The sequence below is a fragment of the Diuraphis noxia genome, unplaced genomic scaffold, assembly GCF_037042655.1.
Source record: "Diuraphis noxia isolate RWA-SAM2 unplaced genomic scaffold, SU_Dnox_SAM2 contig0002, whole genome shotgun sequence".
NCBI classification, from domain to species: Eukaryota; Metazoa; Arthropoda; class Insecta; order Hemiptera; family Aphididae; genus Diuraphis; species Diuraphis noxia.
Window position 1 is genome coordinate 8,233,188 of NW_028301712.1, and position 108,219 is coordinate 8,341,406.

Sequence of the window (108,219 nt, forward strand, 5' to 3'; positions counted from 1 at the left end):
AATTTTACATCAAGTGTTATTTGTTTTTATTTAGATTATAAGTCATTAGAGGAGAAGAATAACACAAACATAAAATACGTAGAACTTTTTAATAATGGGAATTTAAATATGGGTATATTGAAATTATTATTTTGATATGAAATGTTCATTATAATTATTGACAATGATAAAGTTGATCTGTATACATTTTATTTTTTACTAAGTAATCATAATTATTATTTCATTGTTCATATTTTGTTTAAAGTGTAAGTAATCAATATATTACTATGGATGATCATGATTGATGTATTGAAATATTATTTAAAACACTTAATGATAAGCTTCTCACATCCCAAACCTGTTATACAATTCATTGCATCTAAGTTTAAAAACATAACTTATAATTGCCTACTAAAAATCAGGTTGGCAAAAGACATATTTATGTGTAGATATTGTTACAAAATGAATATAATTTTTCCACTTTTCTAATTACATGATTTAAATCACTTTTTATTATAAAGCCTATATTATTAAATGGTTAATATAAAATACCGTTCGAGCAGTAACGATTCCTATATTGGCTAGAATTGGATGGAAGATAGAAGCGCAAAAACGAGATAATCAAAAAATAAATCGTATATATTACTAAAAGGTTAAAACCCTAGAGACACCTAGCAAATATATTATAATATAATTACTATAGAGCGTCGGAGTTTTTGTGTTATTATAACTCATAACATTACATTATTGATATGTACTTAGTACTCATTCATGTAAACTATATCAAAAAATAATTTTACAACTATGAATAAAGGCATTTTTTAATTTATACATTTTTAAGCGAACTGGTCAGTTGGCGCATACTTACATTTTAAAAATAATATAAGAACATTGATTCTGACACACATATAATCATAAATTTATACTGAAATTCCGGACAAAGGATATGATACGAACAAAAATTACATCTGAATAAAATTATTGGCATTTTAAAGACCAATTTTTAGTTGCTCATTACTCAGTTAATTTTATAGTAATAATTAATGTCTTACTAAAATCATAAAATGAAAAATTACTTATTTATGAATTCTCCTACTTCAAACTTGAAACTATATGTATTTTAACTATGCAGTTTCAATATTTTCACATTTTTGAATAACCATAAGATTTCCTTAATTTCCTATAGATGAAATTAAATTTGAACTATTCCATACACAATATAAATTTGGATGTATAGTTTCAGTTATTTTATATTTAACCATAATAAATAAATATAGGTCGATATATCTGGAGATGCTTACTTAAATGTATTAATTCATAATCAAATAATAATTTCTGAATAGACATACAAACTTTTAAATATTTAAATCTGTCTTATGGTATTCAAGTAAGTTACCCAAATGTTTGTATATAATATTATTCTTTATAATTTATAGTGCATTAGTGTATTACTTTACAAATAACGTCTAGCATATTATAATATTATTAGATTTAAATAAATAACCAACTATTCTCTCCAAGCACTAAGATTCAACACTGTTAATTTTTTTTGACATTTTATCATTTTTGAATATCTGTAACAAACAATAATTAACAATCGGTTTAATACATATAATAATAATATAAATATAAATAAATTACGTGTACTACGCACCATAGATGAAGTATTAGATAAAGAATTTTAAAATTAAAAATAAAAATTTTATAAAATGCTAAAAAGTTAATTAATGATAATCACGAATATAAATACACAGCTGATAATACAACGTTATAGTATAATGACCCGTAAGTGTCAAAGAGATTGAAACCCCATCGAATATTATTACAAATTTTAATTTTCACAGCAAACAAAATTGTAACAAAATGATTTATTACCATAAAAAGATTTATTTTGGATGGAAAAAATGAAAAAATTTGTTTATCCTCACCACATTCCCCAAATAAAAAAAAAATCCTAGTTACATTTTTCTTGGATGAATCACTGATATTTAAAATATAGTTTGTACACTAGTTATAACTTATAATATACTAATATAATTCATAAACAGTTGCGTGGTAAACATTTATAATTTACAAACCATCATGCACAGCATATATTTTAGTACCAATACATACAAGAATATAATAGAACATTTAAATACGAAAAATTAAAATATCTAACGGTGAAACATTAAATTAACGTGTTGTTTGTAAAGAGAAGGTGACACTCTTATACAGCCCGTAATCCAGCAAGAAAATTATACGCTCTATTGAAAAAATATAACTTAATTGTTATTTAAAAAAAGAGGACATAATTATCGAATAAAACACCTTCATGATCGTTTTTGTTGCGAGTACATTATGATACCTTGAAAATGAACCAAGGGTTAATATATTGTACGAGTTATTCAAAAAAAAAAAAGCGTCTTTAAAAGAAGAACAAATGGCCGTTGCAGGCTTGCAGCGTAGTCAAAAAATAAAAGCTCAATAAAAAAAAGGACCATGCCAGAATACATTTCTTTCTGTAGGTACCTAAATAGACATAGTATAGTAGTTACCTATACATAATACAACTAAAAATAAATATTTACTTTGAGGATTTGAAAATATTCATTGGTACTTCGTCCAATTCAGTCGTGGCACATAATACGTGGCCTAGGTCAATGTTTCTTAAAGTTCTCAATTGTGCTAACATAATAAAGAATTAATGTACAATTTATTATGTTTGATATTCATAAATATTAAACCATAGACATAAAAAAAAAATACCAACAACAATAAATCGTCTCTACACATACCTAGAGAATAGCTTCCCGGTTGACCCCTCACATCAAAGAAGAAACGATCACCGAATCGATTACGGTAAAATACATCAGCTAGTATACACTGTGCAGTTTGACCAACCGTTCCACCATCGACTGGTGGTTCGAGTAAAGCTCCCACGAGTAGATCAATGTCATAGACGGTAGCGTACTGTTCTTTCAGTGATTCGACGTCCTATGACCATGATAAATATAATTGATTACAAATCAATACAATTTTAGAGTTCAGTTAATATCAAGTAGGTATTCTATAACACATTGACGTACGATGTAAATCATCTGACACTACATTGATTAAAAATCATTTAAGTATGATGAAAAAAAGCTTTTGGTATTAAAATTCTGCATGGAGTTTTAACCTTCAGTTTTATGTGATTTAATAATGTTTTTTTTTAATATTCGTCTAATAACAGTATAGCTATTTGTTTAAAAAATTATAAGAGAACCAAATTTTTAATTTTCATGTATTCATACTTATTATTGATTGAGAGCAAAATAATTCATTTTTGACAGTAAAAATATCGACTCACGTATTTTGGTATGATATTTAATAAATCGTTAAATGAATTAACTTCTGGAAAACCACACAGTTTTCTTACAACAGTATAGGATGGTACGCCGACGTCGCGACCTCTTTGAATATCAACTGATAGCAAATCTTGGTTACCAGTGAGGTGTGTGTTGAACATTAAATTTGATATCTATAACATGTTTAAATCTTTATGATACAAATAAAAATGTTAATAAATAACTTAAATTTATGAAAAATGTAAATGTTTTTTTCTTATCTATTGAACTATTTAATAGCTGAATCATAGCTTATCCCGAACATTATAAACGTTAGATTTTTTTCGCATTGGTCATTGAAAAGATTTTATTAGTCTCTGTAAATGTATTTTCACTTGAAAGGGATAAAGTATGTCTCATATTTTGTCTCCAGTTAACTAAGAATTTTTCACGTGAGTAGATCGCGTGTTTTCGATCACTGATAGATATAAATTCATTAGTGTTAAATTTCAAACAGCAAAGTTTATTATAAATATGTTATATATATATATTATATATATATATCTTATATTAGGTATATTAATGGTTATTAAAATAACTTAAATTTATAAAGTTTCAATAATTCACAAATAAACAAATATTCGACCACATTATTGTAGCATTTTCAAATTGTTCGTGCCGAGGGTAGTTGTTAACATTGCCCCGCTCTCCTATTGATTTCAACCCTGATTATTGTATTTTTATATCGATTTATATTAGTTTATTTAATTTTGATATGATAAAACAGCTTGTACTAAATTTATATTTTTTTAATAAGTATGTGAAAGGAAAATATTCACAAATTGTACTCACAAAATAGTTATATGATGGTGTAAATAAACGGCCTGCTGATGTAGCCATGCCTCTAACTATTTGATCAAAGTTATCACCCCTAACTAAGGGGTCGGGTTTTGACATCCATTGGTGAAATTTAACTGAATCCACTACTTCATAATTTTTATTTATGTATCTGTTAATATAATGATTATAAATTATAATATACTTTCAACATAACTACATAACTAGGTAAGGCTTACTCGTATGTCGAAGGCAGCGTATTATGTGGCACTCGGAAAGCACCTCCTGCAAATTCTATGGTCAATTGTGGCATGATTGAAGGGTTGTATCGTGTTCTTCTTCTCCTACTAATATCTAAACCAACGCGTTTTGTGAATGATTTACCTGAGCATAGATTATAAAAAAAAAATTAATTTTCGTTTTATATTTTAAATAGCAATAGTTAAATTATACACAATATTCATTATACATAACAATATAATTGATTATTTGTATACAATGGTTATACTTATATTACACGGATCACTTTTAATTTGATTAATTAGATTTTTTTTTATTAAAGTATCATAGCTACATTGTTAAAGAAACCCTAAGAAACATATGATTATTATTATTAACGAATGAATAAAATCTCAAATTTAGCTTAAAACAAAATCGTTTTCTTGTGTCAATGATTTGTCTTTCTCTTAAATTTAGAATATTTCCAATAAAAAAAAGAAAATACCAAGTAGAATGGGCAGGTAATCCCGGTAAACAATTATCTGGTTTAGTGCGCCAACAAACTTTCTAGCTTCTTGATACAACATTTCATCAGACCATTGAGGATTTATTTCTCGTAACTTATCAGCCACAATATTATGAAACCGCGTAAACATTGTCGTATACGCTGTGAGCCCAAAATGTTGGTTTAATCTTGGATCTCCTACAAATAAATATGAGTAATTTATTTTAAACATGCACGATAGTATATAATATTTTAATTATTCTAATTAATATATTCAATTATAATCACATATAAAACTTCAAAAATTCTAATTAAACAACACTTTATTAAAAATAAGTATTCAAATTTAAAGATACCTTTTCAAAAATTAAAGTAATTAATAATAAAATACTGATTAAATCGATGTAAGTGAAACAAAATCAGAAGTCATCACTTATAGACTATAGATGTCTGACATCTGATCACCTACACAAAATTATATCGTAAGAGTATATTTTTGAAATATCATGAAATTTGAAGCAATAAATTAAATGCATACTTTAACTACGTCAAAAACGAATTCGATGAGATACATCATTATAAAGTTATAACAAAAATTTTACATCAAACTTATAATAATAATAATAATTATTAATTGGATTGATAATAAAATAGAAAATATAGTTATTGTAACGCAAATATATTACCAGCTTCAAAACAAACGCCCACGTTATCCCGATCATCACATAATAATGATCCATGTCTTTTTTTTTGAGGACAAAACTCGTGTCCATTTATGATATCTGTTTTCAATTTTCCTCCATCAAACAATCTAATTGATGCTGCCGTGTCTGGTTTGTGTCCGTACAATTGGGACGCGTCAAAGAATGAGGTCGCCTGATTCATCTGCAAAATAATATTATCAAATATAGGTACTTTTAATATTGTAGAAAATTGCCTTTTAGTAATAATTAGAAATTATTCTTACTATAAATTGTACTAATAAGATATATCAATCTTACTATTGTTATAAAATTACTGATAACAATTAAAACTCATTCTCTCTTTATGTTATGTGAAATAAAATATATAGTATGTTGTGCAGTGTCTAATTAAATTTATAAATCTCGTTGATTTATTATAGGATTTGTTGTAATCTGATTTAGTTTTCTTTAAACAGTATACGTGTCAATCAATTCTACGTCAATCATCTGATCTAAATATTGATTTTTCAGACATTTAGAAGAGCGAAAAAATCATATAAATTCACTGGTTTCTCTCAAAAGTCGGTACACACGTTTCAGCTAGTTTGGTTGCATTTCCTCCTATCAAGGAGTAATATTGCTTACATTTTCGTTTTTTCATTTAATATGGAACCTACAAACTCTTCTAAAACTACTCACTCTCAAATTGTTACCCACTCTATTTCTTTTATTTTCTACTTAGCTAACAAAAGTACCTATCTCTTATCACAATCCCAAATTGGCTGAGTTCAAAAAAGATATAAATCAGTTATCCTCCCAGATAATACATTTTAAAGTGAGAATGGTGTTCTCAGATATCATCACTGTCCTCAATAAGCGTTTCCAAACACTGGAATCCACAAGTAGTTCTCACCATACACCTACATCTAACATTGTTCCAACACTTATGCAATAAGATATATTATCAAAAATTAAAAGATTATCGCATAACATTATTCGTAGTGTTTCTGAATCATTTTTCGGTTATTTCAGTGGATAAAATGTCTATTGATAAGCTTAAAATATTATCTATAAAGCCATCCTCTTTTATTTTCCTGCTCTTCTCAACAGCCTAAAATCTATTAGGCTATGAAAGCCCAGTGAATTTGGAACTCAGCGTATTGTCATTTGCAAAGCACAATACTAGACATTTTACGTACAACATTGTCTTCGTTCCCTCCGGTGTTATTATAATTTTTAAAGACCTAGATATTCAGTAAGAACCAACAATCCAAAATTGTTTACATTTTAAGTTTTAAACGTATATGCTATGTATTTACGATGATATTGTAGTTAATCTTTGTCTTGAATTCATGCCCAAATGAATTTGGCTTCAATAAAATAAATTAAGTGTTAAAAATTAATACTCACTGGAGTTTGAGGAGTTATTAAACAGTTAAAATTATTAGCAGCAGTCATTGCACGTCTAAATTCCATGCATGTTTGTCCATAACGACTAAGAATATTGTCATTTGTAGGTATTTCAATAGCTAATTGACATTGGTATGGGCTATTACTGTTGATCTCATTAATCGGAACGGAACAACATCTCTCTGGCCCTATTCAAATTATCAACAACAAATTTATCGGTACCTAAATTATGTTTTATATGTTGACATATTGCGTAAGTAAACTAATCAAGCTAAATGGTAAAATATACGTTTTATTTTACACACGTCTCACCCCCCCCCCCCCACACACACACACAACAACACTATTCAAAATCATTTTTTTTTATTCAATTACTTAGCATTCATTTGCACGTATTTCAGGTATATTTTAAATACACATAATTTAAAATTTTATTGATGAAGTTGCTCTATATGTAAGTGTAATAAATTATCAATAATAATACTAACTGAAAGAAAATAGAAGGTTTCAGTACCCCCAGTTATTTCATTGAAATTATGTGCTTAAAACTCATGCTATTTTTACCAGATTCGTCAGGTGGCATAAGACTGATATCATGATTGGCCCATTGGCCAAATTGACTTAGATGATAGTTATTAGAGTCTGGGTAATCCAAGGATTTTGGTAAAAATAATTGTAACTGTAATTGACGAGGTCTGGGCAACTGAGAACCATCTACTTGTTTACGAACTTCATGATTACCTAAGGAGCATACATATTATTAGAATTTGTAAATTATATAAAACAAAGCTATATAATTTAACACAAAATATAAATCAACATATTAGCATTTTAACTTTCGAGGCGTGATGATTCTAACGTTGTTATGATTTTTTTTTCAAATGTTTGTCTTAGAGTGTTATACAAAAATGTAATAAAATAAAGTCGAAAAAACATCGTTTAGGAGTTATCACGGAAAAAACTTCAAAACTTTGGTTTATCAAAAATTCAAAAAAACTAAAAAGTACCAATAAAAGTTAATATCACTGGTTAAAAGAGAAGAATAAGTCCAAGTAATTATACTAAACATTTTAGTTTTTCTAAATTAATTTAACTATCATATGAAAACATTTTTATAACTAATGTAAAACCAATATTACATTCATCATTTACCTAAATATCAAATTCTAGTTCCAGTAATCCAGTATAGGTACTAGTATATATTTAATAAACTCATTTACACATCCACATACAAATAGTGGAAGCCATCTATACGTATGATATTAGTTTTGGATATTTCTCAATTACCATTGCAATGTTTTAGTATTTTGAAATGTCCACTGTCTAAACTCACCATCATTATACGCAGCTTCAGCAAGTCTGATGTATGGAGTTTCAGACGACCCCCATAACGGGTTCATTAAGTTATTACAAGTACCATCCGATGTCCTGTAAATAGCATTTTGGTTGCATGTCACTTTGGGAGCACACTCTTTGTAATATATGATGTTTGAATTAGGACCATTTCCATAAAAAATCATAGGGTCCTTATTTTTAATCTAAAGAGTTAATATGAAAAAGTTAAAACAGTCAAGTAGTTTTTCTGGTATCGGATAAAAAATATAATTTTATAATTATATATAGGTACGTTATTGTTATATTTATTAAAATCACAATACAATTCATTGATTTAAAGTCAAAACCCAGTTCAAAATAAACGATACATATAACGTAAAAGCATAAACCAAAATTATGAATTATATTTTTTTAAATGTAAGTAGGTAAAAATATAAGATGTTGTTTATACCTACACAATAAATACATAACTTAGCCCGAAAAAAATAGCTAGTATATATAAAATTCAATAATTGATATAATTCAATTTAAGCTTAATAATTGCATTAGAAATCTGTTAAAATTCTAATCTTAAGAATGATAAACGAAAAGAATTACATTTTTTAAAGGGGACTTTTCCGCCCGTGAAAATTAAATTAAGTAATAATAATAATACATTTTTTTTTTGTGTCATTTAACCAAAGACAAACTGAAAAAGCAACACATTTTTTTTTTCATTTCAAGGACAAAATTCATGTGTGAGCCACCCATAATGCGTTTTACATTTTTCACTTCCTTAGTTTCATAACAATTTCCGAAAAATTATTTTAGCACTAACTTTATAAAGTATAGATTTAGCTAAGCCATTTTTTTTTTTCAAATTGAATGTACATTTAAATCTATTTATTCATTATTAATTAATTATTACTTACTCGAATACTTGATGAAGTTCCCAACACTGTGACGATACATAACCATACAGACAAATATGACATCCTCGGATAGACGAATTTAAAACTTAGTAATAGAAAACATTTAGGTACTTATTAAACATTTTTTATAATACATTATGTTTGCGGGGTTCATATAGTAAGCATTATACTTATAGGTAAAATATCTAAACAAAATTTAGTTTATATCACCTTGTGATTTGAATATGATGTAATGATAAGTTAATTTCATTAATTTAGACTTTTTTAATAACTAAAGTACAAAATTAAGGAGTGAAAGAAATGGTTTATCTAGTTCCCTCCGTCCCATCACATACTATACACAAAATCCTTCAAAAGCATCTTTAAACGTTGTAGAACGTGAATAAATTTGGTATTCGTTTTTATTTAGTAATTATTAATTAATAAAAACTTAGGGGGTAGGAACAACCTCTAATGAAATATTTAACTTAACCCAAACATTATTAGTTCTCAAAGTTTTTTCAATCAAAATTCTTAAAACATTCGTTACGGCACTTTATATGTACAAATATAATATGGAGTTATATCAATACAATAATAATTTAATGATTTAAAAATGCATTATTTAAACACAGTCTATAGTAATGATTTATGTAATTTTAATAATGTTGTTATTGTCGATAATCGATAGCAATTGAATATTTTCTCTTGATAAAAAGTCTCTCTGGACATTTTTCCTATTTGTGCTAATATAATTAGTCATATTCCCCTGCAAAATGTTTAAATCACATTCTTGTTACAGACTTATATTATTAGGTTTGTAATTATATTATATTTTAATAATAGTTTAATATGTTACCAATAAACACTACGGCGTTATAGAATGACGACATTATTTTTATCTATTTTACAAAAGCTGATAATATTGATAATTCACTAAAATGTTAAATATTATATATCTTATGTTTTTAGAAAAATATCTATACTAAACAAACAGTTTTAACAAAATCTATAAATATTAAATTCTAAAATTAAAATTTCACTCAGAATTATTTTAAAACAGTTTTACAACATATTTTTTTAAAGAAAAAATTCATACTTACAAAAAACACACAGTTTTAAATATATAATAAATAATTCAGAAATTATATTATCTTGTCTAAATTCTAAAAATTATACTTTATTCATTGTAAAAATAATGAACTTTACTTCTACTTAGTTTAAATGTAGGTACTCTTAGAATAACATTAATCGCATAACTCGATGGTTAACAACAGTATAATTATAATTTATAATTATCGACAAACAATATCAACATATTACTATGCTTAAGCAAATAATTTTTCACATGTCAATCAGACGTGTATGTTATAAGCTTACATATTGCATATAATTACATTTGACAAGTGTTTTTGTTAATGTTAATTCTCTTGTAATTAATGATTACCAACGAGATAAATTCGTAGATAGTAACTGTTGTAAAATCAGGAGAAAATTAAATGAACTATTAAAATCCTTCATGAAATATTATATTAGGAGGATAGAAATATAATTTGCACCACCAATTCATCAAATTTTTCAATTTAAAATTTGAATTATCTAAAATAATCAGCGTTTTTGATAAAACTAAAAGTGTAAGGCAAGTAATTCACCGTAAATATATAAAATATAAACAGTGTTGGGGAGTATAACTTAATTTATACAGTATTCGGGACGCTGCTGGTTTTTTGTAACACACTAACGCTAAAACTACTTCCAGCTAAAAAGAAGCTCGCTACTTCTAACGCTATTGTCTAAATGTAGCACACTAATTTTTCACTACACTTTTTAAAAATGTTCTCATTAAAAACTAGTGATTGTAGTTTGTACTGCTTTAACATAATAATATAGTCACTGAATGTCTGGACGGGATTTAACTACGTGAGGCAGGCGTGGATCCATAGAACATACTCGTATTTACGGAGGACAGATTTCTTGGCTAAACTTGGAGCTTAAGCTTTTACTATTTTTTACATAAACATATTTTAAATTTTGTCATACATATCAATGGCCAATAACATCTGGAAGGATTTCAAGATATCACTTGACAAAGCTAGGTAAGTTAGTCACTTTTTTCAACTAGTTAAATTTAAGTTACTTTAATATACAAAGTAACTAACTTAAAATATAATTTTGTTAGAAGTTAGTTTGGTAAAAAGAGTAACTTAAGTTAGAGTATAAGTTAGGAGTTTGTTTTATTACTATAAAATATATTTAAAAAACGTGGATTAAACTGCTTTGGTTAAATCAAGTGTATAATATGGCATTTTATATAAAATATTAACTTTTTGGTGGATTTGAGACATGCAAATGATGTTAGTGGTTCACGAGTCGTAGACATCGGTGTTGATTTATCCGAATTTTACGCATCCGTTGAATGGGATATTTTAAAGATTCCAGCAATAAGGTAAGCCATTAGAATATTATATATTATTTTATATTCACATAATTAGCACCATCTTATCATATAGGTAGGTAACTGTTATGTTGTATTATTATACATTTGATTTGAATAGCATAAAGCGCCATAAACTGATACTCACTACATAGTAATAAATTTAATTATTGGTGTAATCGTGTAGATCGTATTTTTGTCCATGGTAAAAAGTTATACTGTTCTTATGCATTACATATTATTGTCTAAAAGTTAAATGTTTATAAATATGAAAAAAGCAACTAATATTAATAAAACACAGTAACAAGTACTGTTAAACATAATTAAATTTAACCATTCTTAAAATCCTTTCTTCTGCTATTATTGTGTTTAAAATAAATTTCTCAACAGGAAAAAAAGTCCTAACTACTCAATAGTCATACTATGTAGAGTTAGATCATGAAAATGAAATAAAAAATGGCGATTCAACACCAAATATGTAGAATTGTAGAACGTAAGAAATAATTTTCGTAAATAACTATATTAAAGAAATATCTCACCTGAATTAATGGAAATAAGCGATTTCTTCTAATGATAGGTAATTAATATCTTTCGATTTTTTTCTGTTTTTATAATAATAATAATATGTATTTGCATCATCAAATAATTTTTACAATAAATAATTGATAAATAATAATAATAGTAGTACTTGATAATCCTCCTATAAAGTATGGTCCGTCTTAACTTTTTAAGTTCGTCATTAAACAGTGTTTTTTATGTTATGATGCGTATCCCGTTTATTTCACTATTACCTACCTCACGCATATTATGTACCTAGATTGTACCATTATACATATGCATTAAGCTTAATGAATCTTTTGAAACCATCGCATAATTATTAATTTATTATTTACTTATTTACTTTACTCTCAACATAGATTCTATAAAATATAAAGTAATTGTAGGCTCAATGTAACGTTTTGATCGCAGAATTTATTTGTAAATTTTTACAAGAGAATGCTCTTTTTGTTTATTACAATCAGATTTATTATATATTTTCATATCACAGAAATGAGAAATATTATACTTGCTGCGAAGAACCATACTTAGACATTACATTCAATATTAAGATGTAGAGGAAAACGCTATTTTATACGGTGAATTTGATCATACTTTGTATGGGGATATCGTTTCTCACAACACTTGTGTTTTACCTACCATCAGATAGTAACGAAAAAGTAAGTGACTATTGAAAATATATAGGTATGTTATAAGTTATAATATGCACAACACACTTAATACATGTAAATAATAGTATAATGAAATAAATGTTAAGTTAGTTTAAGTATTTCAATTCTTCTATCGCTGACTGTGTTCTTTTTGCTGCTAGCCGAAATTATTCCACCTACGTCACTATTTGTGCCACTTTTGGGAATATTTGTGCTATTTACGATGATACTTGACACGCTAAGGTGAGTTTACTATCGATACTGAGTATTGTGTCACGTAAGCTGTGTAATATGTTTTCTGAAGGATTGTCATTGGTTTTTCGGTATATTATGTGTGACAGTCGTGGTGTTAAATATACATTTCCGATCTCCCACTATACACGTAATGTCACCTTTGGTCAGAAGAGTATTCATTCACATTCTACCGAGAATGTTAATCATGAGAAGACCTCACTACCAAATGGAAAGGAGAGGTAATCGTGTAATCATAATGTGTGCAATCATGGTTCCAATAATAATATTAATAATAATAATAATGATGTAATGATTTAGTCTGATGGGAACATGTCATCGTATTATGGTGAGGTCGTGCAATGGGCTTGAGCTTAGAGATCAAGATTCAGCAGATCAGTTATTGCACAGCAACGATGTATTTCCTGCCAGGTATAATTTAGTTCAAAGAATATCTCTATTCTAGTCACTATTTGTATTTGCTATATCAGCTGAACTTTATGTTTATATTCATAGGGATTTGGAATTGTAATTGTTGTATTTGGATGAATTGTAATTGGCTGTTGCGAAATACACGATCCGATAATAGCATTACCCAGCTCATCCAAAATAAACCAAAATGCCACAGTTCTTAAGGGTAGAAAACATTGGCACGATGGTCCAGAACTTCATAAGGCGGTCGAAGGCGCTGCGTACATAGCTGATTACATAAAAAAAGATGTTTGAATTATTATTGTTTGAATAACAGTCAATTCAGCTTCATTGTTTAAATTTGAATATTAAAATACAAATGTCTCAAATACATTATTTAATTTAGATTAAATAAGATTGGAAATATGTGGCGATGGTGCTGGATAGGTTGTTTTTTTGGATATTCACGCTGGCCGTGACCATGGGATCAGCAGGGATAATTCTACAGGCACCCACATTCTATGACAATGGGTTGCCAATAAATGTTCGATTGTCGGAAATACTTGCCCATACATCAAAAGTTAAACAGAATTATAATAACATTATGTAGATACGATATTTTCTCAATACGGTCAACATTGGACAAGCCAATGACACAACACTAGTTCGGAAGAGCGAACGATAGAGTTCTACTACCATCACAATAAGAACAAATGGACTATAACTTATGTATTTTATATTATATAAAGCATCATAGTTGATAAAATGCGGGATGAGGGACCATCAAATCGAGGACTGTTGGTCGTAATATGTACAATAGTGTCAATTCTGATATTAGATACTATTTTCATGTTCACGTAATTAGCGAAACAAATAGATAGATCTTTTTAGATAATTTGTTTATAAATCAAATATTTATGAACAGTATAATATATATATAATATATTTATTTTTAAAAAAAATAGATAAAATAGAACCTGAGTTTGTTGTAAGAGAAATATTAATTTTCTCACCTATTATTTTTCTTGTAAAAAGAAACATATAAATCATGTTATTATTTATTATACTCCAAAAAAAGATTTTAAAAAAAACAGTAATATGTACATACAATTATGTTACTTGTGAAAAAAAATAAATATATTTGATGATGTTTAAATATGATGAGTTTAGTTTACTTCAGATACCAATAAATTATTTTGATCAGAGACTTTCAGCTTGTGATACAACTCAGGAAAAAGTTAAAGGTAACTACGTCATATTATGAAGAAAAAAATATATACTTAGCTAAAAATGTTTAATATTTAAATATTTATTATTTCTATTAACCTCGTTTATGGATATTATATTGTGTAACAATTTTAATCGAAGAGTCTGTATTTAAGCCCGTTCGTAACATTGTTAATAATTATTGTACTATGTAATTTACAGTTTTATTATAAAACTTCGAAGTCCATTCGATGTTCCAATCAATAGTCTTCATTGTGTTATCGATAATCGAATCAGCTCTTTGTAAATAACCTGACGATTTACTAATAAATGATTGGATCTGTAACAAAAAAAACATATCAATGAAACTTAAAAAATAAAACTAGTAATTTTTATTACCTCATCTAATTCTTCTTTAGTTTTCATTTGCTTTCCTATAATTTGCACGTAAGTACCCACAGTAGCGCCTGAAAATTGGTGGCTAAAATTTTACAAATTAAAATGATTAATATAAACTTTCAACTTAATATTATTGTATTACTAAACTTTTAACGATAACTTACAAATCATATATATTTGAAATATTATGATACAAAAAGTCTTTTGCTATAGAAAATCCAACGTCATTGGTCGCTATGGCATTGAACACTGATGCAGAGTTTTTCTCGGAAATAATTGAATTATCAATTGACCAATTCAAATATCTAACACAAAAATAATATTTCACTGTGCTGTCTATATCACGCTAATATGATTTTAATACCTGTTTAGTAACCAAGTTTCTGAACTACATCCTAATGCTAAGAGTATATCATATTTTTGAAGCTCCAAATTGGAACGCTGATAACGTTCCCATAAAAAGTTCCATTCGTCTGCACCTCCGTATTTTATCGCTTGACAGTAAATAACTGGTCTCAGTTCTCTCGGCAATCTAATTGGGATTACAGTTTGTATTTAGTTCAATTAAACATTGATTTAACTCACATATTATCATTATCTGGATCCGTAATTTTCATCCATTTTCTAAACAAGACCAGAGATTGTTCGGTACAGTTCTTTATTTGGTAATAACAGGCATTCATAGTCAATAGCTTTTTAAAACTTATTTTTTCAAAACTGTTATCGTCATGTTCACCTGTCATGTCTAGGAATTTCCCGTACACAGGCGACAACAAACGTTGTGTATAGTTCTGAAACCACGTTAATTTAAATTACAATAATACAATAAGTAAATACAACAGATTCATGTTCAAAATATTATAATAAAAATTAATATGGAATTTGGGACTTAAAAAAATATTGATTAACTGTATTGCACGAGTACAGCAAATCGTTATTGGATTACTGTTAACCATATAAAAAATTCGTTATTAGTTATGTAGTGTACTAAATTAAGAAAATTAGTTTTGCATATTTTTGATTCTTCCATCTGAAAATTAATCTTCTTAATGTATAAATATACAACGTAAAAGTGGAGTTACAGAAAGAACTTGAGCACTGAAAAATGTACAAAGGTGGTGTGTCAATTCAAAACTCGTAGTAATGACTTCAATATTCAATTCATATCGATCTGAAAATTTTAATTAATACTAATTTTTAGGAGTTGACTAAACGCCTAAAAATGAGCTTACAATTGAAATCGTTATATCAATACTCATTTCCAGAAATTACCCAGATAATTAAATGATTCCGGATTGAGCAAAATAGCAGTATCTTGGTTTGCTCACGGTGACTTGTCAGGTCTAAGAAACCATATCTCTATTCTTACTCTAAACTGTGACACGGTACGCAGCGGCAGCCAGTACAAAGTACAGGCACCGTTGCGACCGGTCTACGACTTAATCAACCACCACCACGGGTGACAACGACGCGGCACCGTCAACTCTCCCTCCACGCCGCAAAGGCTAGGCGGGACGGGAAGACAAGTCGCGCCGGACGAGTACCGGCCGCCGCGGATCGTCAACTCGTTCACCGACCGTCGTACCGACAACCGAAACACGGACAAGAAAAACGAAACACCGACTCGTGTGCGCTTGACAACGACACTTAGTGTTATACCGTTTTCTTTTTGTTCATCCAAGTGATTATCGAATAAACGTGGCCTAGCCACATTTCACCGTACCGTTAGTGTTAAGTTCTTGGGTGTTCCCACACCACACCACTATTACCTTACCACACCTGACCGGCCGACGCTTCACCACCTCTCGCCAGCATCGCCGTGTCAACTGTATGTCATTAATGATTTTTAACTTATATTCAGTTGTGTTATTTATGGATATATTAATAGATTATTGATTAAATGCACAAACTTTTATAGTTAATAATGAAATAAAAATTGCCTTTAAACTTACTTGGAATATTTCTTGGTTTGGAGTCCTTTTCATAAATTCATTTATCTGATTCAAACCCTTAAATGCAGCAACCCACGGTACATATTCGATTTCATGTTTAAGATATTTCAAAAGTTGAAACGTGATTTCATAGTCAATATCACCAGATTGTGAAAAGCTAAATGAATCATCTATCAGCTGTACTCGGTTTAACTTGTGTATAGTTGTGTATTTTTTCGGATCGTTCAACGTAGAAATGATACCCATCCAGTTTCGTGTATCATATAAGACTCTGAATAAACCTAAAACAAAAAATATGAAAATTATAGATTTTAATTATTTGTCAAGAGTCTAAAACGATTTGATTCAATAAAAGTCCATAATATGAGACCTACCAGCCATCTGCATGTTATAAATGACCCACTCGATGTCTTTAGACAGTGATTTGGTGAGGTTGTTGTTTTCACAATTCAACCACGACTCAGCTTTTGTCTGGTTAAAATTAGCTTCCTTAGAAGTAGTCATAGTGATTGGTATCCACCAACATCTTTTATCTTCGGTATTCTTTGATTTGATCGTCAGAAACCGTTAATACGTGTATGATAAAATATTCAAATATCTTTTTATTAATAAACATATTATAATAAGAAAGCCAATTATTATTGTTCGTGAGTCTACCTGTGATAAAGTAACCGTATCTTTGGAATAATCCCGGACAACTTTCAATACGGGATAACCGGCTTGCAACGTCCATTTGTCCATTATTTGTTTCACGGAGAGATTTATGTCCAAAGTTCCTTGGCGTTGAGCTTCCTCTGTCAATGAACTCCATAGATCGTCATGATCGGCATTGGAAAACTTATATTTTTTTATGTAATTCCTAATACCTTGTTTGAACGTATTTTCACCAAGGAACATGTTTATCATGTGCAATAAAAATGAGACCTTATTGTACGATTGTATGTCCATAACCTGTGATATTTCATAGGGATATCCGACAATATCCACCAATAAGACGTTAGACGATTGAAGCGAATTCAAAAAGTTTTGAACGGTTTGGAATTGGAAATAATTCCATTCTGGGTACAACTATATAATATGAAATAATAATAGCATATTAATATGATCACGTTTTTGCAAAATAAATTAAAAATTAAACTATGTGACGGTAATTAAACTTACAAAGTCCACTCCAAATGCTGAAAAGTACATGGCAAATCCTTCATTCAACCAATAGTCAGTCCACCATTTCATGGTAACGAGATCACCGAGCCATTGGTGAGCAAGATTTTGAGTAATAATTTCGGCTACTCTAAGTACATCATAAATTGTAGCCACATTCAAATCAATTAACAGTACAGTCTCTCTAAATAAAGACAATTTTTTTTAGTTACAATAACAAAATAGATTTTTTCTCTTTTTATGATTGTGAGTATAATCAGTATTTTTTTTTGTTTACAGATTTTGCCAAAAAACTACTTTTGATAAATTTAAATCATGTAACGAGACAAAACGGAGTGCCTTATGTAAGTGGCGCACTCCCGTGTCTCGATACTGTACCAATATCAATATGCTACGACACCACCGCGCGCTCTCGTGCACATCACGTGGAATAAAACGGCCGTGAGCGTACGGTAGGTTTGTGAGGCGCAACATAGAGGGCGCAGCCAAGCAACTGGCTACAGAAAAGGCCGCGACCCGCCGGAAAACGCATTTCCCCAAGAAACCCGGACATCTGGCAACAAACGGTTTTCAGATTCGGCATCAGCGCCCTTCTATCTATCAGCTTGCAACTACCAAGTAGCCGAAAGTATCGCTGACTTGCCGAACACGCGGAAACCAAAACATCACTGCTGCAAACGGAATGAATACATACAACAGCATAAGTACAGGCCGTTGAGTGCGGTGAACTAATGAGCCGGACGGTATTCAACTCGTGATAGACACGGGAGTGCCACAGGCTAGTGTTCTCAACCACTAGTCTCGAACAAGAGATCATTGCCATCCATTCAGTGGACTTCCGGAGAGGAGTCACAACCACCACCGACACACCGAGGATCGGGACAGTGAGACTACCCACAAGGAACCACTACCAACACCGAGGATCAGGACAGTAAACTACCTGAGAGGAGTCACCACCGTCCAAAGGAGTGTAACCACTCTACACACGTCGACAGACGGGATTTATACGCCACCAAGTACCACGGCGCACACTTTGTTGCAACGTCGGGAACCGTTCAACCAAAACTACCGAAGACAACCGTGAGTTTTATGCAAATCCCGTATATCTAATTTCAATGTAAACTCTTTGAGTATAAATATATATATGTTCAACACATTGTAAACTAATAAATGTAATATTTGTACTTGAAAATAAAGTTAATGAATTGAATTGTACAACCCAACAATATTAAAATTCGTTACAATCACCAAAAGTTTTTACTGAATGTCTTATTATTTTTGTTTTATAAATTATTTTTTACCAATAAATTTATTCAAAATATGATTTTGTACAATTTATTTAAATTCACTGATAGTGAAAATATTATGTATGTGGCTTATTATAATATATTATATTGTACAATATATTATATTGTACAATATTTATAAAACATATTATCTTTATTAGTCTTCACAATAAAGTATTACTAAAATCTATAAATTAAATTATTTTGTGGCAGATTAATATGGGAACGTATTTTATAGTAGTTTTAAGCGGAAAGATCGATTTTGGAGGAAAAAACGATATCCCCGTCTTTAGGTAGGTAAACAAAAGTTTACACAATATCAGTAATAAATAATAATAACCAATTCTATGACATCTATACTTTCATTGTATTGAAGTTTAAACGGGAAATAAATAATTATTAATTAGTATCGACCTCAGCAATTATGTTTGATTGCGGTGTGGAGTCTCAGCAAATGTTATGGTTAATACGGAAACGAAGTTAAGGCATGACAGTACTGAATAATATTATATACTATGTATAAAATGTTACAGTTAAAACCCGAAATCTGTCGAACCTAATATTAGCTAGACAATACTAACTTTTCCAATTCAAACTAGAAAATATTATTAAACTCAAGTTTAAATTATTTTAATGAAAAAACTAGTTATAACATAAATGTAGGTGTTAAAAATAATAACATATGTAACTAAAGAAAGAATTCTATAAAAACTTTAATGCAGGTATTCATTATCATCTTATAATTTACCAAATAAAATAATAAATTATAATGCGACTACTATCAGTAAAAATTATTTCGATCTAAGTTTATTTATCGAACAACCAAAACCAGTTTTAGTGTTCCAGACAATAATATTTCCCTCCGCGACAGTAAAAACAACACGGAGTTAAAAGATGTATGACAGTTAGGACGATACGAATAGCACACACAAAAACGATCGGGTTGCCTAAAAGGACTGGCTTCATGGCTTCATCACTAGTTTGCAGCGATGTTGCATTATCAGCCACACGTAATGATATGGCAAAAGGGTAGAGGTGGTAGAAAATCCTAAAACTCTTGTCATCCTATGTGCTCTCAAATATCAATAAACAGAAAAAGGCTGCCAAAGGCGGTTTGAACAGTTCAATACGGTATATAATACCTATATATAAAAATATTATATAAAATAATTTGACACACTCGAAATTATGAAAAAAAGTAATTTTTGGTTACTTCACCTACATTTCACGACAAATATTTCTGCTCAAAACAATAGAATATCAAATATGATTATATTTCAATGATCAATATTGTTAGAATATATTTATTTAAATTATCTGCATGGTCGATTTTACCCAATACTCATTACATATTGATAAATTAATTATTTTTAAAGGTTATCTATATGAAAATACATCGTAGTTCAGATTTCCTGATTACGTAATAACCAAATGGCGACGATATTTATTAAAGAGTTGTTATTTTAGAATCCATCAGCCTACAGTCAGTTAGAAACGTGAAATAACGTCGTGAATATGAATCCTAAAATAGAACTAGAAATTCGATTCACTGCAAAAATACGTTTTACTATAATTATTGTATAATAAAATATCACATAATAAGCACTGCTAAAAATAAAAATGTTGACGTATTTCAATATTATATTATTATATACTTATAATTCAGCATTGATATTAATTTACAAATGTTAATTGTACATACCTATATGTAATGAGACCACAATTCTCCATAGAAAAGGCAAAAAAATCGGGTATGACCACCATGTCTTGTTTGGACAACGGAAATTTTTTGTTGAAATAGTCCTCATAGTATTTCAACACCTTTGGTCCCAAGTCGTTGGCAAGTCCTGTTTGATTGGCCGCATCTTTTCTAGCTATTACACGAAATTCCACTCCTTTGTCTTTACTATCGGCTTTAAAGTATGCGAAATCTGACACCATGTATGCTACTAAATAAGTAGACATCGGTACAGATTCATTGAATTCATCGAAAACATAATCTGGCTTCGAAGGTCTACAACATGAAATTACCACATTTATCAGAATGTTATTCAACAATATATTTTTTTACGATCAACAGTATTCTTTCAACTTTATAATCCTGTATCAATTAGACTTACAATGGCGTTTCGTTCATAAATTTCATATTACTAATCGAAGTCAATCCTTTTTTGTGACCCAATCTTATTTTGAAGGTTGCTTTAAGAGCAGGCTCGTCAAAACAGGGAAAAGCACTTCGTGCGTACATTGGTTTAAATTGTGTTACCGCTAGCCATCTGGGACATAATAATATATGTGGGTGGTGTGAACGGAAGAAAATCATAAAAAAAAAATGTTTATTCTATAATATGTTATGTGTGCTTTGCACTTCATCAATAAAATAATAATGTACCTTGTTTGATTGCTCTCCTTGTCCACATAACTACTCTTATAGTAACCTACTAAATTGTCGGTGATGTTTCCAGTAAATGGTATGGTCAGCACATATTTTTCACCCTGCTTAAATTGTACGGTTGACTTGACGAACATAAGACCATTCCCCTGATCAAATAAAACATTATCCACCGGGATGACATTTTTACCACCGTTGGAAACAACAACACTTTTGCTATTGATGTACAAACTGCTTGAATGCAGTATTATGGTGTCGGTAACTTCTATGCAACTCATCTAAATACATTAATAATTATAAGTGAAGTTAGAATAAATTATTGTTATTTTTGTAGTTTTAGTAAAATTAATGTAAGATGTTGTTGTTGGTGGCTGTAGTAAGAAAATTCAACTCTGAAATACCCGACAAAAAGTATAGTTTTTCTAAAATATTCAAATAAATTTCAAAGAATTTACAACATTTTAACCTGTATATGATATCTTATAAGATATTATTTAAAATTAGAAAAGTTTTCTACAAAAATGTGTATGTTTTGTTTTTATTTTAAAATGTCATATATTTCTAAACACTGCCTTTTCTGAAAATGTTGAATAATCATTTGTTAATGTGACTTGTATCACGGATTGTTACTCACGTAAATATCAACCGCTCCTTCAAACCAAAATATATCTTCCAAGTACGTGGTCACGTTCAGCTGATAGCTGGCGGGCTTAAAATTATTTGGCAATTTGTAGTCCAAACTTTCTTGTGAATTAACAACCGATCCCATGAGGGATAACGCGATGATAAATGTCATTTTAAAGCACATGAACTCCATTCTAAACAGATTTTAAACAAGCAAAATATAAATAGGTAATATAATTAGGGTTGGGGGTTGTCTGGCCGAAAATCTAGTGGCCGAAGGTTTTGTGATCGAAAAGTCATCTGGTCGAACACATTTTTTATCGAAAAATATAATATCGAAAACTCAAATGGTCGAAATGTTATATAATCGAAATATTTTATGGTCGAAAAATATATATTTTGAGTTAAATATTTAAAAAAAAAAACAAAAGTAAATAATTAAAAATGAACTAAAATAGGTTGTAAAGTCACAGAATTTTGAAACTTTTTATTAGAATATTACATAATATCATTATTATAATCTTATAATATGTCCAAGTCCTTTTATTACATAACTCATAGTATTTTCCATAATCTCTATTATTATGCATGCGCTCATTAAATATTATAATGAAAAAAGAACAACACTGTTATGTAATACTAGTCCCCTGACCTCCCCCACATGCAGTGTCCATCGCAACGACGTTGCTGTCGGGCGCTCCGCCGTTGCTGTCGGGCGTCCTGGTCACAGCTGCTGGCGCAGCTAACCTACGGACAGGGCAACCTGTTTGCCCCACTTTTTACATTATACGAAAGTTCGCGACGCGACGACACTGACCACCTTTCTACCCAAGAACATCAAGACGCCGGAACGGCCCACGACCAGCCACCGACGTCTACTGCGGCACTTGTTTTCTGTTCTTTCGCCAGCATCGATGACACGTCTTTTTATACTCGTTTTTTCTGCTCAACGTCTTTTGACTCTCGAAAAACGTCTCCCGGACTTGCAATTATTATTTTTTGTTTTCACCATCAACGGAATACCGCCATGAAGCGATGTCATAGGCCCGTGGCAGGCGAAGCCATCTCAAACATCATCGACTCAGTACAAACAGTCGTCATCAAGTATTATTTTTCCCCCAACATTCCCCTTTTTTCATTTTGATTATGTATCACCCTAGTTTCTTTTTTATATACTCAGATTTTCCTCAGAGGTGCCCCGGTAACCGACATGCGGAGCCGTGGGTCGTTTCCTTTATTACAAATAATATGTTATAGATATGTCATACTGACGTATTATAAATCTCACATATGTGTTCGGTAACCGTTCGTCGGAGCCGTAACGTTAATATTCATTTTTATTTCCTTCCTTATACACTTGCCATGTGCCGAAATATTATCCATTTTATATTTATCGTATTTCTTTGATTATATTTCTTATGCACTTGCCATGTGCCAAACTATATTAAATTGTTCCTGACATTGCCATACACCAACTTTATATTTTAAATAATTTATAAGGAAAACGACAGCGCCATTATTATTATTTATTTAATTTATTTTTTGAATATTGTATAAAAATACACTCGTATGATTACCCTAAACTTACTATACTCCGACACTCCGTACCAAATAAAAGTGCACCGGGCGGCCACAGGCAAAACCGGTTTTGTTACGTAAATTTGGTGCGCTCTTATTTGGTACAAGGTATAGTCTCATTATTTCTTTATTAAATTAACTTGTTTTCTTTCCCCACATAAATCATTTCATTGCTCCATGCGTGTATCAAAGCCTGTGAGTTCCACCGACTTGGCCCTCGGGTCTCACGCGGTGTGGCTCACAGGTCACGAGGAAAGTGTTCCCCTTTCCTCGTGGGTAGTTTTTGTGACATAAAAATCACAAACTCTCACAAGGTATTATATTATGTAAAAAAAAAAGTTGTAGTAAAATATTAAAATAATTTGTAGGTATATATACTAGTATTACTTATAAGTATTTGTATAAATGCATCTAAAATCAAATCAATTTTTTCGGATTTGGTCATCGCTTTGTTTGTTTCATTTATTAAGATATTTATGTTCATCCAAAACTCTCCTACAGATTCACTAGATTTTAATTTTCTGTTTTTTAATTTATATTTTAGAATTTTTGATCTTCCGTATGAGGCAAAGTTTTCCTTAAATTTAAGCATTATTTTTTCAAAAGATAATTTTGTTCCAGAATCCATAATTTTAAGTAGTTTATATGCCGATCCTTTTAAATATAGTGGTAAGTATATTAATTTAGTTTCTTCTTCCCATCTATTTGCATTTGCCATCAACTCAAAATTTTCAAAAAACTCCAGTACACATTCATCCTGTGTGCCGTTAAATATACCAGGAGAAAAATAATGATTGCCTGCCATATTATATTTATTATTGTTTTACTAATATTTAATTTCGGTAACCTAACTTCTTAACTCTAACTTTATTAATAGTTTAATGAATCGTTTTATGTAATAAGATGTTAATAAACGAAATATTTTTAATTTTTAATTTTTATATATAAGCAAATTATAAAAAAAGAAAATTTTTATTTTTTAAAATAAAATTCACGGCTTTCAATGGCCACAAACCCGTATTTTTCTTTTACATATAAAATGATTAATTTAATAACTACGTTAATAACACACTGATATATAAACCGGACCGAATCCAAGATTTTTGATAACTTATAAGTTGTGAAATTATAGTGTTTTTTAAGGCCCTATAAACCACCCACGATTCAAGGGGAGCACTTGAGAAGTGACCTGCGAGCTGCACCGCGTGTTGACCCGAAGGCCAAGTCGGTGGAACTTGCAGGTTTTAGCACACGCATCAACAAATTAATGCTGAAGATTTATATAAAAATAAAAGGGAAAATAATATTTTAAATAATAAGAGAGAGCGAGTTAGAGTAATCATTGGGTTTTATTTTACATGGGCACAAATGCAATAAATAATAATTTTTTTTAAATAATATGGTATGGCAATTTTATTACAAAATAAATATAATAAATGAATAATATTTGGCACATGGCAATTACAAGGAAACGAAATGGATAAAAATACGAATAACAATGCTACGGCTCCGACGAGCGGTTATCGAGCACATAATGATCGTCATACGTCGGTATAAAGGAAACGACCCACGGTTCCGCATGACGGTTACCGGGGCACCTCTTGGGAAAATCTGGAGTGTAAAAAAAAGAAACGATGGTGATACATAATCAAAATGAAAAAGGGGGAATGTTGGAGGGAAAATAACACTTGACGACGACTGTTTGTACTGAGCTGATGATGTTGGAAGTGGCTTCGCCCTCCACGGGCCTATGACGTCGCCTCAGACCATCATGGTGGTATTCCACCGATGGTGAGAACAAAAAGTAAAAATCGCAAGTCCGGGAGACATTTTGCGAGAGTCGATGGCGTTGAGAAGAAGAAGAACGAAAAAATAGATCTATCGTCGATAGTGGTGAAAAACAGAATGAAAAAATAGATCTGTCGTCGATGGTGGTGAAAAACATTTAATCATTTGTCATAATTATAGATAGAATAATAATTGAAAAATGTGAACTGTGAGTAGCAACGGGTTAATAACTAGTAATAGCAATAATATAATTCCTCATTATAAACATAATCGATGAGACATCCATAACGAAGTATGTCTTCAATCGACCATTGGAAAAACCACTTATATTAGCCAGAATATTTAATTCGTTGAACCCAGTTGCGTAGTTACGAGTGGGGGGGGGGGGGGGTTGTAAGGGGTTTCCACGTCAAAACAAAATGTTTTTTTTTATTGGTTATAATTTTAAATAATAGTTATACTAAATAATACTACTACTACTACTCATAAGCGCTACAGGCCACAATGACCCTTGGCTTTCAAAACCATTCGTCTCCACTCGTCTCGATCTTTAGCGATACTTTTCCAGTTCCGTATACCCATCTGCTGTAAGTCCTTCTTTACTTCGTCTATCCATCTATTCCTTGGTCGTCCTTGTCTTCTGGTTCCTTCCATTCTTGCCAACATTATGCGTTTTGGAATTCTTTCCTCGTCCATTCTTTCCACATGACCTAACCATCTTATCCTGCCTGATTATAAATTTTACTATATTTTCGTTTTCTAAAATTTGCTCTATTTCAATGTTATTCCGTATCCTCCATCTTCCCTCCTCATTCACTGCTCCTTGTATTTTTCTTATTATTTTCCTTTCAAATATCTTTAGCCTGTTGGAGTCTTCTTTTGACAATGTCCAAGTTTCAGCTCCATTACAGACTACAGGTCGGATAAGTGTTTTGTATAGCTTCATCTTAGTAGTTTTCGATTGCAGTTTTGATTATAGGAGTGTGATATTAGCAAAGTATGCACGATTGCCGGACATAATTCTTTTTTTTATCTCCTCTGACATATTATTCCTGTTATTAAGGGATGATCCAAGATACACAAAATCTTTTACGCCTTCAAAACTATATTGACCAATTGTAATGTTCTGCACTCTGTGGCGTGCCTCCACAGCTGATAATCTCATATACTTGGTCTTCTCTTCATTAATTTTTAAACCCTATATAAATAATACTAGTACAAATTAATATAACGTTCAGCACGCCGACGCCGGTCGATAATATATACGATATTAGTATATTACGATCTGTCGACCGACACAATATTTCATTTTTCCAAATCTGAAGGTGGAACAAATGGCCAGAAACTTGGTGCTTAGGTCGCTAGTCGCAACCATCGAGATAAAGAATAAATATTCTTCATGAATTTCTTTATTCTTTATCTCGATTCTCGATGGTCGCAACTCGCAATTGATATGACATGCCGATAAAGCGAGCGCGCTGCGTTCGCTCCCCTACCAGCACTAGAGCATCAGTCTAGCGTCAGTCTACGTCTGTACCACGATTTAAGATGGTACTATCTTAAATCGTGGTCTGTGCGTCGAAATGGTGAAAGCACGCGATCGACCATTAAGCCACTTTAAACAACAAAATAAATGATGTTGTGAAATAAAAGAAAAAACATATTCGTTAAATGTCAAATAAATGTTCGCTTTTTATACAGTCCTATTCGCTACAGTTATAAATAAATGTATTACCTAATTGAAAACACGCTATAGAAACATTTACTAAACACGATAAACTAAATTATCATGTTAAAAAGTGTAATAGATACCGATAATTTTTTAAAAACGAGAAATAATCCAAGCATATCTATTGAAAACTGACTAAATATTTTACCTATAATTGAAGTTGTTATTTTATGTGGTCGTCAAGAGCTTGCAATACGAAACAAAATAAAAATTACGTTTAGTTTAACTAATAACTTGTAAATTTAATCAAATATATTTTTGACCCCCCCCCCCCCTCTCCCCCAAGGAAAAAATCGTATGTACGCAGCTGGTTGAACCAGACGGATTTTTGTAAATGCAAATATTATTATTATTTATAACTATAGTCACTAGGTATGTGTAGTGTAAACATAGAACAACATAGAATTATAGAAGCGACAGTTGAGCAGCTGATTGTATGTTTATTATTATTTCTTTATTAGATAATTGTTATTTCGAGAGAATGGTATACGTAACAAATAACAGTAATTACTAATTATACGTATTGCAATAATCAATGCTGGGCAAGTTAATGATTTTTTTTAACTTAACTTAACTTCAATTGATAAGTTAAGTTAATAATGAAAAAAAAAATTGATTGACTGTATCCTTTTATAACTCTATTTAATATTTATATTTCACTCTAGAGTCTGGGTTAATTTATATTTTAGTTTAAATGTATGTACTTACTTTATTGTTTAACCTTAACAATTCAAAAATAAATAACTCAAACATTTAAAAATAAGGAATAAAAAACTAGTATTTTTCTGCTGGTTTATTCAAAGTATTTATTAAATTTCAATAATAGTCATTTCAAAATTTTATCTGCCATTGAACCCTTTTTTTTGTTGAGCAACTGTCCTCCAGTACTAAAGAGCCGCTCAACGTGTACAAATAAAGGGACGGCAGTATTGTATTTTATATAATGTACTAGATTTTATAAATAGATTTGGTAAATCTAAAGGAGATTTAATATTTTTATTAGTGTAGTAATATTATTATATTATTATTACTATAATTACTATTATCACTATTATTATCATTTCAATTATTATTATTTAGTAGTATAATAATTTGGTGACTGGAGGCGCCACAGTCGATTCACTTAATCGACTGAGCACGACACCAACTGACCAACCAATTATTAATATGTATTAACTATGCCTGTGATGTACAAGTGTACAACTGTTGTTCCTTTTTTAAAAATTAATAAACGTGTGTTAATAATGTGAGTGTAATCCTGTCAATGGTTAATTGACAATTGTTATTGTTTTATTGATCCTGACATATTGTACATGGTGGTCTGGAGAGACCTCACCACATTAGACAAATAATTGTCAACAAGAAGTTTTAGAAATTATTACTATATTATGAACTATGAATATACAATATTGTACAAATGTATATAATACACCACTGTTTATAGGTAGGTAGGTATTTTTGTAATAAAATTGTCACAATACATGATAATCGACAATCATAAAAATTACAAAATAATATATTAATAAATATTAAGTAATAATAATAATAATAATTAATGAGTACCTTTAGATTGATAAGCTGCGCCGCGCCAATTTTCCTTTGGCGCGTGACACAAAGACCGACAATTGTTGTCATAGGCGGCACTCGGTAGAAACTTATGTGGGTGCAAACGTTTATGGTAATAAACTAATAACATTCACAAATCCATAGGGAAGTTGCCCCCCAGTACCCCCTAATATATAACTATTGCTACAACAAATGTAGATAGAAAAAAATTTCTTTATTAATAACTATTAATTGGGTCTCTGTATTTCAAATATGTACATGAATATGTTAAAATATTATTAAAAAACAATTTTTTATTTTGACAAACAATATGATCTATTTTGAACCATATCGCTATTTAGTGACGAATTAGCTTCCTGCATTATTTAATTATTATTATTATTATTTTAACATTTAATCACGGACTTAGATTTGTTAATTATTAATTGAGTAATCAGATATAAAATAATGAAATGATCCATGGTTATTCTTTATTATCAAAATTACATTATATCAGTATAATTGTTAACAATAAAATAATTAAAATATTTTTTACTGTTGTGATTGTCTATGTGTAGGTGCAAAATGATACTTTTGCCCCCTCAGAAAAATTGTCGTGGGTGCAACTGCACACTCATGCCCCCCCCTAGATTCCGCCTATGATTGTTGTTGTGAAGCAACGCGTGGCGCAACACCGATCGAACGGCATGACAACTTACTGTACCATGCTATACCGCAATGACAATTAAAATCCGTTTATTCGATGAGCTTTAAAAATCGGGTCCATTTCTACGCTCCCCTCCCTCCCACTGATTCGGAATTTTGGAATTCTGTTTGCGCAGATCGTTTGTACACAAATGTGCATGATTTCAGGTCATTTTTGCATAACAAGTGTGTCAGAACTCAGAAAGGAAGTACAACTACAAGTGTTGGAAAAGATAACCTATATTTTTGTCTAGATTAAAGATAATCTTTCAGTTATCTAGATGAAATAAAACAATAAAAGATAATTCTTTAAAATAGTATATAAATATAACATAATATGGTTGAACTAGAATTTGTATTAGAAATGTTTTTAATGTAGTAATTTAAATTGTAAAATGCATATAAATGTACCTATATACAATTTCATTCTTAAAATATTGTCGTAAAGAACTATTTTACTTGATATTATAATATAATTTATAAGAGATTATAGCATATTTTATAGAGAGTACTGAGTAGGGACTGGTTATTGCCAAGGCTGGGCATTAACGATTAAATAAGTTAAAAGTTAGGTTAATTTTAACTTATTAACTTAGGTAACTTACTAGTTCGCTGTTTTAATTAACTTAACTTATTTTTATCTACTACGTTAACTTAAAATCAACTTTTTTAATATCACCAATTTAGTTAATTTTTAATTTTCGTTTTATCTAGAATATATTTTAGTCTATAATGGTTCGTCGATTTAAAATTCGTGGAATATTAGAAAATATTATTGGAAAAAAAAGAAGATATTTTCGTAATTAATTTTATAAATAACAAATAATATGTTATACTAATTAAGGATGTACTTATAAAATAATAAATAATAATTTATAATATAGAGATAACATTGAAACAATGTGATATTAAGTCGCCCGTATGATCGTATATTATTATATAAGATATATCAATAGCTACGAGCTCACAAAGTTACGTTAAATAATACCAGTTTAAATTACATTATGTATTACTCATTAAATTAAATTTATTACATTATAATATGTAATGTTAACACTAGGACCAAATGTTTATATGTGAATAACTATTAGGAAAATAGTTTTAAGCACAAGTGTTATTTCGTGATTTACTACCAAAATTTGTAATTTATTTGTAATTTTAACATTGTTATATTGAAACATTGTAACACTGTTGATTTATTTAATTCAATGCTATTAATTAAAACAATGTTTAATAATAATAATTAAATAAACAACACATTCAATATAAAAATGTACAATATATTATTATAGGTATATTTAACCAGGCTCTATTATTTGTATTGTTAGAAGTGAAATGAAAAAGCAATGTGTTACATATATGTATGTATAAATGTATAATAATATTTAACAATGCAATCAAATCAAACTACAAAAATCAGGAAATGCTCATATTTTCTAGTGGCTGGCATATTTTGTAATAATTTTTGTTATTAGCCCCCTCTTACTATATTACTTAGTAAGTAGGTATATTGTTAAAGAGTGTCATACAAAAATATATACACTAGTGTACACTTTGCATTTAATGATAGTGATATAGCCGATATTATTAACAATATTCACGATTTTCCCATTGACGAAAATTTAGTTGAACCGCGTATTCCATGGCAACGCCGTGAAATGTCAGCCTTTACTTATGATAAACAAATAGATTATAAAAATGATTCTCACGTTATCATAGGAAATATGAATTTAATATGTAATTATTGTCATGCATTAAAATGGTCCAAAGAGCCTACAGGTTTTTACTGTTCAGGAGAAAAAGTTGTTTTGGAAGATATTGCTGATCCACCTGAACGATTAAAAAGTCTCTTAAATTTTTCTCATGAAAATTCAAAGAATTTTTTGGATATGATACATATTTATAATTCGGCTTTCCAAATGAGGTCTTTAGTGCAACGGAAATAAAATATGGACATTTTATACCAACATTTAAAGTTCAAGGGCAAGTATATCATTTGGCTGGTTCTTTATTACCCACCGGTACAGAAGAACCAAAGTTTTTACAGATATATTTTATGGGTGACTCGGAGAATGAAGCGAAAAGGCGTTTGTCTATTTCTCCCAATACAGATAACAAATAATATATGATTTGTAATATATGTTGCATAGAAATAATTCGTACATTCGTAGTTTTAAGAGTGCAATCGATTTGATGCCGTCCAATCCAATTTAAGATTGTTATTAGGGCTGACAGAAAACCACAAACAGAACATCGTGTTCGATATAATACTCCTCAAACTAATGAAGTAACCATATTAATTGTCGGACAAGAATTTTTTAAAAGATATATTATATTAAGATCTAGAGATAATATATTAACACGCGTAAGTGAAATTCATCGTTCGTACGATGCGTTACAGCTAGTATCATTTAATGTTTTGTTATGGCCAGAATGGTTATTCTATTGATGTTTCGCAAGTTAATCCAATTACAAAAATTCCTCTTAATAAAACTGTTTCCGCCATGGACTTTTACTCTTATAGACTCCAAATCAGAGAAAATTCTAATATTATACTTAAATACGGAAAACTTTTGAATCGATATATTGTTGACATGTACGCGAAAATTGAAACTGAATGGCTTCAATATCTAAGAGCAAATCAAATTAGATTACGAACTGAACTTTACACTGACCTTCAAGATGCGATGCAAGCTGACGGAAACCCAGATCAACCCAGATCTCAGCCAGAGAGTGATTTTACCATCTTCATTTGTTGGTGGTCCACGCTACATGCAGAAACGTAAACAAGATGTCATACTTACGTACGAAATTATGGACGCCCAGATATTTTTATACGATGACGTGCAATCCTCAATGGCCGGATATTTAATCATGTTTATTTCCTAATCAAAAACCAGCTGACCGGAATGATATTATCGCTCGCGTTTTCAATTTGAAAGTGAAAAAACTTATAGATTTAATTACAAAAGAAAAAATATATGGTGGAGTTAGGTGTCATATACAGGGTGATTTTTTTATCATGAACCAGTTAATATCTCGGTAAGTATTAGGAATTTTAAAATAATTTTTTTTTTAAACTTTCTAGGTTTTACTATTTTACACTGTGTTACAATTTTCATAATTTTAACTACCTCCCTTATTAGATAAAACACTATCAACTTTAGATTTTCAAATGGTAATACCTATTTTTAATAACGAAAATCTATAAACATACTGAAAAAAATAATTTTAACGTTTACAGAATTTTATTTGAGTAATTAGTTTGCGACTTATTAATGCTTAAATATTCGTTCAATTTGCTGCTACTGGGCAATTTTACAAACCCAACAGTAAAAACCAGAAGTCAAAATGAAATTTTATCTCAATTTAACAATACCCATAACGGTCATTATCGATAATAACAAGATAGATAAACAATACCAATAAAAAAAAAAAAAAAAAAAAAAGGTGTCTTATCATCACTCCCACCCGAACGCCAAGTGTCGGTGAACGACTAGCCAGCAGAAGCGCAGCTGTATCAGCTATAAAGTATAAAAATAACATTTTAACATTTTACACTTTACCATCATGGTTACAAAATATATCACTGGTTACTGATTCCTGGTATACGATCTTATCACGTATTAGTAGATAGACGATAATAAATGTCGGTAAACCGTTTCTGAAAACATGTGGTTAATCGTTATTCGTTAATGTTAGTTTTCCATTATCAAGTATGGAATATTAATTATAAATTAATTACTATTCTTTGACTGTTTAACCAAAGAAAACGTTTTAAGTAAATACTATGTTATGTCGTTATGTGTATTATTTAAAATATAAATTTAAAGGTTAAGCCAATTATTCCAATGCATACCATACCACGAATAATAATACGTATCTTAATTCGTGATGCATACCTGTTATATTTTTTGATCGTGTTTTAATGTTGTATTTTGGTTAACAAATTTGAATTTAATTAAAAATATACCTCTTTCCAATCAGTAATATTATAAGGTATTTGGGAATCAGATTTCGTACTTTGCCGACACCTTATTTGTATAATTTATTGGTAAGTTCAATCCAAATTTAATACAGTATATTAGAATTTTATTTATTTTTTTATTAAATGATTTAAATACATATTATTGACAAATAATAACCATGGTTCAAATATTTTAATTTTATTTCAGTGGCAATTAGTAGAGTTTATATGATTAATCAAAAAATACAATGAACTATATGACTAGAAAGCTTAATTTGACCAGCAATTAATGCAAATTTACATTGCTTGCTACTGGTATCCGATGACTATAAATTAATATGGAATAAAAGAATAAAATATCCATATTTCTTTACATATTATATTTTAATCTTTAAACAATCTAAACAAATTATTATGTAAGTATGAATTTTTTTTATAAAATAAATAATTTGATATTTATCATAATTTTTGCTTATATTTTAGAAAATTAATTTTGTTTTCTTTCAAATTTCAATTGCAATTTGTAGTACTAACTTTTAATTCAAATATTTATAACAAGATTGGATGAACAAATACAATTTGTTATTGTGGTTAGTCACAGCATAGTACATCTCAACTGATAACTTAATAAGTATGGATAAACAATTTTTTTATACAATAAATCATTTCTATAAATAACTTAATGTTTTTTTTTCAGTTTCATTCAGATGAAAAAAGAAAACAGCGCAGCATCAAGACCGCAACTATTTCTATATTTGTAACATTTGTTGATTGTCACATTAATTGTTAATTTTATGTTTAAATAATTAAGTTAAGTTAAGTTATTGATTTACTATTTTCTATAATTAGGGCTATGGAGTTTTTATTAACCTAAATTGGTAAATTGAAAATTTTTTTTGAATACGGTAGTGCCAGTTTTACGTAATATTAAAAGATTTTTATATCATAAAATATTAATTAAAAATTAACATAATTTCAAAAATAAGTGTAAAATTGAATAATTTTTTAAAACATCCATAGCCCTAAAAATATGTTGCAATCTAGAGTAGATAATACATATAAAGTATGTTTAATGTTCATTTAATTTTTATTAATTTATCTAGGGTAGTGGACATGTTAAGTGTTAATATTTTTTATTAGTTATGACCTTACCCAAATCCTGCAATAACTTGCACTACGGAAATTTGTTCATACTCTAGTAAAATTATTGATAACTAATGTGTTTATTTCCTTAGATAATTTAGTAATGAATTAATGTCCATTATTTGTCTATTCACACACAACTACACAAGTTATTTTTAATATGAAATGCAAATTATACACTATATAAAAAATATATCCCTGAATATTTAATATTTATAAATGGAAAGTCGGGTAGGCACTATGAACAACAGGCCCTGGGCCTATAGCCTCGCATCAGATTGACTCACTTCCTCAATGCACAAAACATGTAATCAAAATGACTTACCTATTCTATTTTTTTTTTTTTTTAGTATACACAGATTGATTTGTAATTATTTATTTTTAATGAAATGAAAACCTTAAATGACAGGAGCTTTGTAAACATATTATATAACTTAAAAAAAAAAAAAAAAGGAATGTGTGAATAGACCTTTAACTACTTTAGTCTTGGCTCTAAATCTTGAATCCAAGTACATAAATAATACATTTTTATCTGCATATTTATAAATTATTTTTCTAAATACATAGAAATTGTTGATTTACTTTGTTTTAAAATGAATATATGTTATCTGTTTAGTATAATCATTTACTATAGAAATTAAGATACACCATACTGTTTTTAAAAAATATTTATTTTGTAATTTACTCGTCAATCTGATATAGAAATATAAATTATATTAAATAAACACAAATATTTATTTTTTTTGGCAATTTTCTGTACTGAACTATAAGAAATTCCTACTTCTTCTAAACAAATAATAATAAAACAAGATAATTAATAAATAACAATAATTTTATGCTTGATTCACAAAAAAATGAGATATAGTTTGGCAGAATTGCATCAATGTTTATGTGAAATAAACACAAAACACAACTAATAAAATTGCATAAAACATAATTGAACTGAATCAAATCATACTCGGGGTACATAGATTATCAGTTACGATTATATGGGCCTAAAAAATTAACTGGAGTACACATTTGATCATAATATGGAAACCAGGCAATAAGTGTTTGAGAATTTACTGTGCCAGAGAAGACCTCAAGCTCAAATATATAAATGTATATGTGTCAACTTACTCGATACTATTCTTAAAGATGTATTAGGATTTTCTTCTAATTTTTGCAATACAATTTGGGAATATTCTTCCGTAGTTTTAGTACATTTCATATTTTTATTTTTATTGAAACTTCCAGTAGATTTTAAGTTTTTTTCCAATCTTGAAAAAATACTAGAATTTGGAACTTGCCTCTCAAGCCCAAATCGTTGGCTGTACAATAAAGCGGCCTTCCTTTTATTTTTTCCACATTCGATGAAGCATGATCACATATCCATTTTTTCAGGTATAGAGTAGAACATTGTAGTATTTATATTTAACAGAAAAGTAATATATTTAAAAGTAACTCTGTGAGATGTTAACTCAACGGAGAACAGATAAAATGTGAAAAACCAATAGTACTATAAATGTATGAGATAGAACCTTTATCTTTTTTATGTGTGTGAAACATGTCATATTCATCATTAAATCAATTATGTTTTATATTGATATGTAGGTATACATATAGGTATGTAACTTAGATAACTAAAATTAAATAAATTTGGAAAACCCAATGCTTTATGTTAAGAAGATATTATGTTGTATATTTTGTTAATTTATTTAAGTTTATTATTTGTTAATTATACATAATACATATGTGTTTATTTAATATAATTTATATTTCTATATCAGATTGACGAGTAAATTACAAAATAAATATTTTTTAAAAACAGTATGGTGTATCTTAATTTCTATAGTAAATGATTATACTAAACAGATAACATATATTCATTTTAAAACAAAGTAAATCAACAATTTCTATGTATTTAGAAAAATAATTTATAAATATGCAGATAAAAATGTATTATTTATGTACTTGGATTCAAGATTTAGAGCCAAGACTAAAGTAGTTAAAGGTCTATTCACACATTCCTTTTTTTTTTTTTTTTAAGTTATATAATATGTTTACAAAGCTCCTGTCATTTAAGGTTTTCATTTCATTAAAAATAAATAATTACAAATCAATCTGTGTATACTAAAAAAAAAAAAAATAGAATAGGTAAGTCATTTTGATTACATGTTTTGTGCATTGAGGAAGTGAGTCAATCTGATGCGAGGCTATAGGCCCAGGGCCTGTTGTTCATAGTGCCTACCCGACTTTCCATTTATAAATATTAAATATTCAGGGATATATTTTTTATATAGTGTATAATTTGCATTTCATATTAAAAATAACTTGTGTAGTTGTGTGTGAATAGACAAATAATGGACATTAATTCATTACTAAATTATCTAAGGAAATAAACACATTAGTTATCAATAATTTTACTAGAGTATGAACAAATTTCCGTAGTGCAAGTTATTGCAGGATTTGGGTAAGGTCATAACTAATAAAAAATATTAACACTTAACATGTCCACTACCCTAGATAAATTAATAAAAATTAAATGAACATTAAACATACTTTATATGTATTATCTACTCTAGATTGCAACATATTTTTAGGGCTATGGATGTTTTAAAAAATTATTCAATTTTACACTTATTTTTGAAATTATGTTAATTTTTAATTAATATTTTATGATATAAAAATCTTTTAATATTACGTAAAACTGGCACTACCGTATTCAAAAAAAATTTTCAATTTACCAATTTAGGTTAATAAAAACTCCATAGCCCTAATTATAGAAAATAGTAAATCAATAACTTAACTTAACTTAATTATTTAAACATAAAATTAACAATTAATGTGACAATCAACAAATGTTACAAATATAGAAGTAGTTGCGGTCTTGATGCTGCGCTGTTTTCTTTTTTCATCTGAATGAAACTGAAAAAAAAACATTAAGTTATTTATAGAAATGATTTATTGTATAAAAAAATTGTTTATCCATACTTATTAAGTTATCAGTTGAGATGTACTATGCTGTGACTAACCACAATAACAAATTGTATTTGTTCATCCAATCTTGTTATAAATATTTGAATTAAAAGTTAGTACTACAAATTGCAATTGAAATTTGAAAGAAAACAAAATTAATTTTCTAAAATATAAGCAAAAATTATGATAAATATCAAATTATTTATTTTATAAAAAAAATTCATACTTACATAATAATTTGTTTAGATTGTTTAAAGATTAAAATATAATATGTAAAGAAATATGGATATTTTATTCTTTTATTCCATATTAATTTATAGTCATCGGATACCAGTAGCAAGCAATGTAAATTTGCATTAATTGCTGGTCAAATTAAGCTTTCTAGTCATATAGTTCATTGTATTTTTTGATTAATCATATAAACTCTACTAATTGCCACTGAAATAAAATTAAAATATTTGAACCATGGTTATTATTTGTCAATAATATGTATTTAAATCATTTAATAAAAAAATAAATAAAATTCTAATATACTGTATTAAATTTGGATTGAACTTACCAATAAATTATACAAATAAGGTGTCGGCAAAGTACGAAATCTGATTCCCAAATACCTTATAATATTACTGATTGGAAAGAGGTATATTTTTAATTAAATTCAAATTTGTTAACCAAAATACAACATTAAAACACGATCAAAAAATATAACAGGTATGCATCACGAATTAAGATACGTATTATTATTCGTGGTATGGTATGCATTGGAATAATTGGCTTAACCTTTAAATTTATATTTTAAATAATACACATAACGACATAACATAGTATTTACTTAAAACGTTTTCTTTGGTTAAACAGTCAAAGAATAGTAATTAATTTATAATTAATATTCCATACTTGATAATGGAAAACTAACATTAACGAATAACGATTAACCACATGTTTTCAGAAACGGTTTACCGACATTTATTATCGTCTATCTACTAATACGTGATAAGATCGTATACCAGGAATCAGTAACCAGTGATATATTTTGTAACCATGATGGTAAAGTGTAAAATGTTAAAATGTTATTTTTATACTTTATAGCTGATACAGCTGCGCTTCTGCTGGCTAGTCGTTCACCGACACTTGGCGTTCGGGTGGGAGTGATGATAAGACACCTTTTTTTTTTTTTTTTTTTTTTATTGGTATTGTTTATCTATCTTGTTATTATCGATAATGACCGTTATGGGTATTGTTAAATTGAGATAAAATTTCATTTTGACTTCTGGTTTTTACTGTTGGGTTTGTAAAATTGCCCAGTAGCAGCAAATTGAACGAATATTTAAGCATTAATAAGTCGCAAACTAATTACTCAAATAAAATTCTGTAAACGTTAAAATTATTTTTTTCAGTATGTTTATAGATTTTCGTTATTAAAAATAGGTATTACCATTTGAAAATCTAAAGTTGATAGTGTTTTATCTAATAAGGGAGGTAGTTAAAATTATGAAAATTGTAACACAGTGTAAAATAGTAAAACCTAGAAAGTTTAAAAAAAAAATTATTTTAAAATTCCTAATACTTACCGAGATATTAACTGGTTCATGATAAAAAAATCACCCTGTATGTATACTGTTGAATGGCAAAAAAGAGGATTGCCTCATGTTCATCTCTTGGTGTGGCTAAACAACAAATTAAGGCCAAATGCCATCGATTTAGTTCTTAGTGCTGTGGTGCCGAATCAACGAGAAGATACTTCCCTATTTAATATCGTCAGTAGAAACATGATTCATGCCCCATGTGATCCATTTAACATGAATTCACCGTGTATGCAAAACGGAAAATGTTTAAAAGGTTTTCCGAAACTGTTAACTATTGCGACACAATCCGGGCAGGATGGTTATCCAAAATATCGTGTCGATCACCGGATGATAGTGGGTAAACTTTTCAGCTTGAAAAATCTCGTGATCGCATGGTCACAATCGATAATCGGTGGATTGTGCCATACAGCCCTTTATTATTACGTGCGTTTGACTGTCACATCAACATAGAAATTTGTCATTCAGTAAAAGCCATTCAATATATTTGTAGTTATATTAATAAAGGATCTGATCAGGCTGCATTTTCAGTAGAATCGCGTGATGAAATTAAAGCATTCCAAAATGGCAGATATATTAGTTCATCAGAAGCTGCATGGTGGATATTTGGTTTTACGATTCACGAACGGTCACCAGCGATTTTTCAGCTCTCAGTACACCTTGAAAATGGCCAACGCGTCTATTTCACTGATCAAAATGCTCGCGAAAGACTTGAAAATGTTAGAAACACCACTATTATGGCTTTTTTTGAACTTTGCTCCAGTGACGACTTCGCGAAAACATTGCTTTATATTGAAGTTCCATCTTACTATACTTTTACTTATAATCGTTTCAATAGAACAAAACAAGGTGAGCCAATTTTACAATACCCTGGAGTCTAGAAATCCTATGTGCTCGGTCGAGTATACACTGTTCACCCAAGTAATGTTGAGTGTTATTATTTACGTATGCTTTTGCATGACGTCCGTGGACCAACTTCATTATTAGATTTAAAAACTGTTGATGACGTTATACACCGTACATTTCAAAGAGCTTGCAAAGCGCTTGGTTTGTTACAAGATGAAAATCATTGGAATTCTACTCTGGAAGAAGCTGCTTTATTTCAAACCGTGTCGAATCTAAGAGAACTTTTTGTTACTATGATAGAATTTTGCCACATTTCTAACAGTACTGTGGGAAAATCACAAAGATAATATGTCATTAGATATTTTGCAGCAAGAAAGGCATCGTTCTGGAAATCGCTATTTAACTGTCACTCCATATATTTTGAATAAAACTTTAATATTAATAGAAAACGATCTTCTGAAAATAACTGGAAAGAAGCTGTCTGATTTTAACATGGAATCACCGTTACGAACTGATGATAATGATAATAATTTTCTTAGAAATAGGGCTTATATTGCAGAAACTTCTTATGATTATGATATACTTTCAAATTACATTCTGGAGAATGAGCCGAAGTTAACAAACGATCAGCAAGTTGTTTATAATACTATTTTACAAAGCGTATTACAAGATACTGGAGAATTATTTTTTCTTAATGCTCCTGGTGGAACTGGCAAGAGCTTCATGCTGAACCTCTTGCTTGCAAAGCTACGTGCGCAGAGTATAATTTCATCAGCATTTCATTCGAAATTTAAAAATAACAAATTTGGTATCCCACAGATATGACAGATAGCAATTCTAATCTAATTCAAAATCTAGCAATTTAGATAGATATTCCAATAGCGATTGTAATCGTGGTGGTGGTGTTCTCATTGGCATTCGTAAAGATTATCCTGCATGCAATGTAAAAGTTTTTCAATTAAATGTTGAACACATTTTTGTCCGCTTTACTATCGATTCTTGGAGCTTCATCGTTGGTGGTGTCTTTATTCCACCTCTCTCTTCTCCTTTAGTATATGAATCTCACGTCTCTTCTATTAAATATTTAATTAATACTTATCCTAATGATAAATTTATTATTTGTGGGGATTATAATATTCCAGAAACATTATGGGATAATGATAATTATGGTATTGTATATTCTTTCTCTTCTCCCTCACGTGTCCCTTGTATTCCAGAATCATTCACAGCTAACGGGTTCTTTCAAAAAAACAATATTTATAATTCAACCAATTCGATTCTAGATCTAATCTTTTCTAATGATAGAACTTTAACCACTTAAATGTCACTTGACCCGCTAGTTCCAATTGATTAGTATCACCCAGCTTTAAGTATTATACTTCCATTTAGTCTCCCGGTACCAAGCTGTAAACGAGACCACAAATTTTACAATTTCCGCAAAGGCGATTATGCGTGTTCGGGCCGGGAACGGACAATAATAGGCCGTGACGCCCGGTCACCAACTTACTTCGTGCGCCACACTCTACACACCGACCGTCCTTTGTATAATGTGTGTATATATGTATAGCACTCAACAGAAGGTGGACAGGGTCGCCGAGCAAATCCTGCGAGTGCTAGTGAGTAGGTGGTGTGTGTAGGTGTGTATATTTGTTGGTAACACAATTGATGGTAGAAATAGATTGCTGTATAATACACAAATTAAAAAATAATACACAACATAAAATAATAGTACACAGCAACCGAAGGGTATAAAAAGGTATAATAATATGGCCCTCCTGGCCCAACAGAGTAATGTATAATGTACGGCCCTCCTGGTCCAACAGATAAAAATAATAATATAAAGACTCGGCCCTTATGGCCAAACAGACAAAGGTATAATATAAAAGGTACAAATAGGTAGATAGGTGCCTGCAGGTACACCTTACAAATCAATTTTATTATAGGGTTATTTTTTCGGGGTTATTTTTTCCGGGGTTATTTATTAGGCAAATCGTGCGCGGTACACGGTGTAACTCCAGCAGCGTCCTCTCGTCTTATCGTTCGAACTGCTAGTTGCTACTATTGCCCGTCTATTTGCATAAGCTCTATAAGCACAGATATATAAAAAAATATATATATCTGTGAGTATAAGTAAGGCCCTATATATATTTAGAGCCCTAGTATAAGGTCTATGTAGTAGACACATAATTGTAAAATCAATACATTAATTGCTCCTCTGAGAATATAAAATTATGGTAGATTGCAGTGGCGTAAATTGGGTGGTGCAATTAATGTAATGTGGCACTTGCACCACCAGAAAATCATAAAAATTTGTAGAGGTACCTATATTTTCTATTTTCAAAAGCATATATTAGTTAATTAAACAAGTATCTGTAAATATATTTTAATTGGCATCTAAAGTATTAGAATAAAATCATAAAAATTTACAAACTATTTTAAGTTAGAACTTCATAAACATTTTAGGTTCTGAGCGGAGCGATGAATGTTATAATTTTACAGTGATATGTTTTTATTTATTTGTGTCTGTGTAAGTTAATTTAAAACAAATGACTATAGCATTTTCTATACACGATACAATTTTCAAAATATTTTGATTTGTTTTGAACTGTTTACGGACATTTCCAGTTTCCAATTTGTTTAGTTTTTTTTGTATGAATGTCAATAACATATTATTTGTTGGGTAAAAAAGATTGACAATTTAATAGAAAGCTCCTAATATATTGTTACAAAGGCAGATGAAAAATATTAAAAATACGCAGTTACAATTTTTTTTATAAGCATTTCAAGTCTTCAAGATCAAATTTTGAAAAAAAAAATAACCGTCGATTTGACTGATAAATACATGCTTGAAACTTAAACCGAGTGATTTTTTTATCATTGAACACTCATTATTTCAAAAATTATTAATGTTTTTGAAAATATTTTTTTTACATTGTTTCAAGTTGTTTCGCTTGTCTAAACTTTAAATGCTTATAACTGATTAACTACCTTTTCGTCCTAAATTCTTAAATTTCTATGAATCAAAACACTTAGAAAAATATTATATAACATTTTATATTTTAATTGCCAAAATAATAATATAAACATTGAATAAATTAGTAATAAATAAAATTTAAATAGGTAGTATGTACAACATATTTCCGTATGTGATCCTGTCACTCTGCATATATTATACATATTAATATATTAATATAAAATTTAAATTAGTTTAATTAAAAAAAAAAAAAAAACTATATTGCAATAAATCATATAGCAACAAGTAACAACACGTAAGCATTTCACTTATCTTTAGAATTTCTGCCTAAATAGCTTCTAGATATTTCTCTTGCAGCTACATTGGTTCTCAATGCAACTGGCACACCATTGTGACTTAAATACAATGAACCAGCCAACAAACTACGCTCAGTAGAGACTAACTGCTCACAGACTAATTGGCAATTCTTTCCACTATTTCCATCTAATGTTCGACGAATAAGATTGTTCATTATCTCTTCACATTCAGCTAATTGTTCTACCAGACCATATTCTAGAATAGTGTCCAATACCAAATCAGGCAGTACCTTAACACAGTATTAAATTCAGAAAATTATATTATACTCTTATGTAAATACTTACATGGTTAGTTTTAAAATAACTTATAGCAGCTGCTTCTACAGCATTTTCACCAGATAATAAATACAACAAATGAAGTAAAATAATGTTGATGTTAGGAACACTACTTAAGTCTTCTAATTCCTGTAAAAATAATATAGACATTTAATATAATTAAACTTAAATTATTTTCAATTAAATAAAATTAAAAAGTGTGATTACATTAAAGATTAACATACTTGTTTAGTAAAATTGTGTTTACTACAGATAAACTTTAGAACAGATATTGAAATCCGAAACTCATGTGGTTGAAACACTAATAACCGCTTCAAAGCTTCAACCCATACTTCGTTACATCTGAAAAACAAAATAATTTATCGATAATGTTATTTTATTGTTACTAGTGATAGAACTCTAATATTTATAATTTTAATTTTCTAATAATATTTACAATGTTTTCAAAAATTAATTTGAAATATAAAATTAGAATCAATTACTTTTTGATTTTTTAATATTGTGTACTATAGTCTTTTAGGAATTTATTAAATAATAAAGTATTTAAATTCTACAAAAAAATAAACAACAATGTGAACATTTATGTTCAATAAAGTTATCTATTTAGTAAACATATTAGATAAAACATTTTAATAAATTATATAAAATTTTATATAACCTTATATCAATACATAATATTTTGTCCCAAGTTTACACAATATATGATCCTAAATAAAAAAAAAATATAGTCTATCTGCATGACATACTCGTTTCCCTGAGATAATAGCTTAACAATTCTATCAACATCAGCTGGCGATTTAGTCTGTAGTATTAACTGATTGAAATCCACATTATCTTGACAAACATCAGACACTGAAGATGTCTAAAATAATATTTTGATAAGAAACATTTACTAATTTTAAATATGTAAAATTAAATTAAAAAGTATCAACTAACAGAACGAGATAGTTTTATACAATGTTGTATTTTCTCTGGTAGACTCTTCAACAATCTATTTAATACAGGAGCACTACATCCAGTTTGTTGAGCCATAGAAAATGTTTCATATGTGGTTTCAGGGTTTAACAATAACTTATAATCAATATCTATAGCAAAACAATAATTTTTGATATTTTTGTATTCTTAATACTTAATAATTTTTACCTGGTATAGTACTATGAACTCTCTTCAGCAGTTTTATATGCTGAATAGGCGTTATATTATCTTCTAACTGTCCATAATCATTAGGATTGATAAAATTAAGTACTGTATAGTAGGCAATCAAAAGATTATGATTAGTTCCAGGGACGTCTTCATAAACCTCAAGAATGAAACTATTATAAAATTGTTTGTTGTTCTGAATTAATGTATTGAAATCCATTGTAGTTAAAGTTTCCTCTATATTTCTTGCAGGTATTGAATGTAAGCAATGTTTTAAAAACTCTAACAGTAACTTATCATTTATGTCTAATGATTGCCTATTGCATATTTCCAATGATTTTTCCAAATTTTTGACCTGACCAGTTCTATAATAAAATCATAATTTGTTTTTTAATATTTTAAATAATTATAAATAATTTAAGTAAATTATACCCAGCCATCCTTATAAGTTCTTTATTCATTTCTTCTGGGTTTACATTCAAATCCAACCCTTTTGCACATTTACTATATAACAATGCGTATTTACGTAAATAATGTCCTACTTTAAGATCAGATGTTGAAGATTGAGCGTCAAGGTCAGACATCACTTCTTTGATCAACTAAAAATATAACAACTCATTTTTAACCAGTATAAAATGGTTTACTGAATTTCACAAGACTAAACATTTACTTTATTCATTGTTGTACTTTATTATTTTAAGGAAACTATCAACTAACAATCCTTTTTTTCTATTTTATCTATCCTTTTATGGTTTATACAAAATTCGTATAAAAATATACTTAATACTTATATGTTTAAAATAATCAGTTCTAATTATTAGGTTATTTTTATAGGATGTTTATAATTTATAAACAATTTTTCATTCTTAGAAAAATCACTTTATCCAGTAGATGAATAAATATTAAAAAATAGAGCATATTTCCCAGGCTCATAGAATTTGTTTTGTTAATTCTTAATAATGGTCAACAGATTTCACCTAATCATTGATTTAAAATAAAAATAAAGAGATGTAGGTATTTAATATTATTACAGGTAACATTTTAATAATATTATAACATCACAACTTGATTTATTACAATATACTGTAACAGTACAAGTTATTGCACCTATACATGCATTTTTTAATTTAAAAAAATTTACATACTTGATCAGTAGGAAATTTAAAAATCTCAATATCACGCATAATTTTATGCGCATAACGTAATGCAAAAATATAAAGTGCTAGTTTAGTACTAAGCACACCTTCGCAAGAATTGAAACACTTGTCTACAATAATATCATTTGAAATATTCAAAAAACATAATACTGACATTTTTGAATCATATCCAAGATATTTGAAACCATGAATAGCCAAAACTAAAAAAACCATTTTAATATAAAATATATTTTTAAATATATGATATATAAATTTACCTTCGTCATAATTTGAATGGTTATAAGAAACTGTAAGCAATTCTCTTAAATTGGATGATAACTCATCATGTGATAGTCCAACTTCAATGCAATTAGAACAATTTGTATGTAATGAACTTTCATTATTTGATATAGCGAGGTAATTGATATTTTTAATTCTAATTTTCAAATACATGAGTTATTAACAATTTGATAAAATAATAGAATAATAGTTAATAAAATACTAACATTGGAACCATTATTTGAAAATCACTTCCAATTATTTGTTCAGTGTTTTCATTCTCCAGTGATTTCCTTCAAAATTATAACCAAAACACTTGAGCAGTTTGAAATTTGAAGACTATTAAAACACTAGAGTTCATTAAGTGAATGCCACACACATATTATATCAGTGTATTTTGTCTCTATTTTACACAATTATAACATTGCAAATTTACATACCAATTCTTTCTAGTTAAGTTAAAGTTAATATTAGAGCGAATGTATAAAGTATAGTCACAAAGGTTTATACAATGTGTTCCGTGAAAAAGTGACCAGTTGGCGTCTTATGATAGGATACCTTAGATTATGAATAAAAACCTCTTTAAAGGGTCAATTTAACCTTTTTATTTTTAATTATGAGCAATTCAACTTTTTCTACAATAAAGCAAATCTACTGCACATTTGAAGATGTATCTTCAAAATTTTTCAATTTTTTAGGCTATTTTTTTTATTTACTTTTAACTATCATACATAAACAAACCAGAAATATACAATTTTTTTATTAAATTAAAAAAGTTAAAAACAGCTATCCAAAATTAGCATTTTTGAAAGGAAATCGCATGAAACTCCAAATATTGACGTATTTTTTACACAGTTTAAATTTTTATTTTAATATCCTACAAAATAATAGCAACAATACTAATGAATAAAAACAATTTTTAAATTTATGGTTTGTGTATGTTAATTTATAGCACGTTAAAAAGCAAAAGAAAAATTAAGAAAAAAAGTTGAAAAGTTTTGAAGATACATCAGCAAATGTACAGTAAATTTGGTTTTTTTTTAAAAAGTAGAATTGTTTATAACAAAAAATAATAATAAGATGTACCCACTACCCATAATGAAGTTTGTTTTTCATAGCTTAGTAGAGCATTACATAACCATTTGTTGTCTCAGTCTTACAAGTGCATAACATAGAAAATCGACACTCAGCAGATCATGTTTAGCTCTGTTAGTTTAAAAATTAGAGTAAATTGACCTATTATGAAACTTGATGGTAAGAACATTATCTGTATTTGCATATGGGTTTTTTATGATAACTTAGATTTTTAATGAGTTATAAGCATTTTTATTTACTCTTTTTTATAAACGCACAAAATTAAACTATTGTAAAAAACCCACACACAAACACAGATATTCTTAACATCAAGTTTCATAATAGGTTGATTCACTCTAATTTTTTAACTAAAGGAGCTAAATGTGATCTGCTGAAAGTAAATTTGCCATGTTATGCACTTTTAAAACGGAGGGAGACAACAAATGGTTGTGTGGTGTCCTCTTAAGGAACACTTTTATAAGATGCAAGCTAGTCACTTCTTCATGGTACATATTGTATACATTTTAACCAGGCATAATTTTATTTTGAATGATGTTATATGAATTTGTAAACAATATAGGGTGATTTTTTTATCGAAGAACACTCATTTTTTAAAAAGTATTTACTTTTTTCACATTATTTTTTTACATAGTTTCAAGTTGTTAAAAAACAAACGTTTTTATTAAAAAAATATATTTTTAAATATTTTATATCCTTATCATTTTTTAAGTTTTTTACTTTTTTGAATGACAACATAGAATTTTAATTTCATATTCCAAAGCAGAATATTTTTCTAAGTATATTGATTCTTAAAAATCGAATTTAGAACTAGTAGTTATAAGTTATAAGTATTTAAAGTTTTGATTGGCAGAGTGGAGTGGTACAGGGTTACCCCGCAAAATGTTTGTCCACTACTCCGCTTGTCTAAACTTTAAATACTTATAACTCATAAACAACTCGTCCTAAATTCAATTTTTATGAATCAAAATACTTAGAAAAATATTCGGCTTTGGAATATGAAATTAAAATTCTATGTTGTCATTCAAAAAAAGTAAAAAAACTTAAAAAATAATAAGGATAAAAAATATAATTTTTTAATAAAAACGTTTGTTTTTTTAACAACTTGAAACTATGTAAAAAAATATTTTGAAAAAAGTCAATACTTTTTTAAATAATGAGTGTTATTCGATAAAAAAATCACCCTGTATTTAAGTAGTACAACTCATTTTAAAAGAAAAATATGAAAAAAAGCTTTTTGCTCAGTGCAGTTTACATTTTACACCAAAATGTTGGTAATATGTAAATTTTCTTTGATATTATTTATTAATTTATAATTAAACTATGGTAAGAATCTAATATGTAAAATAGCAGTGTAATGTGTGTGTAATATAGAAACAACATAGCATATGACTGTAATGTCCTCTTAATATTATTGAGTTCATGAATACTGAAATACTAATGCCTGAAAAATTAAATTTAAAACACAATAATAATATCACCTTAATTCAATAATTGAAACAATTTTTTCTACTGGACAATTGAGCACAGCAAATGACAATAATTTTATTTTCAGACCAATATCAATAATATCGTTATGTACTCCTAATTCAATGCATAATGGCCAAACTGACGGTTCATTTTTATCCATCAATTGAACACAAACTTTAGAAGCAAATTTCAAATCATTAGCCTTGAACAAAAAATAATTCATATAGAGTGTACATAGCACAAGGAAATAAATATATATATATATTTCAATATATTACTTGATATGCAACCATAGCACATTTGAATAAGATATTGGATTCGGTGGAAATAAAACTTTCATGACTTTTAATATCCAATTTGTTAGCTAAAGTTATTAATTTTTTCAATAAAGTATAATTATTTGGCTTAGAAGATATAGTAATGTCAATCAGTTTCCATTTATTTTTACATTGACGCACTATTAAATACATAGGTATATATATATTATATACATGTACATAATATATTCATAATAATATTCAAAATTTGACATTATTAAATTAAAATAATTACCTTGGACTGGAAGTAATTTGGTACCAAGAGTATTAAATATTGTCATAGCAGAAATTAAATTCCATTCATGTATAAGTGAATCTTCAAAATTAGGTAAAATTTGTAAACATAATCTAAAAATTACAGTATTTTTTTAATTATTGTTATTATTAATTATTCCAGCTATAAGATCAAAATAACTTTAAAATAGTTATTCAAATGGTTTAATGTTGTGTAATGCATTTGTGATAAATTTTTAAAATAAAATTTCATCATTAAAATAACAATTATTAAATTTAATTCTATACATAATATCAATAAATCATTACTACTTTTTACTTTGCTAAGGTCATTGACACATCATTGAAAGACTTTGATCGATCAAAGTACATATCAAATGTATCTTTAACAATCCTTAAACTTAGGTGCTCTGGTAATTTACCCAGTAAAATATCTTTACTTAACGGTATTATTTTTGGATTTTGACTATCTAAAAGCATTTTGACATATTCCTAAAAATATTAATAACAAGTTACATATCAACAAATTACTAACATTCAAACTATTATTTTTAATTTTTGTTTTTACCTCATAACATATTTCAATTGAAAGTGATGGGAAACAATACTCTGCAATTTTTAATAAATCACCAAGTACATTTAACCAATACTTTTCTGTTTGATTTTTTCTAATACAAATAATTAGCATACAAAGTTTAGAAAAAAATAAAATTTTTAATAATATCCATTTTTTTAAATTGTTATATTACTTACATTGATGTATATTCACATATGGATACCATAACTTTTCGGAAAAAAACAATGTTGGTCAAATTATCGTTCAACACTTTAAGAGTATATCTAATACCATAAGTTTGTAATAATTTTGAAGCATTTATAATTTGCTTAGTATCTTCAAGTTGTTTTATATAAGATCTGTTTTCAACAGTAATTCTGTAATAAAAATAATATATTTTTACTATGGATAATTAAATACGCATTTCATTTTTACATTACTTTACACTTTTTAACAATGACAAAACTATATTTTGTGCTTCATCTAATTGATCAGTTCTTGAGTACGTATAAATACATTTGAGACCCAAGATTATTTTTGCTTCATCTGATACATTTATACTCCAACCATTAATTTGAACATACTCAAAATACTGAAATTGCCATAAAATTATAAACTTTAATTTTTTTAAACTATTATTTTTTTAAATAATTACCTGTGACAATTTTTTTAATGAACTTTGACTAGTCTGTATTAGAAATTGCTCCAGTAAATAAAATGTATCTGCTTTAGTTTGAATAAATGGTAAAAAATAGTTTGTTAGATTATTCAAAAATAAATTTTCATCGCACTACAAAGTTTTAGAAAATGTGAATTAATTTAATAATAAAATTAAGTAGTTAAATTAATTTTACAAACCCTTGACATAAACAATGATGCTTTTTCTAAGGTATTCAATTGTTCAATATCTTCTAAGAACATATTCTCTAAGCCCACTTCATATACCAAGACTTCTAAAACGGATAAATCTTCATGCAATTGTTCTAACCCCTAAACAGTTGAAAATTTATTTTTATATTTATAAATATAAAAATGTCATTAAAAATATTTGTTAAATAATTACATTTTTACCTTGATGTTATTTTCACGAGCAATGGTAGCCATTTCTAATGTATGTTGGACTAATTTAGTGCATGACTCAATGTTTCTAATTCTTTTTGTATACCAATGAATGAGATCGTGTTCAGTGAAAGAAACAGTTTTCATATTATCAAAGGTGCCAGTTAATAATTTGAATCTATCAGACTCACACCAATCAAGTTCTCTTAAGATTTTTGATTCTAATAAAATAACTTTATTTGCAGATGGATCCCATACTGGCAATAAGTGTCTAAATTTTAGAAGAAAAAGTTATTTAATACAATTTATACTTTTATTTGCATTTTTGATTATAAGTTTAAATAAAATTATTTATCATTTAGTATATTTTATTTATTTATTATTATTCAATCCACAAAATAGTGTACAAAGCAATAATAGTATCTAGTTCAATAGAGCAAAAAAAAAAAAAATGTTAAATAATATTTTTATAATGTAACTTTTCAATAAATGTAGGACTGAATAACATGTCACACTATCGAACAGCTCTAACTTCATTCTCATGATTCTTTATTCAAAAAATAATTATACAGTATTATAGTAGTTAATTATTACAAATAAAATTATTTTTGTTTAAATAATTCCAAAAAAATATAGCTAATCAAATCAAAGTGATCACCATTCAACACTGATAAGGGGATGCTTTTCAATGTATGAAATATAAACAAAGTGTGTTACTTATTTATAGCTCAGTGGACAGACTCAACAATAAATACATTTTTACTATGAACTTATTTATTAAATTAAACAATACATTATACCTGTACAACTTGAGCATTAGTGTCTCTGGAAAATCATTCAATATGTCCAACCAGTATGGAATAACATGATCACTGTAATAGGTTAAAACAATAGAAACAGCATCAACTTGGCACTCTCTAGCTAACTGTAAAGCCCATTGTAATGGGCTCAACTCTCTAAGATGTTTATAGGTGTGTGCACTGTAAAGGGCTTCACTGTTACCATCCATTTTTTTCAAAACCATTTCATAAGTAGTAAGTTTATCCAAGTAATTTAAAAGTTTTAATCTTGATACTATAAATTCTTTACCTTCTCGACTAAATATACCTGGTTTATCAAAGTATCAGAAATTAAAATAAAATCTAAATTTGAATATTTTAAACTTACTTGAGTTTTCAGATTCTATACTTAGGTATGCAGAGAAATCAGTTATTTCTAAGCCGTATGCAATCAATTGCTTTGCTCCAATTAATGTTTCTGAAACTCTGCTACAACACTCGTGCACAATCCATTGCTTGTCAGATACTTTGCTCTTAAATACAGGTAAAAATATAAATATAAAATTTGTATATTTTATTTTACGTTTTACTTACCAAAATATTATTAATAGATTCTTCTATAACTGAACTATTACACCATTGATGCTTATAAACTAAATCTTTATCCAAATTATATTTCAATGCTAGCTGTAATGCATCTTCGTATTGTTTTTCCTGTATCTGTAAAATATTAGATAAATAAAATAGCATGAAATCATTTAACATGTAAGTATTCAGTAATTCAATTATACGATTGACAATGTTCAAAGTTCAAAATGTGTTATGATATAAAAGCATCAAAATTCAATATGATAGTAAAATTAGATTAATTAAACTAGTTTTATTAAGTACTATTTTAACTATCAACTAGTATATATTTGTTAATTATATATTTTTACCAATAAATACTTTTAAAGTTTAATATTACTTTTTTCATGAGTAACTGCTGAGGAGTAGTTTTGGTTACAGCAATAAGTTTATACACATTTGTTGTTGTTGGTTTAGAATTTACACTAAAATCCTTAAAAACATAAAATCAAAACAAATTTTTTTTCAAAAAACAATATTTAGTATCAGTTTATTAATTAACAGTAAACAATCTTTAAATTCCAATAATATATTTAAAAAACTTAAAAAAATTAAGCCAATTTTTTTTATCATTATTATAATCTTATCTATTATTGAATTATAATAAATTAAATGTAGATATTTTATTGAAAATTATAATTTAAAAATACCTGAGAATTATTGATGGACTCAATTGTTTCATAATCAGCAACAACAAAATTATTACTATTATATGAACCACATAATTTGAAACAAAAAGGATTCATTTTAGTAATAACTACACTCTGTTGACCTTTTTCACGGCAAATTATTAGAGTGCCATCAAAACAACCCAAAATTAAAAGCTGAATCAAAAACATGATCTTAATCAATAATACCTCAATTTAAATATTTATGTGATATCAAACTTATAAAGTACCTCATTACACCACCATTCAATATCAACAATGCCACCCAATTCTTTTTGATCATTTACAGACCAACTCTTGCAAGCACTAAAAATTAAAATGATTAAAATGATAATACCTATAAAAATGAATAATAATAATAGTTGTAAGGTTATAGTAGTAGGTTATATTATAAACCATAACTAATAACATGATATTATAACCACAAATGTACACAAGCAATTAAAAATAGCCAAGTATTAATACCTTGTGTCACCTAGTATATTCTAAAAAGTTTGATGGAAAACAAAATTCAATTTCCACTCAACCAACCATACATTCAAAACTATAAACTATATATTTATAGGTACAGCGTCGAGTTACAATAAAAGAGAATATTATAAAAAAAAAACAGTAAAACTACACCAATATGTACTAAATTACATGCATTCTGAATAATTCATTGAACTCTGAAATGTTTAATTTCAGAGTGAATTGATCTATTACCAAATTTTAAAAAAGGAATACAAACCAGTAAATCACATAGAATTTTTTTTTGTGATTAGCATTTTAAAATTTACAAATAATATACTAGTCATTAACTAGATAATATTCTTACTCCTCAATTTGGTAATAAGTCAATTCACTCTAAAATAAATTAAACATAACAGAGTTAAATGAGTTATTTAGAATGTACTTTTTAGTCTTTTTACTATGTTATACATTGTAATAAGGAGACAATACAGTGCGAGTATGGCATCCTCCTAAGAGAATATTTTATGGTATTTTTAGAGCATATTAGATTATTTATTAAATTTCTAAGAACCTAAAAATCTGTTATTTAGTAAGTTATTACTTGCCTTATTTCTGGAAAATTCCAAATGCAGACTGTTCGGGTTCCATATAAACATGCTAACAATGTAGATGAAGGTGATAAACTCATTTTTATAATACATTTCTACAATTCAAAATATTATAAAATGATAAATTTAAATTTAATCTATCAGAAAATTATAATCAACTTACATTTTTTTTACGCAATACCATATTAATAAACCTGGATAGAAACCCATCCTGAACAATATTTGAAGATATAACTGGATTGTAATAAGGCTCGTATGATATCATTGACCATAAATTTAAGCCAGAATTATTTAAGTCCTAAACAAAAATTATTATTTAAAACATTTTGGAATTGGAATGTCATTAAAATACTGAAGTTCAATAATGTAATAATTTTCTAAAATAATTAAATACTAATAGTTTATTTTTATAGCTTTTTAAGGCACTTCATTCTTTGCAATCAAAATGTCCTGTCCATCTGGTTTTATTTTTATACTTATTATATTTAGTGTAGACAGAATTGAATGAATTCAATATTCCATCTTTAAAAAAAAAGCATTGATAATCTTCTTCTCGACTAAAATTATCTTTGTAATGAATGATCACAAATTTAATACTTACTAATTTATTTTGTGTATCTGAAGATGTAATTATGTAAGCTGGATCTGAACATGATGTAACAGATGACAATAATGACGCACCTAGTACTTGAATAAAATTAAATGTATGTTGAATTTGGTAACCGTACACAGATGATACAGCATAGCTAGTTAATGATCCATTTCCACCAATTAAAATAAGCTCATATGACCTAATAATAATTTAAATAACATAAAATATCTCAAAATATTTAAATATTTAAAAAAATTATTTTATAATCAAAATTGTATGAGTTAAAACGTACCATTTTGAAGACCGTGTTCGCAAATCTAAAAACACCATTTCTTTGGCAAATAAATTATTGGTAGGTTGTTTAGTACTATTATGAATCTTTTAAATACATAAAAAAAAAATTAGATATTGAAAAAGTAGGTTGTATTAAAGGTTAAAATATACTTATAAAAATGCTATTAAAACTAAACTTTTAACTTACAGACTTAATAACAAATAAATTTGAGGCTAAAAGATCATAGCAAGCAATGTGACCATGTGTAGTGGCAACTGCAAAAATTGAACAATCTGGACTCCAAGACAATACTCTTTTTGATGCGTATAAATCATTTGATATTAAATCAGGTACTAAACAAATAATTTTAAAAGAACTTTTATAAAATTTATTTGTCATACAATGGCATGTACTTACTCTTTATTTAATTTAAAGGGTTAATTTATTAAATAATATAAAATCGTTTATCAAAAAAACTTTAATAACTACAAAGAAGTAGTGAACAAAGTATCATAGTATACCAGTATCTCTTGAGTTAAAAAATATATACTACCAAAATATTTTCAAGATAAATAGTGTATAAGGATATAACTAAATAAAAATAAATTATGAATATTGAAATTCAAATAACCTTAAATCACCCATACCAAATATAATAGTTAACATTCAATGAAGAATGATAATTAGGGTTAATAAAATAAATTATGTTAAGTATAGTATATTAAAAAAAATTGTTACACTAAATACTTATACATCTTACATGTTGCTTTTGCTAAAATCTTATTGAAATTTTTTTCTGTACGCATTTCCAGTGTATTATGTTGGACAACAGACAAAACTTGACCATTTCCACCAATACAAAACTTCCATGTTGGTTCATTTGAAATAAATACTTCTGAAGAAAAATAGGGAAAATATTTTAATGCGCCAATGTAATCAACGACACTAAGGTGGCTTTTCTTAGGGGATTTTTTCTGTAAATAAAAAAGAGACAAGAAAACCAAATGATATATATTTATTTGTTTTTTGTTGTTATGTGGTGTGGTAGGTACTCACCAAATCAATATTTTCATGCCATTGGACATAATCGGATACAATGTACAAAATTTCTTCACTCATTTTAGGGAAATATCAAATACTTTAAAGTTATAAAAATATACCTTTATAATTTAAATAATATGGGCAAAGGCAAAACACTTATTACTTAATACTTAAAAGGTAAATAATAAATACAATATATTAATATATTAAATATTTTTCAAACAATAAGTGCCAGCGTGTTATCAATTATCGTCATTAAAAAAGTATCTTTAATAATCGTGATAAAATGTATAAATAAATGATAAGAACATGAAAAATTTTTTATGATGAAGATCATGTGATATATCTAAAGCCATGATGAAGATCCATATTTTATTTATTTGTCAGAAAATAGTGTTAACCATTATCATTTATCAATTCTCAAAAAATATAATATGATCTATGCATAATAAATTCGAAATTTGAATATACCTCTCCAGTATTAGCTATCCATTTTTTTTTATTTATAATATATATTATATTAATATTTAATTATGTTTTACTTTAGTCTTTAGCATTTAGCTCAAATTTTATTCATAGATAATGCGTTATTTATGTTAAATATATTTATTTCTTCATGGTTAATTAAAAATACAAAAAAATTACAGTGCACAATAATTTCAATAATTTACTAAAAATTCCTCAAGATTTGTTTTGAATTTAATGATGTAAAATAATTTATCCTAACTATCAGTCTGGGGTGCACCCAATGGAGAAGGAAGAACGTAAAGAAGTATATGGTAAGTATAATTTATTATTTTTGTTGTCATTATGGTTTAAACTAATTGATTAATATAATATTGAATGTGTAAAATTAAAAAATACATCACTAGGTAGGTAATTCAGTTTCTAAATGTCTGAATTTACAGATACTCCAGTGACCGATGAAAATGGATCTCCTATCAGCATTGTTTGGAAACCTGATCGTATGTATTTTTTTCTAATAAATACTATTAAGAAAGCAATTTATTTAGTACTTATAATTATTATTATAGTTTATAAACTCCAACAAGAATCCCCTAAACCTCAGCCAGTATTTGCACCTAGTGCTGTGTCCGGGTGTCCATTTTTCTATGGTCTTGAATATCATGGATCAATGAATCACAAAGAAGCAAATTCATTATTAAAAGACGATGGTAACTATCTTATACGACTAAGTGCCAGTTCAGACGATAAGATGTATACGCTATCATTAAAGTAAACAAAATTATAATAATTCATTTCACATGCTGTTCATTATAAACAAACTGATACATTGTTATTCTTTTTCAGAATATTTGGAAAAGTGCATCATTATAAATTATTTTATGACGGACAACATTATGTGTCACAAAAACGTTTTAATACAATTAATGATCTTGTTGCGGATGGTTTGGTAAGTTAAATTTTATTAAACGAGTAATGTTTTAATAAAAATTGAAAAGTTTACAAGTAATGATTAACTTATTTTTAAATTTTTTTCTATTGTCATAAATGTTAGTCTATCTACTTAAGCAATGTCTTATATATATTTTGATTGTAAATACAAATTAAATTTTAGTCAAGTAGAACTCTTATGAATTGTTTTTTAAATATACTAGTTGAATGATTTTTCATTATTTAATATTGTTTTTAGTATTGATTTATTAAGCCGCGTCCACACCTGAGCACGCACAGACCGAGCATGTGTGCTTACGCCGAGCCGACCGACTCGGCTTGCGTTCGCTGTGCGTCAAAATCATGCAAATTTGTAGAACGCACAACATAAGCACACATGCTCGGTCTGTATGTGCTCAGGTGTGGATGCGGCTTTATAATATGAGATTATCTGGCTTGTGATGCTTTCCCATGATGTTTTTTATTCTTTTATTTTAAGACTCATGAAAGATTTTGAATTTTGAATTTGAGTTCCAGTCTAGTTGGATAGAATTAATACGAAAATATTACAATCAAATTTTTTTTTCTGTTTGGTGTTTTTGCATCCAAAAATTTAGAAAAAAATTTAACTGAAATCTATCAAATAATCCACTAGGCTATGTGTTTCTTAATCTGCGTTTCATGGAACCCTAGGGTTCTGCGAACAACTTTGTTGGGATTTTATTACTCAAAACTTCTTGCCTCCTTTTTGATTGGTATTTATATGAATTTTCATAGGGGTTCTGCATGAAAAAAATATTGTTTGGTGTTTCTTGTACTCAAAAAGTTTAAGAAACACTGATTTAAAACATTAGAATTAAGTATATTCATATTTTTATTTTATACATTAAGATTTTTCCAGAAAAAGTATTTTTTGTTTCTTCTGAATTAATTTAAATCATTTTGTATAATATTCTTTTCAAATGTATAAAAATGTTATTTATACAACAGGTGACATTATATATGGAATCTAAAGCTGGGAAATACATTTACTTAATGCATAGCTTAATAAGTTATGAGAAAAGCCCTTACATGACATTAAATAAACTCAAACGTAAAACAATCAAAAAACTAAAACCGAGACAGCTCAATTGCGAAGAAGTAGTAGATTATGACAAACCTCACAATTTTAAGACACATAACTTTAAAGGGCTTAATTGGTGTGAGTTGTGTGGTAACTTTCTATGGGGTTTTACACAGCAAGGAGTGAAATGTGAAGGTATATTTAAATGTTTAAATAGATGTTCTTTCTTACATTTAACAAATTAATTACTTTATTGTTTTAGATTGTGGTTTCAGTGCACATTTTAAGTGTTCTGAAAAGTTACCACCAGATTGTTATCCGGATTTAAAATTGTTTCGGGGTGTTTTTGGGATTGATTTAACAACTCATGTTAAGGCCTATAAAACTAATCGCCCGTTTGTTGTTGACAAATGTGTTGAAGAAATTGAAAGGCGTGGCATGTCTGTTGAAGGAATATACAGAGTATCAGGTTTTCAGGAAGAAATGGATAGTTTGAGATTGGCCTTAGATAAAGGTAGAATTTTAATTACTACCCAATTATAAGCCACAGTATACACATTTTAAATTAATTTAATAAAAAATGTGTAGAACAATTGAAATAAAAAATTATAAATCTATAATTGAGCTTCTTAAATTTTATGACAATAATTGTTTTTAGATGGTAAAGGAACAATAATGGACGATCAAGCTTATGAAAATATACATGTAGTAGCTAGTATTTTAAAAATGTACCTCAGATTGCTTCCAATACCACTAATAACTTATGATGTTCATCCTCTTGTCATAAAAGCTTTAGGTATTTTAACACTAAATATGTTAAATTTTAAATTAATATATTCAACAAATTTTCTCTTTTCTAGAAACTCAAATGTCCTGGGAAAGATTAGCTGAAATGAGGGCCGCTTTGAAAAAATTACCACCAGCACATTATAACACTTTGAGCTATTTAATGGCTCATTTGTACAGGTAAATATTTACTCTCAAATTATTGGTCCAAATGTCATTACTATATTGTCATTAGTTGAAAAATATAATTCTTCCTTATAATAATAGACTTAGCAAAAACTAAAATCACACTACATCCTATTGTGAAGTTGTGTATAACTTCAATACACAACAAGCTTACAAATGGTAGATTCTATAAGGTGACAGACATGTATTTCATTTCCATTGCCCGCTAAAAAAAAAAGTCCGCATAACAAAAACTGACTGGTGACTGGCGTGACTCTAGCCGCAATTTTCAATAAGTGGTCATAAATGTAAAACTAATTGCCGCGTTTTTTTAAATTTATTTGTTCACATGGATTATATTGATTTATTATTATTCTAATGGGAGAAAATGGTTTAAAAATTGATCAGTATAAAACATTATTTCAATAAAATTTATTGGTTGTTAATAACAATTGCAAATCAGTCAAAATAAATATATTTTTACTCATACAATAAAAATAAAATATTTTTAATACCTATACTTAATATCATAATTTATAATATTATAATATCTATTAATAATTGTAAATAACATTCTAAAAACATTCTAAAAATGCACATATACATAAAGTTATAATCAATATCAGTTATTCCAATTGCTTTATATCTGATTCCTCATCACTGCAACCGCTGTCATCGGGCAATATGGTCAAAACTACTGATTCCATTAAGGCGTCCCTAAGGATTTCTTTTCGGTTATCTGAATCTTGTATTTTTTCGGTATGCCTTAAACAATTTTCTTAATCCTCTTTGGTTATCGCCAACGCTTCATGGGAGTCACGCTCGATATCAAACATCTTGAATGTATTTTTTTTTTTTTTGCTTCTTGACACTTGACTTGGCCCCAATGGGCCCACAGAAGTCCAATTGCGTTGTATTGGCAGTGATAAAAAGGTAGGCATATTACTCCATGACCTTTTCTAGTGCAATTTGGTCGAGCAAATATTTTTTTTTTCCAGCAGAATTTAAGCTTTATTTTTTTGATGAAGTTCTGGTAAAGTTTCAAACGGATGAAATTCAATATTTTTTTCATTCGACCATTTTTGTACGTCCGATTTTCTCCAATTACTTTTTGGGTGGTTTTCTACCAGTGTGAAATATGACGCATTTCCAATGCAGTGGGGCTCTTCTAGATTGTCCTTCATCTCACGTTACGTACAAATTTCTCGAAGAAATTTACATCGAAGTGCAATGATGTCATTTCTTTCCATCAAAAATGTACGGCCATCATTACATTTCTTATACGAAAATTTCAAATTCTTCAACAAATATTGTGTCGAGCGTAAGCATCCGGAGTAATTGATTTTTTGTCTTAGAGCATTTAGTGTCAATTGTGCAGTTGGGTACTCGCCTCGATCGTAAAACTCGTGCACAGTTCTCCTAACGAACGCGAGGTTAACGACATCAGAATCAATATCGTCGAGCTCCCACACAATTTTTCCACGTTTGTAACCTTTGCGTGGAGACTTAAATACCATAACTGACGTTGATTCTTCGGCTTTTTCTTTTGCTTCGGAACAAATACGTCGGGCACAGAATAGATTAAATCTAATAAATAGATTTAATCTATTCTGTGTTTCGGGGTCCGGTATTTCGGGGTAACCGTTTTCGTTGCGCCGATCATGGTGAATAGACTGTATTATTATATATAATTGATTCTCCTACATTTATCAAGTTTGATAATTTCAATTTTGTTGAATTATTTAGAAGATATCTTTGTGTAAATGCTTTATGGTATCCTAAAAAACTGTAATTTTCAGTATTAAGTGACAAGCACGTATCCAGGTGGGGGTGGGGGGTCCATGGGGTCTGGACACCTCCCCCCCCCCCGAAAATTTTCGTACTTTCGTATAAAATTACGATCTTTAGAATTGAAATCAAAATAAAATATTTTGTTAGTAGAAAATATTTTTTATTGTTTTGTGGTATAAAAATAAACCATTATAGAATGGTTGAATTTCGAATTATATCATTTATATCTAAATTTACTAATTTACATATTGTCTGGTTGCGCTATCGCAGTATCGCGCCGTTCGTCGGGTCGACCACGGCGACAACCAATTATTATTAATAAATATTATACTATTTTTTATTTTTATTTTTTTAATAGATCGATGTATCGTTAACACTTAGCCGCCCGCCTTGTTCGGAGCGTACGCTGAATTATTATAATGTTATAAATTTATTATGCTTCAAAATATTTAATTTTTTGCTCTTTTATATTTTTTAAAACATTCTGGCAACGAATGACGATTGTGGCCATCTCCTACAATAATAAAATATTATTTTTATCGCGGAAAGTCTACACAAGTCAACAAAACGTCATATAACGTTAATAATTAATTATCTATAAAAAAAAAATAACAATAATAACATTATTATGCAGGCATGTGGCATTTGTACATATTTTTATCGAAATTTTCGTGTTGGCTTTGCTTCGTTATTTTAAATATATATTTATCAGCAGACAGCAATGTCTTTCATAGTTTCATGAGATATTAATCTTACATTGTTACATGAGCATTGAGTGTAAGTATTATAAAAGTTTTAATCTTTCAGTTTATAAAAAAATAAAAGGTTTTGAATATCAATCATGCATAAAAATTTTGTTAAAATTTATTTCGACCCTCCCCCCCCAAAAAAAAATAAAATCCTGGCTACGTGCCTGTTAAGTGTATGGTTTTATAATTAATATTGTACACAGTTAGAGAAGTAAAAATACATAAATTGTAAACATATTTATTTATATATGATATATATGTTGCTATAATTATTTTTAATAAAAGGCAAATTAAAAAAAATATATATATATATGATATATCTGTACTTGAGAAGTCAAAGTAATAACTTATTAAATAACATATTTTATCCTTTTATTTTTAGGGTGACTTTACGATTAGATGAAAATAAAATGACTGCTCAAAATCTCAGCACCGTTTTTGCACCAACTCTTATGCCGATGCCTGATTTAATTGATTTCAAAGGTACAATACCAGACATGAATCGCGACATAAGTGCATTACACATTATTATTGAAAACCAAAATGTAATATTTAATTAACATTGTTTAATGGTGTATCAATCACAACAACTGCAGAGAAAACAAAAAAATTATCAACAAATATTTTACTTGATTCAGTATTATTTTATAAGAAAATTTTTTGTTCTGAAACAAACATTTTATTTGGAATTCAATTTTTTTATTGTAAATTATATTTTTATTACATTATATTTTTAAATTATTGTGTGGGTATATTTTTATATTATTGTGACTTTTTTTTATGTTTTATAACAATAAATATATATTACCAAGTTTACGATATAATAATTTATAGCAAGTAAGTATAAATAATTTTTTAGAAGAAAAATCAGTCATAATTAATGTAGAAATTGATTGAAGCTCAACCTTATAAAATTAAGGATGTCTGTTTACAATCTTTATTCAGAAATTCATACCTCATGCCATTTAATTACAATTATAGAAAATGTTTAATAGTTATATTATAGCTTGTTTAAGTAATTGTTAAAAACTGGAATTTGAAAACACATAAAGCGAATTATTTGATGACTGCAATCATAAAAATAAGCATGGTAACAAGGTGTTGGGGTACGCTGTTGACTACTCAACAAAATTTATTTTTGTATTCACAATTCTATACAGTATACGGGTTGTGCCTTTGGTTTGATTGTGTAGTAAATAACATTGGTAAACACTCAGATTTCTTTATACTTAAACAGATTGTGAATCAATGGTGTCAAATGAATGAAATGTTTACATGATTATAAGTTTTATAATTTGGCACTCAACTTGTTCTCCTATAGAACATATTAATTATTAATATATCTATATGTATATCCATAAATTATTTTTAGATATGATTTGATCGCTGAATTATCAGATATCTTATAGTGTATTGTGATGAGCACATTTTTATAACACAACAAATGAATGAACCCTGAAATTAGAGATTAATACAGATTTACAGATAAATCTTTATTTGTTGTTCATTATTTAAGTGTAACATAAAACCCACACTACCGAAACTATAAAGCAGTTCAGACCACAAACTATTAATTTTCAATGAGAAGGTTTAAAAAGAAAAAATTAGAGAATATTTAAATAAGAGTGAAAAGTAGTGCACAATTAAAAAAAAAAAAGTAGTACCTATCCCAACACTGAATATTAATAAGATACCTACAATAGGTTATAAAAAAATCTATTAAATCAGTATGAGACCCACTTTTAATAAACATAGGATATTACATACAACCAATAAAAAGAAAGTTAATAAGCTATATTTAATATCATTCATATATAATTAAGCAAATAATAATCCACAATAAACATTTAAAATTGTATATAAAAATAGTTAAAATTGTTTTTACATTTTTTTATTTTTTTTTTTTTGTTTATTCAGTTCGAACTATGGCAGGATAAAAATTAACTAAATGCCTTTATTTTATTTTAATAATAAACAGATGGCAATGAGTAAATCTTTTGCAGCAACTTCTTGAGCATATTCAATGTCTTGAGCCTCACCCACACCATAAATAATAGGGTATACATTATTTATAGAAAGAAGATACAAATGATTATTTTTTTTTCCTTCTAATTCTAAATCTATAATGTTTGAACTTAAGCTCATATTACATTCGGTGACAACATCACATAAAACTTTAAAAGCTTCAGGTAAATCTAACATACCATTTTTTTTAAATTGATTAAAAATATTATTTAATGTTTCTGAGCTTGAAAAATCTGTTGTTTTTTTAAAAAGCAAATGATAATCACAAACATTTTCGTCCATGGGCACATTTTTATTTAATTGATCTGATTTAATAATTTCAACTTGCTCCAAGACTTTCATTGAGTCTGATACACATTGGTCCACTTCAATTACCAGTGACTTATCAATAGACATTAATTTATTCACCATCTGAACAGCAGCCAAATGCTTAGCCTGTTTTTTGGTTTTGTGTGTTGCTGCTTCAGACATTTTAGCTACATGACAACTGATAGTAAATAATTTAGCATGGGCTTGTCCTTCTTCTCTAACTAATTTGAATTCAGGCAATCCCAGTTTATTATTTGTACAAATGTCATTCAATTGTCCAACAGCATTTACTTTAATGTTGTTATCAAATGGAGAGACAACGTGATTGTCAAAATCCCATTGTTTAAAATCAGTGTTCAATAATTCTGGTTTATCATCAATCATAATTTTAAGAAGATTTAATGCTGCCACATGCTTGGCTTCTTTTTTGGAAGTTCCATCGCCTACAGCAACATAATTATCCAGAGTCAGACTATACTTAAAGCTGACCTTACTATGTGAAACACCATTATGTATGAGATCATATTGAGGGACAAGGCGATTTTTGGCTGCATACTCTTGTACAATGGATGCTGGAGTTTTATTTAATGAACTTATATGTGAAGACTTATCTTGCAGATCATATGCCATAGCTTCAGTCATTTTCTAAAAAAAAATAGTTAATATTATTAACAAATTAACATAGTCATAAGCAATAACATATTAGGTACTAGTGTACTATATCAAATTAAAAATAAAACATTGATATTATTTTTAGTAATAAATAGTAATCACCTAATGATTTCTAAAGTAATTTTGTTATAGTAAAATTGTGCCAATAAGCATACACAGACATTACTGGCATATAATTTATTCACTTCTAAGTGATAAAAACTAATTTGTAGTCTAATTTATTAACATAATAAGGTCACGATAATATTGAACATAATGAACATTGAGGGAGGAAGTAAATGGAGTAGTCAAGTGCCTATCCTGACAACCTAGTGCACATGCTTATGATTTTGCATACTTTGCACTTACACAGGGGCGGACTGGGCCGCAGACTAAGCATTTTCACAGTGGACCGATGTCATATTATATTCATCGGGCCGGGCCGGGCCGGTACAAAATAACCAAACGTTTATTGAATTAAAAATATTTTTGAAACAGATAATTGTATATTTGTAACAAATATACAATTTTGATTCCCGAGTATTACGTAATATGCTAGTTTATGGGTACCTAAATATATATATTATATTATGAAATATAAGATATATCGCTGTGCTATCAGCGATCGACTGCCGCTGGGAATACCGGAAAACATATTCTTAAAATAGTTAATAGTTATTATAATATTGAGTCTATATAATTAATAGCCTAGACACTATCACTATAATAGTAGGATATAATGTACGATACGAATTACAAATTGCTTTCTTATTCCCACGATTTTGATTGCGTCGTGTACTGTATTCGCACATCTAAGCTCGTATATGCAATTATTTGCCAATTTTATTCAGTGTAGATGTGTAGAATCAAATATTTAAATACTGCTTTAATTTAATACGTATTAAATTATGGAAAAAAACCAAAAGGCGGAGCTGAAAAGCTTCGTTTGAAAATAATTATAAATTTGAAAGCTGTTGCCAATGACCCAAAACAAAAAAAAATACATTTGGATCTGATTGGTCTATCAAAGTATTCGTTGGTAAGTATAAAGAATTTACTATAGATACATATTTCAAGCTACTGATTCATTAATTATGTTTATTATACATTACAATATCATATATTTTAAAAATGAATTGCAGATTAAATAATATTAAATAATCTGTTAATTAAAATGTTTAACAGGTTAACTGGATTCATTTTTCTTTCAATATTATTAGTAGTTGCACTTAATTATTTTTTATATTAGTTGTATTCTCAATATTTAGATGATTGTGTAACACAACAAAAACTAAAAAGTTGCTCAGTTGAAACTGCAGAGAACAATCCTTTGGTGAGTTAACTTCTTTAATTATATATTTTCACTGATTTGCCTAATAAATAACCCCGGAAAAAATAACCCCGAAAAAATAACCACGCGAAAAAATAACCCTATAATAAAAATGATTTGTAAGTAATAAAGTATAAATTTGTAAAACAATGTCAATAATATATAAATAAAAAATGCTCATTATAAACGTGGAATACAATACAATTTGTAAATTTGTCAATTTATATAATATAATAATTTGGTAGTAAAGTATAAATTTGTAAAACAATGTCAATAATATATAAATAAAAAATTCTCATTATAAACTTATATTATGGGGTTATTTTTTCCGTGGTTATTTTTTCGCGTGGTTATTTTTTCGCGGTACCATTTTCACTAGATAGGTATTCTTGTTAGGTAAGATCTACCTAGTACTTATTAAGTTGTGTTTGTAGTATTATTTATTAGTTAACGTTTTTACTCCTATTTCAATATCAAACATTTATTATGATTGTTCAGATGTGATCAACTGCTAAAGAACAAACCGAGCAAAGTAGTGTATCCTGTTCGTTTTTGTTACCTGAGGTTGAGGAACATAAAATATTCATTGGTAAGTATAAAGAATTTAGTATACTATAGGACCTATAGTATAGGTAGTAGGTATATATTTAAATCTCCTGATTCATTATTTATGTTTATTATACATTGCAATATCATATATTTTAATAATGAATTGCAGATTAAATATTATTTAATAATTTGTAAATTAAAATGTTTAACAAGTAAACTGGATTCATTTAAATGTATAATGATGATGATGAAGATGATACGTTTCAAGATAATGAAAAATTTTTTCTGGTCTGGGATAAAAATGGTAAAATAGATTCAGAAATTAAAAGTAAAACATATTAATATATACCGTTTTTATATTTAGTTATATATGTTTAGTAAAAAAAAATGTTTGTCTTTTTTATAGGGTGTGGAAAATCAAAAACTACCAATAATAATCATAATACAAAATCATGCTTAATATGTCTACAAAAATTAATATATATCAATTAAATATGCATTCACCTGCATATTATAATTTGTATGTTGCAGATGAATTTGTTTTAACACTCTTTGTTACACAGGTTAATTGTGAAAGAGCTTTCAGCAAGCTTAAAATAATTAAAAATTGTTTACGCAATTCATTAAATCAAGACCATCTTGAAGAATTCATGTTAATGTCTATAGAAAAATATATATTAGATGCTATTGACTTCAAAGAAATGCTAAATATAATAAAAAATTCTTCATCATTGATGAACCAGATGTTATCGGTGGAAAAACCAAAGTGTATCTATATAATATTATTTATTTTAAATATTATAATATATTTTACTATTGCACTATTTATTATAGACGCTACAGCTGATGTATTTTAAGTATGAACTGTTAAGTTAAATATATGTTAATCTGTTTAGAAGTAATTTTTTTTTATTTCTATAAACAATGTTAAAATACATATTATTAAATAGTGACTTAAAAACTCTTAATATAAATTATTTTTGGGAACATCTGTAAAAAAAAATTAATTTTATAATGCATATATATTATATTATAAAGAAAATTAAACTTAAATCACAATATCCAAATATATAATTATATTTTATTTAATTGATAAATTTAAAAACTAAAAAATATGAAGAGGTAAAATTTTTTTGAACTCTAGGTGTTGATGTACGGTAGGGTTGATATTTTTTTTTTTGCAGAACAGTGGGCCAATTGGGTCCCAGTCCGCCCCTGCACTTACATTTAAAGCTAGACCTTTACACTTGGTACAGAACGATACTCAAAGACTGGCTCTGTAAATTTAAATCAGATAAGATAGAGATCACTGATGGCAATGAGAACTATAATAACTCTAACTATACGCAAATTTTAATAACGTTAACCAATGGCGGTCATTTTATTTGTATGTTTAGTAGGCCGAGCAAATTTTTCAGTGCCATTCCAAATTTTTATTTATATTTTTGTTCACTGATATATTTGAAAAAATATATTTATTAAGTACCTACTTCAAATTTTTTTTAATTATTCTCGCTATGTCACAACACTTTAATAGTGCATTATCAGAATACCAGCAGTTATGAGGCGTGGTAAAGATATCAACTATGGCCTATGGGTTCCAGCTTTCATAGTTTCACACAAGTATAAAATTTGAGAATTACAGATTAACAAGGGCAGTCAATTAGTTAATTGTGTAGATTAGTCGCCCAGTGAATTATTTGCGTTGTTTCAAGGTTAGTAATACAGCCAGGGCCAGTCTATGTATTTACAACATTGTTAATATATCTTATAATAACACTTCAAATAGTAATATTATTTAAGCACCTAAAGCACTTAGTTGAAGCATTAAAATATATACATTGTATATATTTTTATTGTTGGTATTTGTTAATAATAATTTAAGAAAACTAATACATTGTTTAATTCAATCATACACTTATAACCAAAACTATTTTATTACAAAATTGAGTCTTGGCTACTAAAATTGTTTATTGATTCGTAGAATAAAACTACAGAATAAGTTAAACAGGAACTAGAACAAAGAATTGTTAACCAGTTAACTATAACTAAAAAAATGTAATATGACCAAGAGTTTTCATATTGAATTACGCTTTTGCACAATATGGGGCCCTAACCGACATGTAAGTACTAGGTATTCGAGAGTACTTACCTGATGTACATAAAGATAAAAACAGGTGTACAATCCGCGGATAGGTGACGTTCCACCGAGGGTCGATAGGTATGTTCAAAGACAAATAAAGAAATACATTCAGTCTCAGACAGCTTAAATTGTTTAGTGCAATCGCACCTCTAAAATAAAAATGACGCTATATTAATAGTAAAAATAGTAAATAACAGGGTAACTGGAATCTGACGAAGTGCTGAACTATCGAACTACTCTGTTAAGTATGGAGCTAGCTATCGCCTAGCAGCTGGTTACAACTTACAAGTGGTTATCAGTTATCACTTATGAGTGAGGAGATCATAGATAATATAAGAATGGATAGGACGTCATGACGTGTCACCACAGAACAATGGACGTGTCACGTGTATAATTATTATAAGAGGTAGAGGTTGCGATCTTTTTTGGGGAAGAGAGAAAGTTCAATATATCTACAAGAAGAGAGAAAGACTATATTAAGATTTAAGAGTACTTTTTTGTGGTTAGGTTACAAAAATTGATAATTTAAGATTCTACTGTTATCTTTGATAAACATTATCATCTATATCTGTGTTTCAAATAACCATTTATTTTACATTTTACACTAAAATATAGATTTATATTGTTTAAAAATTGTATAATTCTTATTGGTATATAATATTAAGTATAAACTAATAACTTCTTCTCCTTTTCTGATATCTAACTGTAGCTTATAAAAATTTGTGGTACTTAATCATTACATATTTTATAATATGGTTCGTCGGTGTGTTGTTTGTCATAGCAACTCAACTATAAAAGCAGAATTAAGTTTTCATTAGAATTGGGAAACTAACAAAGCTGGGCAGTAAATAATTAAAAAGTTAAAAGTTAATTTTTAATAATATTTAATTTCACTATTTAAAAAAAAAAAAAGGAATATTATAAAATAATTTTGTTAGTAACTATGTATTTCTTTTATTTTGCAACTGCTATTGTAAAAATATATTATGAGCTTTGTTTTAAATTTTAAAATCTTAGATCTAAAAAGAAAAACTTTTATGAATTTCTATCTAAGATAATTTGAAAATTGCCGTAATTTTTACGTATTAAATCAATATTTGAACTTCAAATGCTTATAAAAAAAAATTGTGCCCATGTATTCTTATAATTTTTTAATCAATATAAGAATAACTTATGAGGAACTTTGTATTAATTTTTCAAGTATCAGGGCCAAAAAAATTTTATCGACACTTCTATCGACAAAATTATCAGAAAAATTGAAAATTTCAGTTGTCTATAAATACCTCAAAAAAAGTCATATTATTTTGAAAATTAAACTGTATATAGAGATAAAATTAACATAAACATTTGGTGAAAATTTCAAGTATTTACAGTGATTAGTTACGACTTATACTTTTTGAATAATAACAAATATTAAAAATCGTTTGAGGATAAATCGTTATTGTTATGCTATTTCGTAAAAATTTTAAATTCAAACGCGCTTAAAATTTTTCTTATAATGATGCTTCGAGTTTTCTCTATAGCTACTTAAAGGAAAACTTATGGAAAACTTAGTGCTGTATTTTTAATCCTTAGTTATAACATTGATTATAGAATAGACTATTCTATAATCAATGGTTATAAACACAAAAAATTTTATGATTTTTAAACTTCAAAATTACTTGCAAATTTTCGCATTTTTGACAGATTACGTAAAAAATTGAACTATAAACGCTTATAAAAAAAAATTGTGACTAACGATTTTTAATTTTTTTTAGCTACAATAAGAACAACTCATAAGGAACCTTGTATTAAATTTTCAAGTTTTTTTGGTCATTTAAAACTTTTTTACCGACAATTCAAAATTTGGTGAAAATTTCAAGTATTTACAGTGATTAGTGTTTGAATTACAACCATATAAAAAAATCGATTTGTTCGAAAACTGGTTTTGCGTAAAAATTCCCGTTTTGTTTTTCTCGATTTTTTTGAAAACTGTTGAAAAATGTTTACTTTTGATAATGCACCAAGGATATTCACTTTTACATCGGAAGCCACCCCCTAAGTTTGAAATTAAAGCATTATTTCGACTAGGTATGCTGTACACAAACACAAAAAAAAAAATACACATCATTGTAAAATCAATACATTCATCACTTCGTTAAGAATCTAAAACTATATTGTATTTTTAAGAACAATAGTTACCTATATTATAAGTTATAAGAAATAAATAACAATAACTTTTATACTTTTGTATAACAATGCTTAAAATTGAAAAACAATCCATTATATCAATAATAAATACATATTTTACAAATCGACAATTGAAAATTATAAAGACGTTTACATATCCTAAATACCTAAATAACTACCTAGGGATAAAAATGATAAACCTTAAAAAACCCAGAATAATTATTTTCAGAGTCATAGTAAAAAAATCTGAAAATTGGGTGCATTTTGCATTTTATTGGCTGCAGTGGCGTGGCGTGGGTATTAAAAAGATGTAAGCAGTGAAATTTTTTTTTCAAAAGTGATTAGAATATAGGTACTATACCTAAACCTAAATACCTAATTATAAATTATGTATAAAAAAATGTTATCCTTTTAAAATTTTTAATGAATCCATGTTATAAATTCCAGTTTTCGAGAAAATAAAGAAATTGAAGTATAAATACTTCAAGTCCAGTGGCCCCACATGTATTTGCATGTAAATAAGTACAATCCTTGATACCCACCCCCCCAATATTTGAAAAATCCCAAAGGCAATTGCCTTTGAAATTACTCTTTGCCACGCCACTGTTCAAGTCTATTAGGCGAATGACAGTGACAGACGACAGTGTACGTAAAAACGACTACAGTTTACAACGCGTCGGGCTACGTAGTACGTACTGGTCGCTCCTTGTTTCTCGCGTAAGCATAATCAAATGTGCTTACAAACGCTAGTTAAATCACAGAATAGATTAAATTTTATTTTATTAAATTTAATTTAATCTATTCTGTGGTTAAATACGTGACCCCCACTATGGCATTATAGACTATTCGAAAACAACAGTTGCGGGTAAGCAATTTCAGAATGTGTTACACTGTATATCTGTATATTAGTTTTTTTGTAATTTACTCTTAAAGATAAATTTGCGCTGAATACGGTGTTGAAATTCTAATTTAAATACAATTTTTAGTTTTATAATTGTAATTTAGTAATAAAGTCAAGTATATCCCTATCTAATACGGGTTAATTATACTCCAAGCACGAATTAAAATATGTTAATTCGTGCCATAAACAAATGAATTATTATGTTATCACCCCCCAATTTTGCTTATCATTCCATGATATCTAATTTTTTTTCTCTATGATTTTCTTAAACTATACTCTATCTCTTTCATATACATGTATAATATCGTATAATAATATAAAATATATAATAAAAATATCTTTGATCTCTTTCTAACAATGTTGTCTTACGGAGACATAGGCGGGGTGTGTGGGAGGCCAGTCCATTTATTAATAATATGTCTATGATGAATCATAGATAATAAAGAATAAAATAATTCTTTATTATCTATGTGATGAATTGATGAATCGTCACCACGATTATAAAGAATAATTATAATCGTGATCGTCACTCAACCATTCTATCTTAAACCGTGATTTACAATAAACTATTTACAGAGTCCTTGACATCTAATGTCATGATACCATATTGTTGTTTATAAATATAAGTCAACATCATGGTATCATCATACAATAAGATATTATGATAAATAATATATTATAATTCTAGTGCATGATAATTATTAGTAATATACTCAATACTTATAATATACTTTTTTAATTTCTACATACTAGTGACAAGGCCCAACAGGCCTTAATTTTAATTTAAAAATGGAAAAACCACAAAAAATTCCAAAAGTCGCCAAGGTATGTACCATAATCGTTATGTTACATTTTTTAAATAATTGGGAAGTACTCAATGTGATTGCTTATTATTCAAATTTGTGTTTTAGGTGAAAAATAAAGCTCCCGCGGAGATACAAATCACTGCAGAGCAGCTGTTAAGAGAAGCAAAGGAGCGTGATCTTGAAATTGTACCACCTGTAAGTACTTAAGATTTTTGAAGTTGGTTTTTATTGTTAAGTTTATTATAGTCATAACTAACATATTGTGACATTAATGTGCATTTCTGTTAAAATAATAGCCTCCCAAACAAAAAATATCTGATCCAATAGAACTAAGAGATTATCAACATAGAAAACGACGTGCATTTGAAGATAATATTCGAAGAAACCGTACAAATATAAGTAATTGGATAAAATACGCTGCTTGGGAAGAGAGTCAGAAAGAAATTCAAAGGTAAATCATATCTAATTAATTCAATTGTATGCCAACATATTTCATATAAAATTATTTTAAATTATAATTAATAGGCATCTAAGTACTTAAAATAATATTTTTTATGTACTTTTTAATTTTATGTGAATAGCCTTCAAGTGTTATCTCCGTGTTACAAACTATCATTAAAACTTGTCACTCTAATGTTAAAGCTATTATGAATTAGTACTGCTGAACCCAAATTTTCTATTTTGTCTGTATATATTATGGGGACCAAACATGAGAGAAATTTCTTATAATTTTTTTTTTTTTATCCTTTATTATTATATATACAATCTGAACCTCATGGGTACAATAAGAGTATTAGCTGAGATAATATAATACACGAAAAGGCTTGATAAAAGCAGCCACCCAGTGATGACACTTAAATATTGAGATTATGCATTAATTTATATATATATATGAATTTATTTATTTACATGTTTTTATAATATTAAGTTCTACACCAGTTGCGTTTTAAATGTCTTTGAGGCTTTCTCGGAATAGTATTTGCTGATAGAGCTTTAATTAAAGGATTGGTATGAGATGCAAGTTCTTATAATTTACAGGGATACACTATTTGTTATTGAGAGCCTGCTTGTGTAACCCAAAAAAAAAATGTTTTTGCTAGCTTAACCTAATCTTAGTCAATTATTATATAGCTTACCTATCAGAATTTTATTGAAAGTATGTGTTTATGCATAATGTAATTTTTGCTTAATTTTAATTTTGAGAATTTTCTATCTTTTGGTTAAACATCAATGTTTTTCTAGTTCATATTATTCTAAGTATATGTTGTTTATGATTTTAATTTACATAATGAATGTATTTATTTTAAGGGCTCGATCGATCTATGAAAGAGCATTAGACACAGACCACCGAAATATAACACTATGGTTAAAATACGCCGAACTAGAAATGAGACATCGACAAGTGATGCATGCCAGAAATCTATGGGATCGTGCTGTTGTCATCATGCCTCGTGCAAATCAATTTTGGTACAAATACACGTATATGGAAGAGATGTTGGGAAATGTTGCAGGTAAAAAATGAAAATGAAAATTATTTACTTTATTCATTTTTACTGTTGAATAAATTATAATGAGAATATTTTTTCTTAGGAGCTAGAGCAGTATTTGAACGATGGATGGAATGGGAACCCCCAGAACAAGCTTGGTTGACTTATATAAAATTTGAATTGCGCTACCATGAAGTTGATCGTGCAAGAAAAATCTATAATAGTTTTGTTATGGTACATCCAGATGTCACTAACTGGATAAGATATGCTAGGTAAATTATTTTTATACTTAAAACTTAAAAGTTTTTAATCATTATTTTATTATTAGATTTGAAGAACAGAACGGCTTTATTTCCGGTGCAAGAAGTGTATTTGAAAAAGCAATTGAATTTTTTGGTGATGATCATATTAGTGAAAATTTGTTTATTGCATTTGCAAGATTTGAGGAACGACAAAAAGAAGTATTAAATTTGATTCACACAATACTTTTTTTTTCATTTATTAGAAAATACACAATTTTTCAATATGTGATATTATTATATACACGGTGTAACAGATAGAAATGACTTTTGGAATAACTTTTGTTCAAATTAATATTTCTTATGTATTTATTTTTTGTTCATTAAACGACCCTACCGCTTCATGTATAACACATTTTTATATATATATTTTTTTTTAGTACTGAAAATAAAAAAATTTAAATTTAATAAAAATAATTTTGAGTAAATTCAAAATAACCTATTAATAAATCTGATTATAAGAACAATTTTGATGGTAAAAATATTTATCTAAGTCAAGTAGTTAATTATTTAGAATTTTTCTAAAATTCAATATTTTTTTAGTTTAATTAATTTGGAACGTAATAACTTTTTTAAAAATATGATTTTTGAAAATCTGCTAACATGTGTATATTTCTTAAATTATTTACTTGTCATATTATATTAACATTTTTTTTATACCTTGAATTACCTTGATTTTTTTTTATGTCTGGTCTTTCTGTTATACTTTGTATAGTAAAAAGTTTTTATTTTAACAATCATAACATTTGATTTTATTTAAGCATGAACGTGTACGAGTAATTTATAAATATGCTTTGGATCATGTCCCTAAAGACAGATGCCATGATATTTATAAAGCTTATACAATACATGAGAAAAAATTTGGTGATCGGACTGCAATTGAAAGTGTTATTAGTAGCAAAAGAAAATTACAATATGAACAAGTATTTATAGTTTTAAATACAATTAAAACAGTGTAATAACCTTGTGATTTTTAGGAAGTAAAAGATAATCCAACAAATTACGATGCTTGGTTTGATTATTTGAAATTAGTAGAGAGCGAAGGAAATTTAGAAGTTATTCGAGATACATATGAACGAGCTGTTGCCAATATACCCCCTTCAAATGTAAGTTTTTTTTATTAATAAAACATGAATATTAATTAATTTCATTAGAATTTATTTATATGTTTATTTTCGATATGTTAAATTAACGATTAAATCCTTTATAACTAATTATTTTTTTTTTTTTGTTACCATAGGAAAAGCATGCATGGCGTCGTTATGTTTATTTGTGGATAAATTATGCTTTGTTTGAAGAGCTAGAAGCTGAAGATGAAGAACGTACTCGTGATGTTTACCAGACCTTTATTTCTACTATACCTCATAAAATATTCACATTTTCAAAAGCTTGGTTATATTATGCTCAATTTGAGATACGTCACAAAAATTTAACTGCTGCAAGAAAGCGAATGGTATTTTTTTGTGATTTTAAATTAATTCAATAATACTATAACTAATTTACATTACAGGGTGTTGCATTAGGTTTATGTCCCAGAGATAAACTGTTTAGAGGCTATATTGATTTAGAAATACAACTTAGAGAATTTGAAAGATGTCGTATACTATATGAAAAGTATTTAGAATTTGGACCAGAAAATTGTGTTACTTGGATTCGAGTAAGTATTGATTACATCCCAAATATATGGGGTGCAGTTCTACGATTTTTAATTTTTTGTAAATTCATATGAGTATTGATTTTAGTTTGCAGAATTAGAAACAGTATTGGGTGATATAGATCGTGCTAGAGCTATTTATGAATTAGCTGTAAACCAACAACGATTAGATATGCCAGAAGTTCTATGGAAATCGTTCATAGATTTTGAGACATTACAAGGAGAGACAGAAAAAGCTAGAAAGTTATATGAAAGACTACTAGAAAGAACTAATCATTTCAAAGTAATGGTCTAGTGTATTCATTTTTATGTTTTGTTTACAAATTGAATAACCTCAACTAAGTCTTAACTAAAATAGAAATTTACTTTTATATGTATGGCAGGTGTGGATGAGTTATGCGCAATTCGAAGCTTCTTCACAAGAGGAAGGTATTGATAGTGTATCAGTAGCAAGAAGAGTATTTGAAAGAGGTAATGAAGCACTAAGAAGAGGTGGTACACCAGAAGAAAGAGAAGGAATTTTACAAGCATGGTTTAAATTTGAAGAAGAAAATGGAGATGAAGATAGTATAACTAAAGTTAAGAATATGTTGCCAAAGAGAATTAAAAAACGAGTGCCTTATACTTCCGAAAGTGGAGTAAGAAATCTTTTGGTTTAAATTTAAATATTTGTACAGTGTTATTATATTTACTAATTTGGTATATGTTTAATTAATTTTAGCGAGACAAAGGATGGGAAGAGAAAATAGACTATATTTTCCCCGAGGATGATGCTGCAAGACCAAACCTTAAGCTTTTAGAAACTGCTAAAGCATGGAAGAAAAGGAAATTAGAAGAATCATAAATAATTAAGCAATCAATGTCTAATCTTCTATTATTTAATAATATAAATTACTTATTACAATTTATTGGTAATATTATTATTATTTTAATTATTTATATCAATGGATCTATGTATAATTTTTAATATTTTAATTTTTCACCTATTAATTCTAATAGTAAGTAGCCCAATGGCTTATAGTATTTAATTGTATACTAACTATATGTCTATATGACAATAGGATACATATTATTGTTTTAGTATGCAAATAAGCTTCAGATCAGTGACAATTTGTATGTGTATTTTACATGAGGCGACCTAATATTAAATGCATTATGTGATTATGTCACTATTGCTCAATATGATTATAAATATGTTAATATATTTTTTAGAATTTAATACCTTTTTATGGTATATGTATTAAATTACGGATGAAAGATTAGCCAGTATCTGATTATGATTGAATCACTATCAGACAAATAACATCCGTGTCGGGTTGTTCACATATCAGTGACAACAACGTTCAGCTGTGTTTGAGCAATCCCCCACCTAGCAAATAAAATAGCTGTAAACATTCCACCTGGTGGCCAAGGTTTGGAGGCGATAGATTTTGATTGCTTAAATTGTCATATTATGTTAGCGTTTAACGTTACATGTTACACCAATACGCAACCATTCTTCAAATTTGTACAAATTCTGAAGTTCTGTACAAAACAAAATTTAATATTCCAAATTTATGTTTATCTAATTCTAATATATTTAATATTAAATATTTGAAATTAAAATTGATGAATAATATTCAAAGTATTACCAATAGGTAAACAAATATTTTTTAATTTCTGAAATTACAAGTTAGCTGGTCTCCATCTCATAAACCACCACTGTAAGATTAGGGAATAAAGTGGATTATGACTGAAATACTATACAATTAAAAATGTATTAGTGTACATTTCTATATTGTTAAAATCTGTATAGTGCTTATATTGTTTATGAGTAAAAAATGAAATGAAATAAATAAATATAGATGTGAATGTTGGATCATTATTTCCATTTGATAACAATATGTTATAATTTAGTTTCCTATTTATCTTTTTAACAAATATAAATTTAACAACTTAATGAATTTCATTAAAATTCTAATTTTTAAGACTTATGAAAAACATTGTCACTATGTACTCTAGATATTTCTTAAATGGTGTTTGAACAACTAATGAGGAACTTGTATTAGACTTTCAATCAAAACTAAATGTAAAAATTTTTTTCTATACTTTAAATAAAAAAAAAATTTAATTAAATGTCAAATGTTACTTAAAAAGCGTTAAAATATTTAAAATTTGATATGTTCTATACCCAAAGCAAGGATAGCACTTCACGCACCCTCTCCAATATAAATCACATAAATACATTCTACTTTTTGACACGCTTCTAACAATATTACAGTATTTCACTTGTACCTGTTATATGGTATTTACGATAACCAAATATTTTAACCATTTTCAATGGCTTAAACTAGCTTGACTTTTTCATAGAACAGTAAGAGACGTTGGGAATAATCAATATCAAGTATTTTATATATTGGACGAAATGTGACGATAGGTTCATATATAATAAAATGTATTTATTTGATTCAGACAATGATTTTTCTACCAGAAAAAGCATTTATGCTCCACTGCATTGTAAAAGATCATTTTATAATGCTTTATACGAGCCCAACAAATAAATTCGCAGTCTGCACTACATGACAAAAAATATTTTTTTATCATATTTATGGAATAAAAATGTATGCAATATTATATTATTAATAACCTAGTTAAAGTTAATATGATTGTAGACAAATTTATTTTTCTAGTGATTTATTATAAAACATTTAATGATTTAATTCAAAATTACAAAATCATTTTTGTTTTTTTTACAAATTAATATCAGGTAAACCATTGTGATGAGCATGTAACAATATTCATATTTTAATCACAGTCGTCTAATCTTACTGGATGTTCTAGAGGTATAATTGATTTTTTCTCAACATCTCTCTTAAGTGCTTTTCTCATATCTGAAAATACAGATTATTTTTAATATTTTCGTTTTCATAAATTCTATAGCAAATAAAAGTATTTACCATATGCATCTTCATCGGGATCACCTGAATAATATTCTAATACGGTACGATACACTGTATATCCTAAACTCTTGTACATTGATATAGCAACTGTATTGCTAACACGCACATATAAATCAACAAACCATGCATCTTTTCTGAAAATTATTATAGTATTAGAAAATGTAAATAAAATGTATAATAAAAATTTACTTTTCCGAAATTTCTTCTAACCAATTCATTAAAACACCGGCAACACCTAGTCTCCTGAATTCTGGAGCAACAGTTAATGCAGTTACATGACCATGCCAACTATCTGGCTGCCCTTCAGATTTTCCCATAACTAAATAAAATGCATAGTTTAATGTTATAAATATCCAAACAATTTAATTAAACGTCCAGATGTTTAACTAAATGATTATTTCAAGTCAGGCAAATAATAAAAATGAGTTGTTTTTTTATTATTTAAAAAATTCAACTTTATTTTCTTATTAATTATTCATTGCTATTCTATTAGCAAATTAAGTATGATTCATAAGTATGTAAAATAATATAATACCTAGAGGTATATGAAATATTATTTTTATTTTGTGTCCTTTGGTATTATAGTTTTAAAACTTATATTATATATAAATAGAGAACGGAATTATGTTCTTTTGCATAATTTTTATGAGTCTATGCAGTCAGACGCGGGTTTGAAATCTTTACGAATCATGAAACAGGTGTAATAATGGCAAAAGTTTTTTTTTGCATATTTGAGAATATTTCTTATAATAAAGAATATTAGAGAATATATCGATTAATTTGTATAGATGTTCGATATTTTTGGTTGCAGTGACGTAAATAATATAAATTATATTATGTCCGATATGATATTGAAAATATACTATATATTTATATACCATCGTCCATCATATATACCAGGGATGGGCAACTGACGACCTGCGTACCTTTTTTATCTGGCCCGCGCTACATTTTCAAATTACTTCATATAAAACCTCATCCTCAAGTATTACATTAAATAATAATTGTAAATATAAATAAATAAAGATAAAAAATAAATGTTAGTGAATTTGAAGGACCTTTTTTTTTGCTTTTTCCTATGCACTGCGGCCCGCTAGATTTTAACGTACTTAAAAGTGACCCGCTAGTTACTTTGAGTTGCCCATCCCTGGTATATACGATTGCTATACCTTACGTAGTAATGTGCTGCAATCCACTGTAGTATATAGATATGTGACTTATCTAAGACAACAATGCGCGACAAAAATGGAATTACTACACAAAAATAGCTAGCTCCAAACAAAAAGCATATTTTATTATGATTTTTAAAGAATATTGAAAGAATATTTTCAACTTTTTAAGAGAATATTAACATCTTATTTTGGCTATTTTTAAAGAATATAATTCCAGGCTCTAATTATAAATAAATATAAGTAATTACTAATTTAGGTATGAGAATAAAAATGAAATCACATATTATTGTTTGGTGGCATTTGCTAGAACATTTAAAAAATTTTTAGTAATAGAGTAATAGGTAGTAATTAAAAATTAACAAAAATTAGTATTTAAAACATTATAATTTTATATTCATTATTTATACTCTTACTATCATGCATAGTTATTAGTTTCCTATACTTGTTTGTAGTATAAATTAAACATATTTTTTTTATAGAATAGGAAATAGAAATAAATAGTTATTAAGAAAATACGGTTTTATTTTTAAAATAATATAAAAAAATTTGATTTTCAATATTTAAATAACTTGAACAACTAAATGTCTAGACGGATAGTAATATCACAGAATATATGAAATATATTTTTATTTTATTTTAAATATATTTTCATAAAATCTATGGTAATTATCACATAAAAATTGAATTCTTTTACTATTGCCTTGGTATTAAGTAGGTAACTGATTTGACTATATGCCTACGACATACACGTTATAACATTTAGATATTATAAAACAACAGTGGCGTAGCCAGGGGGGTGACTAAGAGGGCTATAGTTCCCCTCCCCTATTGATTATATGAGTAAACATATTATAAGTTATCCTTATCAAAACTTAAATCACTTAAATCTATAATCTTTATTTTCTTTCTTATATTATTATGATTAAGAGGATATTATACCCGCACGTGTTGTCTGTGTCTCACAAGTGCATAACATAACAAATTTTACATTCAGCAGATCACGATTAACTCCGTTAATTTAAAATTTAGAGTGAATTGACCGTTTATACAAATTAAAGGTAAAATTATTATCTATGTCATCTCATGGACTTTTTATTGTATTTAAAAGCGAGTTATGAGTATTTTAAATTGTTAGTATATCTTAAAATGCTCATACCTCGTTTTAAAATTAAAATATAATAAAAACCAATAAGATGTCCTAAAATCTAAATACTGATCTTACCTTTAATTTTTATATGAGATCAATTCACTCTAAATTTTAAACTAACAGAGCTAAACAAGATCTACTGAGAATAAATTTGGTGTGTTACGCACTTGTAAAACGGAGAAGACAACTCATGCAGGACGCAGGTATAAAATTTTCTTAATTGTGAATTAATCACACCCATGGTTATTAAATGTGTGGTGAGGTACTTTGATAATGCAAGCCTTGGAGCCTACCTTTTATAATTGGACTAATAACTACTATCACACCTCAATAAAGATACAGTTGAAAAATTGGAGCCATAACAAATGAATAAAAATGTTTATACACTCATATAATTTGTTGTTTAATTTATTACAAACATTATTTTAGGTACAAAAAGTGTAAATAAAAGAAATATTGTATTTGTATTATTTTTGTAAACTTAGACTTCCCACCCACATACAAAATTCCTGGCTACACCACTGTGAAACAGTACATGAGTAATTGAACTATACAACTTACTATATCCCATAATTTCCCCAGTAGGTGATTCAGCAACTTGAAAATACTCTGGCCAATGTGCAAGATATTGCATGTAAAACGGTATTGCATACTGAATAATTTAAAGTTAAATTTAAATTTGAAGTATTGATAATACATTATGTCCAAAACTAACAATATAATAGTTGGTAATTACCTATTTCAATTCATATTAAATACAAACATATATATATAAAGTAATCAAAATATATATATAGGTATATATTTTTTCTTAAATCAAAATATTAAAATTGTAAATCTTCACAATCAGTAAATGTACTTATAAAAATTAATTCCATGTGGATAGTGTTAAATAAATGATAATAGTTACATGTACCTATTTATAATCAGTATAGTACAGTATAAATAGTACAGTACTTCTATATATTATAATAATACCTATAAAAAATATACACACATTGAATAATTTGTACATTTGTATATTCAAAAAAGGATACAGTTTCTGTAAGTGAATCTAGATTTCTGAAATAAAAACACAGATTAAAAAATTAATTCAACAATTAAGAACTAAAATCATTAATTAATTAATTAGCATTAGTATATTATATTAAATCTAAATTTGTCACATAATACTTTTCAGTTGAATATTTATTTTCAAATATGACATAAAATATAGGTTATGCATAGTTAATATAATCAGTAGGTATTTATCGTTTAAATTATACAATTTATTTTAATATACTTCAAAAATGAAAATCTTAACAAATAAGTAATATTAAATTTTTGCATTTTGGGATATTATTTTCAAAGGTTTTCTAAAAGCAATTACTTTCGTCATTAAAAAATCAGCTTTTCTGTCAGTTTAACAAGCATAAAATTAATAATGTATAGAATTTTAAGAAAGGGGGAAACTGACATAATTTTCTATCAGTTTTCTCAGTTTTGTTTTTTTTTTATTTAGATAAATGACATATTCAGGTTTTTTTAGATAGGTTTTGTAAAAGGCTTTTTTAGTTTATGGGTACTATTGGAATTTATATTTAACAGATTCAGACATAATATTCACTTCTTATTAGAATACTTAGAATACTAGAATTTCAACAAAAAATTAGAAATATTGCACCTAGTTAATTTATAAAAGTGGAAGAAATCAACAAAAAGTTAAATTGTTTCAATTTTGCAAAAAGTTTTTTTTTAATCTTTCAGTTAGACATAAATGAACTTTCGATAAAATTTTAAGATTTCAACTAGATGAAGTATTTTGATATTGATTACATACAGTAGGTGAGACCAAGGTGTGGAAAAAATGTATTTTTTACTGTTTTTCAGAAAACCAGTTTCAAACTAGGATTGAAAGCTAGGTAGAATTTATTTAAATAAATTAAATAACATGATTAAATTATGTAAATAAACATGATACAATAATAAAGGATTATTAGTTGAAATACACCACTAAATCATTGTTAAGAAATGTTTTAACAATTTTGTAGTGAAAAATCACTTACACATTATTGAATTTGAATAAATCATCGCAATTGAATGGTCTTAATGTCGTCATTATGTTGTCAATTTTGACTATTTAATGTTTAAAAACTGAAAATTAATACAATGTTTTAGGTGAACTATACATTAATCAGTGAATAGTGAATTTATAATGCATTAAGGAGCATTATAAAAAAATAATTAAAAAAATATATTATAAATTACGATATATGATTAATTTATGGAACCATTTAAAAAAATTATATTTATCAATTAAATTTATTTCATTTTTTACTGTGATAACGCTGATCAAAAATTCAAAAACAGAATGGTATAGTCTTTGGACCATAGACCTATATAGGTTAGGTGCTTTGGACAATGGTTTATAATATCTGATAATATTTTTAACCTTGGATCACGGCTTAAGATAGAATGGTTGCACATCGGGCTATACTACGCAATGTTAGAAGGCGGTATACGAGAGTTCTTATCTAACAAACGAAAAAGTGAACTACTACTAACGCTCTTGGTGGTTGTTAATTGGTACTACAGTATTAAAATATTCCCATTTCCCGCCATAATATTAAATTATTGCATTTTCAATAGTAAATATAATATAATTGAGTTAATAAGTAACTCAATTATTATAATCACGATTCACTGATCTCATACTCTATCTATATAATAATTAAATGACAATGTTATGTTTATGTATTATCTTTTAAACGAAATCTCATCACTGTAGTCTGTGTTTGATAATTGGTTTTGTGAATATTCAATTACGTTTATTGCCTTTTTGGTCATTATGCCTAATTATTGTGCAATTCACGAGTCACATTGTGCGTCCAAAACTCTTTTTGGCGTTCCTAAAGAGGACGAAATAAAAAAACTTTGGGAGGATGCTCTAGGTATTAAATTTAAAAAAACTTTTAGAGTGTGCGCCTCACATTTTAAAGAATGTGATATTATTAGCACATGGGAGTCTGGTGAAGGACTTAATAAGTACACCATAAGTTTACTTCTTTATTGAGCTACATACAATAAGAATTTGTTGTATTATGAATGATATGATATTATTCAATACACTATGTACCTATGTGTTAAAATATGTTGTAGTCTGTAGGTATTATTTTAATTTATAGATATGCTTAAAAAAACACAAATTAAGAAAGGGAGCAATTCCATTAAAATTGTGTGAACCAGAAACTTCAGAACCCGCAGTGGACCCAGTGGATATTGGAGTAAATATCAATTAAAATTTGCTGATAGATATTATATCTTTTACTAATAGTATAGAGGCTATTACACACATTGCTATTTACCAAATAGTAAATTTTAAATTAGTGTTTATTTGTTTTGGGATATAAAGTTTTGTTACATATGTGAAGCCACTATAAGCACCTTATTATTATTGATGAAATAATTTTTCATTTTATAATTTGATGAGTTTGAAACTTTAAAGGATTATCGGATTATCCATACAATTTGTAAATTACTAATTAGTACTCTTTGAATACCACAATATAAAATAAGAATAGAATTTTGATGATGTATATGTAAGCAACTAGATAGCGGTGTAACGTAACTTTTAACAGATTTCTGATAAGAACAATTGGTGATCACCACAGATATATACATAGATAATATATAATATATAATATATATTATCTATGGATATATATTATATATATTATATATATCTGTGGTGAATGGTGATCACAAAATAATGACTCGTTGTGCAACCATTCTATCTTAAGCCGTGCCTTGGATCAACGAGGTTGATCAACAAAATCCAAGTGGTTACTGGTTTTTCTGTTATCTTTATCTACGTCCCGCATTGTGCATGAATTAATTTATTATCTATGGCATGACTATAGAAATTTAAAAATCATTGATATGATATATATTTAAACATGATTATTCCGCTTGTGAATTGTGAAAAATTTTTCTTAGATTTTTAAAACGTTTAATACTCTATTCTACCTATATAGTATTTCATTATTTAACGTATAACAAATCATATTTTTTGTGGTTAAAGCATTTACCTTTGTTATTTTACTATAGCCGTGAAAATATCCATTACTCAAGTTATCTAATTGAATTAACATCAATGGCTCTAAACTACAATTCTATAGATGATGACGGCGCCTTTTCATTCCGAAATCTTGAAAGGTTTGTTCTTTTCATTATTATATTAATTATGTATGTCCCATACTAGACAATTAATTTAATTAATTAATTAAAAACATTTAACTATTTATTATTTATAACCATATTGCACAATATTTGTTATTATTTTATTAATATATATATAAATATAATAAATTACTATTTTTACATTGGTGACACCACTATTTTCCAAATACATACTTTAAGTTAAATTTTTGATTTTCAGAAATGCAAAACTTGAAAAAATGGGACTAAAAATGCCTAGTTTTCGAAAAACTGGTACTACAATTGTGGGAGTAACTACTCGGGATTGTGTCATTTTGGCTGCAGATACACGTGCTACTTCAGACACTATAGTTATGGAAAAGAATTGTGAAAAAATCCATTACATTGGAAAATTTATACAGTATGTTGACTCATAATAAATATACTTTTTAATAATTATAATTATGTCTATTTCAGCTGTTGTGGTGCTGGTACTGCAGCAGACACTATGCAAGTTACACGCATGGTATCTGCCAATGTCTTCTTGCAAGCATTCAAGTTTCCTGATGAAATGGTTCCTGTTGCATTTGCTGCTAGGTCGCTCCGTCAATATCTTTTTAAATACATGGTGATTTAGTATAACTTTGTGTTGTTTATTTTATTTATTTATTTTTATTTTTTATTAAGGGGCATGTTTCAGCTGCATTAATTTTAGGTGGTATTGATAATAGTGGTTCTCACTTATATTCCATTTACCCTCACGGTTCAATAGATAAATTACCTTATATATCTATGGGTTCAGGAAGTATGGCAGCTATTTCTGAACTTGAAAGTCGCTGGAACGAAAATCTAACTGTAAGCACAATTTTTTTTAGTCAATGACTTAATATATTAAATCTTATAAACTCTGAACTAGGAAGAAGAAGGCATAAAACTGGCATGCGATGCTATTTTAGGTGGTGTATTTAATGATCTTGGATCTGGAAGTAATGTGGATCTATGTGTTATCAAAAAAGATGGTACTCGTATGCTTAGGAATTACCTGACACCTAATAAGAAGCCAGATACGTAAGTTTTTTATTTTCCTATACTTTAAATTATTGTATACTGATAAGTTGTAAATCATATGTATATATTTTATCTTAGGGCTAAATATGTCTATCCCACTGGTTTGACTAAAGTGTTACACAAAAGTGAAATCAAATTCCAAATTGCTGATGAAACCATTATGGAAGTTGATTTTTGAATTTTCCTTCATATATGAATAATTATATATTCATACATTTTCTAATTTTTTGTATAATTGGTACTGGTAACATTTATTTATGTAAAATATTGTTCCAATAAATATATTTAAAATCAAATTTTTTTGAAAATTATATTTAATGAAATAATGAATATGTAAATGATGAATTTTTTGTATTGTGATTATTTAAAAAAAAAAAAATCTTTTATAATTGTGGTGATGAATAAATAAAATACAAATATTAAAATGGATACTAACAGTTCAAATATTATACATTAAAAATGTTTACAATTCTATTTGAAAAAAAAGATGAATTTTATTTACAAACATATACTTACACAAGACACAATATTTAAGGATATAAGTACACAACAAATAAAAAAAAAAATGTGTAAATTATACTGACAAATCTAAAGACAAACTAACAGTTAAAACAAGTAGCAATTATTAAACTGATTTGGGCGTATGGCATACAATTAATGGGTAATACCAGTAGATCAAATATCAGTAATTCAACATTTTTAAACATTGCCATAAGTATAACAGTTAGACGGGAATGAAACCTATCAATATTTGAAAATATTATCCATCTAGGACGAGATCAAAAAGTTAACCGACAAAACTAGAGCTGCACACCAATGCAGCTATTTAACAAATTATGACACCTTAAATGCTTAAAATCTTACAAACTGCTCCTCAGTCTATAAAAAATAGCACCTTAATGGTGGTATAAACCTAAACATGTTCATATAAATAAGTACCATTGATAGAATATAATATAGGATATATAACAGAAAACCTGATAAATGAAATAACTTTTTATCATCAATATTTATTATAACAGAAAATAAAAATTTTTAAATTGATATAATTTTGTTTTAAGAAAAATGTCAGTTTAAATTAAGTAGGTAGTTTATTTTTTAAAAATCATCGAAACTGCATTATTTTTTAGCTTAAGCATTAACATTGATATATTGTATTTATAAAAACTTCTTTTAAGGGCTATGCGTACATATTATGTTGTCTGTTTTTAAACACATGATGATTGTTCATTAATAAACTCATTGTTGAGGCTTTATAACATAAAAAAACCAATGTTATTCACTAGATAATATTCTCACTACCAAATTTGGTAATAGGTAAATTCACTCTAAAATTAAATATTGCAGAGTAAAATAAATGATTCAGAAAGTTAAATTTCCAATACATATTATGCATTTGTATGACACAGAAAATGCATGTGTGTACAAAATCCTCCTCAACATATTCCTTAAGTACTTAAGAAAGTATAAAAATATTTACATATAAGTATTTAGTAAATAATAAATAACTAAACTGCAATATAATATTTTAATTCAATATTTATTTAAAAATTACCTATTTCTGAATGAGATTTAAAAAAATTAATTAAACTTGAAATAACATCTTTTAATCCAATAGTTTCAATGTTGGCATTAAAACTCACATATATTGGAGTTGCTGTTTTCAAACTTTTAGTAAGTGTGTTAGCTATTGATTCAGATCTACTATCAGGATCTGTGCTGAAAATAGCACTAGATATTATATCCATGCTATTTCTTTGTGTCATAGCAACAGATAGACATGAAAACTTATTGTCTTGATTAATAACAATAAAAAAACAATTATCGAAACACAATATTTGATTGTATAATGTGACACCTAATACTTCCGATGTAAATGAAAACATTTTAGTTTTTGGTTTGACATACTCTATAGTTGCAATATCTAGGCTTTTTGCAGGGATCTCCATTTCTCAAAATAAACTGTAAAAAAAAAAAATCAAACAAATTTCACCAATGTACTACCTAAATTTTTAAAGAACAGACCTTGATACTAGTCTGTAAATAACTGTTATGTAGTATATAAAAATGTTCTTCCTAAGAAACTTGCTGCTGACGTATCAAGTAAAATAAGATAATAACATTCATAAATTTAAGTAATATAATCAATATTCAACCTAAGGTTAAATTCAAAACAACGTGTACCGTATTTAAAAAAATATTTAATTTTGGTTGAACACTTCAAGAAGTCGAGGTGAGAACAAAACCTCAAACACAAAACTACTTACACACACGAATATGAACTTACAGCGAAATACAAATTATAAATTAGCTCAGAGTAAGTTTCGAACTACAAAGTTATGTACAACAATGAATGAAGTAACAATCTTAAAATCTCGTAACTATAATAGCTACTGGAGTCCAAGAATTTCACTATGTTATCACACGGCAGAGCACGGTCTTGGAAGATCATGCGGCAGAGTGTCGTTTCTTGTTTGTTCTTTGTTCTCTGGTATCACCAATTAAATCTTAGTCTGTGATAATATTATCTGTGGAGATATCTAAATTGCAGTGCTACCAGTCGATCCAGCGTAAAATTATCTACAAAACAAAAGTATAATATTCAATTTTTAATAACTGACTCGACTCGACCACCTTCTCACAAAAACCGTCCAATTATCATATCATTCATAATTATATTTATGTTCGTAATTTATATCTTCGTAATTAGTGCAAGGTGTATAATGTATTAAGTATTAATCCACCATTGAACCATTCCACCATGATTTAGTTAGTACTCAGTGACAAGTCTAAATGAAATAAGAATTGAATGTACAAACGAATTAAATAAAGAACAAATTGCTTCTTCTTATGATATTAGCTAATATGTTAGACCAAATGCCAGGAAGGTAAAATTAATTAAATTTTTCTTGCATTAATGATTATAGTTTAATTTGAATATGAGTGAAACTTTATAAAATAAAATAAAATTTGTATTGTTAGGTTAAGTTTACTAAGTATTTAATATGTATAAATATATATATAAATAATATGCATGTTTGTATAAATAATATAAAATATATTTACAATTGAACTTGAACCCCCCCCCCCTAATTTGAAATCCTGGGCACGCCACTGTAAGTTGTCAGGATTATAAACATGATAACTTCTGTGTTTGTCTTCTTCAGTTCTTCACACGATGTAGAGAAGATAAGGTGACACCGTGACACCATGTCCGGCATGTCCACTTGTTTGTACTTTGCTTGTACCATAGAATATTCTATGCTTGTACATATTCCGGTCGCAAATTTTCTCGACAGTATGGTAGGTAGCGCCACCATTCGCCTGAAGGCCGGTTTTTATATTGTTATTAGTTTATTACATTGTTTTCATGTAAAATAATAAAAATTATATAAATTTTTGTTGTTTTCGATAGTCGATACTATTAGTTAAGAATTTAGAATTGTTTAAGAAGTAATTATTATAATTCAAGTAAGAATTATTTGTTAGTAATTATTATTCTATTCAATTATGTAAAATTTAATATAAATTTAATGCAGGAAGTTTTATTTTAAAAGTATTATATTTTAACAATTATATATTTATAAGTTACATTGTTATACGAGTTTAGACCAGTGGCGTATTTACGGGAGGGGGATTGATCCCCCCTTAGTATTTTTTTCTATTATTAAAGAATTTACCCATATATAACTAGACACTAAATCGTGTTTAGTATTTTTAAATTTTACTTTTATGTGTGATATTCAATGGGTCATCCCTTCCCTATAACAATTGTTAAATACGCTTTAGACTGCTTGAGCACTAATTAGTGCTTTGTTTATTTTTTTATTTTTTATCGCATACAAAATTCATCTGGAAAGTAAATAAAATTTTATTATATTTTTGGTTAATGCATTTGCATGTTCATCACACCCGAATTGTATATTAAATTTGTCTGTCCTTAGCTCATTTAATATTAAAAATAATAAATTTTTTTGTATTTTAGTTTTTGCAATAATTGAGTAAATAGCATCTTCGAGCTAAAACTAATAATAATTATTATTAATTAATATACAAATACATAATATATTAAACCTATGTAAATTATTTGCGTATTTATATTTATATATTATTATATTACTTGGTAAATAATTTCATAAAGTTCTTTAGATGGTACAAGTAAATAACCAATTAGGTACCTAAATGTGAATTAAAAATAGATTATTATCAATTTATAAGTATTATTAATTATTATTATGTATATTAAATAATTATTTTAATTGATAATATATTCAATTCTCTATTGTAGATCTATCTTCTCTACATCATACTTAATATTTAATTTTTTTTTTCTTATATATTATAATATGGGTACCTGCATATTAAATATAATTAAGATTTTTTATTTGGATATTTGGGACTTGGGTGTACCTACTTGTCCAGAGGCGTATTTAGAAATTTATTAAGGGGGGGAGGGGGCCCACAAACAAAAAGTTCAAATTTGCGTACATGGGGCGTAGAGTTGTAAAATTTCTCATATAATAAAAATAAGTATAAAATACGGTGAATGGGGGGGGGGGCACGGGCCCCATGTGCCCCTCCCTTAAATACACCCCTGTACTTGGCCCAAGTAACTTGGGTCTTGGGTTAGTAGGTGGTAGCAGTATATTTGAGCTTTTATTAGCAGTTTGAACTAGTACCAGTACCTTTTACCTATTGTACTAAATTGTACCTATTTACTAATTCCATTTTTGTATACATATATGTATCAATTAATAAATGAATATATTAATATAATACCTACATTTTATTTAAATCAATATATTTGTACGATATGGCTGAATAGTGAATACCATATAATAAACAAATTTTAACATCCTGAAGTTGTTAAGCGTAAATTAATTACAATATATACAGTGAATTACAGAATATATAAATATACATTTTATTTAAATCAATATATTTATACGATATGGCTGAATACCAAACATTATTACAATTTTTACATAATAATAATTGGTACACGATTCCAAAACAATTGTGTATTTTAATAATCTATATAATATAACATGAAATATATTATATTGACATGCACATTACTGACATTTGATTAACAATTAAAATAAATAGAATTTAATTATAAATAATCTACATTACTACTCGTATAACAGTCGGCCTTCGTGCGAATGGTAGCGTACTCTGGTGATCAATTCTGAACTACCAAACTGCCACGATTTTTCGCGTCAATATTGTACCATTGAAAGATACGAGAGCCTGCGGTGTCACCTTATCTTCTCTACATCGTGCTTCTTCATAATCGTGGTCCATAATAAATAAATGGTAGTGTTGTGGTAGAAGTGGTAGTAATGTTATTGAACCATTTTATTGTACCAATTTTGTTTATAATCGTTCTTTGGTTGTACCAAATAATAATATAGCTGATGATCCATCTAACCAGGAAATAGTGAAGATAGCAGTGTTAATTCCTATGATGAATTTTCTATTCAGAACAATCTAGGAATCTGGGTGTTCAGTTAGCCAATCAAGACCAGCTTATGCATCAATGTCAAGGGCAATATTAGAAATCCAAAATTATCTTGTTGAAGTGTTATACTTTTTAGAAATAAAGTCAATAAAGATTAAAGATCAATCTATCAGAGTGATGGAAACAAAACAATTGTAATTTTCCAAACCTCGGCCAATTAGCAAGAAAAATGTTTTGTTATCAAGCCGCTGTTCCATGCGAAAAGGTTTTTTTATAAAACAGGACTAATTATAAATGACAGACGCTGCAGCTTAAAAACTGAAAAAGTCAGACAATTGTGTTTATAAACAAAAACTTACGTACCTATAGTAAAATATATTAAACATTACTTATTTTATTATTTATTGTTTAATTGTTTTACATTATATTTTGTTTTTTTATAGATATATATACAATCTGTTCTTTTAGGAACAATATGAATATGTTATAAAATATTATAGAGATAGACTATAGTTATTTATTTGATTAATTTTACGAGAGGAGTCACCCAGTGGTAACACTTATAAATATACCCTTACTTATTTTAAATTAATATATTCTTTAAATTAACCACTGAGAAGATCTCATCACAAATTACTTTTGAGTCTTCTATTGAAATTTCCAGGAATTATGTGAGTGGCAAGGTTTGATTTAAGAGGGAAATAATTTTTTTATTGGTCACAAAAAAATAACGTCAACAACGTAGCCTATTAGTTACAAGCAAGTTAGGAATTATGAGATTAAATGCAAAAAGATGGGCTTTAAATTGGATTAACTTTTTTTATAAGATTAAATTTTTTTGTTAATTTTGTAAAATTAACGATATCTATAGGTTTTTTTTTTATTGAGTCTGAGTGTGATATCTAGATTGCAGGATATCTAGGGGTTTATCCATGTGCTCGAGTCATTCTTGATGATTATACATATTAGACAATTAGACAGTTAGCTATTAAGTGTTTGATGGTTAATACGGTTCCACAGGTTTGACAAACGAGAGGCTCCTCTTTGACCACCAGGAAACCATGGATGATTCTGGTGTGACATTTAAGATTTAACCAATGCGAATTCTATTAGAACAGTATCTTCTTTACGGTTGAGCTTTGGGTTTATCTAACGGTAAGTCAGTAAATTTCTCTTTTAATCTCATTTAATTTAGTGTTTTGTATATGCTACAAATTTTTATATTATATTTATTATTTACAACTTGGTTCTTCTAAAGTTCTACCCTCCCAACTGAATTTGCCATCAGGTACAAAAACATTCAAAACAAAACATAGTTCAACAACCTTAATTTACCTTAGTTGACTATTATAGTTAATTATTCAATTCTACCGCCTACGTAACTACAGGTTACACATTATTACTATTACCTACTTACGCTTACAAGCTAGGGCTAAACGACCCCCCACATTGTACTCTATATACATCTCAATGAAAGTGTTAGCGATCTCGCTCGCCTTCTCTTCGCTTGTCCATCCCTACACATGAAATTTCTTGTTTAATTCCCTAAAATCTGTTAATATCCCCCTCAACCTTTCCTACATCCTCAATTCTAATTCTGAATACGTCGTGAATATAATTGTCAATTTTATCCTGGAAGCTGATTTTATCATATAATTTTTAAGATAATTGTTGCTTATTGTATACGCGAATATTGAGCTGTAATAGAACTACTAAAAGCTAATAAAACAAAAAATCAGTTCTTATAACTTAATTTTGTGTAACGTATCTATTAGTAACATATAGATTAATGACAAATTAAATTGTTATGCTTAGACTATTGTAATATATATACTAACAAAAAGTTAATGACTACCTATAATAAATTAACCTTACTGTCAAGTTATCAATATTTTAAGGGAAATAATTACGTACCTATTAAGCTTATACTATTATGGTTAATTACTTAACACTACGATGCCTAATAGTAGTAAAGTAATAGCAACAGTAGTTGCAAGTTTGCAAGGGTTGTCGAACGTCGCGCATCGGATAGGTTACTGCAGCTATATACTTTTGTAAATCATTTTTTTCCTCTATTCACTACACAAATAATTTCGATTACTGAACTCGCGACTGTGGTATAGACGTACTTAAGTACTATAATATCACGGAACAATTATATTAGTAGTATAGTGTGCACGCAGGCAATGTGTTCAAGTCACTGCTCTTTTATATTTTAGTAGCAGATACTGTGCCACTGTTACTGTTACTTCAAGAATCGTTGTGAAAAGTAGCAATATCACTACTTTTTAACACGATTAGATATCACGAAACATTCATTATTATTCGGCTTCAACCCGGGCTGTACCGCTCGGACTAAAAAAAAAAATACGTCGGAAACACGTGATTCCGGCATTGTCATTGACGATGTCTCTGATTTCACGTCATAAACTGCAGTAATGTAAATAAAATATCCACCAATGACAAAATTAGAAAAATAGAAGTATAATATATGTTTTTTTGGCCTGGACCGAAATTTAAGATACAATTATAATGGAATCGATAGTATATCTATATCTTATAGTCAGTGCTCCCTAGCTGGCTTCAGAATTAAATTCATTTAGACTTTTTACGGTTATTGAAGTAATGAAGTCCACAATATCATTGATTTTATAAAGAAGCGCATAAAATAGGTGATAAATAGTTAATCAGATAAGTTAGCTTTATCTAATAATTTTTAATTTTTGATAAAATATATTATAGACTTCTGGGTTATAATATAGTATCTACAATTGTAATATTTGTAAATAAAATATATACCTATATACTTATAATATGTTTATATATTTATAAAATCATCGGTGACCTGCAATATGTTAATAGCTAAAAAGTAATTACTAAAAATTAAATTGATAATTTGTATACAATCGAAATTCTCTCGAAAAATATTATGAAATCAGAAACTAAAAATGTACCTACCTATGCACTCATTTAAAAAGTAAATCCTCACACCATATGAAACTTAAGTTAATGAGTTACCTATTTCTATAAAAGTAATATTACCTACCATTGATTATAGAATAGACAGATAGACCATGCTATAGGGATTTTCGGCGACTACAATTTTAATTATGATAGCTGCCGGTAGGTAGCGTTGTATGAATTAATTTTATATTATTACTACTGACGGCGAATAATATAATATTATTCCTAGACCGGTTTGAGGTAGTGACAGAAAAAGCGATAAGCCTATTAATGACTTTATCATGGATAAACCTATATTTATTATTTTCTGAGCATTGCGCTATGATTGCCACAATCGCTAAATAGTATATTCACAAAATTGTTAATTTTTATGCCGAATTCTACTACAGAAAGCAACAATTAATTAATTTCATTACGAAAGATCAATTTTGTTTGGATGTTTGGAATGTTACGATTCAGTAAAATCTGCTTTGGGCGGAAATATTTAATTGAACATTACATACTATACTAGATTTACCATTTTTAAAAATAAAGCAAATCTTTAACCATATTGTAATTTTTAATTTTATTGTATTTTCATACTTTATAAAATACATTGTTTTGTATTTTTGTGTTCAAATTTTAAAATGAATAAAAACTCAATAACAACAAATAATATACATAATTAAATTATTAATATAATTTATAAATAAAATAATAGTTGTGTTTTGTTATTATAAGTACATACTGAATGTGTTAAGTTTAGAAACCAACTATAAGTCTATATAATATGATGAAAAACGATTCTAAGTGAAGATATACCAAGATTGCTAAACTGGATTAGAAATAAAATACTAGGTTTAAAGAATAAAAAAATTGTCTTTATTATTAAAAAAACACAAAATAAGGGTAAAATACATTTATACATTTATATTGAAGCATAATTATTAGAATAAAAGTAAATTGTGATGTTTGTTGGTTCTGAAAAGAACCGTTTAATAAAAATGAAACAAATAGTCTTAAAAAAGACTATTTAAAAATTTAATGCTAAGTCCTGAAAAGAACTGTTTAATATAATAAAAATCAATGCTTAATCCTGAAAAGAACTGTTTAATGTAGTTGATGTGAATTGTCCTAAAAAAGACAGTTTAATGTAATTGATGCAAATAGTCCTGAAAAGAACTATTTAAAAATCAAAGCAAAGTCCTGAAAAGAACTATTTAATGTAATTGATCCTTAGTCCTGAAAAGAACTATTTAATGTAGTTGATGTGAATTGTCCTAAAAAGGACAGTTAAGACTGCTTCTATATTGTTTTATGCAAATAGGTACAAGGTCAGAACAAGAAAAAATGTATTTAATTTATTTAAATATGGTTTAATATTTTTAATTTAGAAAGTTTTGCTAATTTTGTGGTAGTTGAAAATAATTTTGTTTTATTAAATATTTTACAAATTAAAAGTTGTTCAATTATGTACATTTTATGATCTATGCAGTTTGTCAATGATTCATCAAGCCATTTTTTAATTGTATTATTATTTTTTAAGCCCTCAATTAGTTGAAATTTTATTTTCTTTTTATGCAAATAGTTTTTATAATTGCTTTCAAAAATATTTAAAATTTTATTTACTACATTATTTAAACTATTTGATGGTGCTTTAAGTCCACTTTCATTATCAATTGAAGTATAATTTTTATTAAGAAGATGCAACTGCTTTTTATCATTTAAGTTTTTATCAACAAATAGTTCAAGTTGACATTGGTTACAATTAAATTTTTTCATACATTTATAGCCCAAATATCCTGCGAAATATGTTACAGAACAGTCTTCTAAAGTGACATCAATATTACTATCAGTATTATTTGAGTCCTCGTCAGATGAAAAAAAACAGAGAGATAAATTAGAATTACATTCTGTGTCGGAATCAGATGATAATTTTGAACTGTTAAAATTTATTTTATTTAGTGAACTAACTGGGTCAATTATAATTGGATTATCATCTTCTTGGGTTTCCTCACAATTTGTCGCTTTTGATGTACATAAAGAAAAAATACAATTACTTCTTATGGAAGTTCTGATTGTTCTAGCTGTTGGGTTTTTGTTATAACCACCATTTTGTCGAAAAATACTAAAGAGGTTTTCTAAAACATCCTGATTTAAACGATTAGTCATTAAAAATACAATATCATTAGATTTCTCTGCTTCAAAAAATTGCAATACACCTTTAATGGTCTGTGTAAGCCCTTTAAAACAGGGAGGTTGAGATAATTTTCCTTTTTTTAATTTTTGTAAATTTGTGAAGTATTGTGAAGCTTCTATTAAAAATTTTTTTACAGTACCTAGATCAGTTAATGCACAGAGGTATGGATTATGACTATATAAAGATTTACTATTTAAACAATCAAATAAGTTATTAATAAACTCAATAAAATCTGCAGTATTCGATGAAGTGTTACTTTGAAGTTGTCCTGTTTGTATACAAGTTCGGATTGCTGCGGCCATGGAATTGCTTAATAATTGTACTGCTAATTTAACACGCATTTTTTGAAAAGAATTAGGGTAAATATGTGCATCTGTTATTTTGATGAGAGACTTACTTTTATGATTTTGTTTGTCCAACTCATATGTTTTTTTTATATCATCAAATGAGATTATTTTATTATCTTTTATATAACAGGCATTAATTAAATTATTTCTAATACTTTTAAGTAAATGAGGAACATCAAACAAAGAAAAAATTTTATTGTTGTTGATAAAAAAAAATGGATTATCTTCTGAAATATTTAATGATTTTAAAGTGCTTTGGTTGTTTGTGCCTTGATCGCAAACTATAATTTTGGGACACAACCCAACCTCAAATAACTTTTGTAAAACATCAATTATTAAATTTTTTAAAATTGTTTTGTTAACTCCAGAATGAACAAGAAAATATGCAATTGGAAATTTCCATGTAGAGTAAATACCTCGAGCCATAAATACTAAAACACAGTTAGCACTTTTATTGGTCCTCCCATAATGACCTAAATCTTCAAAACCTTCAATAAAATCAAATTCTTTGGAATATTCTATAAATTCTTTTATATACATTTCATCAAAACAAACAGTGCAAGCTTTTTCTTTATAATCAGATGACTCAAATTTTTTTTGTATATGACTGAAAAATAATTTACTAAAACCTGGTAAGAATTTTGATTGACCAATCCAACGACGAATAGCTGATGGCCCAGGTAAATTAACTTTTTGTGAACGTAAAAATTTATATGCTGTTGGTGATTTATAATATAAGTTTAAAGCTAAATTTTTTTCATTTAATGTCCACGGACGACTCCTATCTTTTAATTGCATCGTTACCATTGCCTTAGAATTAATTGATGGAAAGTTATGCATATTTATTAAATTCTTAGCATTATTATGTGTTTTAAAAGTTTTGACTCTTTTTTTTAATTTTGAAATTTGAGTTATTTTATTATGAATTAATTTGTTTTTTAGTTTTAATTTTTGTTTTAAATTGATTTTTCTAGGTGTATCTATTTCTATCAAATCAGATTTCCTTTTTAAATTTGGGCTAGGCATGTCAATTATATTTGTTATTTTAATTTTTTGAGGTGTAGAAAAAGTTGAAGGGGGGCTCGGAAAAACTAACTCTACCATGTCTGGTTTTGAGTGTGTATATGTTTTAGTTGGGGTTGACATTATATTATACTCCTGCTGAGATTCATCATTCTGGTTAATGCCTGATGATGTAGATGGCTGTGTTTTAGATTGATAATTATAGGGAATAGCAGTATCTATCAAACGATTTTGAGTAAAATTTTGTACAAAGCTTTCGGGTGGGAAATGTTCTTGACAAATGTACCTATTGTGGAGTTTATCTGGATCAACAGAAAACAAACTTGTGTTTCCTGTGTAGATATAAAAAAATATGTGTAAAAAAAATTATAAATATTCGCAATGGTACAGAAAAATTAAAATTTAAAATTAATTACTCACCTGAATGTATTATCCATACTTCTTTTCTATCATCTTTTGGAAAACGATACATTTTTAAATTTGGAAACATTTTCTTTGATTTTCCACAATTTAAATATTGGCATTTATTTCCAGACATGTTTAAGAATTTTTAATTGTAAATGCAAATGCAACTAAAAACTCAAAAAACAAGAAAATTCGGAAAGTGGTTGTTCCACAATGAACAAGATAGTAATAAATGATAATATAATAAAATTATTATTTCCAATCATTTCAGTATATCTTCAGTTTCTTATTATTACTCTATTTTTAGATCGGCACTTCGCGATAAGCCACCTCTTCCCTTCCCCGCATATCCATGGCAAACATCTATGATGGGGGTACCACCTCCTTGCATCCCAACTACACTAGCGCTCCATAGTGGTTGCATCCTACGCATGGTCACCAAATATTAACATTGCATGGGCTATCTGTCTATTCTATAATCAATGGTATAGGCAAACGTGTCGTATGCTATCTACTGTTATCAACGTTATCTGCCGTAATTCGTATTAACATTTAACCACAGATTATATAAAATAATCTGTGATTTAACGGTATCGATATTATATTTCCATATTATATTATATATATTTATAATTCCTTTAGAAATGTCAAAGTTATATATATTAGTATTTTAGAATTTAGTATATGTTCGTTGATCACCGAGATCAAACGTCGTAGTTGTGTGTGTTTTTCATTAATTGTAAATATAATATGGTTACATAAAATAAGTACTTTGGGTGAATTACATAGAAAAATTATTTTTAATGACGAAACTTGTGTACAATTTTTAAAAGATCGTGATTTATTACCTAACTCAAAACCGTGTACAAAGTTAAATTCTATTGAAGAACAGTGTAATATGGTGAAATTAAAGAAACTTTAAAAAAACACCGAAAACGTGATGCAAACGCGCGGAGATATTATTTATTAATTATTAACCTAACCGATATTATCATACTAAAATATTTACGATGTTAAAAAAGGGCCGGTTGTCAAACATGGCAATCCATTCAGAGGGAAATTACGGCTTGGCGATCATCATAGACCTAATTATAATACAAATTCCTATTCTGATTCAAGTTCTTGTTCTGATTTTGAAAACGATTCTGACGAAGAAAATCAAAATATTGAAAACCAAAACAGAAATTACGGAAATTGCGTATGGCGTGGAGATCCGTCAATCAAAAAAATGTTTTTGAATGTCTTTTACAATATAAAAAACATTTTTGTAAAAAGAAATTAAAAAATATGAACAACTGTTAACATGCAAACAGGCTTTTTAATATAGAACAACTATAAACCAACATTATATATTGAGCGGGTTAGAAACTTAATTTTTTAGTTTATTTTTATATATGAATTTTTTGGTATAGATGATATCATTTACGACACCTATAAGCAAATTTTTGTAGATATGATTTTCTTGGTAGATAGCATACGACACGTGTGCCAAAGTATATCATACATACATAATAATTCAATTTATATCAGGATGCCCTCTGCAATTTCAATTCACAATATAATACAGTTTACAACTTATGAAACATAGAATAATATAGGTACATGGGGACTTTTAGGTGTCTCCTTTTTGAGTGTGGACCAATGTTGGTAAGATGATATGACTTTGGCCACAGTTGAAGCTTAAGATCAAATTAATTATAGTATTATATGACGAACGTTAGCCTCGCTGCATCCAACTGGGAACAACCAAACCGAAAAAATCGGACGTCGGCACTAAGGCACAACGCCGATAGCACGCACAATTATATATAGTAGCACCGACAAGCTACAACTACGTAGCTATTGCATTTGCAATATATGGACAACTGAAGTAAACTACACTTACAGACAGTGGCGAACCCAGGGGGGTGGACCCCGGGTCCGGACCCCCCCCCCCCTTGGCTTATGTCATAGTTTTATTTTTATTTTTAAATGTTTCCGTGAAATGTTCATCGAAACTTATCGAAACGTTATCAATATATTAACTGAAGAAAAACGGCGCTTGGATTTTACACTTTAAATACCTAATAAGACTTATGAGTTATGACTATACCATAATTTAATTGGCATGATAATAATAATTAATTGACATACATTGTAAATATAAATTTAAAAATGTAAATAATATAATTGTGTGTATATAATATAATATATTATAATATAATTGTTTTTTTTATTGGTCTTAAACCCGGCAAATTGTGTTTATTAAGAAATGAAATGTATGTATATACTCAGGAAAAGGGCATAAAAACAGTAGTTAAATACATTTTTTTTGGACCCCCCCCCCTTGAATAAATCCTGGTTGTGCCACTGCTTACAGATACTTACAGTTACTGATGTAAGTAATATACAACTTCGTATCCACGAGGTTTTGGTATTTGGTGTCTGCACACCGCGGTGCGCGCGATGACAAAAAAGGCGCAAAATATGTGATATAAGAACGTACGACAAAAAGGGGACTTCCCACAATTTTACTAAATATTGATCGTCGTCGAAATTCAAAAGCTTACCGTTGTCACCGTGGATTAACCTATATCTAAAACTCACTTCGAGACATTATTGTCTGCAGTGGCGCATTTAGACGTTAAGCGCCCTGGGGTAACATTTTACAAGCGCCCCCCCCCCTCCCCAAGAAATATACATATAATATTTTTGTTTGAAAAAAAAATTTGTAAAAACAAACATTTTGTTGAAACAATTATAATTAATAAATGAAAAAAAAATATATTTTTTGTAGATAATAAATATAAATATATTTAAAATAATTAATAATACATTACAACAAACGATATTTAAAAAAAGTACTTATAGTTTTCGTCGTGAACGGTCTTGTGCGAATTCTTGAATAATATCATCGTAGCTTATTGATGTAGTGATATCAGATTCTATATTCATAATTGCTAACGCAGATATTCTTTCTTAGCCTATGTTTGATCTTAAATATGATTTAATACGTTTTAGGGCGGAAAATGATCTCTCAGTTGAGCAGTTACTAACTGGAGTGCATAGTAACATTCTTAAAGCAATATCTATATATGGAAAGATATCCTTCAAATTATTTTTTCTTATGAACACTAACATATCTTGAATACTTTTCGGAGGAATAGATATGGTTTTCAAATAACTGCTAAAATGAATACATTCATTGGGAAATGAAGATCCCAAATCTGTATTATATTCATTTCTTAAAAGCTCAGCAGATATCCTTATGTCTGCTGCTGTCATTTTAGTAAGTTTAAAAAAAAAATTATAATTTTTTAAAAGGTGGTCGTATGCAATTTTTCTTCTTAACAATTCCGACTTTAATTGATCTAAAATAACAAAATAGGTATTTACTTTAAAATTAGTTACAATACTTTCCGTTGAATGATCATCACTAAATTTTTTAATTTTTTTTTGTCGCTTTTCAGTATTTCTAAAGTTTATAATTCCACATTTTTCAATAGCATTTCTTTTAAAATGTTCATAATCCTTATCTGTACGAATATCATCAATTTGACAAAAATAAAATAAGTGATCGACAACGTTCGGCAGTCGGCGATAGGGAAAATATTTATGGATATTATGTTATTTTTAACTTGTATTAACTGATAAATTGTAATTGCCGCCACGGGTGATATACCGATATATATATATATAAATAAATCATAGATATTTATATCCATGATCGTCGCAATCCCGTTCAGCCGTGACCCGTATGAAAACCGTTTATAATCATAGACCTAATGAATTATGAGTAAAATGTCTATGTTTAATTTATAATATTTATTTCTATTTTGTGTAATAATTATATCAAACAAAATATAAATATTTCAATTCTATGTAGTGGTAAACTGTAAAAAAATTTCCGCCCCCTAGCACTTTGGGAATCTGGCGCCCGGGGCACTTGCCCCAGCTGCCCCCCCTTAAATGCGCCACTGATTGTCTGCGCGTAAAACGTTTGTATAATTATTTGTAACTTTTTTTTTTAACCGATCATTGATTGCTCACATTTAACTTCTTGACAACGTTAACAGTTATTATTATTCGTGTTTCATTGATTTTGTGGTTTCTGATGCTTATCGTTATGTCAAAATTCTTTATTGCGTTATTCATTATTATACAATTCTATTTTACTTGAATAATGATAAAATTACTTCAACTATATATAGTACTATATACACTATATAATATAGTCTCAGCTAGGCAATTTAAATTGTTTGCAAACAATAGTAATAATAAGCAAACATGTACGTATGTTAGAATATGTGGCCTATAATTAAGTATATATATATATATATATGTGTGTATGCGAATTTAAGATTCTCATATTTTTTCCACGATGACGATTGCCCTGTTGAGTAGGTACGTAACAGTGGTATTTGTTGTCTCCGTCTTACCAGTGCTATTAATATATACCAAATTTACGCTGAGTAGAACACTTGAAGGTATCCTTTAGTTTAAAAATTACAGTGAATCGACCTATTATGAAAGTGTATGATAATAAGTACATTATCTGTGTTTGTACGTTGAATTATCGTAAAAAACCAACGTACAAACACAGATAATGTTCTTACCATCAAGTTTCATAATAGGTCGATTCACTGTAATTTTTAAACTAAAGGAGCTACAATAGTGTTCTGCTGAGCGTAAATTTACTTTAATACGCACTGGTAAGACGGATACAACAAATACCACATGTTACGTAACTCTTATACTTTTCAAAATAACTTTCAAGAACATAACAATTATAAGTGATTATTTCTATCAAAATTAATTTCAAAGGGCCCCTAAAATAGCTGCAGCCCTGCAAGGTCTCTGCATGTAATCCAAGTCAGAGAGCCCTTTAAGGGGACTGCCTATATATAGGTACTTTTTATATATTATATATATATAACCATTGCATTTATAATCAATGATTTAACTACCTATATAAAAGTGTACAACTGTGTAATAACTATATAGTAATATATTATGTATACCTGCTATTGTTATTATTCACGCACGCTGCACGCTGCACAGATTGCGCCGCGTACTTATAACTTATATGCACGAAAAGGGGTAGCGGCGGTATTTATATTTGTATTTGTGTATACACGCGACTATATGCAAATAAAATAATAATTTATACACGATACAGGTGTGCGCGTGCGAATATAATCCGACATTGCGGAACGGAGCCAACCGTACGCGGAGCTCCACCCACATTGCGAAATGATAAAACAGAATAATATAATATATATATATATATATACGAAATACTAGATTGTTTGTATGATATTCAATCCTTCCCACCGCGCGATATAGTGACCGCCTTTGTTTTTGTACGTAATATTAATATATAATGTATGCATAATATGAACTCTCCATATATTGCCCCATTTATTTATTCTAATATGTTTAATTTACCAACTGATATATATTTCCTTTCTTTTTGTTTTTGTTGCTCACTGTTTTTTTTTTTTTTTTTTTTACTTCACATATAAGAACAGGGAAATTCAAAACTGCAGTACAAAACTGAATTCTCATTGTGGATAAACATTAGAATATAAGAAATATCGTCCCATCGTGATATAATTATGTGATTGATCAACATAAATTAAAACTAAAAAACACGCGCATTATATTAAAATAATTAGTAAAATATGCAATATTGCAATACAATATATTACGTAAAAAACGTATAATACCTATGTCCTATAATGATTATAGCTGATGGCTGATTATACGTTATTTTATAAAACAATGATTGTTATACCTATGTTATATGGACTTTTAAAAATTGTATTCGAGTTATATTATTTGTTATTAATTATTATATTACCGTGAAAATGTTATAATATTATATATTAGGTATTATATCAAAATATATAATATTGTAATTACTCAGTGCGTGCTACGACTAAAGACTATAGTATGCTCATATAGGTATGAGTGTCGTCATCCTGAGATTTGAATTTTTTATATAACTGACGCATACTCCACGTTATAATAATACAATAATAGGTATAATAACATATTATTATACTATATAGTATATTATCGGATGACGGATATGTACGATCAAATCCGAAATTCGAAATCAATAACTTATTATCCATAGATGTAGATAGCCTATCGGCTATAGGAATGTCTTATTGTAAAATTAATAAAAAAAAAAACCGGTCAAGTGCGAGTTGGCTCGCGCACCGAGGGTTCCGTAGTCCGTACAAACCTGTAGGTATATAAGTAAAAGTTCACCCATCACGACAATCGAGTCATAGTTATGGTATTTTTATTGCAAAATTAAATTTATAACATCAAAATATGGAAAGCTGGAGGATCATAAATACGCGTTCATGAGGAAAAGGATTAGAAGTTTAAAATTATTTGAAAAAAAAAAAAAATATGTGATCTAACTAAAAATTTAAGGTTTTCGGAATTTTTCTTTTTATATGTGCGATAAAACATTGCTTCATGCCGAATTTTGAGATTCTAAATCGACTTGAAGTACGCTATAGGTTTTGATTCCCTCGCAAGTAAGTCGCGAGTTTGAAAATATGCGGCTTAAATTGTTATTATTTCTTTCGATTGCGTTGACATAAAAGTTTGATTTTGTTACAGTTTAAAGGTATTATAGAGTTAAGTATTTAATATGAATTTTAATTTAATACCTCAACGCGTTCATGAGATAAGGAGTAGTAACTTTGAAATTTTCAAAATTGTCAAAAATATTTTTTAAAAATATTTTTTTTTTTATATGATGAAACTAAAAAATTACGGTTTTCGTAATTTTTCCTATATCTGTACTATAAGACGTGACTACGTACTAAATTTCAAGATTCTAAGTTCACGGGAAGTACCCTGTAGGTTTTGATTCCCGTGCGAGTTTCGAAAATTTGCGGCCTAAATGGCTGTATCTTTTGATTGCGTTGGCTTAGAAGGTTGATTTTTCTACAGCTTCCAGGGACAGTAGACCTGAGTATCATATAGAAATTTCAGTTTGATACCTCCACGCGTTCCTGAGAAAAACGGTCTTGACAGACGGACAACAAAGTGATCCTATAAGGGTTCCGTTTTTTTCTTTTGAGGTACGGAACCCTAAAAAAAATCGAATAAATTATTTCAATTTGGCGCATGTATCTTAGTGTTATCTATATCCTATATGACTATTATAAACATCACGTATATTTATATTATCCGGTCCTCGGACGAAAAATCATAATTTTTTATTTATACCTAATTATGAATCTATAATATATTAAAGTATATTTGCGACTAAACCCAAAATTTTCAATTTATTAATAGTATCCCACTTGCAAAAATAGTAACAAATTTCTTACACAAGTTATAATAGTATTATAGTAAATATATATGTCTTACTGATATAGGTACCTATATATATAATATGGGTACACCATTCAAGTATTGATTGCAAAAAATTGGGTTCTTTAAGGTATTTCATCCCGATTATTTGTTTCAAAATAAATTAACGAAATCAAAATTAAATAATTAATCATACAAATATAAATTTTGATATAATAATATTCATATAGTGAATTAATTAAGTAAACGTATTAGAGCAGTGTTTGACGAATTCTTTTATATATAAGGAATTCGTTCCGTTCCTTTTCAGTTCCAAATAAAATTAAAATTTTTATTTAATCGTGCATTATTTTCATTCATAGATATACTTAGGTACCTACTCTACTTTTTAATTATCCTTTTATATACCTATACAAGTACCTATACATATTTTTACTAATGAGTATAATGACTAACTTTAACGATTAAGTTCGATACTTGATAACGATTAACCATCACAAATATTGGCAATATTGAATATTCACACTATAAGGCAAAAAATATTTAAATTTATATTATTTATATATCTATGTAAATTGGAACTCGAAAGGAACGAAAAATATTTTGTTATTTTTTAATAAAAAGGAATTTGTTCTGCGTGCCGTTCCTTAAAAAAGGAACTCGTTCCAGAAATCCGTTCCTTAAAAAAGGAACTCGTTCCAGAAATCCGTTCCTTCCAAATACTGTATTAGTGAAACTATATTATATAGGTTATATAGGTATATTATTATATAATTCAATCTGCAGTTATCGTAAACCACTTAACATTTTCAATTAGCGTATAATTGAAAAATTAAGATAAATATTCGTGGTATTAATATATTATAATCAACAATAAATTGTGTACACTTTATTTAAAGATATTAATACACTATACAATATACAGTATACTGCAGGGTCGTCTTGAGTTTCAACATTTTAAGGACCCTATTGTTATGTGGAATGCGGAAATGCGGATTATGGAACAATATATACATATGTCCATGATGAATTCCTCGGAAATCCAAATAATCCAAACTCCTATAAGGCTATACATTTTTTTGGTTTTCAAAATATATTCCCTGTGGCGCATTTACTCTGTAGTGCCAAACTTATATAATATTATATTATCCCTATACGGCGGACGGGAAGCGGTCCCTGCACCGTATACCATTGTATATCACTGTAGAAAGGTACCTAGTTGCTTATATATGGTGCTTATTTTATAATGTAAGTGAATGACTCTCCACGTGTGTTCCATGTGTGATTAATGGTTATATACAACTGTATATAATGTATTAATGTTAAAACGACATTCATTTTTAAATTTGTAACGCATAATATTACTTATGAAAATTTACGTTGTATTCTTCAATATATTTCAATTTATAGGTTAGAGTCATCAACATTTTACGTAAGACGTAACAACCAATATATATCTGTGTATAGGAAGGTATAATATACCATATTATAAAGGCT

General features: G+C 27.9%; 9 protein-coding genes, 3 long non-coding RNA genes and 1 pseudogene across 18 annotated transcripts; 5 read left to right on the top strand and 8 right to left on the bottom strand.

The window, feature by feature from the left end:
* Positions 1-429: 429 nt before the first annotated feature.
* Positions 430-10,412, bottom strand: LOC107163978 (peroxidase-like). The gene is made up of 13 exons (XM_015511632.2): positions 10,270-10,412; positions 9,188-9,272; positions 8,275-8,479; positions 7,506-7,682; positions 6,942-7,129; positions 5,535-5,733; positions 4,849-5,046; positions 4,364-4,508; positions 4,140-4,296; positions 3,311-3,481; positions 2,757-2,955; positions 2,550-2,646; positions 430-1,553 (listed from the first exon to the last, which is right to left on the bottom strand). The coding sequence occupies exons 2-13, from the start codon at positions 9,248-9,250 to the stop codon at positions 1,487-1,489; spliced, it is 1,866 nt and encodes a 621-aa protein (XP_015367118.2). The 5' UTR covers positions 9,251-9,272; positions 10,270-10,412; the 3' UTR covers positions 430-1,486.
* A 1,004-nt stretch (positions 10,413-11,416) lies between these two features.
* Positions 11,417-13,752, top strand: LOC107163970 (uncharacterized). The gene is made up of 6 exons (XR_016190441.1): positions 11,417-11,612; positions 12,649-12,817; positions 12,970-13,051; positions 13,113-13,281; positions 13,361-13,471; positions 13,556-13,752. It is a non-coding gene; the product is annotated as an uncharacterized LOC107163970 (long non-coding RNA).
* Positions 13,753-14,727: 975 nt separating this feature from the next.
* On the bottom strand, positions 14,728-32,513 carry LOC107163973 (aminopeptidase N-like). Of its 2 annotated transcripts, none has more exons than XM_089220536.1 (14): positions 32,491-32,513; positions 22,481-22,664; positions 21,847-22,124; positions 21,575-21,730; positions 21,157-21,468; positions 18,169-18,352; positions 17,665-18,075; positions 17,382-17,550; positions 17,008-17,288; positions 15,641-15,846; positions 15,420-15,587; positions 15,220-15,360; positions 15,056-15,137; positions 14,728-14,996 (listed from the first exon to the last, which is right to left on the bottom strand). In XM_089220536.1, the coding sequence occupies exons 2-14, from the start codon at positions 22,661-22,663 to the stop codon at positions 14,856-14,858; spliced, it is 2,712 nt and encodes a 903-aa protein (XP_089076662.1). In that variant the 5' UTR covers position 22,664; positions 32,491-32,513; the 3' UTR covers positions 14,728-14,855. The 2 variants fall into 2 exon arrangements, with proteins under 2 accessions (XP_089076662.1, XP_015367111.2); XM_015511625.2 differs by lacking the exon at positions 32,491-32,513 and adding an exon at positions 27,714-27,798.
* Positions 32,514-43,350: 10,837 nt separating this feature from the next.
* LOC107163988 (NBAS subunit of NRZ tethering complex-like) lies at positions 43,351-56,482 on the bottom strand. 2 transcript variants are annotated; one of them, XM_015511647.2, is made up of 33 exons: positions 56,259-56,480; positions 55,963-56,176; positions 55,410-55,555; positions 55,221-55,306; positions 54,938-55,127; positions 54,500-54,634; positions 54,334-54,431; positions 53,506-53,581; positions 53,258-53,431; positions 52,948-53,040; positions 52,575-52,700; positions 52,369-52,513; positions 52,002-52,308; positions 51,214-51,472; positions 51,001-51,132; positions 50,798-50,932; positions 50,583-50,734; positions 50,340-50,519; positions 50,155-50,254; positions 49,906-50,078; positions 49,588-49,700; positions 49,314-49,492; positions 49,047-49,237; positions 46,701-46,766; positions 46,473-46,630; positions 46,204-46,415; positions 45,491-45,657; positions 45,062-45,423; positions 44,855-45,003; positions 44,665-44,780; positions 44,143-44,260; positions 43,928-44,047; positions 43,351-43,872 (listed from the first exon to the last, which is right to left on the bottom strand). In XM_015511647.2, exons 1-33 carry the CDS (start codon positions 56,319-56,321, stop codon positions 43,591-43,593), a joined length of 5,217 nt encoding a protein of 1,738 aa, XP_015367133.2. In that variant the 5' UTR covers positions 56,322-56,480; the 3' UTR covers positions 43,351-43,590. The 2 variants fall into 2 exon arrangements, with proteins under 2 accessions (XP_015367133.2, XP_015367134.2); XM_015511648.2 differs by having other exon boundaries at positions 43,691-43,838; positions 56,259-56,482.
* A 207-nt stretch (positions 56,483-56,689) lies between these two features.
* LOC107163965 (beta-chimaerin-like) lies at positions 56,690-63,004 on the top strand. 3 transcript variants are annotated; one of them, XM_089220228.1, is made up of 9 exons: positions 56,696-57,022; positions 57,116-57,208; positions 57,278-57,479; positions 57,555-57,657; positions 58,629-58,896; positions 58,964-59,215; positions 59,360-59,497; positions 59,562-59,667; positions 62,575-63,004. In XM_089220228.1, the coding sequence occupies exons 2-9, from the start codon at positions 57,136-57,138 to the stop codon at positions 62,750-62,752; spliced, it is 1,320 nt and encodes a 439-aa protein (XP_089076354.1). In that variant the 5' UTR covers positions 56,696-57,022; positions 57,116-57,135; the 3' UTR covers positions 62,753-63,004. The 3 variants fall into 3 exon arrangements, with proteins under 3 accessions (XP_089076355.1, XP_089076354.1, XP_089076353.1); XM_089220227.1 differs by having other exon boundaries at positions 56,697-57,022; positions 57,152-57,208; XM_089220229.1 differs by lacking the exon at positions 59,360-59,497 and having other exon boundaries at positions 56,690-57,022; positions 57,152-57,208.
* A 985-nt stretch (positions 63,005-63,989) lies between these two features.
* On the bottom strand, positions 63,990-69,498 carry LOC107163980 (interferon-inducible double-stranded RNA-dependent protein kinase activator A-like). The gene is made up of 2 exons (XM_089220230.1): positions 69,209-69,498; positions 63,990-65,171 (listed from the first exon to the last, which is right to left on the bottom strand). Exon 2 carries the CDS (start codon positions 65,166-65,168, stop codon positions 64,152-64,154), a length of 1,017 nt encoding a protein of 338 aa, XP_089076356.1. The 5' UTR covers positions 65,169-65,171; positions 69,209-69,498; the 3' UTR covers positions 63,990-64,151.
* Positions 65,887-67,958, top strand: LOC149058039 (uncharacterized). 2 transcript variants are annotated; one of them, XR_016190386.1, is made up of 5 exons: positions 65,887-66,216; positions 66,446-66,510; positions 67,006-67,096; positions 67,226-67,360; positions 67,463-67,958. It is a non-coding gene; the product is annotated as an uncharacterized LOC149058039 (long non-coding RNA). The 2 variants fall into 2 exon arrangements; XR_016190385.1 differs by having other exon boundaries at positions 65,888-66,216; positions 67,226-67,384.
* A 2,601-nt stretch (positions 69,499-72,099) lies between the features above and the next one.
* Positions 72,100-77,707, top strand: crn (pre-mRNA splicing factor crn). 2 transcript variants are annotated; one of them, XM_089220226.1, is made up of 14 exons: positions 72,100-72,233; positions 73,023-73,094; positions 73,181-73,270; positions 73,372-73,526; positions 74,384-74,586; positions 74,666-74,834; positions 74,891-75,023; positions 75,623-75,784; positions 75,839-75,967; positions 76,102-76,314; positions 76,372-76,518; positions 76,604-76,798; positions 76,899-77,153; positions 77,237-77,707. In XM_089220226.1, exons 2-14 carry the CDS (start codon positions 73,059-73,061, stop codon positions 77,357-77,359), a joined length of 2,010 nt encoding a protein of 669 aa, XP_089076352.1. In that variant the 5' UTR covers positions 72,100-72,233; positions 73,023-73,058; the 3' UTR covers positions 77,360-77,707. The 2 variants fall into 2 exon arrangements, with proteins under 2 accessions (XP_089076352.1, XP_089076351.1); XM_089220225.1 differs by lacking the exon at positions 72,100-72,233 and having other exon boundaries at positions 72,936-73,094.
* Positions 77,708-79,171: 1,464 nt separating this feature from the next.
* Positions 79,172-84,057, bottom strand: Naa20A (N-alpha-acetyltransferase 20 A). Its single transcript, XM_089220231.1, has 6 exons — positions 83,819-84,057; positions 82,811-82,835; positions 82,335-82,425; positions 79,644-79,773; positions 79,452-79,588; positions 79,172-79,385 (listed from the first exon to the last, which is right to left on the bottom strand). Exons 1-6 carry the CDS (start codon positions 83,869-83,871, stop codon positions 79,300-79,302), a joined length of 522 nt encoding a protein of 173 aa, XP_089076357.1. The 5' UTR covers positions 83,872-84,057; the 3' UTR covers positions 79,172-79,299.
* A 1,505-nt stretch (positions 84,058-85,562) lies between these two features.
* Positions 85,563-87,313, top strand: LOC107163972 (proteasome subunit beta type-7-like). The gene is made up of 6 exons (XM_089220525.1): positions 85,563-85,967; positions 86,191-86,370; positions 86,427-86,577; positions 86,637-86,804; positions 86,866-87,017; positions 87,096-87,313. The coding sequence occupies exons 1-6, from the start codon at positions 85,906-85,908 to the stop codon at positions 87,193-87,195; spliced, it is 813 nt and encodes a 270-aa protein (XP_089076651.1). The 5' UTR covers positions 85,563-85,905; the 3' UTR covers positions 87,196-87,313.
* Positions 87,314-89,198: 1,885 nt separating this feature from the next.
* Positions 89,199-90,326, bottom strand: LOC149058040 (uncharacterized). Its single transcript, XR_016190440.1, has 2 exons — positions 90,084-90,326; positions 89,199-89,597 (listed from the first exon to the last, which is right to left on the bottom strand). It is a non-coding gene; the product is annotated as an uncharacterized LOC149058040 (long non-coding RNA).
* Positions 90,327-96,283: 5,957 nt separating this feature from the next.
* On the bottom strand, positions 96,284-99,880 carry LOC149058041 (uncharacterized). Its single transcript, XM_089220388.1, has 2 exons — positions 99,415-99,880; positions 96,284-99,326 (listed from the first exon to the last, which is right to left on the bottom strand). The coding sequence occupies exons 1-2, from the start codon at positions 99,530-99,532 to the stop codon at positions 96,790-96,792; spliced, it is 2,655 nt and encodes an 884-aa protein (XP_089076514.1). The 5' UTR covers positions 99,533-99,880; the 3' UTR covers positions 96,284-96,789.
* Positions 99,881-102,243: 2,363 nt separating this feature from the next.
* Positions 102,244-102,996, bottom strand: LOC149058042 (uncharacterized; annotated as a pseudogene).
* Positions 102,997-108,219: the final 5,223 nt, after the last annotated feature.

Coding starts and splice junctions, on each gene's coding strand:
- LOC107163978 (XM_015511632.2), bottom strand. CDS start 9,250: ATGTCATATTTGTCTGTATGGTTATGTATCGTCACAGTGTTGGGAACT. Junction 4,297..4,363: donor ACGCTGCCTTCGACATACGA/GTAAGCCTTACC, acceptor TTATATTAACAG/ATACATAAATAAAAATTATG. Junction 3,482..4,139: donor CACCATCATATAACTATTTT/GTGAGTACAATT, acceptor AACATGTTATAG/ATATCAAATTTAATGTTCAA.
- LOC107163973 (XM_089220536.1), bottom strand. CDS start 22,663: ATGGAGTTCATGTGCTTTAAAATGACATTTATCATCGCGTTATCCCTC. Junction 18,353..21,156: donor TGTGGTCTCATTACATATAG/GTATGTACAATT, acceptor GTCTTTATTTAG/AGAGACTGTACTGTTAATTG. Junction 15,588..15,640: donor GATCCAGATAATGATAATAT/GTGAGTTAAATC, acceptor AATCCCAATTAG/ATTGCCGAGAGAACTGAGAC.
- LOC107163988 (XM_015511647.2), bottom strand. CDS start 56,321: ATGAGTGAAGAAATTTTGTACATTGTATCCGATTATGTCCAATGGCAT. Junction 54,635..54,937: donor CAGATACACAAAATAAATTA/GTAAGTATTAAA, acceptor ATTTTTGTTTAG/GACTTAAATAATTCTGGCTT. Junction 53,041..53,257: donor AGTCCATCAATAATTCTCAG/GTATTTTTAAAT, acceptor TATGTTTTTAAG/GATTTTAGTGTAAATTCTAA.
- LOC107163965 (XM_089220227.1), top strand. CDS start 56,992: ATGGAGAAGGAAGAACGTAAAGAAGTATATG. Junction 57,209..57,277: donor CATTGTTTGGAAACCTGATC/GTATGTATTTTT, acceptor TTATTATTATAG/TTTATAAACTCCAACAAGAA. Junction 58,897..58,963: donor GCAAGGAGTGAAATGTGAAG/GTATATTTAAAT, acceptor TTATTGTTTTAG/ATTGTGGTTTCAGTGCACAT.
- LOC107163980 (XM_089220230.1), bottom strand. CDS start 65,168: ATGACTGAAGCTATGGCATATGATCTGCAAGATAAGTCTTCACATATA.
- crn (XM_089220226.1), top strand. CDS start 73,059: ATGGAAAAACCACAAAAAATTCCAAAAGTCGCCAAG. Junction 73,095..73,180: donor AAATTCCAAAAGTCGCCAAG/GTATGTACCATA, acceptor TTTGTGTTTTAG/GTGAAAAATAAAGCTCCCGC. Junction 74,835..74,890: donor AACTGGATAAGATATGCTAG/GTAAATTATTTT, acceptor TTTTATTATTAG/ATTTGAAGAACAGAACGGCT.
- Naa20A (XM_089220231.1), bottom strand. CDS start 83,871: ATGACGACATTAAGACCATTCAATTGCGATGATTTATTCAAATTCAAT. Junction 79,774..82,334: donor TGGGGAAATTATGGGATATA/GTAAGTTGTATA, acceptor CATTTTATTTAG/TTATGGGAAAATCTGAAGGG. Junction 79,386..79,451: donor TCCCGATGAAGATGCATATG/GTAAATACTTTT, acceptor CTGTATTTTCAG/ATATGAGAAAAGCACTTAAG.
- LOC107163972 (XM_089220525.1), top strand. CDS start 85,906: ATGGCTCTAAACTACAATTCTATAGATGATGACGGCGCCTTTTCATTC. Junction 85,968..86,190: donor TCATTCCGAAATCTTGAAAG/GTTTGTTCTTTT, acceptor TTTGATTTTCAG/AAATGCAAAACTTGAAAAAA. Junction 86,371..86,426: donor TACATTGGAAAATTTATACA/GTATGTTGACTC, acceptor TGTCTATTTCAG/CTGTTGTGGTGCTGGTACTG.
- LOC149058041 (XM_089220388.1), bottom strand. CDS start 99,532: ATGTCTGGAAATAAATGCCAATATTTAAATTGTGGAAAATCAAAGAAA. Junction 99,327..99,414: donor AGTATGGATAATACATTCAG/GTGAGTAATTAA, acceptor ATATCTACACAG/GAAACACAAGTTTGTTTTCT.